The 107200-nt window shown below is 51.5% G+C and overlaps 1 protein-coding gene across 1 annotated transcript; it reads right to left on the reverse strand.

The window, feature by feature from the left end:
• Window positions 1-10740: 10740 nt before the first annotated feature.
• LOC119090168 (muscarinic acetylcholine receptor M2-like) lies at window positions 10741-75778 on the reverse strand. The gene is given in 7 exon segments (XM_037212958.1): window positions 10741-11427; window positions 11501-11661; window positions 11955-12126; window positions 12244-12441; window positions 12913-14124; window positions 14126-14534; window positions 75708-75778. Coding segments are annotated over 6 exon segments (2328 nt in total). The 5' UTR covers window positions 14372-14534; window positions 75708-75778; the 3' UTR covers window positions 10741-11088.
• Window positions 75779-107200: the final 31422 nt, after the last annotated feature.

Genomic DNA, 107200 nt, shown 5'->3' on the forward strand with positions numbered 1-107200 from the left:
GCCACAGCAAAAGCGGCCGTCACACCACAGCGGCGTGTATTTGGTAGTGGGTCGGTACAGCAGTTCGGGCAGCGCGGGCGTTGGCTGGCGCCTTGTGTCCGGCCCGCGGTGCGGGCGGCGGCGTCGGCCCGCGGCTGGGGCCGCTGCTGCTGCTCCGGGGGTCCGTTCGTCCTCAGGTCCGCCGCTCGGCCGCTGGCGGACCTGGACACGTCGGCTCTGTATCACATGGGGACCTGCCGGCACAAGGACGGCACGTGTCACACGCACATGCGCACCAGCCAGGCGAGGTCAGCACTGTATCATATGGGGATCCGCCGGCACACACATGGTGCGGGTCACATGGGGGCGGCTCTGCCCTGGTTATACAGAAGCTTTATTTTCACTTGGCAGCGCCGGGCGGTCAACCGCCAAAGAACCCCCTGATTGTCACCCCGGGTCACTAGGACAGAACCCCGTACCACCATTTTAAGATCGGTGCCTAACCGCACAAATCGGTGCCCAACTCGCCATTCTGGCGTGGCCGGCGTGTCTAGCCGTAATGCTCTACACTCGCGACCGCCCGACACCAGCCGTGTCGACCGTCCGACACCAGCCGGGTCGACCGTCCGACACCAGCCGTGTCGACCGTCCGACACCAGCCGTGTCCACCGCCCGACACCAGCCGTGTCCGCCTGCCGACACCAGCCGTGTCCGCCACCCGACACCAGCCGTGTCGAGCGCCTCACACCAGCCATGTCCGCCGTCCGGCATCCCCCTGCGTTCGGTGCTGCCGCGCTGCGCCGCTGCAATTCGGACCGGGGCCGGATATCGCCGGCCGGCGGCGCGGTTAGCCTTCAGCGGCGGCCGGTCTGCGGGCAGGCGACGTGACGGCTGCGGCCTTGGGCTCCCGGAGGCCGGGAGCGCCGCGCTGCAGTGCCACCCGTCAAACGCGCCTCGTGCGCCAGCTTCAGGTCCGGCAGGCTTAGAGCGAACGCGCCTTGATCCAGCCCCGGTCACAGAGGCCGCCCGGCCAGCAGTACACGCAGTATTCCACCCGTGCAGTCCCTACGCAGACGCTTTCTCGGAGACTATACCTCCAGTTGCATCACCTTGTCGAGTCATACAGCAGTCTGACGCTGTGAGCAGCGGTCATCTCCGTGCCATTATCCCATAAGAAGATTACATGTTTCCCAAACAGATGCTAGACATTGCGACATCTTCGCAACTTTAATACGGGCCACCACGGCCCAGCGCGTTCGGCTGTTGCTGTGTGTCAGCCGTCCGGCGGCGGCCGGACGCCGGGGAGGCGCCGGCGCCCGGCCGCGGCCAGCTCGTTTGCGTCTCCAGATCTCGTCCCGCGTCGTCTGCTGTCTACGGCGCCACAACAGCCGGCGCGACGGGCAGCAGTGACCTTGAACTCAGCTGAGCGGGACGCCGGCCGCCGCGCGCAGCCGCGTTCCTCGTCACGTTTCGTCACGCGCCGAGGCTGCCGTGGCGCAAGGCTCTATAGCGATGGCGTCAGTACCGCAGTCGTCCGTTGGACAGGGACGATTACGTGGAGGAGGTCCGAATCGAAAAACGAGGGTGCTCTGGACCTCTCTTCTCAAGACCTCTGGTCATCGACTGATATTGTTTCGGAGCATGGTGAAAGCTCGCGAATACACCATTGCTCTTGTAAGAGGCCACTGCCGTAGCTGCGTTCCAGCTCGCGTAAACCAACAGGCATGTCCTGAGGCAGCAGAATGATCTTTCTGCCAATGGCGTCAACATTATATAGTTCAAGTTGATGCCAAGTTCAAGCCGCCAGATTCTTGCGTTTCTTTGACGCCCCCAGCCAAGGCGCCGAATGAAGAGGGGGGAGTGTGGAAACTAGGGGAGGGGCCGGGGGACTAGCGCCCACCCAAAGAACTGAAAATTTACCATTAGCCTTGTGGGTGTTGACTGGAAAGAAGTGACCCAAAATGTGTATCGCCCCCTCTTCCCCCCCCCCTCGAGGAACTTTCATTGCCGTAGCGCATGCCCCTCCAATGACTGATGGAAGCATACTTACGAGCGTAGAGGCTGAAATGGCTTATCATCCACGCTCCAGATACCGCGCCAGCTTCGCATGACTGAATTCAGCCATTCAGCCGTGGTTATCTTTGGGAGGGGGGATCTGAGAATCGTATGACGGCCGCGTCGCACGCGTCGTGCGGTGCCACGGACCCTCATCTGTTGAGGCAGCAGGCAGCTTCAATAGGCCACTGGTGACTTGCGTTACGCGATTCTGCGTGGCAAGCGTCCTGCGCGTCACCTGAGATGGGACGACGCCACTCCCACCGAATAAATCCTGGAATAAGACACTATCTAGCAGCCAGCGGACCACTACCCCTCTATGCAGGTCGGCGGGTTGCCGAGCTGTAGGCCTGCCAAAGGCATCTCAAAGGGCCGGGCTGGGTTGTTCATTTAAACGGTCAATGAGTCCTGTACCATGACATATTCCAAGGACCTAGTCCCATCTTTTTGAATGAAGAGGTTTTATGCTAAGCACTGTTGGCAGCGTAAACCACGAACCCGACATCCGATTGTGAAATAGCAGGTCAATGGCGGAGTTTTGTGGCCAAAGTTTCAAGTAAAAACGCAACAATGCTCGGCACGGTCCGCCTTGCCCGTCCGACGTCACGTGACCTTTCGCGTGACCGTTGTAATCGGCCGCCGGCAATCCCCTCCCAAAGCAAACAGCAAGCGTTCCAGGCCACTTGGAGCTACCACGCCACACAATCCGAATACAGGCGCTGTAACTACTGAGCTCCAAAACGGGACGCAGCTGGTCCGTCCCGGTGCAGTAATGACGTCACACCGGTCGAGCGGCGTCAACAACACATCACGCGCCACCGCCTTCGTTGCCTTTATATTCGCCGTCTCATGGGGGAAACGTTCTTGCCACAAAGGCGCCAGTCAATATCAAGGTCAACAAAGCCAACAGCGTCAGCGTCCATGCTTCATTGTGCATGTAATGCGTGCCCTACATGACCAGGGCACGGTTGATGTCACCCTAGTCAAGTCCTCTATCTCATACTATTGGGATTACGCAAGAAGGCACCAGTGTTCGATAACATTCGCGTGCACGGTGCGTGTGAGTGGCGGGCTGTCGAGGAAACTCCATCCAAACACGAATAAAGGCCCTTGTGTAGGGACAGGCACACCGCGGACATGTATCGTCGAAACACCACTTTTTTGGTTGAGAATAAATGCTAGACGAATGTCGTGTCTCAAATTCTCGGCAAAAAAAGACAACTTTCAGCGGGCTGGAGGGTCGCCTAAGCCACGTGACATTAGGTCCAACACTCAGGCCAACAATATTGGCGTAAATGTAGCAGATTACGTCAGAAATATATTTGGGGGTTCTCTCCGGAGTGTAGCCTTCCATTCAGTTGGTGCTCCAGTGCTACTAACCCCCCCCCCCTTCCCCCATATATACAATGAGAAGAGCCTGGCATAAATTTGACCATATCATGTAGGATAAACAGGTAACCAGCTGGGATATACACACGAACAACGAGAGCAGCGAGCAGGAGGAAAATGGCATGCTGTATTGTAGATACCAAGTGAGAAGAATGCAGCTTAACTCAATTATGAACAAAAACTTATTTGTTTTATTTTCTTTGCAGTGTCTCCTTAGCATAACCAGCTACAATATACATTTTAACAATGAATGCAGGGAGCAGGATGGAAATGACATGCTGTGTTGTGGGCATGTCATAACATGTGGGAAAAAGCAGCTCACACTCATTGACAATCAACAAACTTCTTTGTTTTACTTCCTTTGCAGTATCTACTTAGCAACATGTTAATACCTCCCTGTTCTTCACCAAATTATAACATGTGTTTAAAATACATATATGTTTAATCACTTCATCTTCACCTGGTTTCCAAAACTAGTCAAACAACTATGGCTGGCAATCTGTTCCAAAGACCCACAAGCATTCTGGACATCATGTCCTAGTTTGCGACTTCTGCTCATGGTTTAGTGCATTATACAGTGAACTCTACATTCAATGTAACATTTATGCTTTGGCCATGTGTTCTCTCAGTAAGTATGCAACACAAAATTGTGCAAGGTCTTAGCCCCTCATGGATAATATCTGAAGGATGAACATGTTGGTAGGTACGTTTGACCAGTTTGGCAGCACTTTTGTCCATGGCACTAGTCAGATGACTGCATAATGGCAACTTTTCAGTTACTAGGGTCTTTTAGTTGTTTTTTTTTAGAATGCAGCAAACTGGAAAGAAAGGTATCTTTCCAAGCATCCACTTTTATATTTGGTATCATGGTAAGGCCACTGACATTATGCATGAGAAGACAAAGAAAACCAGCTCCATTAGCAGTAAAGTACTATCTGCTGGCACCTACATGCACATGTCACAGATCACTGAGCAGATGCTCCATAATTACAAAGACTTGAAGCTCAGAAAACTATGTATTTGGACATGTGCGAATATCACTGTTATATTATGGTATTTTGATACACTGTGAGCAGTAGAATTTTATGGAACCATACCCTCAAATTAAGAAATTTTCCAGTTGAAGGAAAACAATACCATTGGAACACATTTTACCTAACCTTAAAACTAGGTGAAAGCATTCTGTCCACACCATTGAGCCCACGCACTGTTCCCCTACTCAAAATGTTCAGGTTACCTCAATTGCACTCACCTTAAAGCAGACATCAATTATTGCTGTTCTTTGGAGACAACTTTTTGTTCGCCTCAGAGTTATGCAGTTTGTTGACGATTTTTCTCGTGTGGCCGCTGGGATCATGGTGGTCGTGATTCACCGCCGCCTCAGCTTTCGAGCGTCCTTTTCCGCCTTTTGTATTCAGGAATTTGTCCTGTTCATAGTTATAGTGCTCATACTCATCGATACCCTCCTCTGGTGGGACAGGGTCAGACATGGTAAAAGCAAGCAGGCTGTAGCAATATTCACGTCACTGTCACCGCGGGCACCACTCCACCTCCAGCTCTCCCACCTCAGTGTTTACATGAGAGGGTCAGTAGGGTTTTTGGCAGGTCCTTGCTTGCTTGGGGTTGGGCAAGACGGTTGGTGATTGGCTTATTGTCAGCGTGTGTGACCAATCACAGGCCTAGTCTCAGGGATGGTTGGAAGCATCTGATTATGGGTGCGTTCGGCCGGCAAATCACTTCGGAACATCGGTAAAATTCTCCGGAATGGTGTTGGGCACTGCCAACGCAGATAATCATCATATATAATTATTCGTACCGTGGAAGACTCCGCGACAATTTTCCGAGCATGGTCACGACATAATCTGTTTTCGTCATGCAGAGCTGTGCAGTGCATGACAGATCCAGAGGGGGGGCTACGGGCTATGGCTCTGCCCTTGGGCTCCGAGGGAGGGATGGGAGGAATGACAGGCCAGTTTATTGCCGGCTTCTCGCTCAAACCGCGACAAAATTTGGGCCTCCAAGTGATCAGGAAGGGCCCTGAGGAAAGGTAACAGCCCACGAGCAGCAAAAAAAGAACATGAAAGGGTCGCGATTGGAGAAGTTTCAAGGCCCATCACGCTGGCCAGAGGCCCCACGCTGCTCCCCGGGATCCTATACTTTTTCTTGCCGGAACATGTCCGATCACTCAGGGGGCTTCCACATTGGTCTGAGGATCTTCCGATTTTAGGAAGAACTGGAGGGGCAGAAGGGGCCAGTCGTGTTAGGGTCTGCGTCGTCGTCGGGGGGCCAGACGTGTTGACCTGTGAGGTGCTCCCTGCATTGGTTTTGGCTCTTCTGATTAAGTCGGAAGGACCTCACTCTGTTATCGAAAGACCACATGTATTTGCGAGCGTCGGGGTGAGCGCCGCCTGCTCGTGTTTACGAGCCTGGTCAGTTAACTAAGTACACTAGACCGGGATTTGATGACAGTGACGATGACTGTTTTCCTTGGCACCTCAGTCGCAGGGCAGCGGTCAGATATGTTCACATGAATTTAAAGGCGTCATTGCAAAAGTCAATTTTACGGCCACCGATGTCGTGTAGGTCATTTCCGTTGGTTATGAAATTTGTGACACTCAACATACTTGCGTCTGACGTTCTCAGCACATTTTGGACGCTAGAAAATGTTGTACTTCTTCATTGCAATTAAAATGGAAACTCTGTATCAGTCATTAGTCATCAGTTCATGACATCGACTAGCCCGCTTGCCACTGAAAGTCGGCTCGCAGTGGTTTTGCTTGGAATCAAGTGTCGTGCCTGATTTTCATGGTACCGAGCACCTAACTTAAGCTCATCCTGCGATGTATTTTCCGAAATAGTTTACCTAAAATGAAAATATTTACCATGATTAGGAGAAAACTAAGGCGCTACATTTATATACGTACGTACCACGCTACATTTTCTAAGGTTGCGCACATGACGATGGTTTCCCTTATTAAGAAAAATACACATGCTTTCTTTGGAGGGGCCCAATCTCCAGAGGTCAACAATCTTGTGACCCTACCCCACCCCATCCCCACCCTGGACGAAATTCTAGATCCTCGACTGTAGCTATGCTGTTGGATGTGCAAAGTGCATGGGAGACGAAACTGGTGGCTAACATCCGGAACTGTCGAACGAAAATAAAGAACCTCCGTGGATGATTATCGGAGAGATGATTACTCACCGAATAGTTTGGCGATGGCCGAACGCGCCCTATGGGTGCTGCCAGATAAAATAATGTACCAGACCCCATGAGTACATTCGGGAGCGGCGTCCATGGACGCCATGCCTACGCGCGTGGGTGAGGTTGTCGTGGGGGGAGTAAACTCCACCCTCGGATGCCGGCGATCCCAAAATGTGGAACCCGAGGTCCAGGGGCCCCATGGGCAGAAGCGTGGCTAAGGGTGCATGACTGGTTATCCCTGAGCCAAAAAGTGTATACTAGATATTGGCTTCTCCGAAGTTAGCGACAAGCTTCCCTTTTGATGCAAACGAGTCAGAGAGCCATTATGGCACGACATCTGGCGTCCGTTTTCAATATCATGGAATCCTCCTGGACAAATTAAAAGTCAAATGATAGGATTTTGACAGGCTTCCCTCGGCTCATGGACTAGTGTCCGTCTAAAAGTCCTGCCCTCTCGCTGTCGCCCACCAGGCTGAAGGTTAATGTGAAATAGGGGAGCGGGAACTATTTCAAAACTGTGGGGAGGGCAAACCAAAAATGGCCCGCCAACCCCTTCATTTTTCCTTGGATTTCGACACTCAATTTCTTAACTCGGTGAAAGAAATGATTTGCTTTATTAAAGTATTCATTATTGCTATCAACACAAGGTTTGGTGTAATGTCACGTATAAAATATTCCACTGGACTTATCTCGTCTATTTGAAACATTCTGGAATTCATGATATCGTTTTCATGTACATGTGAAGATTACAGTTATTCGGTTACTTACGATGATGAATGAAATCATGCAATACCAACACACGACTGCAACCATGTCCCCACATCCATGCCGTCCACTTTTGCGGTCACGAAACTGAACCAAAAATGGTGATGCCGAAATTTCCCAAGGCCCTAAGTGCCTCCGTCTAATTTATAATTAAGTTGCTTTTGGGTTTACGGTCCTGAAGTGCTTGACCCATTGTATATCACATCTCGAGGTAACTCAGGCAAGAATTATGCGTTGTTACTGCAGTGATCAACTTTTTGACCAGTGGCCGGCGGCAATGACTTTTAAAACTGGGGTTCACCACCAGTGCACTGCTGACCACTGCAGTGGTCGTTTTGGTCAGAAAAAAACAACATGAGATGATTGGTATGCCATTACATTGTTATATTTCACCATTACGTTGCTTTCAGCTCCCAGTCTGGATGTCCATCGAACTCAGATCACCGGTCTTCTTACCAGATGACCACCAATGAGCACCAAAGTAGAAGCGGTCAGTAAAATGAAAATAGCAAATCGATAACAAAAAGTAACAAAATAATAAAGTTATACACACACATATATATATATATATATATATATATATATATATATATATATATATATATATATTCTTGGCATCGTCACGTATGAAACGATGCCATGGGCTCGCGCTGGCATGGCATCGAGTTAATAGTCGAATTGAACGCTTGACCATAAAAATATGAATGTGATTTAAGAGGCGTTTATAGGGGTGGAAACGCTGGGGCGCCATCCAGCTCTCAGTTGTTATTCAATCTCCATTAAAACCAGAAGCAGTTTGATGCGTGAATAACCGAGCCAATAAAGCCTAGGCGGGTAGGATCATCGGTAAGGAAAGGAATTTTTGCTGCTGAGTGTACTTACGTACTATGCTAAGTCGTTCACGATTGCTCCCAGGAAGGCAGTTTCCCACCTAAAAGAGCTAACAAAAATAAGGGCCCCAAAATTTCTGAGCGAATCAAGAGCGGTGAGGGGTGAGAAGAGGAGACCACCACGCCAGTTTGTTCAAGTTGGCAACAGGTTCGGATTCATATTCTGATCGGTACTCGCTCGACAGCAGATTTTTTATTGATCTGAAAATCTATACACAGATATCGCGTGACCTTTTAAGTGCAATGCGCATAAAACTGAAACTGGTAGGTAAATTACGCAAGCCTTTCCTTGGTACCCAAGCAGAAGGTGTAGGGTCTTATCATTAAAAATAGGCTGCTTTTTCGCAAAAATAATTGCGTGAAAATAGCTGTTAACCTTTTCAACACGACGATAGCGACAGCGGATAATGCCGTCATGTAGACGACGGCCTCTATCCATTCGCACTGCTGATCCATGAAGTAAGTTTCACAAACAAATAAAGTTTGCTTTGCTTCTCTACGACTTCTCCGCGAATCTGATGTAGTGTTAATTCGAGAACATTCGGCACCGGTGGCGGACCTCACTTGGTGTTCGGGTGTCCATTCTCAGGGAAAAGAAGCTAGGTTCAAGTTAGAATACGTTCACACGATTGTGAATCAGAAGAAACACACACCACTATCCACGTTTGTAATAAAGGAACGACTTTCCTAATAATCATGGGCGTGTCGCATGTAACGTAGCATGATGGGAGCAGTCATGGTTTGAAGAAAACCTGAAACTATTAGGTCAGTGAAATTACGCATGTTGCGTGACACACGGCTTTTAGCGCAGCTTTCACCTGGAGCCATCTTGGAGAGGGCGTGTTTTCCACAGCTTAAGTAAAAATGTGAAGTGGCCTGGGTCGCTGGTGCGTGTTCAAACGATTTAGCTTACAGAAAGAAAATATTAAGGTGAAACAACGCCCACAAGCATGGGCATGCAGCGAGTGCACCACCCAACGCCGCGCTGCTCGCCGCGGTCGCCGTGGGGCGAGCCGCCGTGCTCGCTGCTGCGGCCACTGCCATCTGCTGGCCGGCGGTGGGGTCGGTGACCTGGGACAGAGGACCGCGCCCCCGCCCGAGGGCCGAGGCCGCGCGGCAGCGGCGCCGGGCGGGGCCTCCTCCGGCCGTCGCTCTCACCGCTCGCACGAGGGTGCCGCTGTCCGGCCGGGCATCTGAGCCAGACAGTTGTCTGGTGCCGCTCTCTGGTGCCGCTGTTTAGTGCCGCTGTCAGACTTGGCAGGTGAGCTGGACAGCTGTCTGATGCCGGTGTCTGGTGCCCCTGTCCGACAGGACAGCTGAGCTGGGCAGCTGTATGGTTGCTCGCCAGACTTTCCAATGGCCATTGGTGGATTCAAGGACATGTGGTTTGGTGCAGCCACAACCCGAGATATCAGCTTTTCAAGACCCGCGTCCAATGGTATGCAACGGCTGGCGTGAGCACAACGGCCAGTTGAATCCCCCGGTTACAAAGCACAATTTCACCAGCGACGGAGGCAAGCGCGGAGGGCTCGCCAGCGGCGCGCGGCCGGGCGGCCGGGCGCGCGGCAATGGGAGCAGATGAGCCACGCGCCTCTGAGCAACAGACGGCTTCGAGAAAAGCCCTAACTTGAAAACATTTGTCAAGTTTATATGGTCCAAAAACGTTGAGCTAGCTTACCTTAATCTCTGTGCGGAGATGATGGGCTGGGCAAAAATATATATGAAAAGCATCCGGTAGAAGCTTTCCAATAACCGAGAGGGCCAGGCTTCCTGCTCGTGTTAATCCTCCATATGCATTCAAAAACTGAAATACTGCAGAACTGGTGTGAGGCTGTTATGGAAAGTTTCCAAATGCAATGTCATGATCCCCTGATCCTCCGCTTATCCAAGCAATAAGCTGCATCTGAAAGGCACGCGTTTGATGTGTGAACATCACAACCTACCGGGCTTAGAAATATGCCCATTCCCGTTCTTTCTCAGACTAGCCTCTAAATAAAGCCAGCTTAAATTGCAAAATCTGTTCTCTGAAGGCTTTATTGACCCCAGGAATGACCACGGATATGTCGGCCTGCACGCAATCGCGTGCTTTCCACTCAAATGGAGGGGTCGTGGCCATGTCAACCGGGTCAGCACGGGTCACTAAAGATGCTATCAAGGCGAGGTGATTTGGGGTGCTATTGAGGCACCACAAAAGTTTGATTCACGACAGCTTTGCATTGGGTTGTCCTGGTTCCAGTCGTGATCGTTATAGTTGTGTCGTTCAGCTGTCGCCTTGCTCAGAGTTTCGATCGGGCCCTGCAGATGGCAGTCTCGTTCGGATGATAGATGGCGGTAGCAGTCTCAAGCGGTTGTTACATGGAATTGCCGTGCCTTAAACGTGTCAAATACCTTGCGTTGCTGCCTGAAGAAAGCTAGGAAGTCAACCACACGGTCTCGTGTTTACGGCTCACCTATCCATATACTATATATTTACGTACATCCGCCTACATACATGTACGCGTAAGTACAAGCAGTACATCATACGCCGTTACATCACTATACACGAATGCACCTATACGCAAGCGTTTGTACAAACAATAGTTGCTCAGATAATCGCACAGGTGTACACGCATGTATGCACACGGGCGGGTGAGTACATACACATCGCATCCTAATTATCTTAAGCATTCTTGAGATCAGCTGAGAGCAGTGTGGCATCGGGAGAGGTTTGACACGTCGCAAAGCCTTTCACCTGTTCATACAGATGGCAAAGAAGAACTGCTACGACACCGCACATTCCAAATTAACACTAACAGCAACACATAACTACGTGATGTGAAAGTCACCCTTCAGCAGACGCATAAATGTCTTTTTGAATTGCTGGTTGGCCATAGCATAACAGATGGGATTAATGGGGCTATTGGCATAACATAGAAAGTACGCCAGCATGTACACGTGTCCGTTGATGCAGGTGGGACAAAAGCTGGCGATGAGAGCGAATATGTGATATGGCGTCCAGCACGCCACGAACGCGCCCATAATGATCGAAATGGTCTTGAGCGCCTTGTTGGCGCGGTTCTCCGACTTGGAGACGTGGCGTTTCTCCTTCACGCGGCGCCGCAGCCTGCGCCCGATGGCCGTCACGAGCGACGGCTTGGCGGCGGCCTCGGCGGCGGCCCCGCACTGCGCGCGCGACGCCGCCGTCGACTCGTCCTTCTCGATCTTCTCGTCGACCGGCTTGGCGGGTGCGGCCGTCGCCGGCTGCACCGGCGGCGCTGCAGCGGCTTTCGGCGCTGCTGGGGTAGCCGCGACGACGGAGGTAGCGGGCGCCGCTGCACTTTGGCAGGTGGTCGTCGTCGTTGCTGTGCTCTGACAGGCAGCCGCTGGAGCTGCTGTACTCTGGCAGGCAGCCGCCGGCGTGGCCGCGGTGCTCGCAGGGGTCGCGAGCGGCTGCGGCGCGCCACTCGTAGCCGGTGCGGCAGCCGGTGCGGCGGGGTTCTGAGCGGTCTCCGCTGGCCGGAGAGCGTCAGTGTAGGCCGGCGGGGCCTCGCCGGGCGCCGCATACGCCGCGGACGTGCTGATGGCCGCCGCGGAAGAGCCGGCGTCCGCGGCGGCCGGTCCTGACGCGGGCGCCGCGTCGGCCGGAGAGGACGTCGCGGGCGCCGCCCCTTGCTGCTCCGCCTGCGGCGTGCGCGGCGGCGTGCGCTGCGTGGGCGGCCGATCGGTGCCGTTCATGCGACCGATGGTCTGCACGCCGGTGGAGACGCGCTGCGGGTCGGGCGACGCCGACCGGCAGGTGGTCTCCTCCGAGCTGCTCTCCAGGCTGATCCAGGGCTCGGCCGGCGGCCGGCCCGGCGCCGCCGTCTGCGAGGCCGTCTCGGTGAGGCGCCGGCGCCGGCGGCGCGGCGGGCTCGGCTCGACCGGCGTGCTGGTGGCCCGCGGCAGGCGCGGGTCGGCGGTCGGCTCGGGGCAGGAGCCGGCCCGCTCGCCGGCCGGATCCGGCGGCACTGGCGTCTGGCTGGGCGTGATGATGGCGTTGGGCGGCGGCGACGGCACCCCCGCCTCGAACGTCTTGGTCGGCGACACAGGCGACGAGAGCGCGCCCGGGTACCAGAAGGAGGAGGGCGGCGTCTCGGACGAGGGCGACAGCAGCAGCGAGCTCTCGTCCATGTAGCGCAGCTCCGAGCCGTCCAGGTCGATGTGCACGTCGTATTGCAGGTGGAGGCCGCCGGGGCCGCCGCCGGTGAAGATGAGCCGTCGCTCGCGCTCCTCCGACGCCTGCCGCTTCAGCAGCAGGTGATCGGGCCGCAGCGGCTGGCCGTCGGCGAACATGGCCGGCGGCGCGATGGGCTCGAGCGAGTGTCCCTCGCGGATCACGTCCAGCTCCGGCAGGAAGCCGACCCCGCGGCCGGCGGCGGCCAGCGGCGCCACCAGGCCGTTCAGCTGCAGCGCCTGCGGCCGGCAGCAGACGGTACCGCCGCCGTTCGAGCCGCTCGAGCCGCTCGACGCCTCGTCGCTCGCGTCCAGGCCGGCCGAGGAGAGCGTGTCGCTGGTGATGCCGTCCGTCTGTGTGCCGGCCGGCGTGGTGGTGATGAGCAGCGCGCGCCGCGCCGCGCCGCCGGCCAGCACGCTCGCGACCGCCGCGCCCGCGTGGCCGTTGGTGATCACCGCCGGTGTTTCCGATTTGAGGGCGGTCACCACTGTGGCGGCCGGCTGGGCGGCGACCATCTTGTTGCCATTCGAGGCGGCGGTGACGGCCGTTGGGGCAGCTGTGCACGCGGCTGGGGCAGGTGCCACGTCCGTCGCGACGGGTTTTGCACAGGCCGGGGCGTTTACTGGCGGCGCAGCTGCAGGGGCTGTGCCGTTCGAGGCCGGGGCAGCAGGAGCGGAAGTCACGGCCGGCGTTGTTATTGCAGAATTCAGTACACTGGTGACGGTTGTGGCGGCGGCTGCTGCTGACGGAGGAGCCTGGGGTGCAGCCGTGGGCACGGCGGCGACGCTGGTTGCAATGACCGCTGGCGCAGCCGCGGGAGGCGGCATGGGCTTTGCCACCGCGACAGACTCTGTTCCCTCCGGGATCTTCGGCAGCACTTCCAAAGGCGGTTTCTTGGCTGGGGCCGGCTCCACCTTCGGTGCGCTGGGCGTTGGGACGCTCTTCTTCGCCTGACTCGGTTTCAGGTCAGACGTCCCCTCGTCCGAATCGTAGCTGCTCGACCTTTCGTCGTTCACCTTGGAGAAGCTGGTTTCCTCGGCGGCCGTGGTGCCCTTGCCGGAGTCCTTGCCTGGATCCTTGTGGCCGTTGGCCTTGGTGCTTTTGCTGGCGGCCGCCTTGACCACCGTGCTGACGGCGGCCGTGCTCTTGGTCGGCGCCCCTGAGCCGGCGCCCGTCGTCGTGCCCCCCAGCCCTCCCATCGCCTTCTTCATCTGCTTCTGCTTGGCGGCCGCTTTCTTTTGCATTTCGTAGGCAGTCTGATAGATCCCCGCGTACAAAATCATAAGTACAACCAGCGTCAGCCAGTAGTAGAACACGATCAGCGCCGTGTTGAAGACGGGGTCCTTTAGGAACTGCACCACACACTCGCCTTCGGCCAGGTCCCGGTAGCCGATGAAATGCTCCCAGCCGAAGATCGAGATGAAGAACAGGAGAGCGGGGATGATCCAAGTCACTGTTACCATCCAGATGACCTTGCTCTTGGTGCGCCAGTTGCGGTACTTGGCGGCGATCTTGACCTTGACCGAGCAGAACCGGTCGATGGTGATGAGCAAGACAGTGTACTGCGACACCAGACAGACGGTGTAGTCGACCGAGAGCCAGAGGTCGCACAGGATTGGGCCCATGTTCCACGAGCCGCGCAGCACGTACAACCGTGTAGAACGGCATTGACACGCAGCCGATCAGCACGTCCGTGACTGCCAGCGACGCCAGGAAGTAGTTGGACGGCTGGCGGATGGTGCGCTCGCAGATGAAGGCCAGCAGCACCAGCAGGTTACCGCCCACGGTCAACACGATCAGCACCACCATGCACATGATGATGAAGATGGCGAACGGCAGGGGGAAGACGAGGCCGTAGTCGTCCGCGGGCGCGCCGTCTAGCGTTGAGTTGGTCATGTTGCAGATGTCGCTCGTGTCGTTCCAGTCGCACGCTAGGTCGTACTCGTAGCTGGTGCCGTTCAGCAGGTCCAGGAAGCTGCTACTGTTGCCGCTGAAGAGCTCGCCCAGAGGCACGGAGCCATTCAGACCCAGACGCCGGCGCTCCGCTAAAAGCTGACGCCTGAAAATGAGGGTGCGTTCGTCAGAAATGCATCCTGAGTTCTCTATACACGTAAGCACCACCGCACACGTCAGACCCACGTATCATTGCTACGCGACATTTAGGCCTGGAGAGAAGCGGGCAGGCTGCGTCAGAGTGATAACAAATGCTTCCATGGGCATCAAATACAAAGCGCGCGTTCAATGGCACGTGGCAAGTTTCGCCATTAACTTGATGCGTACCTAATTGTGGTACATTTGTGCGCGTGCAGTTCCGCGACTTCCCGCGATTAATTATGACATATTTGTGATGGCACATGAACTGTTACATGTTTAATTTGCTCCGTTTATCGTCTTTCAGAGCATCATTCCATAAAGGGATTAACGTTGTTCATAATTAGAGCTCTTGTTCACTCAAAAACAGAAGAGGAAAGGCGGGAGTGCTCAGAACAAAACCTGAAATTACCTGGGAAAGGAATGAACGATCTGCACACCTCCGACACGCACACTGAATTGTTAACGTGCTTTGGCCAGCAAAGTGTCCGTTGTCATCCGCTGTTGCCTAATGTATGGCAAAAGGCATCGATATCACCCATTCAATGTCGAGCACAGCTCTGCCTCATGCATAATGGGGAAGGCGGCGCCTCGCCAGCCGGCCGCATCAGCCGCCCGCCGGCACCGGAAATGTGTTTCTGTCACGTCCGCGGATTCGGCTGTATGCTCACACGCGCGCAGCAGAAGACAGCAGAAGACAGCAGAAGTCGCCCGCCGGAGCTTTGCGCCCGCGGTTACTAACGCTTCCGTTGCCCGTACGGGTCCGAGTGTGACGGCTGTAAGTGCCGAGATCGGCTGCGTCCCTGCCAGTGGCACTGTCGTCGGCTGTCGTGGGACTGGAGCACACCACTGTGTCGGTGCATGGGTCGGAGGAGGAGATGGCGAGTACACGCTCCATCAAAAGCAGTGGTGGAGCGTGTCGAATGCCGTAAGATGCGCCACGCTTGCACCAACGCTACGGCTTCGGGTTAGCCGAAGTTGGGCGATAAAGCAGTTTGACTTCCGTGCCTTTCTGCGTGGGACACTGTTGTGCAGTTCACTCAGTCACGGGGCTTCCATGGCGGAGGCAGGGCGCAGGTTTCTGGAGCTGTGCCCGGCGGCAGTTCGTGACCGCGCCCGCGGCTGCTTGCCCCGGTCGGTGACCGCGCCCGCGGCTGCTTGCCCCGGTCGGTGACCGCGCCCGCGGCTGCTCGCCCCCAGGTCGTGACCGCGCCCGGGACCGTTCGCCATCCAGCCCGTGACCGCGCCCGGGGCTGCTCGCCCCCCCCCCCCTGTTTGCAACCGCTCCCGGGACCGTTCGCAACCCAGGCCGTGCCCGCGCTCGCGGCCGCTCGCCGTCAATTAGCACCGCTGCCGGCCGTCAACGCACCGGTATGGATTACCGGGCAGCGGCTAACTCAAGACGACAAACAAGCCGGCCGGCCTCGAGCGACGCCTTGCGGGGGGGGGGGGGGTCCGACCCGGCCTGCCTGCAGCGATCGGACCGCCGCCAGCCCAGCGCTCCCGTCCGCTTCATTAGGACACGGTGAGCCATGGCTCTGGTTTCCGGCCAAGCGGTCTGAACGGCGCAGCTTCCTGCCCGGAACGGCGGCACTTCCGCGCGTGGAGCGCCTCCCAAAGCACCCGGCGCCCGGCGTGGTAACGCATTACGCATTCTGGGCACGCCGGTGTCGGTCGGCTGTTTTCACAACGTCGCCGCCGCAATGGCTGGCGGGGCGGAATTCGTTTAAATCAGCAGGCGCCTGTGCGAACTGAATCAATTTGGGAGCACAAAATGCTAGCAGATACCCCGAGGTCAAATAGTTTTTTTTCTGTGTACAGCGCTGCGCTAGCAACAAGTGGGCAGCCCTGATCACGCCATGCGGTCAGCCTCCACTTGACCGTTGACCCGTAGTATTGTACAGCTGTACGGACGCGGTGGCCGTCGTGTCGACTGCAGCAAGAGTCGCATTCTGTGATCCTGAAAACTCGTTAGAAACGCAGCGGAAATTTTGAGTCGTTTTCTATGTTGATTTAACATGCTGGACTCTCCTTCTCGTCTGTTTCGCTATTCAGAATTGGTAAGCTTTGTTTCAGAATTCAGACAGCTTCTAAAGAAATTACTGCATCATATGGCCTGAAAACATTTCGCATTGTTCATGCGACTCGCTATTTTATTTTTGTGCATGCGTTATAAACCAACAAGACTACAACATCGGTTAAATTTAGGGGCAAAGGTTTTCGTAAATTTGAGACAAACTTACTTTCATGAAATGAAAGTAGTAAGAGTTATGAGCACTTGCACTGAAAAATCAAGGAATTTAACTTCTGAAGTGTTAGGACATCCAATGCAATCAGCAAAGGCTAAGATCTTAAATGACTTATCTCACCAATCAGGTTACCGAACGCTATTTTGTTAGCTCAGTTGTGTTAGCTCCATCACGTACGCTTTAGGAGCCCTTTTAGATTTAGATGCTCCCATTGTGGACAGTTACGATTTTGGCAAACGTTGTTGGACCAGGTTTTGCAACTTAAGCCCACATATTTGTTCGTGCTCATGTCGATGTATCCCGCATCTGACCTCAACAGCTGACTGTTCGCGCCCAGTGCACCCCCTGTATAGACATGAATGCTCTTAATCATGATCTGCCGTGTTCTAGCTGGTGTGCTGTGTTTTCTTCGGAGACGGTTGCGCTTAAGTGAGATTGTACTCTGACAGTGTTTGTCTCCATTCTTGATTTGCATGCCTCCGCGCAGTCTTTCCTTATCCGCGGCCCTAGCGCTCCAGCGGTGACCGACGAAACTAAAGCTCTCAGGGCACGCCGCCTTGAAGCCTTGGCCGTTTTCGGTCACGAGTGCCTGCACTGCAAGAGCTTGATAGGGCTGTGCGCTCTGCCATTCGACGCGATACCTGTGGGGACATCCGGAGACGCATTGCAGAGGACGGTTATCAAACCCTGTGAAGAAACATCGCCTAAGCGGTGGGTAACGGAAAACCCAACCGAAAGGTGCCAGATGTAACCCCAGACCAGCTGAGCGGCTTTTTTTCGGCATGGGACCGCACGTGGCCGCTGAAGTGAGAGCACAGGGAGAGACGCCTGTTCTCTTGTCGTCTACTAAGCGTTGGAGCCAGCGTGTTCAAACTTTTACCACCGACATTAACGGAATTGTCCATGACTATTTTTGATGTGAACGCCTCGTCGGCGTGCATGATATCTGCACACTTATGACCCACGTCTGTTTTGAAGCGATCAGTGGCATGTTGTTCCACTAGGTCAATTCCCGCCTATCGTTCTCTGAAGTGTCTGAGTCCTGAAAGTATCCCATCGCCTTCCCCATCTTCAAATCTGGAGACCCTACAGAATCCTTTTAACTTCCGCCCCATCTCCATCGTCCCTGCCGTAGAAAAGGTTGTAGAACGTACCTTCAGTAGCTCTACGGCTACCTATCCAAAAACCACCTACTTTCCCCAAACCAGCACGGTTTCAAACTACGTCATTCCACGGAAAACGCGCTCGCTTGTACATCCGATCACATCCTAGGTGCCAACGGCCGCAGAGACATGTCACTGCTCTGCTTGCTTGAATTAAGAAAATCATTGGATATAATAGGCCACTCGAAATTGCTAACAAAACTACGCCTGCACAATATCGATGCTTGCTGGTTTTCAGCTTACCTCAAAAACCACACTCAGAGTGTGAGAATATCTGACCGTTGGGGAATAGCAAACTCAAGTAAACTGCCTAACAGCATGGAAGTTTTTCGTGGATCGGCACCACGCCCCCTACTCTATTGCATCTTTGCGAATGACCTTAGCCTCTTCGCAGTGGGCACTATCGTTGTGCAGTATGGGACAACACCCGAATTATAGTGGGTCGCAAAAACGCCATTTTGAAAATGTTGTCTAGATGGAGCATGTCCTGGCCTCTCGATGCTTAGGTTTGCACAGAGGTCTTTAAGTAAGTGCTGACTACGTTAACGTCATATCGCAGCCGTACAATCCGCGCAGCCCTCGAACTTCAATGTAAGAAGCCATTCCCCTATTCAGAGGTAAAAATGTAGCACTGATAATCCAGTGCTAAATATATAAAGGTAAAATTCAAATTGAAAAAATTAAATCAAATCAAGTTAATATTTAAGATAAAAAATCAATCTCTGAAATGGAATTCCCGCGCTTTTTCGTCACTGGCCGCTACATAGGTCGTCTCTCTAGTCTGTCACATATGAGGAACTACTAGTGTCGTCTCCTCGTTGGTGAGCGCCTTGGTCCTCTGGCAGATCCGATACTGCTTTTCGGTTTGTGGTAATCGCATTCTGAACAATATTTTTGGCATCCAAAAAGCTACCAGCCTTGCAGCAAAAGTAATACCTGAGCTTAAAGATTTACATCACGTTTCGGATCTGCTGGAGAGACCCGGCTGGCTCTCTGCGGACGGTCTCGTCAAACACCGCGCGTTGACGGTTCTTCACAAGGTGCTACGTTCCGGTGAGCCAGAGGCGCCGGTCTGCGATTTCTGGGAGGTGTCTCAAACCCGAGATCGACACACACGGCGGTATTAAAATTTGTTCATCCTTAGGTCACGCACCGAGATGGGAAGGAGGCGCTTGTGTTGTCGAGCTGCCACCTAGTATGGCTCCCTTCCCCGTGACCTGACGCGAGTTCCCAGCGCGAGGTTTGGCCGTACACTGAAGCGCCACCTACTACTTACACGTCCACCCTGATCACGGAATGGTCCGAGCCGTGCATGTGTGCGCAGACGTGTGTATTTCTGTGTGTGTTCGTGAATTGTACGTGTGTGTGTGTGTGTGTGTGTGTGTGTGTGTGTGTGTGTGTGTGTGTGTGTGTGTGTGTGTGTGTGTGTGTGTGTGTGTGTGTGTGTGTGTGTGTGTGTGTGTATGTGTGTGTATGTGTGTGTGTGTATGTGTGTCCGCAACCGTGACCATGACGCCTTGTTTTAATGCTGTGACGATGGACCCGAATAGCCATGAGTCCACTGTGGATAGTTCAAATACACGTCTTTATGTCTGTTTGTTTTTCGTGCTGTCACACTTCTGGGCTATTTAAATTTGAGCTCAGCATTCTTATGTTGAGTTATGAACCTTCAATATTCCAGGAGACCCTGGGCAAACGACGTAACAGTGCAAACATCGGCTGTATTGACAGCCTCCGATGCTTCGAGCTGGACTTATTATCATGAGTCTTGACTAGCGATCATAATTTGGAAGCAGGAATTGCTATATCTAGTTTGATATGTACCTTATGTACCTAAACGTCGTGTTGGCACGTCAGATTATCATAGGGCAATTAAGCATCGCGGTGTGCATCCAATGATAGGATATAATTGTCAAGGTATTTCGTCTTGTATGATAAGAGCCACGTCGCGCATATCGTTATCGGATATGATTATCGGGTAAGGTCATATGTGAGCCGAGTTTAGGCCCTCATAAGCCATCATTGCGGGGAAATAAATAAGTTTTCGTAGTCGCTTTATCATATTTATGTACACATTCTAGCACCTATTCCTCGGATGTGCAATTTGATCTAGCCAGACTCTTAGTCGTGACATGACCTATAACCGAGGAAATGGCACAGCTTGCAGCTGAAAAAGACAGTGTTTGACAGTCAGGGAGAAAATTACCCACCAAAAGGACAAGTAACACGACATTCCGGTCCTTGTAAAGGATGAACCTTTTTGTAACATTGGGTCCTAGTGACGCAATATCAGTTGTTCTGATGAATCTAACTCGTGTAGGGCAGCCATTCATCACGTCAATAGCATTAGAACTTTTGGACTTTTAAGCTCGGTTTCAAACAACAACTACAATTGCGTCCGGTATTTGTTGGCATTTCTCCACTTGAATCCGCCTTTGACACCATCAGTGAACTCAATGTGACAAAATAACCCAATTGCTTGGTACTTAAGTCCAGGAGTCCATTGAGTCCGTTTCTGCTTGGTGGGTGAAATCAGTGGCTTTTCAAACATTAGGCGGAAAAAATTCCCTCACAGCTTGTAGATGGCTAAAGCCCTTGCTCAGTATCAAATTAAAACGATGACATCATAGGTGTATGCTTATCCTTAAAGGTTGGTAGTTCTTTCCTTTTAGACCACTTTCATTTGCGTGTAGCTGAAGTACAGTTATGAACTCGAAGGAGCGTACAACACGCCCGAAACCGGTCAACCCCGAGATAATGGAGTGACGTATTTAGATGGCGCCCTGGTACCGAGGTTCACATCCCTACTGCCAGCCAGACGGCTCAGAGGCGACCGGCCAGTCATACAAGTTAGGTCTAAAGCGACTGGTTAGCCATGCAGACCGGCTCAGGGGCGGTCGCCAGCCATACGGACCGACTCAGGGGCGGCCGGCCAGCCATACCGACCGGCTCAGGAGTGGCAGGTCAGCCATACCGACCAGGCCAGGAGCGGCCGGCCAGCCATACAAACCAGGCCGGGAGTGGCAGGTCAGCCATACAGACCAGGTCAGGAGCGGCCAGCCACCCATACAGACCAGGTCAGGAGCGGCAGGCCAGCCATACAGACCAGGCTAGGAGCGGCAGGTCAGTCATACAGACTAGCTTTGGAGCGGCCGGCCAGCCGTACAGACCAGGTCAGGAGCGGCCGGCCAGAGGCATTTCCTCATTATTCCAAGGCGCATCAAACAGCGCGCTGACACCAAATAATGCAATAGATTGTAGCCTTTTTTGCGAGGCATGAAAGTGAAAACCAATTGAAAGCGCAACCTCGTAAAACAGAGATTCCGATCCATCTTAGGCAAAGCGAAAGTCTCAAATGTAGCGTTCCGCATTTGGCTGTGGTTTTAAACCGAGAAAGCCATTTTGAAAATCACTCAGTGCAGTTCAAAGCCACGTCATTTTCAAGACCTAAACCTCTTCTTTCTGGGCTTGGTGCCCGCGAACTTGCGCAGATTATTTCGGGCAGACGTTTTCGTGCGGACTATTTCAAGGTCACCCAGGCATGCATGATACCATCGAAATGTTATGCAAGCGATGCTACCTCGTTGGCTATGTCGTGCTCAAGGTCAACAGCAAATCTGATCATCGAATTATTCGTGTCTGGTGTACGGCAGCACGATTTGTGGCACCAGCGGTCATCAGTTGGCTCTCGACCATTTTCATGCGTCGAGTGCAAGCTTTGGACACATACCACATTTGTACTACATGATGGAGGAACTTGGGCCCTGGCACTAGTGATGCCGGCACTTAGATTGGGAATCGATGACTTAAGAATAGCACCGTAACGGACTAAGCGAGTGCAAGTAAAAATTGAAAACATAAGGACGAATATATGCGAAGACCAAAAGGAAGGGCCTAAACACACATTACATTACATTAAAAGTTGAAAACATAAGGACGAATATATGCGAAGACCAAAAGAAGGGCCACAAACAAAAACGTACATAACCACATTTGGCTTCCACAGACACGCACGATCAACCCGCCATTCCTCGACAAGCTTAAGTACTACAGGTGAGTCGGCCCGTCCGCTACGATGGCAATTTCGTATGGCCAGTCTGGCGGCGACTGGGCTGTCAAACAAACGTTGCATGAAGCAATCAAACGATGGGATATTGAGAACCATGCCCATTGAATGGTAAAACTTTGATGCATAGTGCAATTTTTGCACTTAGAAGTACACCAACAGCTCAAAATGAGCTTATTCCACCTCATGTTTACCTTAGTACTTTCATTCTCTTTAAGCAGGAAACAATAGTGGCCATGATCGAAACCAGCACACCTTCGACTTTCAACTACACCTTTCAAATAGTCTGCGTCTTGTAATGTCAACAAGGCCAAACTAGCTTGCACTTTGGCAAAAGCAGCGCTGGCTCGTTGGTGCGGTATTCGATCAATTCGCCTGCAGGTCTGCTCAAGTAGTTCAGGTTACTAGCCTTGTTGCTGAGCAGCACACAGGGACCAGTCAACTGACCAGGGCGTGCATCATTGATGGGAGCGAGCGCTCAGAAGCGCGTGGATAGGAGTGCACGAATCATGCTAAGTGTTTATAGTCGAATGTGCCCACGCGCACAATTGGGTGGCTTTTGGGCCTTGTTTTTTATGATGTAATGACTGCAGCTCCTGTGTTGTATGAACAGCCGCGAAGACCAAGACCCTTGTGTTGTGTGAACAGCAGCTGTAGTAAAACAAAATATTTTGGTTATTTCCAAGGCTGCGCACCAGCGTTTGTTATCGTCGTAGTGGAGATCTTCCGGCAAATGTGCTCGTCAAATGTATGTTTCTCCACCTGCCTAATATACCTTGCCGAAGACCAGCGGATGAAGTTCTGCCAGGCTTCACATTCAACAGTGATAATATCCGCTAGATTGACGTGATATATCTATGCTCAAAAATGGAAGCCACCTATTTTGGAATGTCTCATGGCAAGGGCGTCCTCGTTAGACCAAATCTAACTAAGCAAACATGGCAGCTGCAAGACCCATACACTTTTCAGCTCGTCAAGGTTGCCCAACAGACGTTCCCGCTTTGACTCCTTTGATTTCACTTGTTCAGATTATACCTATCGACCGTAGGTGACCTCAGTTCGCGTGACATATGGAGTCTAGCAATCTGAACTAACAAACTTGACATGAAGGAAATACGGCATCTGCTGATCTCACTATTTATTACAACTAAATGGCGGCGGTTCGTACCTGTGGCAGTTCTTCTTCGTGCAGCCTTGCAGAGCTACATGGGAACGGTACAGAGGGTAATTTGACATTGTTGGACACTATCTCATAAGTAATCCGCATGATGTATTGAAAGATATATCATGCAGAAAGATATATCCTATTTTCCGTTACCATCAAATTATTTTCTGATAGCGGAAAACCTGTCGACCTTGTGCACGTGTGACCATGGACGTTCTTAGGAACCAGCGCTCGCCCTGCTTTCGAATTTTGCACCTGTTTATCTGGCACATGGGGTGTTAAATTGTCAAGGGAGGCCTCTTCCCATCGGCGGGGGGGGGGAGGGGGGATACAAAGCTGGCGAACCCGGCATTGGTAAAAGCCTACCTGAACTTGACAGGACGTAGGGTGCCGTCTTTGGATTCCACTTGCGCTAAAATATGCACCGAAATGCGATTCATCGCGTAAAGCAAGTTTCAAACGCAAGACGGGCGGTTTCACCGGCCTGCTAAACTGCTGACGTTTCTGTGAGTGATCAGACCCACCTCCCGTGAGTGGTGCGTAAGCCTTTCGTAAGCCTCGTCTCATCCCTATTGGAACCTCCATTGTACCCCTTGGCCTCGACAGCACCACAGAGCATGTCCGTGTTGACCTTTGATAACCCGCACGGGACAAAGCTCTCTACATTGACCGTCGTCTGAGTCCATAGCGTTTGAGGAGCAAGAGCGTTGACCGTCAGCGCAGGCGAAGGAAACGAGAATGATGCTATAGGACATGGCAGTGCAAATCACCTGCATTCCACTTGCAAGTGGAAAAAGTGGAGATGACGTGAGCTGGAATGTAATGGGCTTTCACATGAGTCGCTCTGAGGAAGGAAAAATGCGTTGTTCTGGCTTTCTTGATAATTAAGTGTGATCCTTATCGTGCGATATTTTTTATCCTGTTTTCATTCTGTTTCCGATGTCTGCACCTTATGATAATTTTGTATTCTTCTCCACCAGTTTCGCTGCCACAGCCCAGACTGATCTCATCCTATTTGGCGTATTGACGTAGTGACCCATGAGGGCACGTGCTCCCCTCCCCCCTATCAAATGTACCGCATGAATTAATAGGTATGTGCGTGACTACCTGTTAGCGATCACAAAGTCTCGGTACAAGTAAAGCCAAGCAGATCGAGAATATGCGATGTCGCTTTACACCATGCGATAGATCTTGCGCCGTTACGGCGCGCAAAACTGGACGTTCCGTAACAACTGTCGAGTTGTGGTCACTCTCACTGCAGACTCCTGCATACGCCTCTGCTCATAATCGGTCGGCCGCCGCTTTCCGCTGCCCCAGCGTCAGCTGTCCCACTGAAGCCCGCAAGATCGGCGCCCGACTTGTGACCCGACCCGACCCCAGCGCGGCCACCTGCAAGTTACTGTCGGCGGCTCAGGGCTGTGGGCGGCGCAGTCGGCCGCGGCCGACGCTGTACCCACCCTCGGCGCGCGTTGGCCCCTGCTGAAGGCGGAGGCCGCTGCAGCCCCGCCGAGCGCAGCACAGGCCCGGACCGCAGGCCCGCCAATCAATACGCGCTGGTGACGATCGCGGCGCTCCGTTTTTGCGCGCCAGCTCGTGACTCGCGCCGCCCGGCCGTCCTAACCAGAGGAGCTGCCGCTAATACGGCCCACCCATTAGCTGGGCTATAAGTCAGCGCCGCTATCGCACTGTCTCAGATCCGCTAATATCGGCCTGACAGCGGGGGTCGCGGAGGAGAGGGGCGGGGGCGGACGTGTCGCAGCAGGCGCTCATCTCCGCTCGTCAGCTGGCGATGGGGACACCTGCGGTGGCGGCGGCACGAGCGACGCGCCCGGCCAACTGCGCACCCAACATCTGCGGCGTCTGGCCGGAACATCGAAACACGGCCGGCGATCGCGCCCCCACAGTCAGCTGTTTAAAGGCACTGTTCCCCATTTGCATGGGGTTTTGAGCTGAGATAAGCAATTTTAGGATAATTCCAGGCAGTTCACAGCTACCGTCCTGTTCACAGCCATGTCCTTTTAACACTTCAAGTCGTCTTGTTTCTGAGCTCGATGCACGTGAATTTGTGCAGCCGGCAACGCGTTACCTATGTAAATTTCACCCAGACATGTGTGACGTCATAGGCACGTCACGCGAACATCCTACCTAAACGGCTTTGTTGAGCTCATGGTCAACAAAAATATGGATACTTAACCACTCGTGTTTGCAGTGATGCAGTGCAAAGCGTCCCAACGATAAAAACCAATCGGCTAACAGTCAGGTTGCGCTGCTGATCGCATGGCTCGATCACGGTCTACGTTGTTGTTTGGAATAGACCCGTTTCGTTCAGCCATGACTATTTCAGGGCTGTGGGAGGAAGAAGAATGGCTGTCGGGCGCGCAGGCCTAACGCACGTGGGAGCTCATCCTTCGAGCATAAGCCCACGCAGGGGCCCCTTTTGCGGCTCATGTCCTGGGCCTTCTGTGGGGCCCCCACCAGGGAGAAGCCCTGTCCACAGGCCTGTTGTGAACTTAAACCTACTCATGGCTGGCGCGCGCAGCCTACACCGGATCAGCGGGGCGTCGCTAGGATGGAGAATAAGGGAAGGATGAAAACAGAAGGCGGATGTCTCGATCATTTAACATTATCTCATTGTGGCTGAGGCGCTTCGGTCCAAGCGGGCCATGCCACACCATGTGTGTTGATTTGAAATGATATATCAGCGAATTTCAACGGAGTTCATGTTATTTCATCGCAACGAGAATAGTATACAGTTTCTCGGACAGCGTAGTTCCGCAAAGAAAGGAGGGACAAAAACGATGCTTCGGATGGCCATCACCGATCAGAAGAGGAAAGTGATATCCAGACCATTTATGCGATAGAAGCGTACAAATGAAAGTCTACGGTCATGGTTTGTGGACATGTACTGAGGAGGTATTGTACCCACAAGAAGAGCTACGAAGTCGCAACGCAAATTTGCGAGAAAATTAATTCAAGGGTAAGGTATGTCCTGTGTAAATTTTGGGTGAAACCTTTTTTTTCGCCTACTCTTCCTGTTTCAAGATGTCCATATCTGGACTCAAGGCTTAATGCGCTTCATTTGCGTCATTGCTGCATTTTGGACCATTCATTTTGCTAACGTTTTCAGATAGAGCGTTTCAAAGACGTTTTAAAGGATTTAATATCCGGAGGAAGGTCTGTAATGAGAGAAACTGCATTCTCGGAGGCTTGATAAGCGTATTCATCGCCAACGACACCACTGTGGCTCGGAATCCAAGAAAGTGGTTCTGATGCCGGCGGCTGGAGGATGTTGATGCAGGTTCATCATTTGAATGACCAGTGGAGATGAAGGGGAGACAGAACGTAATGATCAGCGTATCATAAATCTGAACATATTGTGACCGGGTGAAACCTCCTCATTTCATGGAGGTGTAGGGCTTGAAAAGTGATCTCCATTTTAGTGATGAGAACTGGTATTATCTGGGAGACGAGTTTGGAGTGTGCAGGGCAAACTACTGCATGGGCAGGATGTGAATTGTCCTTGGTGCCGTCTCTGTACAGAGCGTGGTACTGAGGATGCTTTGCACATAAGTGATTCAAACTTTTGTTGGATGTGGACGGCCGTGGTTGATGTTATGGCACAGTCAAGGAGCATTTGAATATCTACCTTTGTCAAGTGTCGTGGAGGTGCTGTAAGTCTTGGCAAAGGTCGTATTTTGGGAAGGGAAGAATTGATTGCATCGCAAAATTTGCAAACCTTGGAATAGACGATAGCGCGGAGCATTTTTGTGACCGTCTAATTTGATTGTGATAACTTGCAGGCAACGTGTGGAGGGCTTTGAATGTAGGATGTGCTGGGGAGGGTTAATTTTAGTGAGCAACGTAATGTTTGTTCGACACGTCAGCAATTTGGTGGGAATGATGGCCTCAACTTGTAACGAAAACATCGGCGATGTTTTCATGACCTCCAAGACAAAAGAAAGGAAAGCGTTTTGGATCTAATGATCAGTGTATTTACATAGAATGATAATGGTTTAAATACAATGACCACCGTCTCGAATATCACAGTCAACTGTCCAGTCAAAAAGAGTACAGACTGCAGCGGAGCTTAGAAAAAGATCGATAGCCGTCTCCCTGTTGTGAGACAACGAAACATGTGCATTATCTCCTTTGTTAAGTATGACTAAATGGTAGGCATCGATAAAGTTCTGCATTACGCTGTCACGTGGATCAGATAGACGACAATTGTTATTCCACACTGGGTTATGAGCGTTGAAGTTACCCGCCAAATTAAAGGATTTTGAAACAGCAACTAATTAACTTTTAGCTTTCAAGGGGTTCAAGAATGCTATCATTTGGTGGTGATTGAACCGAGCACATGCCGTCGTTTTGGTTATTAACTTCGCTGTGCGGGCTACTGACCGCAGGGACGCTTAAGATGATCTGTGCATTGACAAAATCATTGTTTAGATGTAATGTTTTCCCCTATTGCGACGACCTGCTTCCTTAACATTACAGCTATGCATCCAATAACTGAAAAGTGTAAAACTGCGGGAATCGTCAGGTAAAAACCATGCTCTCTGTACTGCTATGACAAGTTGAGTGAGACACAATAAAAACAAATTGCTTCCGATCATTTCGATGAGTCCACGGCAATTCCACTGAGAGAAGAAGAAGCCATTTGCCGACGATTGGACTCGTTCCCACCGGGTGCTGGGAATCGGCCGCACGAGACAGGCGGTGGTTGTGCCATCGCCACTCCCACTGGTAGGCGGGACCGGCAGCTCTCACCCCGCGTGATGCGGCAGACGTGCAGGGGGAAGGGGATGGATCGTTCATGGTCCGGCCGGACGGGCGCGCTGTTGACCGTGAGCCATCGTTGTTGCCTTGACCTTTGCTTCTTGTGCGGATGCTTTTGTTGGACTGTGGGGACGTCTTTGATTCGACAGCGCGCCGTGTCTGGGGATACGACGCGCCTGTCGTTGCCTTCCTGTCGACTGCGCGGACCTTCCACGCGCTTCGGCACAGGACATTGCGCTGAGTTGGTGCCCTGTCCTGAATCACCACCACTCAAACATTTGACCGGTACCATACGGGCAGAACCGTCATATGGGCCACACCGCACTTTTTGCAGCGCGTGCTCTGTTTGCACGTGTTGCTACCACGACCAAATCGTTGGCAATTGTAGCAGCGCAGTCAGTTCGGCATGTGAACTCGAGCAGAACAGCGTAGATGGCCAGGAATGAAAGCTTCAAGCAGGTGATTTGTTTGTAATGCGAGACAAGCAGGCTTATGTCGCGTCCTTTATCGCCTTTGAATGCCGTCAGGCGACAGATGACACGCATTCCAGGAGAAAAAATCACCGCTTTGAAGTTGTGCGGGGCGTGGCGTCGCGGGCCGCTGACAGCTGTTCCGATGAATTCAAGATGGTCCTGTTGTGGGCGCGGGTTTTCGTTTTGATGGCCATGGAGCCGTTTGCCAGGCTTTACGTCGAGATCAAATTCCCCTTAAATCGCCGGATTTTTTTTGCCAAAAAGCATTCCCTTTCCGGAATTGAATACTGTCGTATGTTGGTTTCACAACCAGAAATGAGCCGAGGTGATCAAAAAAGGTTCGGAGGCCTGATTTGTCAAGGTGTCATGCTAGGAAAAATGACTATCATAGCCAGATCCAGCCAACTGTCCGCCGAAGACAGGGGCCTTTTCCAGAATCAAGCGAGGGTCAGCAGCGAATCCTGGCAAATGTTCAGCAGGGGCAGATCCAGAGTCACCATCCAGAGACACGTGGGTGTCGGCAGAGGAAAACGGGCAGAACCAGAGGCGATTTCAGTGTCCATGTGGTGGACAGCCGTGGTTGAAGTAGTCAACACGCTGAGGTCACGTTCGCCATGCTCGTCAATCACGAAGGAGCTGCCATTACCGGAGTGGAATCTGAATCACAGTCCGTGTCCGCACCATTTTTTCTTCCGCTTATTTCGCTTCCCCATAGCGGGGTAGCGTCAAGAGATCAGCACGAACTAAGTTTGCAAGTGTATTTAGAGTGAAGCGTAAGTCAAACACTCCCAAAACGACGGCCAGCAAAAAGGCCGCCTTGGCAGAACGCTGCAAGAGGAGTAAACACACTCAGCATGCGTCTGGCCAATCGGACGGGACCACCGATTGGTTCAGCGATGTCTCCTGTCTCCACCACGAACCGTGTTTGCCATAAATAACGCAAGCATTTGGACAACTACTAGATATGGCGGACGTGAGGCTGAGAATCGAATGACTTAAGAAAAGTACAGTAACGAGAACTGTAAATACAGGTAAGAAAGATGTCATCACGGAGAAATATACAAGAACACCACGACTAAAAACCACAATACACGCACATAACACTCGTGCTTTAAATTCGCACGCCAGGACCAGCAACGCCACCTTAGGGTGCATAAAGCACCAGAAGTGAGCAACACCACAGCGGCAGGTTTGAGGCGAAAACTCTGGCATCGATTTTGACGACATAAAAACGCTCCCTGACGTAAGCGGAAGGTGACGGCGACTTCAGTGATTATAGTCACTATTAAGCGAAATTTTGTCATTTAAGCAGCCTTTTGAGCTTACACACATACCAAGCATTGCAAGTGAGCTTTTCCCATCACATCTGATGCTTGCCTCAATATCTTCAAATGCCCCTCGTGTCTCAAATGTCAAAAGTCCCTTTAAGACAGCACCTCACGACGGGCTGCCTGCCAGCTGCTGCAGCTGATGCCGCAACATCCCAGGCAACAGCCGTTTATCTTCCGTCGACCCGTCGGCCGCACCCGGCGACGGTCATAACATCAGATCCTTTCGTGTTTCTCCTGCGGAAACCGCCCCGAAAGATGCCGTGGCGCTCGGTCGGAAGGCCAAACATCAAGCAAGAAAAAACTGGCCAGCACGCGATGAGCCACACGACAAGCCTGCGGTTTTCGGAAATCGGTGCTGTCGGTGAAGGGATTTATGGAAGTTGCATGGCATGTGGTATGAAGAACTCCGTAAACGCTCCAAGATATACCAAAGGATTTGTTTGGACCCCTTTCTTACATATCAGGTTTGACCAAAACATTGGAAGCTGCGAACATGTCAGCAAAGGATGGTAAGACAGTTGTAGAAACTTTAGCAGCCTGGCCAGTCACGCTATTGACAGTACTTTGGCCGGCTTTTGAGTTTTTTTTCTTTAAGCGCTAAATGCATAGCTACCATGAAATTTTCCTCAATATTCTTGCCCCAAGTAGCAGAATAGGTTAACCTTTGTGTGGTGATATTTTCAAGGCACTTAAGTGCATGCTGTACAATTGTGCTGCCTATTTCCGCAGCTTTGCATTGGCAGCATTATTTCATCTTGAATTAATAATCCAGGTGTCAGTAAACCAGCCACATGGTCCATTTCCGTGACCAAGGCATGTGTCTGCTTGACTTAACATATTTCCTGCCCATCACCGTGCTATTCCCCGATGTCTCTGGGTTGCATTCCGTGTCTTTGCTTTACTTCTGCTTTTCTACGGAAAGGTTGTTACATAGCAAAAACCCAATGGAGGGAAAACAAAACACTTCCAATAACCGGCAAGTTGACGTGGCGTAACTAGTGCGGGGCCCACCGTCGACCCAGCAGACGCACGGCACGTCTGTGGCGCGGCAGAACCGGTGTCAATCAAGCACTCGCCCCCGAATCTCATTCATAGTTACACAGGAAATTAAGGACGGACTATTCCTCCCTCGGGCGTCTGCGAATATTAATCAGGAGCTATGCCAGCTTTAATTAAGATTCCTTTACGAATATTGCGGAACTTTTCAGTATGAATTAAGATGGAAGACTCGGGCGCCGGCCACTTTCCCTGGACCTCGAGGCTGACGGCATATGAAGCAGTTTACACGCCCTTCGTGCCCACCTCGAGGCCCAGCCCGGGCCAAATCAATACCGATGGGAACACTTATGCAATCAATGTTTGATTTTCCGTCCGCTGGTGCAGTCGCGGGTGTTTCATTCAGCTGAAACCATCGACCATAGCAGCGCACTGGTGGTGTGAATTCTAAGCAGGGATGCCGGCCAATAGCAGCGAATGAACACTCTTCCGCATACTTTCAAACATCAGCCAGGAGTTCTCGTCACAATCTGTAGGCCCTTTGCCAGAGGTAGGCGTGATAGAAATGATTAGCTGTACTCATATGCAGCACTAGCCGTTCCGTACCAATGTCAGGATCGTTCAGACGCGTTACGCCCCAATACAAATAGCTTCCTTTGGCGATAAATCAGTGCAGCGAAGAGTAGCTTGATTTCCGTTATCAATAGAATGCCTATGTACAGAGCAAGTCTATGGGTTGTACAAAGATGTGTGTGCACAAGGTAACAGTCAGAGAGGGATAGCAAGTGACCGCATTCACACTGATATCTCAAACGATTCAGGTTTTTGCTAACGACGAGGCATAATTGGACGCAAACAGTTGCATGTCGGAAAGCAGTGAAATCGGCGTGGATTTACTGGACAATAGGCTTATGGGCATCAGGCATTAAACCACTTGTCCAGACCTTAATTATTACTGTAGGATTGCAAGCTTGTGCCTGCCATGCAGACAACAGAAACTGACAAAAACACGACAAGTAGCAGTAAATGTAAGGAAACTCGCCATTTAGCATGGACATGCGCTGATGATGATGACACAGCCCAAGAGCCTGTGGGACATCACTAGAAGTGAGCCGTGGCAACGCATATAGGTCATAATTTACAACCGCAGGTTGGCCTCCTCTCCCACTGCGTCCATGTGGGACAATAGCAAAAGCGGCAGATGCGATTGACACTGAATTTGGTACTTGATTGCTAATGCGTTGTTGCGGGGGAGGCATTTGGTAACTGTGACGCTTAGGCAGACCACTACGCGAGTCAGACAGCTTGGATTAGAGCTCTTTCGGCCAGCGGTGACCATTTCAGGGATATGGGATAAAGGAAAGTGGGTTGCAGAGGGGCAAGACGACATGCATCTGGGAGGCTTTCGTTACCGACACCTTCCCCGAACAGAGATCGCTCCTGGGGGTTCGTACAGACGTTCGGATGGGACTGCCGCCAGAGGGCTCATGGCCCATGGCTGGTGTAGGCAGCTTACCCCGGATGAACTGAGCTTTGCTGGGACTCACGATAAAGCGGCGAATGAGGGAAATGGCGGATACCGCAGGGCGGGCACAGGGTTTGGTCCGACTGACATAGAAAGGTCAGCTGGCGATTGATCAGCATCCGCCCTTCTTTCCCCATTAACCACTCCATCTAAAATGCCCGCGACTTCTCGCGTATATGAGACAAGTTATACACATCAGCCATGGTGGGCTTTAGTGCCCCTCCCCCCCCCCCCACCTTCGTGGATGCGCCGTCCTAACAAACCCCGAAGAAGGATAAGCCTTGGTAAGCAAGTGCGGCAGCGCAGGTCATATCAGTCTGCTAGCCTTTGCGGCGGCGTGGACCCGATCAGTCCTCTACCCAGTGTGGTACCGTAGGTCTGATCAGTCTGCTACGCTGTGCGGTACCGTAGGTCCGATCAGTCTGCTACCCTCTGCGGTGGCGTGGATCCGATCAGTCCTCTATCCTGTGCGGTACCGTAGGTCCGATCAGTCTGCTACCCTTTGCGGCGGCGTGGATCCGATCAGTCCTCTATCCTGTGCGGTACCGTAGGTCCGATCAGTCCTCTACCCTTTGCGGTGCCGTGGATCCCATCAGTCCTCTACCCTGTGCGGTACCGTAGGTCCGATCAGTCTGCTACGCTGTGCGGTAACGCAGATCTGATCAATCCGCTGCCCTGTGCGGTACGGTAGGTCTGATCAGTCCGCTGGTCTGTGCGGCATCGTAGGTCCGATCAGTCCGCTGCCCTGTGCGGTAGCGCATGCCCGAGCAGTTCGCTATCCTGTGCGGTAGCGCAGGCCCGATCAGTCTGCTATCCTGTGCGGAACCGTAGGTCCGATCAGTCCGCTACGCTGTGCGGTACCGTAGGTCCGATCAGTGCGCTACCCTGTGCGGTAGCGCAAGCTCGATCAGTCCGCTATCCTGTGCCGAACCGTAGATCCGATCAGTCCGCTATCCTGTGCGGTAGCGCAGGTCCGATCAGCCCGCCACCCTGTGCAGATAAGCCTCGGTAGCGGAGGACTCCCAGATGCATGCAGACTTGCTTCACCATTCTCCACTCTCCTAACCAAAGCACACCAAATTACTGATCATCTGGCAACAAATCGACAACAACGTTATCTGCATAAAATAAATTGCCCCACCTTGAGCCTGGTGAGCCTAAGGCACGTAAAACAAGTTCTACTTAGCAAGTGTTTTAACACACGCCTGGACGGCCGGTTGCATATCCCTCGCTCGGGTGGGGGTCAATTTGACCCCTGAGATGTCAAACAATGAGAGAGCTAAAAACACAAAATGCATAGGGTGTGTTTAACCTGTATGTAAACTCACTTGTGTCAACATTTCGGGTTCCTAGGTCATTACCTTCGGGCCAAATAAGGTCAAACACGATTAAGCTTCAGATTGGTGTCGAATGTGCCCACAGACCTTCTCATGCAATCGACGTGAACCTAGGTACCTGTTCTAAGCAAAAGGTTACCGGTGCTCATCTTGGGTCAATGATCTTGTTTGACGTTTAGGAGCTCATGGTGGCCAAAATAATGAAACACTGGTTTAATGGTTTTTGATTTGAATAAGCCTCAAATATTATTATATGAGGTAAGTTCCAGAAAACAAAATGTTGACCTGGGTCATGTCAGTGACCTACTCTGGTCTTTCAGAGATTACTAGAAAATGCATGATGTGATTCCTGTTACAAATGAATTTAAAATCAGCACCAGTAACTATCCCATACAGCAAGGTCTCGAGTAAACAACAGGTTGCTTTTGACCTTGGCCTGACCTTCATATCTGACCCTAGGTCCATGAAATTTGCTAATTCACTTCTTATGCTGCCTAAGAAACTATTTCAGATATGTTTGGCTTCGTCTAACAGTCCATGGTTGCGTCATGTGGATTCACCGATTCCTTAGAAATGGCCTTCGCTGAATCTGTAGCCCGACTTTGACCTACCATAGACCAGCGACCTTACAAGGTACATCTAACTTTTTAATACCACAGATCCGGTATTCAATTTTTTACTGCTATGCAAAGTTTGGCGCGGCCCGTCTTAAATCATTCCGGAAAACATTTGGGGCCATATTGACCCCCGCTTGATTGCATGTTAATCCCAAGCCATCTATGCAAGTTATTCTAAAGAAATTGTAAAAATAAACGCACCGTAAAACATGGTGTTTCTGTTTTAGGTACTAGCCATATCAGACGTTTTGCCTAATCATGACCTTCAATGGCACAAATTCACTACAATGGTCGATGAAGAATGAGTAATATATTGTTTAGGTGATGCAAGTATACATACATCCCAGATTTCTAACCGGTGCGAAGGTAACAGTGCAGTGTATGCATGTTTAAGGACAAAGCCGTTGATGTTTTGATGGGATCTAATCTGAGGTAGTCATGGGTCTGTGGGTGAACCGTCTGACACAGGCGGTGAAAGCTTTCCCAATGTGGGGGCGACAACCAATTTTGATCACTTTTCCCAATTAACACAGCCAATGATGAAGTTTCACACACGGCCAATGTTAAAGTTCCACACATGGTCGGTGTTAAAGTTCATACACGGCCGATGTTAAAGTTTCAGGAAGTGAGGGCCCCGGACCTCCCGTCTCCTCCCCCTCCCCCCCCCCCCCTCCCGACATACACGCATCACTCTCCGAGTTCCCGTAACCCTACTGAAAGATGTCTACCATGTGGCAGGCATCCTGACTTACAAATTTAGTCCCATGCATTTGCAATATCGCAGCGAGTTGTTAAGAGATGTGCAACCTAGGTAATTTCTCCAAAGAAATCGTGACCTTTCTTCTGAACTGAACTGGACGCCATCGAAGAAACATGTGTAGAAATTGGCCATGAGCGCTCAATCTAGGGTCATCCGTTGTAATTTAAATCACTGAGGACACCAAGAGGAAAGGACTTAACGCCTCTTCCACCGGGAAGGCGAAGAAGGTCAAATGCTCGAGAAAATGATGGGTTAATGCAAAAATCTGTAAAACTCTTTCATGATGTGGACAACTTGCTCTCGTCGTTTAAACTGTGTGTAGAGGTGAGCCGTCCCATTCAATGGTGCTACAGGTCTAACTCAAATGAAATGCAACATAGGTTCTTTTTGTGAGTATTGCAAACCATCTGTGTGCAGTTTATGAATCTGATGACCAGAATAATGGTATGCTGTTAGCCTCTGATCTTTTGTGAAAAACGGCGCGCCATCACTCCGCGTCCTTTTATGAAGCGCCAGTAGCTTCAGAGGCCGTATTGGCTTTCAGGGTCCATGACACAACCGAGATTTGAGCTAAGACTCCCACGTGAAAGCCGAAGTCGCCGGCCAATTGGCTATTACGCCTTTCTAGTTCTTGTGTATGCAAGAAGTTGTTCTTATTTGGAGTGTGTCGAACACAGTGGCCCGGATCCCAAATCATGTCCGGGAACCTACTGCACTGCCCTACTACCTACCACTACCTACCTACTACTACCTACTGCCCTACTACCTACCACCTACTACCGCACCAAGAAGTCCACCGTGGTTTAGGTATCTCTAATTGCAGCGTCACGAAGTCGTATCCGAGTTTCCGGGATTGACTCCGGTTTACACCCGGTGAAACGGCTCATTTCGAAGCCGTTTCCGCGGACCTAATTGACGGACATCCATGAGCCGCGGTCGATAGGCCGCATCGGCCCACCCGACCTGGGCCCACCAGCGTCCGGCGTGGGGTCCAGCTCCCGCCGAGGTACCCCGGCGGTGCTCATTCGAGCCCAGTTAATAGTCGACTGTGTGCCTGGATCGTCGCTGCGTCACGTGCGCTGTCGCGGGCTTGACGCGACGGCGGCGGCGGCGCCGGCGCCCACGCGTCTGGGCGCCGGCGCCGCCGCACTGAGCACCGCCGAGCCTCGTCTGCGCCGTGATGAGCACGCGCCATGGCCCCGCGCGTCGCCGCGTGACGTCATGGCCGGCCCGGGTAGCTGGGACGTGCGCGGCGCGCCGGCGGCAGTTTTTTGGAAGCCGGACCAGAGGCAAGACGGATGGCACGGGAAACTGGGCAGAGAAATGGAGTAAAAGCGCATCGCGACAGAGACAAATGACATGGGGACAGAGCAGATGGAACGAGCAGACGGTTTATCGCTTTATTACGCTTTGCCGTCGGCTGGCGGGAGTGACGGAGGGGGAGGGGAAGGGGCGGCACGCGAGGCAGAGCTCCTGACGATGCGCGGGTGTGCACCGCTGGGATCGGCGGCGGGGACGGGGGAGGGGAGGGCGCTGCCAACGAGGTCGCAGGGGGCGAGCGCGGCATGGCGGGGTCGCGCCGCTGGCGGTGACGACAGCAGGCGGGCTCGGCGGCGGCCCCCGCCGGAGCGAAGCCGGTTCGCAAGCTCTAGATGAAGTGTACGTGCTTAGTAAGCGTCCACTGTGTATGATATTTTTTTGAACGCACATCAGATCTTTACGACCCATGGCTTCAGCATGGGATTGGCTCGTCAAGGAACACTCGCGGACCAATCAATACAAGCACTGGCCGTCAAGTGCCACCGGCAGTGATAATTATGCCGTCAGGTCAGCGAAGGACAAGCGAAGGACGACGAACCCTGAGCGGCGCAGTGCAGGGGGGTGCCCTGCATACTGTGGCACCGTGATGTGCCCTGTCGTAGTCGCGACCTCGTGGGTCAGTGTTTCCCAATATTTTTGGGATCACTTCCTCTGTGAATGGATTGAGTTACGGTGTCGATCTAAAAAAGCGAATTGGCATAAGTAACGTGTGTTCTAGCGCCTGATCCGTCACCGCAGCGGCGATTGATACACAGCGATCATACTCGGGTCACACAAATCAAATCGCAGTCTAATGAAACTCTGACTCGTGCCTGGACAGCCCATGTCAGTGGGAGCACCGCTCCCGTTTTGGCCGGTCTGCACGTACTTACGACTCAGCGTGAGTCGTGTATCAGCATGGAGGTGTACGTAGCAGCACCAGCCTCCGGTCGCCACCTGCCTTTTGGCGCTGTCTGGACGGCTGTCTTCCCCGACTTCGACATAACTTGGCCACGTCAAAGTTCTCCTCCCTAAGACAATCGTGTTTTCCCTGGGGAATTCCTCTGCTTGGAGGCACTTTGGCTGGCCCCGTGAGGGCGGTATGTGATGGGAGTTCGAACACGCTGATAGGCACCCGCATGGTTCCATAACTTCCCAGCCACGCTAGCTCAGCCCATCTTCCACTGGTGCTGGTTTTCAGTGTTATGTTAAACCAAACGTCCACCGCCACCCCACCACCTCCTGTCGTCTTAACGTATCACGAGCCTGGTCATGCTTTACTGCCGTCTGTTTGCTTAGTTCTTATCGTTTGTCAAATGTGTGCTCAGTGTCAAGTTAACAGGATTGGGTCTTCCGAAAAACGTTCTAATCTTGTTTTCCTAAAAGTAGCTGGTATGTGCCTAGCATTTTCATAGATATTGCTAGAGCGCATCCCTTCAGCTCTTGAAAATTCCATACAAGTGAAACGTAGTCTGTATTCCGTCCGGTCTGCCGGAAACGCTATGGACTTGAGCATTATCGTAATGGAAGTGCCCCATCACAAGCTGGGCACTCGTGCCCTTGCCTTAGTCAAAAGTTATCGGACTATTTTTTCAACTTAAGCAGACAACAGGCACAAAGAAAGGTAGCGAGCAGCTCAGGTGAGTATGCCGAAAGTTGTAACGCGTTAACTCAAGCGTGATTTTCGGTGCACCCCATCCTTGAGATGCACGTACCAGCATGGTAGTGCACGCCAGGGAGCACTGGCTCACGTTCAGTCCCGCGCAGAGGTCGACGGGCGTCAGGCGCAGTATTCCGCTGCTGTTTGTCGGCCTTTGGTTGGTTGTTTTTTTTTAGACGCTTCAGTAGCAATTCAAACGTTTTCAACCTACTGATGATGGTAGAGATGCGCCACAATAAGACACCTTCAGTTCTCGTCGAGATTCTGACGGGGAAGATATCCACAGATATAATGCTACAGTGATTCCATGCTTCGATCATGTATAGCTATCGGAAACAAGTCCCAATAGCACTTAACATCGAGACTGTGCGCTGGGGCAGCTGGCGGCCGGGAAGCCTCGCGCTAACGATGATATGCGGCGCAGTCTACCTGGCTGGCTCGCCCCCGTGCGGTCGGGCCACGCAGGGCCGTGGGAGGGTCGCAGCGAAATCGCTTCTGACCAACCGGCTGTGACGTCACCGCCCCCCCCCCCCCTTTCCGTGGTCTCGCGTGAAGCGAGCACATGTCGTATGTGAGTTGATATCAAGCATTGGCCATGCGATTTATTGTGGTCCATTCGATTCATCGGATTATGAATTTTTAGTTCATATGCAGGATGCCTCCCTTTTATTACCCAAAATGCATCAAGCGTAATTTCCTCCGTTTCCGCCCCCGGTATTAAGCAGTCGCAACCGCTTGCGATGTTGAAGGTCCTCCGACCGCACCCTATCTTAGATATCATAGACAGAACGGAAAAATTCAAACGGTAATCGATATCCGTGATCAACCTCACATAAATCGTTAGTGGGCATCTGCCACGCCACTGACGACGTCACATAGAGCGCAAATTGCCCGAGGAAATCGATACATTATCCGACAACTTTAGAAGCCTCTAACACCGATCATAATGGTCGCATAACTTCGCAACTATCTGCTCGAAGCGGAAGCGTTCGCATCATGCCATAATATTGACAAAAATAAAGGTTAAGGTCTGGTCAGTTCAAGGTCAAGCCAGCTAAATCAATGCAACTGCTGCCTTCCGGTCACATGATGTATACGACATGTTAGCCACATCGGAGTGATTATCACAAATTTGCGATGCAAGTCCTTTCGGTGTAGCACTTCCGAGCTTTTTCTTAATGACCTCTGTTCGTGACCTTGTGTGTCCTCGTACGTTATTTGGGACCACGACTGACACCCAGCTTAACCCATATATCACTCACATCCGAGCAATCTAAAACAACAAAGCGAGCAGCGAATTGCTGTCTGCGAAATCAAAAACAGCAGTGCAAGCCTTCACTGATGGCTTCATAATTTAGTGAGCAGAAAAAATATAGATACTTGTGTCAGGGTATGCCTAATTGATTTCCTGTCATATACTGATCCTTCGGTGACCCTGCCAGCAACGGTGTGGGATCATTCCAGAACATGGGAGCATGGCCAACTCTTTGTGTTAGGCAATTTTTTAAAATTTGCCTTGTTGCCCATAAAATCCGCTGGTTGTCCGTATGGAAGAAAAGCCTTGAGATACTGAGCCTTCGACAACGCAGGTTCTTATTGTAAGCATGCCAACCTTCAATATAGCAGGAAGTGGTAGTTGAACAGAGACACTAAGCAATCGCCGGTAAAAATCATAACAATATTGCTATGCCGACACAGGAGTATCATATATTATATACTGGACGTATCCGCACTTATGTTATGGATATAATGAACATCTTTATGATATATAGCAATGTATACTTGGCATCTATGCACAATTACTGCCTCCCGAAACGTTGAAGTTCGGCTATTTTCCACATGAAACCCTATTTTGACTGACTATCTTGCTTTTCTGCGTAGTGCCTTTAAATGGACACTGAAAATAATTCAGATACGCCTATCCTAAGGTGACGCGCAAAGTTCCTCGTTCTACATTTACATATTGAAAACTTGTCTTCGCCTGTCATCGGCGTGGGCGCCTGACGCGGGCCGTGACCCGGCCATGACCCGTGACAGCCCCGCAGAACGCCGCGGCCGGCGGTATTCTGGCGACAAGCCGGGTCGCCACGCGCCGGATTAGGGGGTCGCCAGGCGGCGGCGGCGGCGGCGCAGGACACCCCTCGCCGCTGCCGAGCTGTTATTCGACTGCTCACCATCGATCGCACAGTTATAGAACAACAGTTGGCGGCGTTCCTGTGTTTGACGCCGAAAGCTGCTAGGTGCCAACTGCCGGCTGCGATGGAATGGGAAGCAGCGCTTTCTTCCTCACGTGGCGTCCGTTCAAAACACGAGGTCTAAAATGTCGCCCGTTTCAACAGAATGTGTCATGACAGGTTCACGCTCACGTTGTGCCGCACATGTCCCCACATTTTACTGTTGTCAGCGATGCTAATTGCAATTGCATTCATATTATCCACCTGCACCAATCCATGGCGTGGTAAGTGTTGATTAGTTACCGGTGTCTGTCACCATGTATCTGTCGCCACAGTTACATATTTTAAAGGGAGTGCTCCACATTTGTATGGGGTCTTGAATTGAAATGGCCACGTTGAAGGTCATCCGGTGCAATCCACAGTCCTGCCCATCTTAAGCCCTAAACCACTATGGTTTTTGAGCTGTGCGTCCGAAGAGATGTCCAGACTATTCCAAGGTTACCTAGGGGTCTATGACGCCATCATTACGTCAATCAAATCCTGTCATTTCACTGGCCATGCAGCGTTCAAGGCCAACGCAAGTATAATCATTGATTCGCGTGATATGTGGCGTTTGTGAGCACGATTCCAAGATATAATGACCGTTAATTGGCTCTCAAACAGTGCTCCGCAATGTATGCGAAATTATAATGTGAATCACGCTTTGAGCTACATAACACAATAAGTTATGCATTTGTCTTATTCATTACACAAATAAAACTTGTAATCGAATAACTTAAGAATAGCGTTATAACAGAACATGTGAACACATGCAAGCATCTGAAACTCATAGATAGATATGCAAGAACACCACGAGAAACGACCACCAGAACACGAACACGAACACGAACAGCTAGCAACCCAGCACCGCCGCGGCCACCTCTCGGGATATCGAAGACAAGTGAGTGCCGTCAAACAAACGTTCCATACCGCAATTATGCAATGACGCATTGAGGAGATGTTATTAAGTAGAGAAACTGTGTTGACTCGAGCAGTCCTTTCCGCTTAAAAGTATGCCAATGGCTATAAGCGAGCTTATTTCATCATTGCCGGTGCTTGCTTTAATACCTACAAATGTGGAACACTCGCTCCAATGTCCGTTTTCGTGGCTAGGACAGCCAGATAACTTTCTGGTATGGTCTTTCGATCTGCTTACCGTTTCGTAGAGCGGTACGCGGCGAAAAAAGTTTTGATGTTTTATGTAAGCTTTGATCTGCCGCGGTTAGTGGCCCAGATCAGGGCAAAGAGGTCACTTCTCACAGAATTCAACTATGCATAACTTTATTGTGCATTGTTTGCCATTTTGTTTGGAACTTGATAAAGTAAAAGGACATTATAGTACCTAAGGTTTGCTCATTTTATGTTTTTCGAAACAGGCCAGGTCGGTGAACAGAAATGAAATAAGTTTTTGCATTTGAGGCGTAATTGTGCGAACTTGCACGCATTTTCGTGCAGTTTTGTTGTTTATATGTGAGGAAAAAGTGCTAACTCAACGCACGACCACCGTATGACGGCTGGCCGCGGTTGTCAGACTCCCGATCGGGCGCGGTTGACTCCCGGCCGGGCGCGGTTGTTAGACTACCGGCCGGGCGCGGTTGTCAGACTCTCCGCCGGGCGCGGTCGTCAGACTCACGGCCGGGCGCGGTTGTCAGACTCTCGGCCGGGCGCGGTTGTCAGACTCTCGGCCGGGAGCGGTTGTCGGACTCCCGGCCGGACGCGGTTGTCGGACTCCCGGCCGGGCGCGGTTGTCAAACTCCCGGCCGGGCGCGGTTGTCAAACTCCCGGCCGGGCGCGGTTGTCAGCCTCCCGGCCGGGCGCGGTTGTCGGACTCCCGGCTGGCCGCGGTTGTCAGACTCCCGATCGGGCGCGGTTGTCAGACTCCCCGCCGGACGCGGTTGTCAGACTCCCAGCCGGGCGCGGTAGTCGGACTCTCGGCCGGGCGCGGTTGTCAGACTCCCGGCCGGGCGCGGTTGTCAGACTCCCAGCCGGGCGCGGTAGTCGGACTCCCGGCCGGGCGCGGTTGTCAGACTGCCGGCCGGACGCGGCTGTCAGACTCCCGGCCGGGCGCGGTTGTCAGACTACCGGCTGGCCGCGGTTGTCAGACTCCGCGCCGGACGCCGTTGTCAGATTCACCGCCGGACGCGGTTGTCAGACTCCCAGCCGGGCGCGGTAGTCAGACTCTCGGCCGGGCGCGGTAGTCAGACTCCCCGCCGGACGCGGTTGTCGGACTGCCGGCCGGACGCGGTAGTCAGACTTCCCGCCGGGCGCGGTAGTCAGACTTCCCGCCGGGCGCGGTAGTCAGACTCCCCGCCGGGCGCGGTTGTCAGACTCCCGGCTGGGCTTGGTTGTCAGACTCCCGGCCGGACGCGGTTGTCAGACTCCCGGCCGGGCGCGGTACCAGACTCCCGGCCGGGCGCGGTAGTCAGACTCCCGGCCGGGCGCGGTTGTCAGACTCTCGACCGGGCGCGGTTGTCAGACTCCCGGCCGGACGCAGGTCAAGCCGCATATGTATCAAAAAGCGCCGAGTCAGTGGGTTCACATCGGTTTGTCACGGGGCAACACTGGGGAACGAGCCCAAAGTCACGGGGCAACACTGGGGAGCGAGCCCAAAGTCACGGGGCAACACTGGGGAACGAGCCCAAAGTCACGGGGCAACACTGGGGAACGAGCCCAAAGTCACGGGGCAACACTGGGGAACGAGCCCAAAAGGCGGCGGAGTTGATACCGGAGGCCCTGTGGCCCTCATTCCCCCGGCTGGGCATGCTTTCCATTCATCAGCCCCTCCTCAACAAACAACTAACAAGAAGCCATCGAGCCGCGTCGGCCTCCATCAGGCACGCTGGCCGAGTTCAAATAACCGAAATCGATGGTGAATGCGCACGTGGACCAAGCGTGTGGTGACCTATATTCTCGGCGATAGCTTGCGCGGTTTTTCCACAGTTTCAGTCCCCGGCGCCTGCCTGCCCGGCCTCAGTTCGGGCGGACGCAACGGCGTGTTTACGCGCAAGTGTACACGCACGCGCGCTTGCGCGTGTGTGAGCGCACATTTGGTGCCGAAGGGGACGGGACGGGCGACACACAGACCACGCGACGGTGTCCGCGCCCCATCGATCCGGCAACCGCCCAGTGCGACCCTCTCGGTCCCGTCCGCCCGGTCACGCGGTGTCAACACCGCTGCCGGTCAGCCTGTCGGCGACGGGTGTCGGCCACACCTTCCGCTCCTGTCGCAGCCTCGGGCAGCGACCGGCGGCGTGCAGTCTCAGCTCGGAGGTGCTGGGGGGTGTTGGGGAGGGGGGGGGGGGGTGAGCGCCAGGAGTATGATGGGAATTAAGTACTTAGTGAGGATTATGACCCTGTTGTGATCCCCCAAGTCCGCTCAATCGTGGCGTGGTATAACATGCGGCATCGAGGTACTTGCAGCTGATTTCGAACACGCAACATATGAGGATACGCAACGGTCACCAGGGTTAAGCCTATAGCACCAGGCGTGAAAAGAGGGGGAGGTACAGACAACCAGGGATCTTACGGTGTTGGGTCTGCCTAACGCCAGCTGCTGGCTGAGCCTCAGGGAACACTTTTGGCTGTTTGGTGTCACTTTCATGCCACAAACTTTTATTGTCAACTGTTTGATGAGTCCGTGGACATGCCCCGTCGATTTTGCTGAAGTAGTGAAATAGACCTCCTGCTGATGTGCTGCTTTTGTCAAATGTTTTCCTACATCGATTGAAAATTGCTTGGTAAAACTCACCGACTCTTCAGTGCGTTGTAATGACTATGCCAGGAGTCAAGCATCGCGCTGGCGTCATTGACCATACTTTCGTACGCCTGTTGTCCAAACGTGCCATGATCCCAGCCCCCACCGGGACACGTTGGTAACACAACCGCTATAGGACGTACTTTTCCTACAGGCCCAAAGGGTTCACGTGTCTAAGGCACGCTTTTCATAGAGCTGTGAACCGAATTATACTGTGCCAATTTCGATCAGTTCGGCAGCAAAAGAAAAATCGTTTAATTATCTGGCGCTGACCCATTGACCTTTTTGTCTAAGAAGCTAAACCCTCACGCCGTAACCTGTCAAAATTGTCATGCCCGGTCAGTGGTGAATTGTCTTACTTCTGAAGGCATGCTGAAAGCCGTTATGAGTGGAAAGTTCTTATGTTGAGTTGATGACCTTCATTATACCAGGAGGTACTGACAAGGCGACGTTGCGATCCTAAGAACGATCTTATTGAGGGCATTCGATATTTCGAGCCGTGCCCATCCTCGAGGTTAGTGCGGTTGGGTCTGCGACCATGACAGGTACCTACAGACAACGGCTGCGTGACAGCATCGTCAATAACGCCACCTTGCCGTTTGATGTCTAGCTGTGCATGGCATTTGATTTCACGCCATGCTGTGAACAGTGAATGCTCCTTTATTCACCTATTCACACTGCGTTTAGACCACTGGAATAAAGGAAGCGGCGTTATTGGCCGACACGCAGAGCGAATCAGTCCGATGCACTGCCTGATTATGGGGCGAGTGGCGTGTCCAGCTGAAATGGGATGGCATCGATCGCACCATTGCTCTGACATTTTAATCACATCTATAATTTACATCATGGTTTATCTTAAATTGGTTAGCCAAGCCGAGCGGGATCAGTCGACGTTAGCATTTCCGTGCACGTCAAAAGTTCTAGGTGTGTAACCAGGGCGAGGTTGCGGTACTTTACAATAGCTTTTGCTATAGTATCGCGATGAACTAATTAACTCTTTTCACAAGAGTGTTATTAGACAGTGATCTAGTCTGGTGTCAGATCTGAAGTACATAAAGTGTAGGATCAGAGGAAGCGAAACCCATGGTTTGCCGCCAGGAGCGTCAGAAAAGCCATGACTTGTTTTTCTCTAGGCGTCTAGGCGTCGAGGGTCCAGTGCCAATCTGCCAGGCCGAGGTCCGGCCCGGTCGACGATCAATCGTAAGGCGTTTTCGTTTTCATGATTAGGTATTTTTTTCATCATTTCACGTCCGCCGTACTGTCTGGCTTGGAACCATGTGACCAAATACAAAAGCGTAACATGACGGATTGCTCCGTGATGCGAAACGAAGACGCGACCGGAGAAACGCATACCGGCTATTATATATATATATATATATATATATATATATATATATATATATGTGTGTGTGTGTGTGTGTGTGTGTGTGTGTATGTGTGTGTTTACATATGCCTAATAGCTATGGTGTGAGGCGCGACTAAATTAGGCATCAGCATATATCAGAATAATATATATATATATATATATATATATATATATATATATATATATATATATCAAAATGAACGCAAGCATGAAAGCGTCATTTCGTCACGATCATGCCTTGACGATAATTCTGCTGCGGTAGTAAACGCATGTAATTACACTTAGGCCATCATAACAATCGATGTATCGAGCTTCACAAGTTCGCACGAGTTTTGGGTTTTTACAAACACTGCTCTAGCTCTGGTCAAGCCACGGTTTATATTCATCAGGCACTTGGCATATTACACAGCCAGACATGAGTGATCTACGTCCAAAAGAAAATAGCTCTAGCGTGAACTAAGCAAAGAAAGCTTAGCACTGGATAGTTTACCAAGCTTGTCATGCAGCGATTCTGCCAATACGGAAGACGGTGGTAATCTGCCGTGCCCAAATTCTTGTTTTGAGATTAATGCCCTCGCAACTCCCTATGTTATCGTTAAATTGCCGCAATTTTCCAAGTTCGAAAGTGGCAGGTCACACACGGTACTGGAAGCACACAGGTCTCTGAGAAAATATTCATGTTCATGAATGCGCCCCGACAGTCTGATTAAACCAAGTAGCCCGTCATCTACCCCCCCCCCCCCTACGCCCCCAATCCCTGGTTTCAAGCTGGTGTACACAAATAGGCGTTTCATTGTTGTGTAGTGTCTGCGAATATATAAGCCACCAATTTCATAAATCTTGCTGGCAAAAGTTCAGGGTGCTAATGCCGAAGACATGCACTTGTCCGGGCGGCAACGGTGACAAGAACAAAACCCGTTGCGATCATGCAAAACGCCGCCAAGAGGTTGGCCTCGTTCCACGTCCGGGGTAAGCCGCCTGGACCCGCACCCTACACGGTCCTGTCTTGAGAGGGGCCGGGCGGGAGCCGGGCGGGAGCCGAACGGGAGCCGGGCGCGAGGGTCCAGTGCCGATCTGTCAGGCGGAGGTCCGGCCCGGTCGACGATCAATCGCAACAGGAAGGAGGGAGCTGGTGTCTCCGGCGAGGACACACGCCAGCAGCTGCCAGCGGCCGGCGTCAGCGGCGCCGCGGTCCCCAGCCCGCGCCGCGACGCCCGACCGCCGTAGATCGCACGTGACGGAGGCCGCTTCGGTCAGCTGCCGCTCGGCATGGGAGCGGCAAAGTTTTGCTGAACTGGCTCGCACTCCGGAAAGCTCTTAATCTCTCGGGAAGCTAGTTAAATGACTCCCAACACTCGGTCCCTCCCCGAAATTGGTCAAACTGCAGTTATACATTACCGATTCCACTACATATCAGAGCGCAAATATAATGAGACCACGTAACATACGCGTATAAGAAGCCTGCCACGCCACAACCATGACATGGGTTGCTATCGCCGAAGGCTGTTTTCCAGTGATTTTAAAGCATAGCACCATATGTGTGTCATTGAGGCTTTACGACGCATCCAGCCTCTTAAGCCATGTGGCGTCGCCTGTCTCTCATCCTGCCACGAATGGCGGGCACCGCGGGGTATCAAACTCCGTGCCTCTGGTTTCCCAGATGTGCAGGGATTAACGCCGGTGGGTTAACGACTACGCTATCGGCACCGTTATAGCACTACATTAAAGTTGGGCGAAGTGCTTTTATAAACGTATTAAGCTCGACCAAATGTAAGCTGATATTTTGCTCATCAAGAGGACACCCGTCATCTATCCACACCTGACGCCCTGTCTGATGACACCACGACCAGCTGACGGCTGAGACTCGCCTGGGGCCGGGGCCGGGGTACCTTCAAAAGCGCGAGCTCAACATCCAGCTGTTGGTCGTGGCCTGCCGGCCGCCGGTCTACCGCACTGACGTCACTGCTGATCTTGAATAACGTGCGGAAAGCACCGCGCAGCATGTTGTGCGGCTCTCTAGCGCCTGCTTCTCGCCGTGACAGAGGTATGACGTCACGAAGCAGCTCCCTCCGGGCGGCTGATCCAGCGCCGGGAACAGGGTCACCAATTGCGAGGGACACTGGAATGGCCTGACGACGGGCGCGGCCAGATGCGCTGGAGGTAGACAAGAACCCTAAAATTGGTGTCGTAGCAAATCTGGAATAAGCTTCCTACAATCGATTGTAAAATTGGGGTCTCTACGTGCGTTTGGAATGAAGTCTATAGAACCGAATGAAGTGCAGGGAAACAGTTGCTTAGTTTTCTGGCCATCAGTTACCCATAACCCAGTAACCCGTTACTCGTAGCTGGGTTAACACGCGCCAGAGTGGCCGGTTGAATGCCTTTCGTTCGGGTCGGGAGTGAATTCGACCCCCCTGAGATCTCAAGTACTAAGGTGGCTAGATACATCAAGTTCACAGGGTGGATCGTCCTGCAATTAAGCTCACTTGGTTCAAAATTTTAGATTTCAAGGTCGCGTCAAAGCTTTGAAGGCTTAAAAGCATTTTTGAGGTTTGAAGGTCTCGTTTGACCTTGTCAAACAAGGTCAAACTCCAGATTGATGCCGAAAGTATGCTATAAAGTATGCTACACCTCCGAATGCAACCACCTTGAACCTAGATAGCTGTTCTATAGCAAAATATCTCTGCTTTTTACTCAAAGTCAGTGATCTTGTTTCATATTCAGAAGTTCGAGGTGACCAAAATTGCAACAGGTACCGCAACATGCCTGTTGTGTTCCTTACGTGCATGGTTTCTGGTACAGGCAACAGGGACCGCAACATGTCTGTTGAGGCCCATGTTACAAGTAAATTATAAATGAACACTAGAAACCTACCACATAGAACGAGGTCTCGAGTAAAAAGCAGACTTCCTTTGCTTTCGTTTTGACCGTCATACGTGACCCCAGGTTAGTGGAATTTGTTGGCATTCAAACTTACATTGTACGGATAAGACAGCAGTACCAGCATGCACTAGTTAGTTACCCATCTAGTTGCTAGTCACTAGTTGCTTGTTGTTGCTTGTTGCTGCTTTTTTGTTGCTTAGTTGCCCATCTAGTTGCTAGTTGCTTAGACAGTAGTGTTAGGCTGCAGTCGCTAATGCACTGAACAACTTACGTCTGAATTAAATTGTGTTATCGCCAAAGAAACTATTTCAGAGGTGTATGGCTTCGTCTAACGCTCCGTTGTCACATCAAATTAAACAATCACCTAGAAATGGCCTGCGCCGGTAGTCGTGGCCTGACTTTAATTTGCCATAGGTCACCAACTTTACGAGATACATCTGATTTGTTAACCAAAAGATTCGCCATTTACTTGCCTACAGCTAGGCGTGGTTTGGCTCGGCTACGCCGCGCTGATCGGAAATCATTCTGGAAAAAACTTTGGGGCCGAAATTGACCCCGACCCGAGCGCGTGTCTATCAAAAGCAGTTTCTGCTATGTGCTTTACTTGCATGAAGACATGCATAGGCATATGGACGTATATAGGTGCATACGAATACGCCCCTTCGTCCTGCTTGTTTTGCATAAAATACTTTGAAGATTACTGGCTGTGAGTGTGTGAAGCTTACATACTGACTCAAGGCCTAAGGCTTTGAGGATTCGCGAACCATGGAAGGCGATTGGGGAATATTTCCACAGATTGATAATGTCTAGTACTCGGCAACGATGCTAGAGTAATGATCGCAACAGGTGAGATGGCAAAAATAGTTGGTGAACGGCGCAATCGCTCGCTTGCACTGCTCCTGATCGTTACACGAAATTCGTAGCGGCGATGCACGATGGTTTACGCAGGATAGGGACGTATTGTAACGCAAAGAAATCTCGTTTTCAAGCACTAGAGTTGGGAATATTTTGCTTCCCTTTGTCTTGGATGGTCTTCTTAGAATAAGTTCCGAACGTCACGGTGGAGATGCGCTAAACTTTCTGTAGCTGTAGGCAATTGAATAGCAGATCTTTTTGTATAAAATAGATTCACCCTGTAAGGTCGCTGACCTACGGCAGGATCAAGTCAGGACATGTCTGTCGGCGAAGGCAATGCCCAGGGCATTTCGATGTGACAGCAGAGTATAACACGAATTCATAAATCTTTGAGACGATTTCTTAGAAAACTAGGCAATTTAATTTAGGGTTGCGATTAAACTACTGGACGTGGGCAAGATATGAAAGTCGGACCAAGGCCAAACCTAGATGCTTCTTTCCTTGAAAACTTCCGTTATGAGGTGGCTGTTGACGCCCATTTCAAACTTATTCATCAAAAGGACATCAGCGGACATATAAGTGGTACTTCATGGTGAACAGAGGACAACACTGCCCTAAAATGACCTTGATCGGCATTTTCTTGTTAGAAGCATGCATTTTTGTGTCTTCCTTGACCCTTTCTTAATTTCAAGAACGAAAATAATCTCGCAGTTTTTTGGGGGTTATTATGACCTTCCCAATGTCAAAAAAGTAAATGACCTGAAATGAAGACTAGTGATCTTGTACATAGAAGAAGTATCTAGGTTAAAGATGGTTGCGCGAGGAGGTCTAAGACCACCTTGGACGCCGATCTCGAGTTTGGCCTTGTTTGACCTCATCTTACCCTAAGGTCATGACCTAAGTACTTCAAGCGCTGACACAGGGGAGTTTTCATACAGACCTACCCATTCTGCGAATAAAGTGCTTATGGCTTAGTTTTAGAGATATTGGGGTTGGAATTGACCCTTAACCCCAACGAGGCAAGTCGCGTTCAACGGGCACACCGGGCGTGTGTTAAAACTGGGCATTCCTTTTGACCAGAGCCTTGCTTATTAAACAGATTTCCCCCTGCTAAGAAATCCCCCTCCTAACGCAGTTGAACGCCTGCGGCTTACCAATGGTCGTGCTGCCGGCGCTTCCCTAAACCTGCGCGAACTACGAGAGACTACAAGTGTGCCAATGCTGCGAGCCAGTAGACAAGCAGGTAAGGGAGGCGTCATTGATCAGGAAGTTGTTAGCCTCGAGCGAAGCCGCGGGCCAAATGAGGCCTACTTGTACTGTGAAAAACTGCAGCTCAAGCGGACCCGGGTGATCCCGGCTGCAGCGTTTTCTTGTAGGATTTCCAAGTTGCAAATAAAAGTACGGATTTTTTTCAAAGTCGGGTGGAGATCTCGACGAATCCAGACCCCCACTACCCGCTGTCATCGGCAAACGAGACTAAGAGATTCCCACGGAGGAGAGAACAGACAATGGCACGGCAAACGTGCAGGTTGGTGGGTGCGGACGGCCATACATTCTCACGTGCAAACAGCTGATCCGCCCGATAGGGGCGTTCTTATGGATTTCGAGTTTTGGCAGCCACATAAGATGGTGACGTCAACCAACTATAGGTGCGGACGAACGCACCGACTTCAGTTGACGGACGGATACTTAAGCTGACCTGCCCACGGATGTGCCGCTAATCCACGGGAAGGAGCTAATGCCACCTTTTCAGAAAATGATCACGATGCAAGACGCAGTAGACGCAGTAGACGCACCAGTCAGCAGCAGTCAGCAGCAGTAGTTTACATGGGACATTTGTGTCTCTAAGCTGAGTGGGACGGGGTCCTTCACATGACACAAGCGTAATGTCCCGCTCATGGTGACCAATATCAGCCCGACACTTGCGTGTTTTGCAATGATTTACTGCCTCGCTAACAATCATGAAAACCGTTCATCACCACCAATTGATCGATTTCGTCGGCCGGAATGTCAGGTGAAGCAAGGGTCATGGCAAGCCAATTTCCAAGCAATGCTGGTTGTGAACTGGCGCTTAAGTGTTGCACCAGCGGGCTTCGGCTTGTAAAACTGTTATGAAGAGTGGACATTCCGCCACATTGATTAGATTGATCGGTGAGGAAAGGGAGAAGTGTTCCATTAACTTGCTTTTCGGCTCAACTCGCATGATGACAATCGATATCTCTCATGCCTGTTATCGCCTTGGTCGTTCCACGCCTAACGAGACTCCTCACTGGTGTATAAAGCCACTCTGAACGAAAGCGCACTATCATCGTGCAATTGCTGGTAAGATTTGCAACAAGGCAAGGAGACTAGCGGAGGTCACAAGGAGGTCACAAGGTCACAAGTTCATCACTTGGTCATGTCCCGACAGAGGGCCGACTTGGCTTCGTGTTAACCATGCCCATCCGTGCGCGTGCGAAGGACATGATCTGACACACGTCTCGCAGACATGCGTCAGGCTATGCTTTCCGCCGTGGCGGTCAAGGCGAGCGACAGCTGACTACGGGACAGTCGACTGGCAGGCCGCTGTCAGTCGAAGAGGCCCGGCCTGCCGCCAGCGTCAGCACGGGGACGCCATCGGTGGGCGGCCGGCTTCCTCTCCGCCCCGGTGGCCCGCCAGCCGGCACGCTCCGCCCAGCCAGCTGCCTGCCACGGGGACGGTCAGACCGCCGCCTCGTCACGGCCCGTCTCCTGACCGTCATTCAGGGGAGCTGCTGCCTGTGATACCCAGTCATCCAGTGACCTGTTACCGCAGGCACCGCACCAGGCGATTCAAACGCCTCCAGAGCGCCCTCATCTCTACCAGTAGCCGTTGATCGTTGCTCGTCTCAGAGCCTCCTGCAGGACAGGGCCTCTTGCCCTGTCTCAGAGTCTCCTGCCCTGCCTTAGAGCCTCCTGCCCTGTCTCAAAGCCTCCTACCTTGTCTCAGAGCCCACTGCTCTGTCTTAGCCTCAAGCCCTGTCTCAAAGTCTCCTGCTTGACTCAGAGCATCCTGCTCCGTCTCAGAGCCTCCTGCCCTGACTCAGAGCCTCCTGCCCCGTCTCAGAGCCTCCTGTCTGGACGCTGTACTGAGCCTCACCTGAAGCGTGCCGGCCTCCTGTGGCGGGTGGCGGCGGCGCTGCGCTGGGAGGAGCGGCGGCCGGGCGGTGTCATCGGCCCGGGCCGGCGGCGGTCCGCTGCGCCGGACACCTGGCAGCCGCGGCCGCCGCCGAGCGCCGTCGGCTCGTCAACTGGTGGCCACGGGCCGGCCGCCGCCGCCGCCGCCACACCTGGCCGATCAATGGCGCCGCCGAAATCTGACCCCGCCCTGACCGGCCGGGCCGCCTCCGGCGCCGCTCATCTGACCCCGGCGCCGGGCCCGGGCACCGGCCGTCTGATCTCGACTCGGCTCCGGCAACAGGGCGCCTGACAGCACCTGATCCGGCATCAGAAGCCTCCCAGCGGCACCCGGGGTACAGTCGAGGCTCCACCGCAGCTCAGTCGGCTGAGTGTCCGCCAACACCTCTGACCCGGCACTGAGCAGCGTTTGAGGTCTACATCCAGCCCCCGGCATTTGACCTAATTTCTTCTCAGAGTTCGGGGGGGGGGGCTGCCGCCTCCCAACCGAATAGGGCACTGCCCCTCTGATGGGCTCAGTCGGCAAAAGGTGTTTGGGAACACCTGAGCAGGTAGCGTGAACTGGTCCGGGTCCTTCCTCAGACGTCACAGTGATCTTATATCAAAAAGGCGCACATGCTTCTCCCAATTTCCTATCGGAAACCGAAGGTTTGGTCACGTCTCTTCTTTTGCCTTTCCAGCCTTACTCGGTACATCAATTTATCAGTACATCAGCTACGCTTTATGTCATTTGAGGTGACTTCCACCGCACCATCGCTTTGGTGAGGCGTGTCGAGTGAGACCTCGTGAAACAAAACAGCAGGCGAGCGGAACTCGAAATCGCCACAAACTCCGCGACAGTCAGCTCGCCTCTCACTGCACTGTGCCGCCACATTTCATCGGCGGGGTCACGACATCCGCTGACTCAATGTCGCTGACCCCGCCCAGAGAGACCTCATGCCTCGCCGTGACCCCAAGGGGGATACCCCTGGCCCTGTTGTGAGCTGCGGCCGGATCCCGGGCTCTTCCGTGGGCCAATGAGCGGCCCCGCTCCCCGCCGTCAGCCCCGGATGTCTCTCATGCTCCGCCGGCTGACTGCAGAGAGTTGGCCCGTGCTCCACAATGACCACAACGACCCCACGCCCTACTGTGATCCCACGGTGGGCATCGCGCCCCGCCGCAACCCCTCAGCAAACCCCAGCGTCTCCGTGACCTGTCGGCGAGGCCGCCACACGCCGCCGGGACCCGTCGAGGAGGTCGCCACGCGCCGCGGTGACCCGTCGGGGAGGTCGCCAGGCGCCGCCAGGGCCCGTCGAGGTCGCCACGCGCCGCGGTGGCCGCCGAGGGAGGCCCCTGTGGCACGGCAGTCCGCCAGCGCCGTGCCACCGTCGGCAGGCACTTGGCCCGGTGCCGCCGGCCTATCCGGCGCAGGCGGCCGGTCGATAGATCCCCAATCACGGCCGGGAGCTGCAGAGTTCAAATCGCCGGGATTTTATTGGGGATCCGCGCCGTAGACTGGACGAGACCGGGACGAGGCCACCTTCATTAAGGGCGCGGCCCGCTCGACCGGGTCCGCCGGCCGGCCCGGCGGCCTTTTGTAGCCGGGAAGAGTCCGTCACATCGCTGATGAGGTTTGCAGGCGCCGGACGAGCGCGGCCGCCTGGATCCTGGACGGTCGCGTGAAAAGGTGAAGAAGCCGTTTTCGGGACGGCGCCGCAGGATCTCTGTTGACTCGTGGTCACGCGAGTGTTCAGTTGTCATGCTGCAGGGGAGTGTCACAAAGCTACACTGGAGGTCCACCGGACATGTCCCGTGAGAAAGGCATTGCGTTGCGTTATGTCCAGAAGACATCATTTACGGCGCTATTCTACTAAGGTGGGACCAGGCTGAGAATCGCTTGTGCCTAGAATGTCAAATCTCACCAATGCAGTTTCAGTTTCATAATTTGGAGGCGAAGTGTGGTTGTGTAAAAGGTATGTATCGGTGTAAGTGCGTGCGATGGGTCAGAAATAATGTAAATCACAATAAATTCATGAGAAATTACGTTAAAAGCATACTCCACTGGGTACACATCGAGGCAAGCCTCGGTTTGACATCCTCGTGCTTCCAGGTGGAAACATTTGAAATGCGTGGCACACTTAGGTAAGTAGACACATTGTGATCTAAGACATAAGACATAAGAATGCGTATTATGGCATTCAGATTTTCTCTTTAACAAACTAACTCGCCTTGATGCGGTGTTTTAAGCTTGTATGACTGACTTGTAGAATAATGAATACATAGGCACGAATATGTGCATACCCCATTATGAGCTTCAAAACTAAAAACGCGCACGACATCCCTTGGCCTTCAGATTTATGGCATATCTGTCAGATTGTTCCAATAAACACACTATGCTGACGACACTGCGAACTGGCGCCTGGTCCGGCCCGTCCACCAGCAGCTTCACTCCTCACAATGTTGGAATCAGGTCGGCTGTGATATCCAGAGGTCGCAGCAGTCCTGGCAGTCGCCGTTGGCTGGCGCTCGGACGGTGACGTCTACCGCGGCCGTCCGGAGGCAATATCAGGCGGTGTGGGCTCGAGGCGCGTCACCACGTGGGTTCGATTCTCCTGGGAGGCTGTTTTCCTCTGCGAGCCACGGAGGTCTCCCGTGTGCGACGGCGGCGACTTTTAGCATGCCATGAAAGGTCGTGGCATAGCCGTGCATGGCGCGTCAAAGTTCTCCAGCGTCGTTTGGCTCATGGGCACAAGGAGCAAGGTCACGTAGTTCGGACCATTGGGCGGAGGCGTCCGCGTCCATGCACGAGCTGAGCCCAGTACGCACGCTGTTATTATCACCAGCGATATCACGGGCCGAGCAGATTCTGCTTGAACTATGAGAACATTTTCAACTTAAGCACGCGCCCGGGTGGCCGGCTGGATACCCTTCGCTCGGGCGGGGGGAGGGTCAATTTGACACCCTCCCCCCTGAGATCTCGGGAACTAACAAACCCACAAACTGTGCAGACATGTAGATATGCCTTATCGTGATAATATCTAATGTTTTGGCGCTTTCGCACCACTTCGATTTGATATCAGAGCAGCAGATCGCGCATATCCAATTACCAGGCCGGGCCGGACTCACGGCCAGCCAATTTTCAAGCGATGTCATTTTTGTAGCATTGCGCACACACTGCATCAGTAGCCTTTCGCCCATTTGCTCGAGATAAGCAAGACAAGCTTAAAGCTCAGGGTGCTTTGGCATTTTAAGTTATAATGGTTACAGTGACTGGCCATCAATATACCAGGAGGCATTGATCAATATCCAGCGATATATCTAGCCTTACAATACGATACAATATCCAGCGATCATTGTCATAATTCGTGAAAATACGCTTGACGTTACGCGCAGTGGCATGCTGCAGTCACAATGAGGGATCGATCAAACAACCGCTTGTCAATGCCGCGCGATTAGCAGCGGCGTCACCAATTTCGGCAGGGGCGAGGTCATTAAACCATCACGACACTTAAATACGAAAAAATAGGTGGTAAATCAGGCGTTTAATAACCAGCGTTCTTGCAAATGATCATTACCGTGGAAATGCCTTGCCGTGCCTCGCGCTACACCACCGTAAGGCATGGGGACGCGGAACCGGGATGGGGGCAAGGGTTGGCACCCGCATAGTTCCAAAAATTTAACACTCGCCCTGTGGACATTGACTGGAAAGATATAATCCAAATGATGCCATCATCGCCTCTCGCTCAATATGGAATGCCGCCCGTTCCCCATACCGATGGATCTTGTATCGCATTCCGTAGCTTCTTCTTAGCAGTCAGCAGAGTGGATAGTATGTTTTATACCATATGGCCAGATTATTTATCGCTGTATAAATGCGTGTGTACAAAGAGCGTGTGTAAAGACCTTTGCGGAGTAACTGATATTCCATGCATTAATGTTCCACAGCTACGCTATGGCTCGGACACTCGATTCCAAAAGGTTACGTTTACGTAAAGAAAAACGATGACAGGGAGTAAATATGATGGCGCCGATAAAAACGACCCATGACACCCTGCTTGAGGATCACTGAGTTCACATCCTCGTTCCAGGTCTGCACCACCACCGTTTATAGTGGGACTCGCAAGGGCAGCCAAAAGTTCTCCGACGAGACGCTTTAAGACTGGCAAAAGCAGATGCGGCATGACCTGGACCATTTGAGCCAGGCGGACATGATGCACTCGACACATCGCTGCTGTGTTTATCTCTTCCGTATCACCATTAAGCGTAGCAGCTTTCCAGCCCCGCCGCGGGCTGAAACCGCATTCGGCTGTGGCTGGATTGACGGGCAGGGCCATGATAAGACGATCAAGTTTGACGACTTCAGGGATGATTCCAGCGCCTTACGCCTCATATTGTGGAAAACGGGCGGGCAGGCGGCTACGTTTGTCCCCTCGGCCAATGGCAAGAGGACGATGGCCCCTTGCCCTGCTGGTGACTTGCCCCCTGCCTAGGGTTGGTATACGCCGGGATAAGAATGCTACGAGCTTGAAAAAGAGGAAATATATGAATGGAAGCGGGTGTCTTCAAATAGCATTAGGGATATGTTATAACGTAATTGACTCACAGCAGAATGCATTCTAAGTTGTATGCTTTCATGTGTAGTACGGGTTTAAAATCCGTAACCGAGTGGCGGGGGACATTTGAGACCCCTCAACGATTCCACAGTGCGCAATACAAATTTAACGAAGCAATGCACGCGACATTTTCAATACCGTTTCCTCAGTCATATAGCCAAAACTTGCCTTACCGGGCTAAATGCTAAATTTCCTCCGAAATCCCGCTAATTTTGACAGCATTCCTGCAAAATCACCGGTACCGGTATCGTCTAATATAAACTTTTCGGCTCAGGGCGCTACGCTGGCGCTGGCCCCATCCTTGGCTACGCACTAACATCGCCCTCAATATTGCTTGCATTCCATCTGCAATTTTTACTGTCATCGCAGGTCAGGTGACTAATTGGCTAGGTCAGGTGATATTAAAAAATGCTGATAACTATTAGGCAATTAATTAATAATTCATCCTGCCTTTAGATTACTCTATTCAACCACTGAGAAAGAAGTTTCGAAAATCAAAAGATCTAAAGCGTGCTACGAGTGTGTGTGATTCGCAATGACGCACAACGAAACATGGGCCTAGTCACTCACGGGCCCCCTGAGCTAAAGTTGCAACTCTGACGTTGACTCCTACCAGTGCGGCCAACCGCTGCCATAACACTCGTGGCGAACCATTCTGCCACAAATTATAAGAGCATAATATGCGGGAAGATTAAGCAAAACCAGTAAATGTTTATGTAACAGATGCGGGATACCTCTAAAATGTCCACCACCTTCCTCCTCCCCCCCCCCCCCCCCCCAATGGTGCCGTCCCTGCACACGACATGGCCAAGGCAACGCGAAAACTTGCAGCTAGTTGCAGCAAAGGATGGGAAACGCGGGCGTTAAGAGGTGATAAAACATAAAGTCGTCTGTTGCACGCATGTTCCTTTTTGTAGGGCAAACAATATTTCGCCCATCTTTCCCTAAGCCGCCTTCCGATAATGTTTTGCACTATGCTCTCTTGGCTTGGGCACAATGTGTCCCAAATGGAAGAACAGTACGGTATGCGTGGTAAAATGGGTACGTGCACAGACTTGCCAGTGTGTCGTAAAGGTAACCAGTAGTAAAGAAAACTAACTTCTATGCAACTACTCACACATCATCGGTTTGTGATGATGAAGACTTAGCTTCATAAAACAGAGCTTCTAGCCAAAGGGTCTCTTGATCACACTAAGGAAGCTTGCGGGTCGTAAACGCGTCGATTTTATTTCAGGCTTTTGATCTGAGCCTTGTATTAATGGGAGGGGGGAGGGGCTGTCTGTGGGACCAAGTCCCTTGTTGCTTGCTTTTATGTTTTATGTTGGCTTGCTTTTATGTCGCGATTTGGAAGTGAAAGCTCTTACAATTGCTTCATGAGGCACGATCTTTAGGTTTGCACCCGCGTGTACTTCGAGTTTTCATGCAAGGGGCGGGGGTTACAACAGCGTGCCCTGAGGTCAGTATCATGCCGGGTCATTTACGCGGCGTCTGAGGCGAGCAAAAGGTGACGCGCTGAGCCTTGGTTGGTTTGAGACAGAGGCGATTTGCTCGATAACGCACTTCAGTGGCGTTGGGTCGGATTTCATTCCGGGGCTTCACCTAGCTGACTTCAGAAATCTTGTTCTGGACCGGATTCTTGAGTTATCAGGGTAGCTTGCAGAAATTTGCGGTCAAAATTAGACGGAGAGTTGTTGTATAAACCAAAGCCAGCATTGCCCTGGCCGGCTATCTTTGGGCACCACAGCATCGGTCTGTGGTAGAAACATCCCGTGCCCGGGCATACCGTCGCTGAGTTGTCGGTCAGGCCCCTTACCAAGCGCGGTCCACGATCCTGACCGCCATCCCAAGAGCCGTGCTGGGATGGTCCACACAATCGAAAGCTACCTTAAGATCTCATGAGGCTTTGAGCTTAACCCATATTCATAAAACTACAGATTGATGCGCTTGCTACCTCCAGCATGAATTCAGTGGAATGTCCCAGCATGTGAACGTGTGGAGCGTCAATTGCTTGCTCCAAGCAAGCAACTGACGTGCATTGCTCCATTGCATCAGAAGTGCGCAGGAGCAGTGCAATCTTCCTGCAAAGGACTTGAGGAACACGTTGGGCAAAAATTACGTGAACCACTTTTGTTGCGGTGCCCGCCACAATCTTTGCTGGCATTCACACTTTTAAGCTTCTGAAACAGCATGGGTCAAAAAACCGGTCTACCAAGTTCACGTGAGGACACCTGACAGGTGCCCAACCAAGTTGTTTATCATGCACATCTTAATGGATAGGTGGCCGGCAAAACTGCCCATCCCAGCGGAATGGCCTCTGCATCCCACGTGGACCAAACGGGCGGACAAATCTTGTCCGATGAGGTCGCCTAACCTTACCTTGGAATGACCTTGGCCTGACCTTTAACGTCGACATTTGTTAACTTCCTGGTATTATCATGAGGCGCAAGAATTCGCTCTTTCATTTCGCGTCGGTTGTAAAGCTAGGCAACCATTCTTACGGGTGGTCGTAATATGGTCGATGGACCCGACGTCGTTAAAAGGTTATGATGCTTTCTAATGTATTTTGCGTGACCTGTGACGTCATAAGACACGTGCCATATTTCAAATAAACCATGTCGGGGTGCCATTGACCTGGGCCATGGATTGCCGTTTTGAATTTTAGGATCCGACCGCTAGGTGCGGGGATACTAAAGGATATATTTAACCCTCTCGGATCTCGCGGGTAGCGAGATGCCCGGACACTACCAGCCTAACAGGCTTAGTGACTGGGGGGTAACGTCTATGACATTCTTCACGTGAAGCCATTCGCTAGTTGCTTGTTTGTTTGTTAGTTTGTACGGCCGCGATGTTGACCAGTGTTCTCCAGCCCCAGTTCTCCAGTTCCCCAATCTGCGCACCAAGCGGAGCTTGGAGGTATCGGGGTCGCGGAGCCGGGCCCATTGGACTGACACATTTACTTCTATGGGCGCTTTTGGCATATACTTCACATGGACTGATACGCATGCCGAGATAACGCCTGATGCCCCGTGCGTCTATCGAGACGTCGGTGACCTTCCTCGAGTTGAGCGTCAGTGGCGCCAGTGATGCTCAGCGATGACGTCAATGATGTTCCTCAAGTTGAGGGTTAAAGTGACGTCGACCAGGATGTGCACAGATGAGGTCGGACGACCTAAATTAATTAGTGACTGTGTCTGGACTGGCACAGCGTACTTGGAAACGCGTTGTATGCGTCACTTCTCTGGCACTGTTGCACGGTCCACATGACTGCGAGGGTCACCTTAGATGTCACCTTCACCATGCCGTAGTCTATGTAGATGTCGCCAATTGTGCAGCATTGAGCGGTGTCTGTACCGTGAGAGGTTCCGGTGGCACCATGACTAAGCTGTGCGCTGGCAAAGGTCGGGAGTTCGATTCTCCGCCGTAACCGCCATTCCCGCCAGGCTGAGAGACTGGTGACGTCATACAGCATCAGCTGCCGAATGCGTGTCAATGACGACAACTCCATCATGTGGCGCACAACACTCAGCACTGGTAGACTCGCTCACTCGTGTTGACTTTGCATCGCGGAAGTTTATGCCACCGGCGCCAAATGCTAACAACTGAAAAACTCGTCAACGTCGCACCTGCAATGACACGTCGGGGGCCCGACTTTGTACCCGCATTACTGATCCGGTGCAGGGCCTCTGAGACAACGACGACGCGATCTGGCGCTCTTTTGGAACGCCGGGGTCGATTAATCGATGCCACGAACCTTTTCAGCCCGGCTCGGAGTTTGCCCGCGGCCGGCGCCGGCTGCCGCGCACCGGTCCAAAATGACGCGCGTGCGACGCCCGAGAAACACGGCACAGACATGACCCCGTCGAATGCACGCTGCATGTGCCAGGGCCAAGACGGCCGTCCAGCCCTTCTTTCGTCTCTCGTAAGGACGTTGTTAAATGTCACGGTTTATCCTAGTGAGGAATATATTTATGCATCACTTATACCTTGACTGTGGTGCTAGCCATGTCAAGTACATGCGATGCTCAGCAATACTGACAGTCGTTATATCTACCCTGCTGCCAATATACGGTGGAGTTTTGGGAGATCGAACTAATGTTCAGAGCGACTCAGATGAAAGCTGCTGCCACATCCACAAGATCGCATTCTACTGCTGGTCTTTCCATCTATCTTAGGGCCCAAAACGTTAATTTGGTCTTAACGAAATGCATAAATGTATGCGTGCGGCCTTGTCCGGCTGCCTTGTTATTAAGCCAAACAATTCCTGATAAAATTAACGTGCAAGCTTAACCTTGGCCGGCTGCGCCAAAGCTCAGAAGTGACAGCTCTTGTACCGTACGACGCGAGGCTGGTGCGACAGATCCAATACTGCCTACGACTCATTTTATTTGCCCTCTTTTTCCTCACTGCCGGGCTATTTCGGGGCCAGGCTGGTGAGTCTGGGGCGATTGATCCGCCCTTGGGCGGTGCGGGCCCGACACCAAGCCGGCTGCAGGCCGACCAGCTCCTGTGCCGCGACCTCTGGCGGGGTCAGCGAGGCCCCTGCGCGGAGCACAGCGCCCCAGGTGAGCCAGGGCCCCGAGTCCCTGCTCTCCGCGGACTCCTGATCAACTTCGGCTGGAGTTGGGTCGACTTTGGACTCACCTGAAATCTGGCTGAGTCGAGGTGGAAAAGTTCCCCTTTGAAGAGTGCTTGAGCTAAATTCGGACTGGAGTTGGTCATGCTGGTTAAAATCATTAATGAGTTGGATCGTATGTACGTACGGGATACGTATTGCCGCTACATTTTTAGACCGGCAAGCATTATGCAAATATTTCAGTGCAATCAGCATCGTCCTAAGCAACCGTTTCTTTCAATCTTTCGATTCTCCGTCGTGCTCACCCTTCCTGAAGGGCGAGAGAAAGGCAGCGACACATAGCCACAGGTGCTGAGTGCTTCGTAAAGTCTCAAATGACAGCAGAGTGAACAGGAGGTAATGATACAAAACCATAGGCCAGCATGGTTGTAGCGTGATGCTACAAGTAAGACCCCTGACCGGCATAAAACGAGCGAGACGATACGGGACATAATACCCCGATATAGACGACTTTACATCCAAAGAAATGCAGCCAGCCGCCATCGAGAACCTTTACAAACATGCCTTACCAATGCACTACAACGTCTGTCTTTCATGAGTTAGGCAGGCGAGCCGGCTCACTTAGGCACAGCGTTCACGCATGAAGTTACACAGGCCATCGCGTGAAAGCTTGGTGACTATGGCTAGGGGTTTGGCCAGGCCCTGTGATTTCAGTCAGTGCAAATTTAACATCAACGCGAAATCGACGAATTATAAATTATGAACATTTTGAATGAATGCGGTCAAAGAATCGCAACACAAAAATTGGCTCGATATTGGTCACAATGCGCTGGGCTAGGCGCCTATGCAGCTTTCAAGGCCCAGTCTGTCTTGGTTCAGGCTCCAGTGAATGGTATTGGAGACAAGGCCTCAAAAGACCACACTGTTTCGTTCCTGGTAGACTGGTGGCGTCGCTTAAGGTCAGACAGTGGACAACTCGCTCCATGATTTGGAGACGAAACATGCACGAAGCTATGCATTTAGATAATGCATGCTTTTTCTTTGGTTGCCGAAATATGGTACGGATTCTTTAAAAAAAACGCTCGAAGCCCGGGGTGTTAAAGTCTTGCGCCATAGGTCTGCGATCGAGTCTCGGGATACGCTGCACGTCGCACACATCCACTCATACTTGTGTTAATGTGATGGTCCTCTCCTCCGTCAAACAGTGCCGATATTGCGCCGCTGCATCGCCGGGTCATTGAGATCCGGACCGGTTTGGAGCCGTAATCTTTGTCTCTTTTGCAGCTCGCGCGTTTTACGTTTCCCATGTCAATTAAACAGAGACCACTGCATTCTCGTAATATTGAAATGCTGCTGAAAACTGCACTTAATCACACAGTCTGCATGTGAGTAGCTTTAAACCAGCACAGCACAACTCTTCCCAGAAGCGTACAACTCAATGTTGAAAGCTGCATGAGGGTTCATCCGCGGCTACAACGATATAGACTCGCCAAAAGCGCTACTGGTCGGACTGTTTGGGCCGAGCCGCTGAAGCCACAAAATTAGTTTGGAATAGCGTTCCCGTCACGTGTAGTTCGTTTCGAGCTGACCGGAGCCGGCGATCGAGGGGTGCAGTTTTATTTCGATGGCGGTGACCGTCCAGATCGGTCTGCGTCAGTGATCGTCCCAATGGCGCGGTCATTCAGGGTCAGTTCGCAAGCTCTCCTATCCTTTAGATAGTCCACCACGGCGATTTCCTTCCAACGCTGGCGATGCCAGCTGATACCACTCATTCGTGCCTCCCCATGACGTGCAGGGCTGCCGATGCTTATGGCGGCAGCACCGCTGGGCCTCCACATCAGTCCCACCCTCTCCTCCCCCACATCCACTGCACGGTCGGCAGGACTCGGCGGCCAGGAACATAACGCTTGATCGCCCCAGCTGATAGCCAATAATCAAACACGATATCCACTTATCTCGGGATGTCATCACGGGACGGCCTAGGCATAATCGACAAGACAGCTGGCGGGCAGCTCTATGAGCCCAGTCATGCCCTTGTCATGTCACTATACTGCAGCAATTTCATTCGTGAGCAATAATCTGCCACCGTGATTACTTCGGAAGTGTCATGGGAATACCATGCATATCAAAGTCAGCGGTCTGACGTTTATTGGCTGGCGTTTCAGTTTGGAGGGAAACAGATTTGAGGGAAGTAGGCTGGTGGATTAGGTTGACATTTATGGGAGGCTGAAACACTACACGCAACGGTAGGAAAACAATAAAGAAACCGCTGGACGTGTTGTGGGGTGCGATAGGCCGGGCTCATTAAATTTTAACCGTGAGCGTTCATTAAGCCCTCAGCCTTCGCGTGATGTTCCAGCTTTTGCAATCCAATGAAAAGCAAAATAGTGACAGCAATGGAGAACTCCGTCGTAGTTTGGAAGGGCATTCGTCACTGCAGCGACCGAGCTGTCGAAACCTGGACGTCAGCAACGGACTCTGAGCTCTCGGGCCTCAGGGTGGACTCACACACCACACCGCCGGCGTCGACGTTGAACACGCGCTGGCGTTGCTTTGACGTCGGCATTAGCGTTGGTCGTGAACCCCATCGTGAGAACACTGCCGGGCCAGGCGTTAGTAGTGATTAGTGTGTGTAGTGTATTAGTAGTGATTAGTAGTGATAGAATAGTGATTTGTTGCGTGAATCTAATCGAGACGATCTCGTCCGTCTCTGAGGGAGGGTGCTGATTTTTAGGTCGGAAGTTGTCTGCGCACGCTTGCATCCTGATCGGGCGGGGTTTACTCCAGCGGCAGAGCCAGTGCCCTCCTAGTCTACCCCGTCAGCTCGAATTTTTGACCGGCAATTTTGCAATTTTTACAATTTTTAAAGCAGCTTTTGTAAAACGCTCCCTCTCACGTCCGGCCCATCGATGCCAAAAATGTATTTTGTACCGTGGCATCTACTACGAACATGTGTGCGGATGTACGGCCCATGCAGTCCCCGTCGTCATGAAAGCGTTTTTTTGACGCGTTTTTTGCTGGTCTTGTCCGGCTACCGAAAATGGTCGACGTTTTCCTAGGTAATTGCACTGCAGTAGGTGATCTCTTTTACAAAATTCTTAGGGTTTTCGGAAGGGCAACCCTAATGGTTTGGTCCAGTCGGGTGCTTCTTTCTCAGTTCAATGTGTAAACAGTTACCAAAGCCATCCCGATTCAGTTGGTACAGATACTTTTTCTAGGAGTTCTTTTTATCCTGCGCATAGTTTCCTTCTAACGGTGCTAGAATTCTGCAAAGTTTTGGCCTCGATGTGGGCCTTGTCGAAGGCGCATGACACTTTCTAATGACTTTCTTTATGGCATTGTTGCAGTCCATAGTGCTGCCGTTACAGAGTCCCAAAAGCGATAGCATTCAATTGTTTGTGGTTTGTTAGGGTCGGACATTGCTCTTGAGGTTACAACTTTGCCTGCTCTCAGCTGTGTAGTTTCCTATTCAGTTGGGGAAGGGGCCGCAGCTCCCCTCCCCACCTTCCCCAAAATCAAAATTAATTTCGTCAAATTGACAATGTAATGCGTATAGTGATTTGGAAGCATATAAAAAGAACGAGAGTGGGTTGCATCAGCCCCGGCGGGGGTCCGGCGAGTCTCCCACCGTCCATGTTCCGGCCTCCAATTCGTTCCATGCAATGTACCCTATCCAAATGCTCACTCTCATTCACCCTTTCACTCATTCATCATACACGCATTGTTCCATTCTTTCATTCTACGTCCCGAAATCCGGATAACTTTTCGGCATGCAAGCCCGCTCGCCCGAGTGTCGATTCATCAGCTCTCGTCGTTTGGAGCCGCACGGGCGGCGGCGAGCGAGGCGGCGGCTGCGGGGGCCTGCCGGACCGGCGGCGCCGGCCACGCGCGTGTGTGGAGTACGCCCGTCGGCGGCGGCCGGCGCGGCCTGCGCCGAGCCGCGGGCGCCGGTCACACCATGAACATCGATCAGCCCGACGGCCACCTCAAATATGCAGCGCGCTCGACAGCCCGCCCCCGAATAAAACCGCGGCACAATGAGGTACACTTCTCCGTGTTCTCACGTGCTAACCGGCTCCATGGGGGTCCGCAGAAGGGCTAGGTGGGAAGGCGGCCTTGGCGGCTGGCGGTGTCAGCGGCTGAAAACCGGGTATTGTCCGGCATTCTGGTTGTAAGGCGTGTGGTGATGATTGGGTGCATGTCCCTAGACGGTAAACACCAGAATATTGCTGAATAAACCCAGTTGTTTGCGTACACCCCTATTGACTGTTTATCATTATAAGATGTATATATTAGATCAGATATAGATAGCTCATTGTTATATATTGGCGTGCTTCTAGAGAACAGCCAATTTGCACCTTTCAGCGCTGGGAACAGCTCATTTTCTCGATCAGCATGTCCAGTATACCGCTCGATGATCGGACATCTCATGTTTACTTCACAGTGCATCCAAGACAGGTATTACAGCCTGCCGAAACTAGCTTCTACCATATTCTGGTACCTATCGTGTGTCGTACGTTACTGTCGCTATAAAATGGCAATTTCGTATCGGCTTACTGCTTCCGTTTTATCAAGAACATTGTCATATTGCAATCACAAAGATCTCAATCAGTGAAACAAGCAGTGAGCACGCTGGTGTAACGGGGTGATCCAATTATTTGGCGCAATAATATAACTGGTAGGAAAAGACCTGAGCTTTTGCTTTACGACCATCCAACAGTTTTTGTCAGATGCGAGCCATAAACTTACTCGCATCCAATTTGACAAGTCTTAATTACAATGGGCTGCCATTCAAATGCATGAGTTTATTTTCGCGCAATTCAAGACGCATAGAATCATGCAAAGACGCTTAAACTGACGTTGGTTGCATTGTTACCTGTGATATACATTTCCGCTGCTTGAAACTGAACCTACTAAGTCTACGATGCATAATGTGCTGCAAAAGCCGCATCTTACGCGCCACCTTCCTGTTGTAATAGCTGTATGTTTTATTAGGTTCTCGAAACTCGCATTGCATTTTGAATCTTGTCACCCAACTATTTGGATATACTTGTCAACCAGTTCGTCTTTCCAACTCCCCTCATTCTTGTATCGCATTCACGTATTGAAATACAGTAGCCTTTTTACATTAGCATGATAAGAACATGGCCCTTTTTTATACCAAATCTGAAATGCACCAACAATTCGGAAACACGATGGCAAATTCCATAAGATGTCGTGAGGTTTTTTAAAGGGAATGTTTCACATTCAAAGATATTGAAGTGAGCATCAGATATCATGAAACAAGCTCGCTTGTAGCTGTCGGAATACTTTTAAGTAAAAAAGACTGCTCTAGACGACACAATTTCTCCGTTTAGAAAATATGCCCCTAGATACGTCATTGTTTGATAACGTCATCGTGCTTAACACAACATTGATTGAGAGCCAAATGACGGCCGCTATTTATGGAAATTGTGCTCACAAACGCCAGATATGAGTTACTTGACTATTGTACCTTTCTTGGCCTTGATCACCGCATGGCTTATCAAATAGCACGAATTAAATGTCGTTATTGTGACGTCATAAATGCCTAGGTGACCTTATAGCACTCTTTCAAATTACTCTTACCTATATTTGCTGCCTTTAAGCTTAGGAGTCAGAGGGCTTTAGGTCTTAAAAAAGACATGACCGTGAACTACATCAAAAGGCCATCAATGTGGCTATATCAGTTTAAAAATCCATATAAATGTGAAGCACTCCCCTTAAAATAGCCGGCAAATTATAAACCAGAAGCTTATTAGTTTCCTTGCTATGCACCCATTCACTCCACGTTTGCGGTGGTTTATAATATTACTCGTTATTCTTACTGTAGTGTCGTGAACGCCATCAGCAACTGAACGCTAACAACGCGTAACATGGCATGTGCATCATTACTTTTCTGCTCTCATCTTAATGGCTTGAACAACATATTTTCTCTACCTGAGTTGTTGCCAGTTTTCACTAATTCTTACTTCAAGTCATTTCTGCAAGCCGTTCTTTCCGATAAAAGCCGCCTGACAAGCCCCTTTCCATCGGTTGTTTGCAACGCTCACGTCAGCCTGGCAGCAACTGGTGGTGCCCACACACGAGTCAGTCAGCATCGGACCCCTCACTCAAGCCGCGGCGCTACGCTGGCCTGTTCGTGAAACGGCGCATTATTTCATGACACAAACAAGGGCGCGCTCGCATGCCCGAGCCTGGGTGGAAGCTCGCGTGACCCGGCGCCTCAGGTGGAGCGCGGCAAGGTCAAGCAGCCGTGGCGGTACCGCGCTCGGGAGGCGCCATCCTGCCGTGGCGGTACCGCGCTCGGGAGGCGCCATCCGGCCGTGGCGGTACCGCGCTCGGGAGGCGCCATCCGGCCGTGGCGGTACCGCCCTCGGGAGGCGCCACCCGGCCGTGGCGCTACCGCACTCGGGAGGCGCCATCCGGCCGTGGCGGTACCGCCCCTCGGGAGGCGCCACCCGGCCGTGGCGGTACCCCGCTCGGGGGGCGCCATCCGGCCGTGGCGGTACCGCCCTCGGGAGGCGCCATCCGGCCGTGGCGGTACCCCGCTCGGGGGGCGCCATCCGGCCGTGGCGGTACCGCCCTCGGGAGGCGCCACCCGGCCGTGGCGGTACCCCGCTCGGGGGGCGCCATCCGGCCGTGGCGGTACCCCGCTCGGGAGGCGCCACCCGGCCGTGGCGGTACCCCGCTCGGGAGGCGCCATCCGGCCGTGGCGGTACCCCGCTCGGGAGGCGCCATCCGGCCGTGGCGGTACCGCCCTCGGGAGGCGCCACCCGGCCGTGGCGGTACCGCCCTCGGGAGGCGCCACCCGGCCGTGGCGGTACCCCGCTCGGGAGGCGCCATCCGGCCGTGGCGGTACCGCCCTCGGGAGGCGCCATCCGGCCGTGGCGGTACCCCGCTCGGGAGGCGTCATCCGCACGGGTCGCGTTCGCCACCGCCCTGACCTCGGCAGCTCTTCTCAAAACTCGTAATGCGGCGCTGCGGACACCCCTTAAGTCACGCAGCGCACATAGGGTGCACTGGGACCGTAAAAGGGCGTAGGCACTTGCCTTGATTAAGGCTCGCGGCACTGCCTCCGCCACTCGTCATGGCGTGTCGACGGCCTGCCCCCGCTGAGAGAATGTCCAAAAGCTTTTAGCCATTGCTCATGAATGATTTACGCCGGCTTGTGTCGCATCGGTCACGAATCAATCAATGCGACGGTCGGCGACAATATCCGCCCTACGTCACGCCATCTTCCGGTCGGCGGCGCAGCGGCGCGACCGTGTGTAAACTACCCGCGCAGCACTGCTTCCCCCTCCCCTCCCTTTCCTCCCTGGACGGCGGCGGGAGTCGGTGCCAAGCATGATGCCCACTGGATGATGCTTCTTCACGGTGCGCTGTTCGTTGGCCGTCTCAACAGTCGACTGGTTTGACTGGCGGAAAGAGATAAACATCGAAAGCTGTAAGAATGTCAAGGCGCAAACCTGTGGAGGGAACTAGTCATAATCCTGAAAGTACTCAACGAACGTAAAGAAGTCAACCACAGTAGCTGTGGTCCTCCCACGAGGAATCTTACGCCGCTAAGAGGGTGCAGCACGCTAGTTTTATAACTTGAGAAGGCTTCAAACAGGATCTCTGAAAACTTCCATAGGAGTTTCCGATTCCTTGCACCGGCACATAATATCCCTGTTCCCCGTCTCAAAGGCGTCGGCTTCCCCACACGCGGATCGATAGGTGGACCGATTACATGCTCAAGGGTGTGACGCCTCTCGGACCCACTGTTTGTCAAAAGCGACCAGCAGCACGCGCAAGACGAAAACACGCCCTGAGGTACGGCCTACCTGCTGTAGGGAACAAACGGTTCACGTCGACGACAACTGTATTGATTTGCATTGCTGCCGTTGACAACGAGAGGTTAACGGACGCTTCGCGCTTGGCTAAAAAAAATGCATCCGGCCGCAAATCACTTTCCTTTTCCACGATGGCTTCCACAGATATACGGCCCTTCACAGACCACTCCGCAGGCACAAAGCGATGGTCATGTGCTCACCACCGTCACTGATGATTACCGACATGAGGGTGGCAGACTCCGAGGACACGGTGCTATAACAGCACCGCGCACGCCGTCGGCGAGGTTCCGACGCGATGACAACACGCGCACCCCTGGTGACATCACGAGGACCTGACCAAAGTCATGGGCCACGCCATCAGTCTGCGGTTTAGGCCTCTTCGGGGCGCGCTTGTGCGGGTTCACATGTGCGCACCGCAGATCAACAGCGGCCGGCTGGTACCCTCACGGGGAGGCCAGCCAGCCGGGTCATTTTAAGGAGATCGTGAGATGCCTGCAGCGTCGCACAGAAACCATCGCCGCGAGCGACTGAGTCAGAAAAACGGAGATGAGCCGCCCCACTGGAACGTTCCAGAGAAACGGCTATCCAGCAGGTTCCATGAGACGGAAGTTGATAGGATCTATCGGTACGAATCAGCAAAGCATTACGACGATATCAGCTACATAAAATGCGGAGGCCCGTAGGAGAAACTTCAGAGAACTTGTGTACTCTATAGCCTTCCAACGTTCTTCGGAAACACTGTAAATCTTCGGATAACTCTCACCGATGTTGGACCATCGACGCTCAAGCACAACGCAAGCACTGCGTTTGTGACACCTCCTGCGCTTGTGGAATACCACACAAAGGTGCAAAGACCGTGTTCTACCAGCCAGTGCACAGGAGCACCACCCAAACGCACCCATCTGGAGCAAAATAGAAAAGCCCGTCATGGCAGAACACGGAAGTTCGGAATGGGGAACGAGCATGAGATGTAGGAAATATTGACCACAGGGGGTTGCATTGGAAAGCACCAACATCAAGGACTCGGTACTCATGTCATTAGCCTTAAAGCCCATTAACAAGCTAACCTTAGACATCGGTCCAGTGTCATTACCATTAGTAAGGCAACGCGACACCAGTGTGGGATTAAAACCAAAGGAACGTTCTAACGTTTTTAACGTTATTCTAACAAACGTTCCGCCAGGCGGTCTTGTCGACAGAGTAGGGGTTAGAGTATCTGTCCACGAATCGCAGGGTCTTGATTTTGAACCTCAGACCTGTCATGCTCAGGGTATGCCAATAGTTATAACATCACTTATAACTATTGGCATACCCCGAACTGGGAAAGGCCGCTCTAGCCAACACAAATTCCCCTGTTTAGTGAGCATGCCCCTCAATATGTCATTGTTTGATTATGTTATCGTGCCTTGCACAACATTGATTGAGAGCCAATCGACGGCCGTTATGTCTGGAAGTAGTGCTTACGAACGCCAGATATGAACGACTCTACAATTATAGTTGCATTGACCTTGGTTGCCGCATGGTTAATGGATGACAGAGTTTGAATGGCATTGTTATGGCTCATTGATGCCCTGGTGACCTTGCGATAGTCTCCCCGGAAAAGTTTGCACATCTCCACGGGCGTTTAGCTAAAAACTAGAGGAGCGTCGGTCTTAAGAATGGCAGGGCTGTGAACTGCACCAAATGGTCTTCAGAATGGCTACTTTAGTACAAAATGTCACATAAATGTGAGGCGCTCCATGGGAGCGCCTCACATTTATGTGACATTGATGATGCGTGATGATGCGTGATGAACATGATGCGTACATGAATGTATCCCTGAGGTTCTGATCAGGGCCGAGTAACGCCTGACGGCGGCAGGAAGACGAAACCACTCGAAGCGTCGTGACAACAGCGATGTCGTCGACGTTGAGCAATGGTTCGAAAAATTTGTCCGTTTGTACTATGTTATGCTAACTTAAATATGTGCTTTGCTACGTTATGCCGTGCTATTTATGCTAGCATAGTATTCATGATCCACCTAGCAGCTTTATTGGAAGCTGAAAGGTGCGCAAAGCCTGACGCCAAAATGCGGTATGACCGGATCGGGTATTGCTTTTGGCAGTGCACGGGACAGACAAATATTAACCAATCCGATCTTATTCTTATGAGGGCAAGCAGGATCCAGATCCGATCCGAATGTATTCGTTCATAGTTCGAATACATATTTCTGGCATGAAGTTAAAATGCAAGATTGTTGTACATAAGCGTCTTTCTCACACGCTTCTCATCAAGCACGGTTCGCTTAAAAACGGCACTTTTTTCTCGGCTGTATCTGGGCAAACATTTTCTTTTATCAGCTGAGTTTCATAAATTATTATCTTGGGCCGCAATCGATAAATTTTCCTTCAAAAACTATACCTCGCCGCACAAACACTTGTGGAGGAATTTAACGTCTTGGTTTGAAATCGGACGAAGGTGGTACAATAATCGGCCGTACAAAGTAGGCCACTCTTCATACCTCGGACCAGGCTGTGTCTGTCTGCCGCTCGCAGTGAGCCTAGTCTGACGAGGTAGCCACCTCACCACGGCATGACTACCGTCGGCGTCGCCCACCCCGTCAAACGCCGACCGCCAGCACACGGCCGTCACATCAGCAGGGAGGCAGCGTGCAGCGCGCGCCGTCAGGGAATAACAACAGCCACACTCCAACGACCTGGAGACAGAGAATTTCAAGCCAGAGCGCGGAAGGCGGCCTCCGTTCGTCGATATTATACAGCTCGTCTCAGCAGAATACAAATATAACCACTGCCGCGGGTAGCAGCAGACGGCCTGCTGTCAGGCGCTGTCTGCTCTGCCTCCCGCCTGGCTTCACTGAACGCGGATATTCGTGAGCCCGATCGGCCACGAGGCTGATCCACACGACCTCACGAACCGTCCGGCAATGGAGCAAGGTACGCTCGTTCACTTCGGTGGTAAGTGTTGGCCGCAGTGTACTGGGAGAGCACCGAGGCGCTGCGGCCCGGCCAGGTGTCACACCTGCCACCTGGCGGTGGAAATCGAATACGAACATTCACGGGCGAGCCGGGCGACGGCCGGCCGCTCGCGGGAGCCGGCCACACCGCTCGCTGGGTGGGACGTCCTGTTACGCCACGTGACGCCGGGCCGAGGTCTGTCACGCGCACATGCCCGGGGCGCAATCTCCCCGCAGCTGTGACGGGTCTGACTGATGCTGCGTGCTCTAGGGCTCGGGGACGTAAGGAATGCGGTTCGTATGCAAACCCCGTGTTTTTAGTGTGTCCGCTGTTGTGCCAAGCCACAGCGATATGCCGGCAGGATCAGCCTCGCAGCTGCTTCAGTCATCTCCTCACTGCATGCGTCACATCACCGTCCGTGACGCTCTCCGGCAGAGGCCTCAGCTGTCATCCTGGGGCTGGGGCGCTTGTGCTGGCAGGGGGCGGCGCCGTCCGCCGCTGATGGCGGCCTTCACGGCCGGCGCGTCGTCGCCGCCGCCGCCGCCGCCGCCGCCGCCGGGCGCCCCCCGGGACGGCCCCGAGGCCAGGGGCCGGGAGGAAGAGCCGACGCTCCAGTCGCCATTCGTTATTCTCCGATCAGCACAGCGAGGGGAGCCGCTAACGATTGGGCATCAGATATAATGCTGCCGATCCATAAACATTAATTTCTTGGGACGCCGCCGCCGCGAGCTAGTTTTTCGCTGGATGGCGTTTGGTGACACCGGTTAGCAATGGCCTATAGCACCCCAGGTATGGGCTGTTCAATAGATGCCTGATCAATTTGTCCTGGGATCGCCGGCCGGGTAGGAGCCGGTTTTAGTTTTAACAACCAGCGGATATAATTTATGAAAAACTGGTCAGTGTATTTCACTGTCAAGGCTTCTAATAGCACACAGAGCACGCATAGCCCAAATATTTCTCTTCCCAAACAACGCTCAGTACTTAACGCCGAAGCGCCGATGTGAAGTGACATCTTGTTGAGGAGTCACACATTTGTAAATACTCAGATCGCATATTCGAATTGATATTGACAGGCTCATTACGTTCTTTTTCAGCGTGCCTGCGTCAGCTCTGTTAACCTTATATCCAGTTGATAGAAAATACGTGTTGAATACAACTCGTTGTATACAAGCTGTTGAATACAATCAAGGAGCCTAACCCGCCAAAAGCGAATTAGTGACTGAGACCGGCAGAGGACCGGCGGCGGAGAACGGGGATAATATCATTGTCTCCATGCACCCGTCGCCCCTCGTGCAAACCGTTTGCCGTCGCACCCTCCGGTGCCGCGGTGATTTATGTCAGAATATTCTGTCGGGGCCTCGTGCCAAGCGGCCATCGATCTGAGCCGGCTCACATGCTACGCGTCCGGAAGAAAAAAACCGCGACACAGAGACCCAATCGTTGATCCAACGCTAATCGACGATAAAATTGAATAAATCGTCGTTTTTGCAGTTGCGTTGTCGTCCAGAACGCCGCCGGTTAAATGGACCCGAAAGTCGGCTGGCATCTGCGTTAAAGGGCGGCCTAAAGAAAAATGGACAGGCGGACCGTGTTGAAAAGCAGTGATGCTGGGCACAGGAGGTGGGGTTTCTAATGGTCAGTTAGAGTCTAGGCGCCAGGCATTTCCTACAAACATGAACTTGTAATGGGTTGGTTTATTTTCCTTGAATTTAATTTAATTTTGTGCGTGTACCGTTGCAACGATGCATATTATTACCGTTACCTACTTTGCATCGTATGAGCACATTGTACAGGCGTCTAGAATTGCAATGAATCTATCTACACCAAATGCTTTGTTTTGCTCTCCGATATGCGACAAGATAAAATACGGAAAACCGGACATGGTCTTGAATGACGGAACAGTTTGACATTTGCACACACAGCAAGCACCTTGCACAAAAATGCTTCATAGAATTGGTGGCGAATCGTGGTTTTATAGGTTGTTATTTAGCGTTCGTTGAAAGGGGTCTCTAATGTTCTCAGATGTTTCTCGGAGATCATTTTAAGCCACCGAACACAGGATACAGATTTTTACAGCAGTGTTACACGACTTCTTAATATTCTGTGAAAGCTTGAAAATATGTGTTTTTAACACCTAGGATGACATCTGTAGAAGTTATCAGTAGCATTTCGCGTTCAAGCGCACAATAGCATCGTTTGTCGTGAAATACACGTTCTGAAAGGCTTTCTTGCTTGTTTTGGCATTTTATTTTCGCAGATATGATAACGCGATTTTTAAAACCTCCATGTCACAGATCATTTAAGGCCCGTGTTTGTCGGGTTTCGTAAATAAACTAATATCCCACTTGCGGGAATAATTTGGGAGCCTTCGCAACTTGGCCTGTCACAAAGGGTATCACTATAAACAAAACTTGACGCGGTTTATCCCGTGCCAACCAGCGCGGCGTCGTGCCTCGTCGATGTATGATGCCTAGTTGCTTCAATAGTGAGGAACGTCCAAATACACCAGGCCTGACACGTGTGACCTGATTCGGCGCGTCATCCGTCACATCTACTGATGGTTCACTGTTCACATGTGATTCAGTGGGCCACGGACACCCGACGCACTTCCAGCACCACTTTCCCGCTGTCGATCACGGTTGGCATAGTTTAGAGGACGTGAAAGGGGGCCAAGTTCATCATTTTTCTCCGATGACCTAGTTTGACCAATCAAAGGTTTGTTGCACCATCATGAAGTGACCGCGCCGGTGGGTGAGCAGTTGCCAGACTGGATCGTAGAGCATATTCGTCTGCCCACCTTTAAATATAATAAAAGTAAAATTTCAGTCCCGTCGTATCTCACCAACTTTGAGTAACTTCTGCAGTTTTTGTTTGTAAGGCCAAGCGGTCTTCAAGCTCAGGCCACGCCAAAAGATACGGTTGATGGGTGAAAAGCGTCATTTCTTGCCCACACCTATTTCAGTCCATGTGTTTAAGGGTAGTGGCACGCCTCACCACTCTTCAGGTGATCCCAGGGGAGATCAGCATCGCTTCACACTGCTCAGGAGATTCGAGGGGGAGATCAGCATCACTCCACACTCCTCAGGAGATTCGAGGGGGAGATCAACACCATTCTTCACTCCTCAGGAGACCGGAGTATCGCTTGACACCACTGCCGGACCTGATGGGAGGCGGGCATCACCCCTCACTTCTACCGGAGACCGCAGGGTGCCCGTACACCATGGCACCTAGGGCCAGAAGAGGAGGCCGATACTAACCCACCGTAAGCAGATGGGAGACTGTCCCCACCCCACAGATCAGAAGAGAGCATAACGGAGACCCCCACCGCAACCAGAGGAGAGGCCGTCCCCACCCCACACCCCACCAGAGACCAGAAGGAAGATCGACACCAATCTACCGCAACCAGACGGGAGGCCGTCCCCACCCCCACCCTACCAGAGATCAGAGCGGGACCAGACGGACCGGTCCGACACCCGGACAGGCCGGAAGACGTCCGTCTGCCGAGAGTGGCGCGGCACTTACCAGCGCGTGATGTAATCGACCGTGATGATGGCGACGCTCTTGTTGTCGGCCGGCGGCGCGACAGGCTCGGGCCCGGCTAGTCGCTCCAGGAGGGCGGCGGCCCGCGCCATACCGGCGGCCTGCGGCGGTCGGCCGGGCAGCGCGGCGGAGTCGGGCGCTAGGTCAGGCCAGCCGGCCCGGCAGCACGGCAGAGTCGGACGCTAGGTCAGGCCCGTCAGCCAGACAGCGCGGCGGAGTCGGACGCTAGGTCAGGCCCGCCGGCCGGGCAGCACGGCAGAGTCGGACGCTGGGTCAAGCTAGCCAGCCGGGCAGCACGGCGGAGTCGGACGCTAGGTCAGGCCCACCGGCCGGGCAGCGTGGCGGAGTAGAACGACGAGCCAGGCTTCGCCGGCTTCGGTGGCTGCTGCCTGCGAAGGAGAAACAAAATCAGCCAGATAAAAGCGACGCGGAGATGCATGGTGAAAAACTGCCGATGGACAGATCAGTGACGTAAAAGATATGTTACGTTTACGTGTTCCATCTACGTATAGGTATCAGGCATACCTTGTTGCGTATTCGCTTTAGGCATGCCGATTCAAGCTGGATTCAAGACCGTCTCACTTTTCTGTTCTCGCTTTAGCTACACCTAGCCTTGAAAACCTTTGGTGATATTGGCGATATTAGTGAGATGACATAAGTCGCAGTTTACGCATCCATGTGCCATAAGCAGTTCAGGGCAACACGTGGTGCAAAAAAAATAGCTTTAGGCACTGCAGTTTTGATTTATTCATTCAATCACTCATCAAATAGCAACGTACTGGAAACACCATAAAGAGACCTTTATTTTCCGTCACTCAGTGACCAAAGACGACTCACCAAGCAAGTCAAGAAATGTTATCAAGGCATTCAGAGTGCCTGAGCTGGCTAAGTCAACTCCGAATGACTTAATGCTGGAAATTAACTGAAAGTTAAATTCAAGATTGAAATATCTGGGCGAGATGGCGAACGGGCTTGCGCAAAAGATATTTGCAATCTATCACAGAAGTCATCACAGATTATCGCCCATTTGTCTTTTAAGGTTCCCGGTATTTTGGAGGTCATGCGTAGGCAACATATTTTTTTGACCACATATAAAGATTTCTTTAAAAATCACTTTAACGTTATTTTGTAGCTTCCATACCCACATCAATAATTTCAGATACTGTTGATTTAAAAAAAGAACAAGATGCTATAATGATTGCTGATAGATTGCATTAACATTCATTCAATGATCGCGCATAAATTGCTGCGCATTTTGGTCATTTGCACCCCTCCTCTAGTTATGTACTGGTTTTACTGGGCAAACATCCAGTGTCCTGGTTATGCTGTGTTGAACGTAGACGACCCAAAACGCAATATCTCCTTAGCCGCTAATTGAGCTAGATTAAACAAAAGAGGTTTATTGCTTGTTATTAGAAGAGGCGGGTGGCATCCAGTTCAAGTATCTTTAGGAAATCAGACACTTACATGATTTACCACCACACCTTATCGTAGCGTTACGCCGCCCAACGCCTATAGCTCTTGTCACGATTCGGTTACGCTCTATCGTACTCTTCCCTTCCCATGCGTGACGTAAGATCTGAACGGTCCCCTATACGCTTTAATGAAACATGAGTTTCTCAGCTGGTATTGTCACGCACGTGTAGGGTATTTTCTTTGTCCTACCAAAAGCTGCGAGGAGAACGCCGTCAAATTGCTGTGATACAAAATCGCCTATCCGATAATCTCAGAAGCATTTGTAGCCTCTTTCACCCCTGAGTTGATATGTCAGAACAATCGCCGCGAAAGCAGGGGACTGCGCTTTGAATCCCCGTGTTCCGCCAAGTTTTCCGTGCTTGCCAACTATGCAATGTCATCCGTCGCAACGTAGCACTCGAAAGGCCGTCTGCATGCTGGACAGCGAAATATTACAATTTCAACGATTAAAACGACATACATGCGTTCATGTGTTGAGGCGTGTAAGGCGCACTGGGCTTTACCAAAGTCGAATGCATGATTCGTTTAAGAAGATTGCTTGGTGCAGGGAAAAGCAGATATGAGCACCTCTATATAAAATAAATCCTTAAAACGTGAGATTTTCACCAGCATTCACACTACGTGACGAAAAGATCAAAAATATTTTGCTGCGTTACGACATTCTGGCTTCCATAACAATCAATTACCACGATTTATATATCAAATTGACGCGACGTTTCCTGATTCACTTATCGACGTTTTTCGCCATGCACGCGACTATTCCCTTTTATTTATTATTGAACTATGCCTCGTGTGTCATTAGTCCTCGCACTGAAGGCAGTCCCCGCCAGCTCCACCCCGACGGGGCGGTGGGGTGGTTACTACGTGGCGTCCACCGCCTCCGGTATATTCGTAGTGCAAGAGACTAGAGAAAAGAAAGAGACGTTGTTTGATAGCTCATGCAAAATCACATAAGTTGTTGAGTGCATTTGCAAGGAACGCTATTCAACTAGATAACACGGTAGTAACAGCCTTAATCCTCGGAGAAAAACCAGGAGACATAAAGCACATAGCGCAATAGAGATATAGCACATATATCATTTCTATATATATATATATATATATTTATATCCCCTTTTTCATGATTTTCTCCGAAGAATAAGCCTACAACTATTGTCTTAGCTAGCTCATGCAAAGCTTAACAAGATTGCTGCCGGTCATTTTGGTGTCCAAGGTCATGGTTAAGGGCAATGTAGGTCAAATATATTTTTTCTATCCGTTTTACCCATTTAATAAGTGATGGGTGTATTTCTGCCCGACTTTATCTATCTGAAATATTGTGGGAGCTGAATACATACGTCACGTATCAGCAAAGCGTGGTTGACGCTAGTGGACATGCCTCATCGAGTTCATTTTCATTTTGAGCGAGAAGTGCCTTTGAACGAGCGAAGTTATTTTTTCTGTAGCAACCGTGAATGGGGACAGAACCGACTTGAGCAAAACCTTGATTCCAAGATTATCTTCACCAGTGGCAAACGTTGACTTTCCTAAGCTCACCATCACGTGCTGGGTAAGAATGGAATGCCGATCGATTGAGTTCATTGGGCTAGAAGTAAACGAGAAAAAGCTAACCATGGACAAAACATTAACGTCCTGTAAGGTCAGTGAGGACCCTATCACAGCATTGTTTACGTCGGGCTAGAAGTATTGGCTTATTGGCTTATTATTATATATGGCTATCGACTATATGGCTACACGCCTATTATATATTACTGGCGTATTGGCCTATCGTTACCAATGAGAGATGTACAGGTAACATAATGGAGCAGAAAACCGAGTGGGGCCCATAAATGCCAGCAGTGGTGCAAAATGTTTCAAAATGCAAACTTCTAGCATAAATCAGTTTAGTGACCTATGATGGTATTCCACGTAAAAGCGTAATATGCGGGGAAGAAGTGGTGGCGCTGGATAAGGAGCCAAGAAAGCCAACAAGATGCGTCCCTGGAGTGCGTGTTCCCAGGGACCAGTGCTTAACATCAAGTCGGGTCAGGGACTTGTAATAATCACCACGTCCCATTGGAAGATGAGCGGGTAACGTTGATAGGAAAAAATGATGCAAACCTCAGAAAAGATGAAATGGCGACCCAATTCCGGAATATCTCCAGTTTATCCGAATTTAGGTCCAACAGGCTTCGACTAAAACTCCTCTAGGTAACTGACCTGACATGATTTGGGCATACAATTTCAAGGCACGTGTAAAATTGATACAAGAGAAGATGCTGCAAATCTCAAGGAGACAGTGGGCTAGGGGTGAATCAAGCAATGACCGCCTTTAGCCAATGTTTTCCTCAAACCTTCGAGTTGTCCGCGCCCTTCCCCCCCCCCCCCCCCCCCCCCCTCCTCCTCCACTGCCCACCTCCCGAGGAACAGGGCTTATGGCTGAAAGATACATATTTTGGTCATGTACTGCATTGCCCAATCTCAGAAGCAACAGTGTTGACCACGAAAATAGGCTGGTGCAAATAGGCACGAGATTTTGCCCGAAAACTGTGCATAACAAAGAGATCAGTGCACCTCAGAGACAAAAAATGGCCCTTCCAGCAACACCAACAAGCTTTAACTTATTCTGTTCTACCCAGTTACCAACTTACCGCCGTTGACGAATCACAAAACTACAGCCTGGATGCGACTCCATGTGTCTGCCAAGCTGTGGATAAAAGTCATCAGCTACCGGTGCGGCGAGCTTCAGCCTTGAGCAGCGCCCATCATGATGTAACAAACTTTTCTGTGGTCTCTCGTTGGGTTCGGAGTGAATGCCTTTTGCCGCCGTGACGCGGCTTTTCAGTTACTTTTCATCGTGTCCGACATTTTTAATTACCTTTCAGACACCCAAAAATAATTTGGTTATTTCGGGGGGACGCCTTTGAAGTTCACTCTGGAATAGAGGACCTCAGCGGAGTGGAGTTAGATCCTTGGTTAAACTGCGCGTCTGGGAAACCAGAGGTATAGACTTCGATTCCCCGCGGTGCCCGCCTTTCCTGCCAGGGTGAGAGGCAGGCTACACCAGATAGCCTCAGCTACTGAAAGCGTCGTTAAGCACCATTTTCAACAGAGAGCCACAGTCATTTAAGCAGGGAGCCACAGTGGAAAAATGTTTAAGGGAATGCATCGCATTTGAAGATACTGAAGCATGCATCAGACATGATGAAACAGATTAACGTGGAACTATTGGTACACTTTTTAAGTGGAAAACTTCTCCAGGGAGTACAAGTTTCTGCGTAGTAAATATGCTCCTTAATAGGTCATGGTATGATTATGTCATCGAGCCTTGCACAACATTGGCTGAGAGCCAACAGACGGTCGTTATATCTGTAAATCACGCTCACGAACGTCAGATAAACGCCTCCGGAATTATATTGGTCTTGGCCTTGATCACCGCATGACTTGCGGACTGCTTAGAACTGAATGGCATTTTATGACGTCATGAATACCAAAGCGAGTTCGAAATGCTCTCTCCGATATGCCTTTCTCCATTTTCGCGGGCGTATAGCTCAGAAACTAGATGGGCTTAAGTCTTAAGAAGGGCAGGATTGTGAATAGCACCGAAAGGTCTTTGAGATGGCTATTTCACTTTGAAACCACATGTCAGTAGGGTTTTATGTTAAGTGTAGCATTACACTTTACATGACGGAGTATTTACAAATGTGTAATACTCCCCTTAAAAGATTACTTATAACCGTGTCCGTAACAAGTACAAACGGCAATATCGGTTGTCGTCACCGCAACGTCAAATCTTGGTGACGTGCCGTGCATTTACCGAGCTGTATTTCCCCTTTGCACCATGTTTCCTGTGCGTCTCTCTAATGAAGCTAGCGAGGCGAAGACCAATATGCAGTCGACGCCGCGGCTCAGGTGAGAAAACGCCAGGCAGATTTGCACGAATCAGCAACGGCGCACGCATCCGTGTCGAAAAGCTCGAAGCCTGTCACGCTTCGGCTGTGACAGGTCCGTAGCGCGACGCGCAGTAATTACATATGACTATGATTAACTTCTGTGGAGTTATCCGCTTCTGATATCGCAAATCCTCGCTGAATGCGTCAGAGCTGCAGCTCCGCGCTCTGCGAGGTTGTCCCGGTATAAGATGAATTTCAATAACTGCCTTCAATCAGCCTAATCTCTTTCCAATTTATTAGGTGGCTCACATTGCGTTCGTTGGTTATAAGCAATCGAAATGAGCGGAGACAGGAAACACGGGTAAGTAATACAGTGTCGAAGATGTCTCGAAAACGGAGAGCAGTTGGAAGAAGTTCACGTGCGGAAACGAAATGCTCAATTGGATTTGGAATAGCTAGAGATGGTCAGCGCCTCTTTACGCAGGCGAGCGCCTCGGTACCTGGGGCCGTGTGCCAGCGCGCTGCCAAAGCAAGCCTTTTTACATAGGTGAATACCCCGGGACCGAGGGCTGTGTGCCAGTGAGTCACCAAAGCAAGCCTTTTTACGCAGGCGAGCATCCCCGGGACTTGGCCATGTGCCAGCGCATCGCCAAAGCAAACCTTTTTACAGGCGAGCGGCCCGGGACCTAGGGCCGTGTGCCAGCGCATCGCCAAAGCAAGCCTCTGTCGGGGCATGGATGTCAGGTACACAGAGCTGCACGACTGAGAAAGAAAACATGGTATGCTCATTTTAACAGCTCCGTAACAGGTAGAATTAATCCCCTAACCTGTACCATGCAGACATATCACACAAGACATCTCATGCATGGTAGATCATCCTTCCACGTGAGAGGTCGTTTCATTCATGAGCAGCTACAACAGCAATGCTCTTGAGTATTGTTCTTGTGTCTGGATCACTGGCTTTCGTCAGGGTGTCCGTCTTCTCCATCGGGCTCAACTAAGATGGACCCAGAATACTAAAGGATTGGAAGACCTTGACAATGGACGGGTACTCCGCAGTCTGGACTTGGTTTAAGTGCAGAGTAAACTGCTGAGAGCAGATTCCTTTCCGTACCGGAAAACACTCAACAGAAAAAGCGTCAGTAATACTGACCAGCTGTTTGCATGGCTCCTGAAGGCGCTTGAATGGGAGGCCATCGCCATACGCTCTCCTATAGCATAGCTCGAGCAGAGGCAGGAAAGAGGTTCTTCAGCTACCGCTGTGTTGAGGTTTGAATCGTCTCCCAAGTCTGTCGTCATGCTCTCAGATTTGGCATCCTTCGAGTCTTCTCTAGCGTTGACATTAGGGGTGAATCATTTTTGCTTCCTGAAGCAGCAGCTGTTTCGTCTTACGTCTTGTCAGTTTGTTCCTTTCCCTAACAGGAAACTCGCCCCCCCCTCCCCCCCCCCCAAATACACACACACCGCATACGAGCTGGGGATGAAGGGTTGTGGGGTTCTCCGCGGTTGAGTGAGCCCACAGTTCCTTTATAGGATGTAGACCATGGGAAAATAGCGAGCATAGGCACTGGTATGGGTATAGACGTTTACGTAACGACGCGCAGATGCTTCGGGAAATGCTACACATTGTTTGCGCTTCTATTGGTCATACCAAGGTCCACCCAAACTAACTTCACAATTTTGAGCGGGTAAGAGAAGTTCGGGTGCGAAATCCCATTTCCATATCTAGAACTCAAGTCCTGCACAAACGCAAACACGTCAGTGTTGAATAAGTAGTACAGCTGATTAGGTAGCGCGTTACTGCGGGCAATCAAGTGATTCTTGAGCGCATGTTACAAAATAAAGTGGCAAGCATGTCGTTTGACCGCTAACAGCTCGAGAGCCATTCGCGATGGGGCCCAAACCCGATATTTTCGGAATCAGCGTGGCGAGAGGAAGGCTTATGTCACACTTTGGTCCAGATCGGATCCCTACGCGTGGATGACGCGAGCAAACCCGCCACATCGGGTTGGTATTAGATGATGTGGTTCGTTGCGAACGGCATAGCGACATCACATCTCACTTTTTTTAGAAAATACTAATAAATGATAAATAAAATACTAATAATAATAAATAATAAAAAATAGAAAAAAGTTTTCTTTAGAAAATACAAGTTAACTTTGACAATAATATGCTTTTTATACCCGATTGCATGCCAAGCTGTTTCTCAGCCGCGGGGCACAGAATAGAGCAGAATATCATATATCTCATAACGACGACATAACGGCGGCATAAAATATCGCGAAACACAAGATATCTAGCACCCTTCATGGTAACTTGCTTTGATGAAAATCTGAACGAAGTGCAGTGCATACATTTACCAGCTCATCACCAGTGACAAACGCATCACCAGGAGGCATCATAGTCAGGGCTCAGCATTATCACTGACATTGAGGACAGAATGCATGAATGCCACAGAGGCAGACAAAAAAAAAGATCGGTGCTGATCCCGGGAAAGGTGTGTAGGAGGAGTGGGGGAGGAACGGGCCTGTCTTGATCATTTCGACAGGTTATTTGCTTATACCAAAGTGGCTTCGAAGTCATAGCATACTTAAATATCGCACAGACGGATACAATGAGTTGCAGTGGTCGTGCCGGGCACATAAATACAGAGAAGAGCAGCAGCAGTGTCTCCAATTTGCACACGTCCCAACGCTGTACCAAACATGCGATTCCTCATTTCACACCAAGCAGGTGTTTTTCTTGCTGACAGGAGTTGCCTGACTTTGACCTGCCACGGTCTGTGGTATGACAAGGACATCGAATTCTTCATATGAAAAGAAAATATTGGCAACTCCACTGTCTTCAGCTATGTAGCAGCGTCGTTCGAAAGTTAGTTTGGAAGGGGAATTGACCCCCACCCGAACGCGTGTTGATTGGGACAAATGAGAAGAAGTCGACGGAAGTAAAAGTCGAATCGCAAAAAGTTGGCAGGGATGTCAGTCAAATAGCAAAAAAGTCACGGGACAAAAAGTTGACAAAAGTCGCCAAACGGAATAAGTCGAAAGCCGAAAAAGTTCTCAAGATTTGACGTCGCCTATGAAAAGTGGATAAAGATGCGACCACGTGGGAGACAGATCCGACTGGATGAGACTGGATGGGAGCAGACGGGACGGGTGGGCCCGCACTGGACCAGATTACACCAGGGTGGACCGGGCGAGAACGGTCGAGATAGGACCGGATCAGACTGAATCGGACAAGACCATATGGAACCAGATGGGACAGAACCGGACTGAACCAAAAGGTTCCAGATGCGACCACGCGCGACCGGAAGTGAACATGCAGGATCGGACGTGACCGGATGTGGTCAAAAGGTACGGGCAGAACGGAACAGGACCAGATGAAACCAAATAAACAAAAAGAAACTGGACGAAGCTGGGCGAAACAGGACGAGATCAGACAGGACTAGAGGCCAGATGGAACCGAACAAAGCAGGACGGAACCAGACCATACTGGATGGAATCGGACGAAGTCGGACAAAGTAGACGAAAACGGACAGAAACGAGTGGTGCTTCATCGCTTTTCTCCTCCATGCTTGCACCTTTCTGATAAAGCTTCGAGATTTGCACATTATTTAGCTACCTGGTTATTTTTATGCTGCATGATTCCTAGGCCAACGTTATGGCTACTTTATTACAAACTTACCGTGTTTACTGTGACATGATGCATTTATATATTTCGTGTTGCCTAACGCTGAGGCTAAGATAAATCAAAAGGCGGCTCTCCGGTCTAAAAAGCCCATGCCTAAAATTATACCATTTTGCCGATCCTTAGCTCACCTTGTGCTTTTAGTTCAAAGCTCTAGCTCTAGTTCCACTCAGCTAGAAATGGGGGGGGGGGGGGTGGAGCCCTGTCCTCCCCGGATTGAATAAGAAATTATTCCCTAAACTATGAGAAAATATAAGGACACGTGGACAAGCGCACTCTGATTGTAGCACCAAAACCAGTGTCAATACATCACGGCATCAGCCTCTTGTATCTACTCTGCATTCGGCTACTGCAATCCAACATCTTGAGCAAACGTGCTAAGTCGTTGCCTGTGATATATGCAATTTGTGATGCGAAAACATGTCTCAGTCACACAGCTTTCGGTGATAAGAAATAGCGTGCCACTGGTGTGCCTCTCAAAATGCTACAATTCATTTCGACATGACCAAAGCCTTAGAGCGCTGTCAGCAATAAGTGAAAACAACGAAAAAGTGGCAACATGTGCGATGTTCACCTGATTTCGTGAGCGAAAGTCTCTGAGCAGTTACAGGCTGTTGAGCACGTGAGAATTGTGCAACGCACATTCTTTTCATGACTTCCTTGGCGCTCCTGGAAATCCATGTTGGAAAACACATGACCAATGCCGATGCATGTTTTGGGCTTGTAGCGGCGTCACAGTCTCCATTGCAGCACCTCACCGAGTGCTGACAGACGACAGCTTATACCACAGACTCATCCCCCCCCCCCCTCTCCTCACGCCGCCGGCGCCGCGGCCGGTCCCGCGCTGGTCGTCTCGCCGGCCAATCGATCGCACCACAAGAAGAGTCGCGCTCCCCGCCAGCGGCTGCCGGCCGGGGTGCCGCGGCCCGCCGCCAGCCCCGGCCGGGGTGCCACAGCGGCCCGCCGCCAGCTCCGGCCCGGGTGCCGCAGCGGGCCCGCCGCCGCTCTGGCCCGGGTGCCGCGGCCCGCCGCCGCTCCGGCCCGGGTGCCGCAGCGGCCCGCCGCCGCTCCTGCCCGGGTGCCGCGGCCCGCCGCCAGCCCCGGCCCGGGTGCCGCAGTGGCCCGCCGCCGCTCCGGCCGGGGTGCCGCAGCGGCGCATCGCCGCTCCGGCCGGGCTGCCGCGGCCCGCCGCCAGCCCGGCCGGGTTACCGCGGTCCGCCGCCAGCCCCGGCTGGGGTGCCGCAGCGGCCCGCCGCCGCTCCGCCAGGGCTGCCGCGCCCCGCCGCCGCCCCGCCCGGGGTGCCGCAGCGGCCCGTCGCCGCTCCGTCCGGGGTGCGTGCCGCGATGGGGCGCGAGCCCGGCGGGCGGCGGCCGGCCCGACACCATTGGCCGCCGTGGTGCCGAATTACGCGGCCAACGCGACGGTAGTTGTACCACAGCGCAGCGAGAGGCCGCTTAATGGGCTCTATTGCCAGTCGTGGCGCACAGAATCACCGGCTATTGCCTGCTTGGCTGGGCACGCCGCTCGGCCGATTGACACGCGTAGTGGGAATGCAAGCCAGCGCGAAAAAAAAGATCACGACTGCTGTGCCATTCCCAGCTATGACGCGACGGCTTGTTGTGGCAAGGTCCGGTGTCAGCATTGGTGCCGGCTTTAAAGTGATCAGGCCCGCCTGACAGGAGTTGGTGGTGTACTTTATAGAGAGATGCGGCGCGGTCCACTTATTAATCTGGTGGGTGGATTTTGCTGGTGTTTTCGCTTGTGGTGTCCGTAGCGTTGCGAACAAAGGTAAATCGCGGATGTAACGGTGCATAAGGTGCTAGGAACATACTGATCTGAAAAGTGACTTTAACATTTGATGTTTTCCGCTCGTTCCAGAAAAATGAAATCAGAAAGCGTGATAAGTGTTCAGTGCGTTTAAGTCGCCCTTGAAGTTGTAGCCAAATGACAAACAAGAAATATGAGCCCAAAGCTAATTAAATATCATGCATTTATAAAAATAAAACAGAAGCATTGCATGAAGATCTGATGACTCGGAACATGTGTGCTGCCACCGGTTCACACTGAAAGACAGAAGTGGTGTATTTTGAAAGAAACTTCGCTGATTAGCGAATGGTATGAAAATAACCTATAGGTTGCCCAAGACCACACCTTTCGTGTGAAAACTCATCAAAAACCTTGTGGTAAATGACGGAACACTGCCTAATTCCATATATCAGCGTTTAATGGTACACACTATATATAATATGACTATGTTCATGCCGAAAACGATAGGAGAAGCGCGGTCTTCTGAATTTTCCAGCCCGAGGAAGCTAGGTGATCAGCGCGGAGTTCAAACATTCCTCGAACAGCTAAACAAGAGCGGTTTTGTTCTTGAACGGCTTTTGAGCGCCAACTCAGTGGTATCAAGACGTGATTTAGTCGCCAGAGCTTCTCGATAGATTAGGGCAGGCATTTATTTTTTGCGGGGGGTATCGGAGTTAACATTAAACTTATGAGCAATGGTCATATATTAAAATAGTTATCATACAAACCCATGAAAGTTACTTTTCCACCCTTATCTGACAGTTATCACATTACGACAGTCTCATACAGATTGCTTTGATAATGGCGGGAGTTATGTGGCTTAGCGAGTCGCTTGACTTTTAAACATTTCAAAAAATCTCAAACATGTCAAGTGCAAGGCATCCAGCTTTGTTTTGCACGAAACACTTGCATGACAAGTATGGCACGTGCCTGTTTTCCTTTCATTTACGTAGTTTTTGTCAAATAGGCATAAGCTATCATACATCTTGTGGACTGATCAAGACCCCAATATATGTGAATCGTTTGAGTCGTAGGTCGTCGCTTATCTGACGAATGACCTGAATAATTTATGTTCATTTGACAGTGTGGTCTAACCTTGCTTGAGATTTCACTGCCGACTGAAATCACTACTATCAAGATTTGAATGGGAATTAATTTCCCCCGCAGATAGGCCGGAAGTGATAATATAACAATGAAGTAGGATAAGTAAATTCATTGCACCAGGGGCGACACTCAAGCTGGCCGCTACCAGCCAATGTTCATTTCAGAGACCGCGCTCAACACTGAAAAACAGTTATCTAACCATGTAAATGTGCGAGAGGAAATTGTTCAATTAGCGTACCACGCTGGTTCGCCGCGTCAGATTAGCTGTGAAAACTTATTAATATGATCAAGACCACGCGAGGACTTGGAGACGTCTTGAAACAAATTACCTGAGATTGAAATATTGTCACATGTTTTTTTTCTGAACAAGGGAAGAAAACGACAAAATATAAGAACACAACACAAGGGAGCACATTTTCTCGCTCCGCAATCATATGTCACTAGAGCGCTGCTTTCACCGACATCATGCAATTAATCTGAATATCAAGTGAATAAGCAATAGATGAATAACGATAACGTAAATAATATAATTATTAATCTGGAGCATAAATAACTTGAGCCCTACAATTAATTCGGATTGGATAAAACCAGAGTTTTCCTAACAAAGCTGAGAGTGACAGTGCTATTTCACATTTATTTGTGATCACAAACGCCCTGGCATAGGGTTCAGATCAAGTCGATGAATAGCCATAGACATAATCCGCCGTTACCCTATAACACAATGTACTGTGATTTTCCAGACCGTCCGCAAGCAAGTCATGCGCATCACCGCTCAGGGCACCCGTCAAGCACACTAGCGTTTGGGCGCTCTTCACTTCTGCCAGCCCTGCCCAGCGCAGAAGTGCGCGCATCATCCGCGCCTCCGCCCCTTGTCGGCCCGTCGTGTCGCCCGCGCCGGCCCTGCTGCCGGCCGCTGGCAGGGGTCACTGAAGTATTGGAAACCGATTAGCGGCGTACGGCGGGCGGTGGGCCGGGCGGCCGCCGCCGCCGGCCGGCCGCCCGCTAATGGTGGCCCGTGAGACCGACGCCGGTCCGGCCAGCGGGGCGTCGACAGGCCGGCCTCTGATTAATGCCGCCACCGCCAGCAGACAACGGCCGTCTCCGGCCGGCCAGCTGACGGCCGAGCCTGCCGACTGGCGCCAGGGCGGTGAGCCGGCTCCGTCGCGGCTCCAGAGCGGTGAATAAGCTCCCACACGGTGTCAGGGTGAAGAGCAAGCTCCGAGGCGGCGCCTGAGCGCTGAACAGGCTCCGACGCGGCTCCAGAGCGGTGAATAAGCTCCCACACGGCGTCAGGGTGAAGAGCAAGCTCCGACGCGGAGCCTGAGCGGTGAACAGGCTCCGACGCGGCGTCAGAGCAGTGAACAAGCTCCGACGCGGCGCCTGAGCGGCGAACAGGCTCCGACGCGGCTCCTGAGCGGTGAACAAGCTCCGACGCGGCACCCGAGCAGCGAACAGGCTCCGATGTAGCGTCAGAGCGGTGAATAAGCTCCCACACGGTGTCAGAGCGGTTAATAAGCTCCGGCATGGCGCCAGAGCAGCGAACAAGCTCCGACGCGGCGCCTGAGCAGTGAACGAGCTCCGACATGGCGCTAGAGCGGCAAACAAGCTCAGACGTGGCGTCAGAGCAAAGAACAAGCTCCCATGCGGTGTCAGAGCAAAGAACAGGCTCCAACGCCCAGATCAGAAGTCAAGCTTTGGAAATGTGCCGGTTCACTGGCAGAGCTCTGGCCATCCACTTGAGGGACAGTGGGCTTTAGCATTCTGAGTGATACAGGTGTGTGTGTGTGTGTGTGTGTGTGTGTGTGGTGTGTGTGTGTGTGTGTGTGTGTGTGTGTTTTTTTGTGTGTGTGTGTGTGTGTGTGTGTGTGTGTGTGTGTGTGTGTGTGTGTGTGTGTGTGTGTGTTGTGTGTGTTGTGTGTGTGTGTGTGTGTGTTGTGTTGTGTTGTGTGTGTGTGTGTGGTGTGTGTGTGTGTGTGTGTGTGTGTGTGTGTGTGTGTGTGTGTGGTGTGTGTGTGTGTGTGTGTGTGTGTGTGTTGTGTGTGTGTGTGTGTGTGTGTGTGTGTGTGTGTGTGTGTGTGTGTGTGTGTGTGTGTGTGTGTGTGTGTGTGTGTGTGTGTGTGTGTGTGTGTGTGTGTGTGTGTGTGTGTGTGTGTGTGTGTGTGTGTGTGTGTGTGTGTGTGTGTGTGTGTGTGTGTGTGTGTGTGTGTGTGTGGTGTGTGTGTGTGTGTGTGTGTTGGTGTGTGTGTGTGTGTGTGTGTGTGTGTGTGTGTGTGTGTGTGTGTGTGTGTGTGTGTGTGTGTGTGTGTGTGTGTGTGTGTGTGTGTGTGTGTGTGTGTGTGTGTGTGTGTGTGTGTGTGTCTGAAGTGTGTGGGTGGGCGTCAAGTCAAGTTGAATTGTTTCCTGTTTCATCAACAAAGAATGCCAAATCGAACATCATCTACGCGTCTCAGCGCAAAATAAATGCAACAAAACAGAGCCACAAGCATTGCCAACGTTAAGCCCAGTCGAGATGATGCATATTGCGCAACCTCTCGGGAAGCGGCGAGCCGGCAGAGTGCCGTCTGGTGGATGCTGGGGACAGAGCCCGGGCGGCGCCGGCTCTGGCACCGCTGCCGGGTGACAGCCGCAGGTGACGCCTGCCTGCGCCACTCCACAGCTGGCCGCCAGACCGGAGCTGCCCTGGCGCGCGTTATGACCCGGCCGCCAGACGCCGCGGGCCAATTCACGTCGGCAGGCCTGACAGCGGTCGCGGTGGCCGCTGTCAGGCCGGCCGCTGAAGACGACGCCACGCGGCCGGCGCCGGCGGGGACAGAGGTCACTGTCACCGGGGTCGCCGCCTCGTTAAAACAAACGCGGGCTGCGGTGCCAGAGCGGACCGCCGTCCACCCAGACCGCTTGGCGTGTTCGGCAGGCGGCAGGGCAGGCAACGGCCAGGGCGCAGGGCCGATGAACAGCCGGCCCATGTCCAGACACCGGGCGGTGGCGAGTGACGACCGTCGGCCAGACGACAGGCGACCAGCCCTCCAACTGCAGGCGCAGCAAGGGCCACCAGACCTCCGGATCAAATCGAGGAAATGAACCAAAATGTGCGGTTCGTTGCGGTCGTAGTCGTTTTCGAGGTGACGAATTTAGTCTCGTCAGTCAAGCGGACGCCGTCTGGCATTGAAAGCGGAAGTGTCGTCAGGTAAGCATTCCAAGAGCAGTGGAATTCGCATTCGTATGCGTACATGGATGTCAGCTGATGCCGCACAGTCAACGGTGTGGAAAAGCATTTGTTCGGGGTCAACCTTCATGGCTGCCACAACGAACAACATCCCATTTACAAGCAACTGCATTCCAGCTTTGTTTTATATAAAAAGACGTCGCGGCAATAAACCTATGTTGAGCTTGCTGGTACCGACAGTTTTTGTAAGACTTTTTTCTGGAAATGTCAGTACCAAACAGTGCAAGCTGACGATCAGGACATACGCACATAGTACCCCCGGGACACGTGCCCTCCCACTCTCCGTCTCAAATTATTTGCATGCTCAAATATGCGTGTGACTGTGTCAATGCTCATGAATTGGGATAGACACGTTAAAATAAGCATACCAAGAACATGCCATGAACTTTTATGCTATGCAACGAATGTTGTGCGTCTGCGTCGCGCTGAACTTGGTTTTCAGATAAAATTTTGGATTGTGCCCCTTCCATCGCCAAATCCGGCGCACGCTCCAGCTGACGATGTTTGTGTAATAAAACTCATGTTGTGGGCGCATTATTTTGTGTTATAAATGACTCCCATGGAGTGAACGCGACTATCTTAAATTTTACTCAAAAGTCGCCAAGTTTCAGAAAACCAAATAACACCAAGCTGGTTGGAAATGTGTAAAGGGAAGCAAACAATTTGGCTCATGCAACGGGCGCCAACGTGGCCCAAGCGTTTTAACGGTGAATGCGTTACGAGATTAAGGGTATGTTCGCAGCGACCCGGACGACAAAGAATCTATGCCTTTAACGTCCCTCATGATGTTATACCCTATAGATTCTGCGTTGTTCGGTGTTTGCAGCGAACCACCCGACAAAGAGTCTAGAATTTCGTCACGTAACATCTTTGACTTCTGAAGATTCTACGTGACGTCACGTAGAATCTTTGTCGGACGTGCAGGATCTTTTCGCTTGACCTCATCGTGGATAAACAGAAATGGCGCAGCAGATTTAATTATAAAGAGGCCAATTTGCGTGCCCAGGACCAACCACAGGTGATAGAAGGTGTTTTTTGCACTACAAATAGCGCCATTTGCAGTTTCCATTGTAAGGAGCACGCGTAGTAGGCAAAGCTGCAAACAATCGAGAATATTAGTGTCTTTGCGCGCTCAGTCATTGTCATGACGGCTACGCAGATGTCAACAGAGAATGTGTCATACTCCGGACATGCCCGGCAAAGGTTCTACGTAGAGTCACGTAGAATAATGCATTATCAATGCGCCACGAATATACCCTAAATGGGTGTATTTGCTGAATATATTCGCTATTCCAGTCGTTCTGTGGAAGACTCATAAGATAATTACTACATTACGCAGTCAACATCATTGGTTCCCAAGCACCAACAGATACTCCACCAGCAGCTGACGTAAAAAGCCCACGATGGCAGTGGTTGGTACGTGTAATCTGAGCACCAACGCCACGCTCTAGCAACTGCGCCACCGAGCCGCGCTTAGCCGCTCAAAAATCGCCGAAGTTCTCGGCGTTCCCTGCGGCGAGCTATTGACCCACCACGGCGTGGGAGCTTCAGCCGGTCAGTAAGAAAACGGCAGACGGATCGGTGAAATTGGACGGAAGATATTAGCTACCAGCGTTACTTTTTGTTGAATGCTGTCAAAGAGAACGGGTTGTGGTACATATTGCAGAAGAAGCATAGCGAGAAGATAGACCGCATAGTATACCCGAAGTGTACGGGCTTACATGGAAAGTACGTTGTGTTGCTGGCTCGACGGGCGCCGTTCCATACCAATCATGTGCTTGAAATGCTTCGATAGAGGCCCTTCGTCATCTGGGGCTACCTTTCAGCGGAATCTACAATTAGATGACCAACTTATTAAGGAAATTAGAAATTAATAAATAAGAACAAACAAAATGTTATTAAGGAAATCATGTTTTAGGGAAAATCATCCCATTTCAAATAAGGTTTCCCAAACCATATCTGCGCTATCTATGTTATGTTATGAACTATATTGTCTTGCACGGGTAGTACAGCGTTATTTTTAAGTGTGTATGAACCAATACGATGCCTCAAGTATTGGGGAAAATATTATCCATTGACGTTGCTATTAGCGTGGAGTGACCACCCGTTGAAATCGGCGGGCACTGACCTTTTGGCCCCGACTTAACGATACAACTTAAAGAACTAGTCCGTTGTGAAGATAAAAATGCTAGACAGTTCTTGAACGAAACTGAAGAAGAGACGCAGCATCCCTGAATGTCTCGGGGGCCAGATTTCAGGGATCCGAAAACGGGATCCTGTTTTGGGATCTTACCGCACATGTAACATACAGGACTCCTCGGAAAAATGGGTTACAACTTATAACATGAAACATCTGTCGTCGTTTCCATTCTGCTAGATTCGCCTTTGCCACGAAACATCGTGGTTGGAAGGGACATCTGCCAGATGCTCAGAAACAAATTGTTTCGCACAGTCCAAGCACCCAAAAAGGAACGCCCACATGATCACCCCAGACGAACGCCGATGCAGCCTTCCGAGTTCTGGGTACGGACGACGCCGATGTAGCACATCCGCTGGGAACTCATAGGCGATGCTCAGCAGACCCTCAAGAGGTGCCGCTCCGCGCCGAACGGCTGGCGCGCGGAGAGTGCTTCTCCACGAGTGGTGCTCTGTTCCCAGTTTCCAACCAGCTGGGGTAAAAATAAGCAATTTTGTGGAGATGAGTTCCACGAAGGAAGGAAATGGCTGCTGTTGAGTTTTATTGTTTAATTTTTTCCAAGGGTGGATTTGGAATTAGTATCTTTGCTGACTATGGTGTGTTCTGAGGACACTGTTCCACCACCTCGTCAAAGAAATTTCACCGCGACGCGGTGAACTTGACGAAATATCTAACCTACCATGATGCGTGAAAAATGCGATCAAAACGTAAGGATCAAGTTTGCAGAGGAGGTATCGTGACGGGACATGGATTACTATGTGTAGTAGTATTTAGGACCAATAGGTACCGGTAGTGCAGTGGTTGAATCGCGCGCCTGAGAAACCAAAGATACTGGGGGAACAATTCCCTGCGGTACCGCCCGGCCTACCAGGGCGGGAGGCAGGCGACGCCATGATAGTCTCAGTAGCTGTGGGCTTTGTAAAGCCCCCAATGACACACAAGAAGCTATAATTTCATTTGACACACCGGCCTTTCCCCTAGCGCAGTCGTTAGAGCACTGGACGCTTGACCAGTGGCGTAGCAGGCGGATGCGGGTTCGCGCCCCAGACACCACGCTTTAACATTTTGATTGTCAGAAACAACCAACTGGTGACTGTCCATGAGCGGATCAAGATGGGACTGGCTGGCTGTGTAATGGCATTGCATGGCGCGGTGAAATCTTTCAGACAATATTATTTGTTATATAACGAATAGTTATATAGACATGTATATATTCATATATGTAAATATATATAAATATATATATATATATATATAAACTTTTCGTCGGGTTTCAAGAAAGTCGCAACAAGAAACAACAAGACTTCGCAGTGGCAGTGGCCAAGTGACACCTTGGCGAAAACAGAACAGTCAGATAAACGCCACGAAACAAATAGAGCAGCCATACACCTGTCCACAAGCCTCTGTGTTTACACGCTTCTGTTTAACATGAGTTGAAATGAACACGTGAATGTCAGAAGGGAGATTATTAAAATAATCACAATGGGACATTTAAAGTATCTGTCTCTCCCTGACTCAGATAATATCAAACGGATGGCACGCGCGATCAAGCTCTCGTGTTTCTCTGGCGGTATATCATGCGCGTTACGTCCGGTAATGAGACAGAGGTCGAGGGACTTTTTATTTTGATTTGGTGTGATATACGAGCTTGCTTGCCTCCACATTGCACTTTTGAATCCCCCAGAAGCAAAGACGTCATAATTCAGCTTATAAGCAGATTTTTGTTTGATTCGCCGGTTTACCGCAGAGATAACGGTTCGCCGTGAAGGACTTGAAAAAGAAATGTTATCGTGTGCCGGTCTCACCAGATTATGAAAGCCAATCTACGTGCCTCTTTACGTCTCTGCGATGGTCTGGCTTAAATATACTTTACTTCCAACAATACTTTACGAACATACTTCAGCAACTTATTACTGCCCAAACACGCAAGGCATCTAGTCTTAGACAGCTTAGAACTAATGAATTCCTCAGTCTTAATTAACCTTTGCAGTGAAGAACAAAATCCAAAGGTAAAACTACCTCCCAGCCACTCGCTCTCTTGGCAATCCCCGGCAGTCTTTTTGACCTGACACTCATGATTGACAATCTCATGATTGACTCATGATTGACGGTCCCTGACCGTCCCGTGGCGGTAGGACTCTTGGCCTCTTGACTGGCCCTTGAATATGCAGGCCCTCTGGTTGTCGCCAGGGCATTTCTCGTGATAAAATCCATCGAGAACAAGGGCTCCGGTGGTGATCGGGCTTATCTGACACGACGGCGGTCCACCTCGGCCTCTTTGCTGCGCATTTGAATGTTGTGGAGCCCGGACTTTATGGAAGGTTGCTTACTATCCCGCGGTCCCTAAACAGTGGCTTGGTGGGCTTGTGATCAGCTGGATATCCGCCTTGGAAAACGGAAACGATGATGCGGACACTAAAATGAATAAGTGGATGCGTCCAGCGCATTCAAGGCGTCATGCCGAGCGAATATCATTGTGCTTGGACAAGTTTGCGGCAGTGTCAGGCTTTCTGAATTCGATCAGATTTGATCTAACCCACTGGAACTCGAGCAAAACCGCTCCAGATACATGTCATCCAAACCGCGGCCACGAGCAGAGACCTCGTAAGCAACGCTCGACGCACATTGCGCAGCGCGTGAGCCGAGCCGCCGCGCTGGTGTGTGACCCGGACTGCGGCCGCGCTGACCCCGACGACGGCCGCTCGCCGGTGGCACGGCGCCGCCTGTCCAAGTTGGCCTGTCGAGGCGAGACGGATGGCGACGGTCCCCTCCCTCGCGCCGGAGACCGCACTCATCAGCGCGCGCGGTCCGGCTCCGGCGCGGCGCCGACCCGCGGCCGGCGGCGCCGGGCACTGCCGGTGATGGGGCGCCCGGCACTGCCGGTGATGGGGCGCCGGGCACTGCCAATGAGGCGCCGCTAGCCGCCGAAAGCTAATTTACAGTTGATAGTGCTTCCAGATCGCACTGGTCTACAGGGCGCGATAACGCCACCGTTTTGTTTATACAGGCGGCAGTCGCATCACATGGACGATGGAAAGGGAGAGGGAAGGAGAGAGAGAGAGGGGGAAAGAGAGAGAGAGAGTGTGTGAGAGAGAGAGAGGGGAAAGAGAGAGCGTGTGTGTGTGTGTGAGGAGAGAGAGAGAGAGAGAGAGGAGAGAGAGAGAGGAGAGGGAGAGAGGGTGGGAGAGAGAGAGAGAGAGAGAGAGAGAGAGAGAGAGGAGAGAGAGAGAGAGATAGAGAGAGAGAGAGAAGAGAGCAGAGAGAGAGCGAGAGAGGAGGAGAGAGAGAGAGAGCGAGAGAGAGAGAGAGAGAGAGATATAGAGAGAGAGAGAGAGTAGAGAGAGAGAGAGAGAGAGAGAGAGAGAGAGAGAGAGAGAGAGAGAGAGAGAGAGAGAGAAAGAGAAGAACCCAAAATGAGTGATGAAAACAAAGATGTGTGTTATGTATATATTCGTGGACAGCATAAATAGGTCTACAGGTCGCATAACCGGGGTAAGCTTCGTGTGAAGCATACAAATTGCCTTTGCAAATTATTTCCACTGTATTTTCATACACGAACGTAACCTTAGTGTCAACAAATATATAGAAATAGAATGTCTTGAGCAGTTCATTGTTGATGCGTAGAAATAAATGGTGGCGCACTGGAGACCAAAAGCTCTGATTGCTCGGATTTTTGTATGATGCGGCAAGCAAAAGAGCATTTGGTGGCTTGATGTGACGGAGGGTGGATGGTGGAGACCTTGGCCGGCACGGAGGGAGGGAGGGGGTGGTGAAATTGCGCTAATGTTCACCAAATATAACCACAGAATCGTGAGAGCCAGTTTGATCCAATCGACGTCATTCGATTTTGACAAGGTGAGGTTATGGCCAACTCGACTCTTACGTACCATCTTTTCAGACAACTTCGACGTCACATCTCGTTAGGTCACGGAGCAGCGACGTTATTTGTAAGGTCACGTCCGAACGAACCGGCGAAAATTGTGCTCAAACGCCGATAAGCGTGCATTTGTTGATTATTTGTCGGTCAAACCAGGCAAAGTCGGCAGGTTGGTTTTGCTCGACATACTGAGATCTTCCCCAACTGTATAAAGGACCAGGTAAGTACTCAGCCTCACTCGGTCGTACTACCTGCTCGGAAGTCCCATCATGAGCGTAAAGCGTGTTGTTTATTTAAAATGCATGCGCTTCCAGTGCGTGTTAACGTAGTAAAGTTTAGTCAAGGTCAAGGAAAAATACTCCCATGTCGAAACTTATAAAGCGTGCTTACAACGCGCTTTGAAGATGATATTTCTATATCGAATTGAAAAATGGACATGCCTACGAGAAAGCAATGTTATAGTCTAATTCCTTGTCCGAGGATGCCGCTGGGGGATTTGGACTCCATGCGAAAACTGTGTTATCAAACCCGTAAAACAGGGCGAGACAGCGATGCCGCTAAAAGAAAACTGAGCACGTCAAGAGATATTCGTCGACCTATGCCTACGAGACCTACCCATGCGTTTGCACCAGCATTTGTGTAACCTTATCTTAATCTGAAATAACTTTGATACTTGTGATGTGGTTCTTTTGCTTACAGATGTGTGTAATTTGCAGAGAGACGTCGGGTAGCACCAACAACCGGAAACTTTTTGGCACCGCTTTGATCCGATTGTACCCATGTTCACCAATTATTTGGCCTAAGCTGACTGTACTAGTAATAAGGTGACCTTGGAACCCAAGCAGGTATTTTGCAACCTTAAGGACACAACCACGGTGCAAATATTGGTTTCGGTTCAATGGTGCCTCCTATAGAGTTCAACACCAGCCGCATTTACGCTGACTAAGTTCTCTAAAAAGTGACCAGGTGGGGCGGCCAACTGGCTCAAAGGGATGAAAGGGAATACAAAAAAACTCACCCTCGTGGCACAAAGGAATAAGTTACACACTGAACTCAGTTTCATCATGAGCTTATCGGGTAAGAGTCAGAGTGTCTCATCAATTCTTATGCGCCTTCGAATGTGACGAAATCCCGTACTCTGGTTTGGGTCAAAGAGACTGACTCTGACAAAAAAGCTGTTACTATGAAATGTGGACAACTGTATAATTTCCACGCGATTTTCCGCCATCTTACGTTGTCAACCGTCCACTCTTGCTGCCAATACTCTGCTGCGTCTTAACCTGAGAGTTAATGTTGTGGCGTACCTGCTCGTTACATTGGTACCCGCAGCACAGGAGCATTATAACCCATAGAGTTACATCGCCCTGAGCCAAAGACAGCAGTGCAAAAGTGGCTATACTTCTTTCTTTGAGCACTGTTACAATAAGCATAATGAGCATTAGGTTCGTTATGATCATTTGATCTCAGATTCCTCGTGATTGGTTTGGAAACGTGAAGAGCAACGTTGAGTTCAATGATACATTTTGGCCACTAATCCTCTCCAGTGTCAAAGTTTTAACGATGGCAAAAGGCAATATTTGTATTGTTTTAAGTTCTAATGATGAGCACAACCAACCATCAGTCTCCCAGGAGGCACTGAATCTTGATGTATCCAAATACCGCTTCCTTGCGAAATCCGCTGTGTGTAATAGTTCAGCAGCGCTGAAGTCGTATGAAGGTCAATGGTATTCACGGCCGCATAGTTCCCCATTGCATTTTGCAGCGCAAAACACGTTGTTATTGCGTCACAAGTGGAAGCAAACAACTGCATATTAGGCGCCAGGCAGTTTGCACGTATGTGCAGGGCCTACCTGACGACCAAACCTGAATTATCCTTTATTGTCCTTGATATGAGCAAGAAAGGTTATCGCCTGATGGTTTTTAGCTGTTATGGGTTCTTTGCCGAAAATAACATCATTATGATATCAAAAGTTACTGGGGGACAGACGATATCAGGCAGGCTTTGACATTTACTATGAAAAGTATTGATGCACTTCGATGCAGTGCGTATGGCCACGGGTAAACAAGTTTTCAACCTTAAATGTGCAGAGCTTGCACTTCGAAAATGGTCTCTTTTTCATGCGTCTTAAGTTTTTAATGCTTAGTTTATCTTAACCTTGTGCACTCAGAACCATGAAAACTGCGCCTCTTAGAGTGGAATTTTCCCTTCACGTTTGTATGTATGTATGTATGTATGTGTGTATACATATATACCTGTATATATATATATATATATATATATATATATATATAATGGGCCATAACGAATGGCTAAAATGGCGTGATAACTGTAATAGCTAATGTTATAGCTTGATAGTGTTCCCTGCTTAGCCGGCCGTGCAAAATGCCATTTTCTATACTATGCAGAGCACATTGGGTTTGTATCAGTAGTTTTGGTGAAGGTCTTTAGGTCAATAGGTTAGAGTCAGTTTACTGATCCTGGCAAATATTGCAAGAAAATTTGATAAACACAAGATTTCAAGGCTCAGGAGTAAGTATGATTTCGCCGAGGAATGTGTAAATCAGATGCATCTTCATGATTTTAGACAAGAAACATTTCAAAGTCGTTGATGACAACCTTCCGAGACCAAGTAAAAGGACAGGTATCACAGGCAAGCAAAGTAAAAGAACATGCAAAAGCGTTCGTTCGACACCAATCATTTTGTCGGCTGGGACTGAACTAATGACTGAATTTCTGCCCGAGATGCACTTCCCAACAGATCGCCCCCCCCCCCCCCCGTTTGAGGTGGTTATGGGCTCGCAAATCATGCGGTTACCAAGTCATGAAATAAAACATCAGAGATGCAAAGCGTCTTCACTCCAGCTGTGCGCAGTGGAGCTATTGCGGCTTTCGCTGAGACAGTCTCTTTGTCTACTCCGGGTTAGGGCTCTCTGCATCGAGCTCAGGGGTAAAGATTGATGCCGAAGACCTTTGGTCGGGAGGTTCGACGCTAGGTCTCTAGTGGATGCAGCCTTGGCCATTGGTGGACAACGCGTGTCAAACACAGTCGCTGCAATCAACTGCTTTGGTGGCCGACTGGACCTCTAGCTCATAAGCTAAAAGGGCGCACCAGGTAAGCCAGGAACCAGAAAACCAGTAAATACTTTTCTAACATCAGGCTTCGCATTGCGTGTCAAGTTTCGACGGTCTAGTACACCTTCGGCCTTCTGCGCTGTGCATGGAAACGGAAACCATCGCACCTGTCAGACGATGTTATACCGTTTTTGGTCGTTTAAGCAAAAGCGGTGAATTTTCGGAAAATGTAATTGTGCACGCAACTAGGAGAGCATTCGGATTCCAAAAAACCGTTTTCAGCGCTTCCAAAGTCCGACCACGTGAGATATTGCCGCTTTTGCTTTTCGTATTCGGCCATCACGCCGAGGGCTAAAACACTGCCATTACAAAGGTGCTAATACAATGCAGCTGGCGGGCGCCACACTATACGATATACGTGCATTTCTTGTTGAATGGGCCCTATTCGGATCTCCTCGAATAAGCTGTATGGCTCACCGATTACCTCAGTTACTTGACGAACTTGTGAATAACACCAAAAACAAATACAAAAATATCACATTCTGAGCTCCATTATGAAACTAGTTATTGGACTTCTTGTAAGAAAAAAATTAGATTGGGTCCGCCAGGACCCACTTTGTGTTACCACAGTAGCCTCTGATAGACCCTTCCACCCCAAAGTCATCAAGGTTGCCACTGCGGTGACCGATCTGTATCAAATGTGATACAGGTGGCGTAACCCATGAAGAAAGACTATACGCAATTTGTGGCCTTAGCGATATCTGGGGTCAGGGCAGAGCTCGTTGAATGTTTGCATCTGTCTGCTGTTTAAGCTTGTTATGTGTGTTTAATCTGGTTTGGGATCGAAGCTCATTCTTCCATCGCAAGCATGTGATGTGCAGCATACCCGCGTCACATACCGTGAACGGCGAGTGATGGTAAGTTAAGGGTCTATGATAAGGTGGTGGTCTTCATGGGTAAGACTTTCTTTACGCATTTCACCAGCTATCCGTGGGGCTGCGCCCATACTCATTCGTTGCCCAGTTCTAATCATTCGCACTCACCTGTTACCCATCTGTTTGCAATTTTCCTGTGCTTAAGTTATAAATTCTGGAAGTTTTCAGAACGTTTATGACAAATCCTGCGCCCGAGGGTCTTATGAAATTGTCTCTACGGTAAATGTCAACTAAAAATGCAAACAAGCAAAATGTAAAATGTAAATGGAGATAACTGCAATAAAGGAGGCGCAAGAAACAGCTGTATGTAGCGAGTTTTGAAGCATCTACCAGACATTTCGTAAACTTGCTCAAACTCGTACCCACATCTGTAATTTTCCCAAAATCCACACCTACCCTACCTGGCCCTTTACCTATTTCATACGAGTATCCATTTATCCAATTCTTGAAGTCTTATAGCCTGAGCTCAAAATCTTTTGGCCGGTATGTAATGAACACATTTAAACTGACCACGCTCGATATCATGGTCTCAGGCAAACCGATACTGCGTCAGATGCTGGACTTACATTAAGCTAAGCCTGGAAAACAGGACAACACATTTGGCCATCGGTTTTCGAAACATTGGTGGTCGCACGGCGATAGACATCAATTTTGCTTTCAAGCCAATAAGCATCTTGGACTTGGGATTGTGTCTCGTAACATGCTCGTCACATGGCTAAAGGCTTTTGAAGTATTTGGTCACTGATGCTCAGTGAGCTGACCGTGTATAAACTACTGAGCACTGGCACTCAGTCATGGTCACATAGTCTTTAACAAGGTACCCAATACGTTGGTATCACTTACGTACTATAAGCCATGAAATTCAATCTATTGTTCCGACGGTTTGAACATTTCCACTATTTTTCATTGCCGGGGCATGACACCAGAAGTTAATTTATACCCATTATTATACCACGATCCTAGAAACCATTAACAATCGTAGCTGATTTAATTTTTGAATGGGCATTATTACCTGTGAGAGTACCGGCCAAGCGAGTCATAACGTGAATTTATCAGCAATTTTTACTGTTCAGCGGGCCGCTGAGGGCTCGGCCCTTCTTTGACGGTCTGATATATTTACCCGAACTAATAGCATCGTCATGAAATACTCAACAACGAATAAAACGATAAGTTAAAAGTCGTGCTGTACTATTTTAGAACCAAATGAATGCAGGTTTTTTAATAAGGCAGAGTACTTTTGCAGCGCTGGAATATCACTGCCCTTTCAACTCCCAATTCAATCCATTCAAAACACGGGAAACATAGAACCTCAAAAGGTGATTGCCAACGCACACGGTTAGGAGCCGCGTCCATAGCTCGGCGACCACACTCTGCACTTGCCAAGGTTGACCGGAATTTCAGGTAGACTTCTTTCAAGTGGATTATATGCCCATTGACGCCCCAGGTATGTGTCAGTGATCTTCAGCCTGTCCATCTCCGAGGAGAGGCAAACGCTCCGAACGCGCCGATCAAAGATGTTCGTGTCGGCTTCCGAGGGTACCTGGCTTCACAAGTGTAGCCTTTGACATCATCTGCCAAACAAAGACAGCTTTCAGTCCGTCATCACCTTCTCGTTCCACGTCACGCGGAGTAGACTGGCACCGCCGGCACCCCGCAGCGTTCCGCCAACATCAGTAAATGACGTCACGATGAAGGTGTTCCATCAGCGCGGATCAGGCACGCACTCAAATAATACCGCCACTTTGTATACTTTTGGGGTGTTCCGGCTGTCCAGAAACCCACACATTTTAACATGTAGGCCCATGGTAATGCGTGGAAGGAACAGCCTCAAAAGTAAATTACTGCTGGCGCCGCTCCGTCAGCTTTGGACGACGGCGTCGGTCGGCCCTCCCGGGATTGTCTGCGTGCCTTTCTGCACTGGATTCACCCCAAAAGATAATCTATGCCAGCATTAATAGCGCCCATCGACCGCGGCCGCGGCCGCCGGGATGGCATTCTGACAGGCTGGGGACGGGGCCGAGCCGGACGGCCGGGACAGAGTCGGCCCGGCGCCCCGGAGGCGGCGCCGCTGCCGAGGACCGGCGCCGCACCCGTCCGCGGGCCCCCAATTAAAACTGGGCCCGATAGCTGTCTTCCGGTGCCAGTTTCGAAGTCTCCCGGTGCTAGCGGCGCGCGGCCCTGCAGTCTCCGGTCGCTGTTGGTCGGCAATGTCGGCCGGTGGTGGCCAGGTGGTGCGGCTTCGGCGTCCGACGCGCCCCGCCGCCGGCCCGCACCACCGACTGGTGACAGCCGCGTCGCTACAGGCGGGGCAGGCAGATGTCTCGCTCTCACCCAAGGGTAGATATGGCTTATTCCTACCCACTATACACTGGTGGGGATTGTTCACAATGTTCAACGTTAAGGTTTGCGTGGTCGTACCGAATAGCGTAACCTCCCCCTCTGTAGAGCGTTTTTCTCATGCCGGTGTCACACGCACAGCGGACGGAGCGCGTGACGCGTTCTTCGTGTGTATGAGGCGCAGCGGAGGCTGACTGGTGCTGTCGCGAGTCCGGTAAGGCTGAGGATTGGGGAAATACTTATTGATAATGCCCAAAACAATCAGGCGCGTCCCCAATGGCCTGGTGTGTGGTCTCTTTTTTACCTGCGCAAATTTGTCTGGCGTCCGACTTAGCAATGAGCTTTTCATATGATGCCTATGTAAAATCTAAATTGTGCATCTAATTGTCGGCTCGTCAACGTGACTTGAAACAAAATATTAGAAATTCATCCTCATTTTTATTTCCTTTTCCGACATAAACTTCCAGGTCGGGTTGTTTAATAGCCATGTAATTGACAGGGAGTCACTTGGGATGTACGAGGTTGAGCGACGGTGTCGTGCCTCGATCCGTACCGCACATCTATGTCGTGCGGTACAGTCTGGAAGTGGAATGGTTCGCTGACGGCGACTCTGACGTCTGCTCTGCAGATGCCCAGGCTGTCGGCAAGGGCGCAGGTATGTAGGAAAATTATTGCTGAAATATCTATCAGCCTAGGTTAATATATTAAGTCTTATATAAAGCACGCTCAGCAGCCCATTTCGGAGAGCGTTGCTATTTATGAAATCGGCGCGACCTCCGCTGGAGAGCTGGCTGCGTGAGCCCCGGGGCTTCGGCCGCCCCGGATGCGGGGCTGGCACGTGCCCCGGGCGCGGCCGGCGGCACTTACCGGAAGGCGGCCGAGGCGCAGCGGGGACCCCCAGTCGGACAAACCACCACACCCACTGGCTGACTGATGACTCGACCGAGGCCGCCGGCCGACCGGCTCCCCTGGGGCGGCCCGCGCCGGCCCGCGCCGCCGCGCGCCGCCACCGGCCTGCGCGTTCTGCCCCCCCCCCCCCTCCCCACTCCTTCTCCCCGTCATCTCCCCCGCCGGCGGTCACGGGGCGGTGCTGGCGTCGCCTATGACGACCTCGACACGGATGGGAGAAGGCCAAATCGAGGAATACGTTAAGACCAGCGTAGGCGGTGCCATTCCGGTACAATGTACCGGAATGTACATCGATGTCACCGTACTTCGATGTTTAACGATGTTTTTCCTTTGTTTTTACGGAGGCAAATGATCCTATCATTCTTTTCCTCTCCTTTCAGACTCGTATGTGGTGAACATTTTGCATCGTATTATATCACGTGTCTCAGCGATGACACGATTTTGCCTAGTCAGAAAGAAAGGGTGTTGCGTGATCATACTCGTTCGATACGCCTTAAAGGGAGTGTTCCACATTTATATAGGGTTTTGAATTGAAATAGCCATCTTGCGGATCTTTCGGTGCTGTTTATAACCCTACCATTCTTAAGAACTAAACCCCTCTAGTGTCTTAGCTACACGCCTGCGAAAACGGGGAAAGCATTTCGTGGAGAGTATTTCAAAGTCACCTTGGTATTCATGACGCCATAATGCCATTCAAATCCTGCCATTTCATAAGCCATGCGACGATCAAGGCCGAGAAAAATATAATTGTCGAGGTGTTTGTATCTGACGTTCGTGAACACTATTTCCAGATATAACGGCCGTTAGTTGGCTCTCAATCGATATTGTGGAAGGTACCATGACGTTATCCAGCCATGGCGCGTCGAAGAGCATATTTACTAAACGGAGGATTGTTCTGTCTAGAGCAGTCGTTTCCACTTCACAGCATTGTGTTCGGAATAATGAAACATGAGCTTTAGAGACCAGCACTGACCTGACACTCAAGCTCTCAAAAACTTCTGTCGTTGCAAGCACTGATCACGCTTCATGTAATCATTACCAACGAACTCGGTCGACACTGGGCCCAGTTCTCAATGCCCGTGCATGACAGCGACACGTGACCACTATCGTTCTGCGAAGGGAAGACGGGCCAATGGTCCGGCAGAAGGCTGACCTTGCGCAGCCCGTTTCGCACGCTCGAGCGTAGACCACGATCTACTCGTCTGGTGTCCAGTAGGAGGCTGACCTTGCGCTGCCCGTCTCGCCCGCTCGAGAGTAAGTCACGATCTACTCGTCTGGCGTCCGATAAAAGGCTGACCTTGTGCGGCAGGTCTCGCACGCTCGAACGCGGACCACGATCTACTCGTCTGGCGTCCGGTGGAAGGCTGACCTTGCGCGGCAGGTCTTTCACGCTCGAGCGTAGACCACGATCCACTCGTCTGGCGTCCGGTAGAAGGCTGACCTTGCGCGGCAGGTCTCTCACGCTCGAGCGTAGACCACGATCTACTCGTCTGGCGTCCGGTAGAAGGCTGACCGTGCGCGGCAGGTCTCGTACGCTCGAGCGTAGACCACGACTTGCTCGTACGGTTTTGCGTTTGTCAGGACTTATGTCAAATTACGATCATCAAGGCAGCCAGTGACGCGGAGGCAGCCAGGCGTACAGCTTAGCAGCTTAGGACGCGGGGGCAGCCAGATATACAGCTTAGCAGCTTAGGACGCGGAGGCAGCGAGGTATACAGCTTAGCAGCTTAGGACGCGGGGGCAGCCAGATATACAGCTTAGCAGCTTAGGACGCGGAGGCAGCGAGGTACACAGCTTAGCAGCTTAGGACGCGGGGGCAGCCAGATATACAGCTTAGCAGCTTAGGACGCGGGGGCAGCCAGATATACAGCTTAGCAGCTTAGGACGCGGAGGCAGCGAGGTATACAGCTTAGCAGCTTAGGACGCGGGGGCAGCCAGATATACAGCTTAGCAGCTTAGGACGCGGAGGCAGCGAGGTACACAGCTTAGCAGCTTAGGACGCGGAGGCAGCGAGGTATACAGCTTAGCAGCTTAGGACGCGGAGGCAGCGAGGTATACAGCTTAGCAGCTTAGGACGCGGAGGCAGCGAGGTATACAGCTTAGCAGCTTAGGACGCGGGGGCAGCCAGATATACAGCTTAGCAGCTTAGGACGCGGAGGCAGCGAGGTACACAGCTTAGCAGCTTAGGACGCGGAGGCAGCGAGGTATACAGCTTAGCAGCTTAGGACGCGGGGGCAGCGAGGTATACAGCTTAGCAGCTTAGGACGCGGAGGCAGCGAGGTATACAGCTTAGCAGCTTAGGACGCGGAGGCAGCGAGGTATACAGCTTAGCAGCTTAGGACGCGGAGGCAGCGAGGTACACAGCTTAGCAGCTTAGGACGCGGGGGCAGCCAGATATACAGCTTAGCAGCTTAGGACGCGGAGGCAGCGAGGTATACAGCTTAGCAGCTTAGGACGCGGAGGCAGCGAGGTATACAGCTTAGCAGCTTAGGACGCGGAGGCAGCGAGGTATACAGCTTAGCAGCTTAGGATGCGGTGTGACCGTGGGTACGTGCATGCATGCGTTTGTGGCCATCCCTCGATCCCCAGGACGCTGCCTGTGGTCATCCCCTCTGCAGGGTCATCCCCTCTGCAGGGTCATCCCCTCTGCAGGGTCATCCCCTCTGCAGGGTCATCCCCTCTGCAGGGTCATCCCCTCTGCAGGGTCATCCCCTCTGCAGGGTCATCCCCTCTGCAGGGTCATCCCCTCTGCAGGGTCATCCCCTCTGCGGGGTCATTCCCTCTGCAGGGTCATCCCCTCTGCAGGGACAACGGCAACTCGCGATGTTGCAAATGCCCCAGCCTCACAGGCCACTCGCTGTGGTGTGAGGCACAGAGGTAAAATGAGAAAAACCATACAGGCGGGAATAGAAGCGTAGTTAGTTGTGAAACATATTCAGTCAACATATGGCCACTTTCCGCGACACTGTGACGAAATC

This window comes from Pollicipes pollicipes, unplaced genomic scaffold (genome assembly GCF_011947565.3).
Source record: "Pollicipes pollicipes isolate AB1234 unplaced genomic scaffold, Ppol_2.1 Scaffold_3087;HRSCAF=3621_pilon_pilon_pilon, whole genome shotgun sequence".
Lineage (NCBI taxonomy): Eukaryota > Metazoa > Arthropoda > Thecostraca > Pollicipedomorpha > Pollicipedidae > Pollicipes > Pollicipes pollicipes.